Here is a 144,179-nt window from a genome sequence, read left to right as displayed (position 1 = left end):
GAGTTTTGAGATGTGAGATTTGTGACACGTGGCATGTTTGGAGGGTATAGCCAGTGTGTCTTGTGTAGTTAGTGTGTTTTTGTTTTGTGTGTCAAAACAATGAGGCCACTACTGAATGTCACTGTTGCTCCTCCATCTTGTGGTGGACAAACTATTATGTGAAGTGGCACAGATTTTTTGAGTGGTATTTTCATGTCTCACCTGACTGTTACTATAATTTTAGTCACAGTTTTAAATAGTTCTACGAAAAAGGCCTGAGGCATTGGCTCAGATTCTGCTTTATCTAAAACATATCAGTGGGATTAAGGTAGGTCCTCGAAGTATTGCTTTCACTGCCTGCCTATATCCTCATTTGAAGTCAGCCGCACCCCATCTGCACTGTACATCGTGTAAGAAGTTTATGGTTTCCCAGAATTCCTTTGATATTAGTCCCAAAGTCTTTTTCCATTGCCTCACTGAACTCCTCCCATACCCAAGTGTTTGCTTCAGCCAATGCCCAAGCCCCACTTCATTCAGTTCCCCAGTACCTATCAGCTGCTTCTGAATTCCCACAAGCTAACCAAGCCCAGTAGAAGTCCTTCAGCTGCCCACATAGCAGACAGGTCTGGCCCGGATCTGGTGTCAGGCGAGTGCTGCTGGCTGACTTCTGGCATGGTAAGTTTTACCTGCTCACCCTTACTAGTCTTCCTTCTGTGATTCTCTAATGTTATTTTTCATCGAGAAAATTCACAAAATACACCAAGACCTGGTTTCCGATGTTCCATTTAGCTCTTCCTTTGTAATTCATCTCCCATCACACTGTTTTTCTGCTTTCCAGTTCCCCTCGGTTCAGATCTCATCTGTAAGTCAAAACCTTCTACTTGTCAGCTAGACCCCATTCCTACAGCTTTGGTTAAGGCATGTCTACCTTCTTTGCTTCCCCTCATATCTGCTATCATCTATTCTTCACTTACCACTGGAACTGTTCCTGCTTCCCTGAAAGTTGCTGCCATCACCCCAATATTGAAAAAAAAAAAAAAAAAACCTGGTCTAGATCCCAATAATTTTGAGAATTTTTGGCCTATTTCCAATCTACCATTCCTTTCAAAAATTCTTGAGAAAATAGTTGCCCTACAATGCCATACAGCCATTCATACAGATTAATAATAATCTGTATGAACAGTTCCAGTCTGGTTTTTGCCCCTCCACTGAAACAGCACTTATAAAAATAACCAATGATCTTTTTATGGCAGCTGACTCCAGTTTACTTTCCATTCCTATTCTCCTCGATCTGAGTGCTGCTTTCGACACTGTTTCTCACTCTGTTCTTCTCAGTAGGCTAGCCTCCATCGGTCTCTCCCATACTCCACTAGCCTGGTTTAAATCATACCTGTCTGATCGCACTCAGTTTATTCAACTCAAATCCTTTACTTCTCAGCCCTTCCTCTGACCACTGGCGTGCTCCAGGGATCTGTCCTGGAGCCCCTTCTTTTCATCATCTACCTTCTTCCACTTGGACACATTTTCCATGGTTGCTGTTTCTAAAAATATTATTCCACAATTTCCTAATTATTTTGACAGCAAAAAATTCAAATGCTGTGAGAATCACATATTCATTTAGAAATGTTTGTAAAGGCAGAATGCATGACTAGTTGTTTGCTGAAAACACTTGAATTTAAAAATTAAGTGGCGTGACCTGATACTTGTGTTCAAATCGTACTCTTTGGCGCTGCTGTACTGGGCCCTGGTCCGGATGGGCTTGGGCCCCCTTTCCCTAGCGGGTTGCAGAGTATGGGGGTGCCTACTGGGGTCAGCGGGGGAGCTGGCCCCAGGGAGGGGTCACTTGCCCCTCCCTTCCTTCCCTCCCCATCTCCAGCTGACTCCCTCTTCCCGCTCCACCACAATCACCCACACATGCAGGGCCTTGGGGTAAGGTTGTGTCACCAGGGTGCAGGGGAGGCATCCCCCCCTCTGTCCCCTTCTGGCTGCTTGTGCCTCAATTTTATCTCACAACTTAGACATTCACATTACTCACACTCTCATAACACATACATATAGGATCAGGGGGGTGGGCATGCTACACGCACTCCAAAAGACCATCAGGGTGTACAACCTCACCCCTGGCGTTGTTGCCCACCTCCCAATTTTAAATACACGTAGACATTGAGGGCTAGCAGGAGGGGCTATGTGCTTACCTGCTGCTCTCTGGCAGGTAGCTCCATGCCCTCCTGGGTTTTAAAGGCACCTTAGAACACACATGCATCAACACTACATATGAGCGGGCGGAGGGAGGTTTGGAGTCTTCACACACCCCCGTTCTCTGCGACCTGCTGGAGCGGGGGGCCAGGAGGAGGAGTTGGCCGTCCGACTGGGGTCTGGAATGTGGGGCCTCCCTGCTGCTGCGGAGTCGGGGCGGTCTGCTTCTCCCCACCCCAGGGAAAAGGGTAACACCACCTGGGTCTGGGTGCAGTTTCCCCCTCCAGGGGCAAGGGTACCTAGACCCGGGGCTTAGAGTACGCCTGGGGAGTGTGATCGTGTGTACAGTGTTTCTCTATGTCTGTCTCCACGTTGGGTGAGTTTTGAGTAATTGCATATGAGAGCATGAGGGGGGAATGGATGTTTGTATCTGTGTGTGCCTGTATGTCTGCTGAGTGAGCCCTCATCTGGGACTCTCCTCAGCTCTTTCTGGGACAGTGGCGCGGCTGCCCCTCTGTTGGTCTTCCTTGGTCTCTTGTGTTCTGGGGGCCTCTGGATGTCTGGAGTCTTGATCTCCTCCATACCTGCTTCATGCCCTGGAGGACGGGGCTGTGGCCCCCCCACACCCTCTAGCAGATCATTACATGAAGGAACCTTTTAAAAACAAGCGCTTTCATGCTCACAGGTGTACACACGGGTGCTCACACACACAAACAACACCCTTTTTGGCTCCTACCTCAAAGCACACTGTGCGCTGTCGATCTTACGTGCTGCACAATAATGTTTAATATTTAGTATTTACAGTCATAATGTTGTTTATTCTATTGCTCTCGTTTTCTTCTGCTTCTTTTAAAAATTAAAAAAAGTATCTACTGTTATCTATTATTAGCTAGTTTATTGTGATGGAGTTGTTTTTATTATGTTGCTCTTTGTTGTCTGTTTTCTCATCTCCATACAGGTGATCCAGGTGTTTTGTTTGTTTTTCCTCTTTTTTTCTTCCCCCCTTTCTCACCATCTCTTCTCTGCTCAATTTTTGTTTTTCTCCCTCTCTTTCTTTCATTCTTCATTCATCCCCCAGTCATGTCTGTCCCGTCTTTAAAAAACGAAAATAAAATAAATACATAATCATAATAAAGGTCAATCAAATGGACCAATATGGCAAGGCCATGATGATCCACTTGGTAAAGTAAATCCAGTTGGCAGTTGTGCAGACAGGTTGTGATATTTTACAACAAGGCATGTCAATACTAAATGTGTGTTTTGTCTAACCAAATCACATTCAAATGACTTACATTCTTAAGTATGCTTCAGTGGTTATGTAAATGTTTTATCTCATGACCAAGAACAGCAGTATTTATGACTGACAAAACTGACAATAACATCTGTGGGGGGAAAAAAAGTTAAGTTGGATATTTGTTTCATTGAGCACTTTTTCATAAGAGCACATGTATTCCTGACCATGTAGCAGTTTTCAGTGTTGTAAACAGGATGGTAGCAAGGTGTTTAGCAATGTTATAAGTGGCTGAGTTTATGCTACTGACTATGGGTCTGAGTGGGACAGCTTCCTTGTGGATTTTAGGAAGTCCGTAAATGCAGGGTATGGCATCCCCTGGGTAAAGGCGGTGATATGTAAGGCGGTCAATAATTTTGTCCTTTTCAAAGTCTTGAAGGCAAGCTATAACTTTCTTTTTGTAGCTGCTTGTGGGGTCTCGCTTTAAGGCTTCATAGGTATTGTTGTCACTGAGGAGAGTAGTGATCTTTGTATGGTGATCTGTAGTGTTTAGGACCACGGTGCATCTTCCCTTATCAGCTGGTAAAACAGTGATGTTGTGGTCTTTGCTCAGGGAAGCGACGGCCTTCTTTTCCTGTATTGTGAGGTTGGATGGATCCAACCTCCCAATACCTCACAATACAGGAAAAGAAGGCCGTCGCTTCATTCTTTCTCCCTGTCCTATCCCCCAGTCATGTCTGTCCTGTCTTTAAAAAACGAAAATAAAATAAATACATAATCATAATAAAGGTCAATCAAATGGACCAATATGGCAAGGCCATGATGATCCACTTGGTAAAGTAAATCCAGTTGGCAGTTGTGCAGACAGGTTGTGATATTTTACAACAAGGCATGTCAATACTAAATGTGTGTTTTGTCTAACCAAATCACATTCAAATGACTTACATTCTTAAGTATGCTTCAGTGGTTATGTAAATGTTTTATCTCATGACCAAGAACAGCAGTATTTATGACTGACAAAACTGACAATAACATCTGTGGGGGGAAAAAAAGTTAAGTTGGATATTTGTTTCATTGAGCACTTTTTCATAAGAGCACATGTATTCCTGACCATGTAGCAGTTTTCAGTGTTGTAAACACTGCAAGATCGATGTGGTTTTTAGTATACTTACCTAAATTATACCTGCCATTCTTTCATTTAGACACTATAGGTAAGTGTAGCAACTGACAATTTTGGGGAGTTGAGCAGAACAGTTAATGAATTTTCTCCCCACTGCTACAAAGTGTTTGCTCATAAGGCGCTGCATGATAATTGAGTATTCTAATATTGCATTGTATACAATTCATATTTTCATTTTTAAAAACCCTAAAAACAACAGTCAAGCCTGCCTTTTAATTGTGGGGTGATCAATTAGATTTTGTCTTAGCACCTGAATATTCAGGATGTTACATATAAGGAGAATTAAATTCTGAATTCAAGCCAATGAAGATAAGTTGATATGAAAGCAACATCATCCTTCACGCTTGTCTCTGTCAATAATCCCACATCCATGTTTTGGTTCAGCCAAAGGTTTTTTAGGGAGCTTTCAGGGGCACCTGATAATGAGCAACTGCAGTAATCCAGCCTAGATGTAACAAACACATGGATTACATTTTAAGTTTTCACTTTGACCTCAAGAGCTGCATAGCCTTTTAAGATGATAAAGTCATGAGACTTTGTTGAACCATCTTATAGGGATGGGTATATCTATAAGGTTACATTTTTAGAAGTAGCACACTCCACTTTATCATGTTGGCTCTCTTCTGAGCTTTAGAAGAAGGCATGTTCAAGTGAAACTTTTGTGTAACCAAATCACATTCAAATGGCGTAGGTTGTAAGCTCATTTTTTTTCATATAAATTTGCTTTCCGTAAAACCAACAAGATTTACTTCTGGTTAATTAAACAGATACATAGTACACAATTAAATATCCAAAGTAAAGATGCCATAACTCATAACTTTATTACAAATTAATTATTATTTTTTTCTTGTCTTCAGTTTGATTCATAACATTAAAGAAGGCACTACGTATCTTTACATATAGTGCCATGAAAAAAAATATTTGCCTCCTTTCTGACAACTTAGTTGTTTGCATATTTGTCACGCTTAAATGTGTTAGATCATCAAAAGAATTTTGATATTATACCCAATATTTATCCATTTATGGCCCAAGGGAAGCCAAACTGATTTGTTGTAGACCTTGAGTTAATGATACAAGTGTATGGATTCCTGTTACCTGCTTTTTTGATTGTAATATCTACGATCTTAGTCAATGCAACAGAACTATGGATAAACTAAAATGTGCTATCTTTCATTCTTATCTTTAAAGGAATCTTTTTAGAAAAGAATTAATAATAATAATTAAAAGACAAACTGCCAACTCTTGAGCCACGATCGCCCTTTAATTGAACTGTAGTTACAAGGTTTCGCTTTTGAAGTAGTGTAGAAGGTCTGTTCCCTGACATTTGAAAGAGATCAATTTGTCAGAACTACAAGCACACCAGGAATATTTGAAAGATGACCAGCAGGTGTCACACTCTGTCCTAGTGATGTGCGCATCATGAACAAATTGTTCAGTACTCGAAAATCACTTTACTGAAGCCCAACTGACTCACTGACTCATCCCTGTTGCTAATTTCATTAGTAGAAATATATCTAGCTTATAATTAAAATTAATATTATTTAATTAACTTTATTTTAATAAAGTTTTATTTTATCTAATCTAATCTAATAACTTTAATCTCAGCCAAACCAATTTCCTCACAAACAAACAAAACACTGAAAAAAGCCAAACAATAACATTTTTAGGTTGTCTAAGTGACTTCTATATCACATTTAACCTGAGTAGCGAATGTCCACGGTTATCTGAAAATGATTTGCCGGGAGTTGTGCCGTTCTCTGCGGCTCTAGTGAACCCTCGACCTCTCGGCTAGCTATTGAGCTGGAGGGTAACAGACGTCTCAGAAAACTGTGAATTATGGGATATGGTGGGCCACGAAGGACACACCCAACCCATCCTTCAAATTCGGGGAAAAGGAGGACACATTTGTCGGCTGCAGTCAGAGGAGTCTACGAATTTGGACAGCCTTCGGCGCATCACTGTAAATGGCCTGTATTTATATAGCGCTTTACTAGTCCCTAAGGACCCCAAAGCGCTTTACATATCCAGTCATCCACACACACATTCACACACTGGTGATGGCAAGCTACATTGTAGCCACAGCCACCCTGAGGCGCACTGACAGAGGCGAGGCTGCCGGACACTGGCGCCACCGGGCCCTCTGACCACCACCAGTTGGCAACGGGTGAAGTGTCTTGCCCAAGGACACAACGACCGAGACTGTCCAAGCCGGGGGTTGGAACCAGCAACCTTCCGATTACACGGCAAACTCCCAACTCTTGAGCCACGATCGCCCCACTGTGACGTAATCGGTCTACAAATGCGTCCTCAGGATGTAGCCCATGAATTTGGACACCCTCACTCACTCACCCCTCTCTCCTAGTTCACAGCTTCTTCTTCTTCTTCTTGGTTGGCAACGTTAAGGCGCATTACCGCCCCCTGGCTTACAGCTCAATGGACATTTAGATGAGAAAATATATATTTGACACATTTGAGGAAAATACTAATACAATAAAATAAAATAAAAATAAATAAAATAAATGTTCTTTTTTGCTCTATAAAAATAGTTGCTTTTCTTTTTCAATCATTCATCTTAGCAGTAGGATATACATGAAAAGAGAAAATACATTTTTTGCACTTTCTGGTCAACGGACTCAGTGACTCAAATGACTCAAAAAACCCGATTCACTTTGGTGGATGACTCATTCAAACTTGACTCAGTGAAAAGAATTGAATTTACCATCACTACTCTGTCCGCTACCTCATCAATTGTGGTGAGGTGTGAAAACCGGAAGAGAAATGTGAATATGTTGACAGGAACAACAGCTTCAACTGCTGCAACAGCTGCTCATATAGTGACTAATCTCCAACTAAATTTAATGTAATAATAATGTAAATTTTACATAACGTGGCAACATTTTTGCACTAAATGTGTGTATGCGTTGAAACCACTGTACAGGGAGTGCAGAATTATTAGGCAAGTTGTATTTTTGAGGAATAATTTTATTATTGAACAACAACCATGTTCTCAATGAACCCAAAAAACTCATTAACCCTCTGATGCATAGTGGTCACTGGAGTGGACAGCTACTAAAACGTACATATCTCTTTAATGCATTGGTTTCTATGGTGGAACTGCATATTAGCCTCTAGAGTGCTCTCTGCTGCCATGCTCCATTGAGGTCAATTCAGTGTTCAGTTAGTGCAACTGCAAGTAAATTTCCTCTGAATCAAAGATGGCAGGCAAACTGTCACCCCTGCCGACCACTGCTGGCATATCCTGTCAATCCTTCTATGCTAAAAGAGCCCAACAGGTAAAAAAAATATGATGATATGCAGTAACATCTAGGGAAGGATATTATCTGTTTGGAATAAGAAATTGTTATGTCTAATATGTAGAAAACTACGATTAACCATGTGTCCACTGTAGTGGACATCATGCATTACCCACTATATTTTTTTAACATAAGTCATAAATTGTCTCACTGTTTTTTGGGACTGTTTTGGTTATAAGTAAGCATATAATTGTTACATTTATAAGCTACTCATTTAAAATGTATATTTCTGTGCAGATCAGCTGTAGTTTGAGTTACTATAATAATTATTTTATCATATTTTGTAGACTTCAAATGCAGCAAAGAATAAGGCAGCGTACAGAATAGTCCAGGAAATTCCATCCAGCTCCAGTGATGATGATTTCATTGATGAGTGCAGTGATGATGAGTTCAGTGATAAGTCCAGTGATGATGAGAGTGGCTGCCAGAGCAGAACAGAGACATAGGAACTACGGACAGCCTAGGTGTGATGAACACAGAAGTGTTTGGAGATGCAGAGACTAAGATGTCAGTTTGTGTTTTTCTTCCAGCATGCTAAGGGCTTGGTAATACTGTCCTGCATCGTTATAGAACTGTGTAGACTCAAAAATGTTGCTCTTGTTGGAGATAGTTTGCCATATTCAGGTGTAGGATTCACAGCTAGGACTGTTGATTGGTTTTGTTATTTACGTCTAAACATTGGGGCCTTATGAGTTGAAAGTTCCAAAAAAATTGCTGAGATGTTTTTCAAAGGATACAAGCAAACAAGTGTTTGTATATTTACAATAGAACACAAGGTAATTAATTTTTATAGTAAATTCACAGTATTTCATGCTAAGTGCTCAGGCGCATGTAGTCCACTGGAGTGGACAAGTTTATAACTTTATAAAAAAACATATTTTTGGGGAAAAAAGAGTTGAACATTTTTTTTCATGTCCTGAGAAGAATAAAAGCACTTAAGAAAAAAATCTTGACCAAGGCTTTCATAATTCATGCATCAGAGGGTTAATATCAAAGCTGAATGTTTTTGGAAGTAGTTTTTAGTTTGTTTTTAGTTTTAGCTATTTTAGGGGGATATCTGTGTGTGCAGGTGACTATTACTGTGCATAATTATTAGGCAACTTAACAAAAAACAATTTGGTAGAGTGGATTGGAGCCAGGTGATGTTGTGGTGAGGATCATCCCCGTAAGTATTTTGTAACCTGGGTTGTCGGTGTTGTCTGCCGTGACGCATCAAGGTCCATACACCTATTGTATGTGTCAAGTTAATTTTTTTTTAACAAATAATCGTTTTTTTAAGAAAAAGGTTATCAGTTGAATTTCAAATAAAAATAGTTTTTTAAAACTTTTCTGAATTCTATAGTATTTATGCATAAATTTGTTTGTCTGTGCCTTGTTTAAATAATTACAGCTACTTTATTAAGTTGAACAAAAACAACTGATGTCACCGAGTCAATGCGTTTCTCGCCATTATAATGGTGAGAAACGCATGTATACATGCACTTGCAATGGGTTATAAGCAAACTTTCTCGACTAAAGAAAAACACTTCTTCATTTTGTGAATAATTAGAAGCGTTAATTGAGACTAACATAAATCTGCTTCCTCAGTCAAGGTATAAATAAGATAAGATAAGATAAGATAACCTTTATTAGTCCCACACGTGGGAAATTTGTTTTGTCACAGCAGGAAGTGGACAGTGCAAAAGTTATGACGCAAAAATTAGAATACAATAAGAATAAATACAGTACACAGCTGTACAGAATAGAATAAAATAATATACTATATACAGTAGAATAAAATAGAATAAAAATATACAATAAGATAAAAATAGAATACGAATGCTATATACAACTGAGTAAAAATACAACGATGCCAAAAAAGATTATTGCACTTAGTGTTATTGCACATGTGTGGATGTGTGTGTTTGTTCAGTTAAAGTCTTTGTTGTGGAGTCTGACAGCAGTGGGGAGGAAAGACCTGCGAAATCTCTCCGTCCCACACCGTGGGTGCCGCAGTCTCCCACTGAAGGAGCTGCTCAGTGCTGTCACAGTCTGCTGCATGGGGTGGGAGACGTTGTCCAACAGGGATGACAGCTTAGCCGCCATTCTCCTGTCACTCACCACCTCCACTGGGTCCAGAGGGCATCCTAGAACAGAGCTGGCCCTTCGGATCACCCTGTTCAGTCTCTTCCTGTCCCCAGCAGAGATGCTGCCGCCCCAGCAGACCACACCATAAAAGATAGCAGAAGCCACCACAGAGTCATAGAAGGTCTTCAGGAGTGGGCCCTCCACCCCAAACGACCTGAGTCTCCGCAGCAGGTACAGCCTGCTCTGCCCTTTCCTGTAGAGGGCGTCTGAGTTATGAGTCCAGTCCAGTCTGTTGTTCAGATGAACACCAAGGTACCTGTAGCTGTCCACAGCCTCAATGTCCATACCTTGGATGTTCAGTGGTTGCAGTGGAGAATGCTTGTGCCTGCGGAAGTCTACCACCAGCTCCTTGGTTTTACTGGCGTTGATCTGGAGGTAGTTCAGCTGGCACCAGTCCACAAAGTCTTGAGTCAGTCCTCTGTACTCCTTGTCGTCCCCATCAGTGATGAGGCCGACTATTGCAGAGTCATCAGAGAACTTCTGCAGGAAGCACTGGGTGGAATTGTGGGAGAAGTCTGCAGTGTAGATGGTGAAGAGGAACGGAGCCAGAACCGTTCCCTGTGGGGCCCCCGTACTGCAGACGACCCTGTCCGACCCACAGCCCTGAGTCCTCACATACTGTGGTCGGTCGGTGAGGTAGTCCAAAATCCAGGTAGTGAGGTGATGGTCCACTCCAGAGTTCTCCAGCTTGTCCTTCAGAACCGAGGGAAGAATAGTGTTGAAGGCACTGGAGAAATCAAAGAACATGATTCTCACAGTGCTTCCAGCGGTCTCCAGGTGAGCGAGGGAACGATGTAGGAGGTGAATGACGGCATCATCCGCTCCAATGCCAGGCTGGTAGGCAAACTGAAGTGGGTCCAGTGATGAGCTTGTTAGGCGCCGAAGCTGAGCCAGGACCAACCGGAAGGAAATTACAAGGAAGGAAATTTTTGTTTACACAATGCTTGTACCCACTTACTCCTAATCAAAGGTGCTATATCCAAGCTTATATATGCACAAGGGGTCTAGTAGAGTGCATGTTTGGTGTTTGAAAGAGTCATTTTCAGTGCCTTTGGAATACACTTTGATTCATGCCAAGAAGATGCCTTCAATTCCAACAAACCACAGACAAGGACTTGAACATGTCATGGTCAAATTACTGCATTCTACTCTGTATTTGTGTCTGGTATATTAAAGAATCTTTCATCAGGTAAATTTTAAAGTTCAGTATTTCAAAGCAGGAGTTATGAAGAATCATACTGGCATTAGGACTGTAACAATATGTACTTACAAACTTAAAGTTTTTTAATTATGCTAGAATACTGGAAGACAATCAACTTTTAGTGTTTTCCCCATATTAATTATTCTGAAATAGAGACGGTGACCCTAACTGTACAGAAGCACTAAACAACTGACAATCTAACAGACATCATTGGCCTGAGCTGTCATGCACAGTGAGTCTGATCCTTTGCTGTGAGAGTATAACAAGCATGTTTCTGGTCAGATTGGAAGAAATAATATCACAGTGTTGATCGTTTTTTCCAATATTCCTTCTCTTTTACAACATGAACTGTGATCAAAGCTACTTATGTTCACAGCATGTAATAATACTGACAGTCCAGGGCATTGTGGTCTGTTGAGCTAGGGTTAGGGTTAGCAATTCAGACATATGTTATCAATATTAAACGTCTCTGACGTGGGCAACTGTCCACAGTGTTGGGAAATCCATACCAGGCTGTCACGCACAGTCAGTTTAAAAAGTTACATTTTTAATACAAAATAAAAGAAACAGTGTAACAGCAGTACCTAAAAACAATTAAAAACGTTACCTTATTTAAAAAACGATAAGACTATACGATTGCCCGTGAGGCAGGACAAGCGCTGCGGAGAACAGTTTAAAAACAAATCAACATAGCACACAGGTTAAAAATGGACGGCAACTCACACACGACCCCAAATGGGTAAAACACTATAGAAAAAAAAGGCAAATCTTCGGTGCCGTCTTCACTCGGGCCCCCCGCGGTGCATGCAAGAGTGGGGAGACAAAAAGAGATTTGTTTTCCCTGCAGCGCCTTCACCGCCTGCGAATCAATATCTGCGGTGCCTACTGATACAGAAAAAGTAAAACAAAAAAAACCAAAACCATCGACAGCCGCAGCAGTCAGTCTGTCGGCTTACACCAATTTAAAACAAATTAAAACCCACTGATGTGTCGGGTCCTTTGCCCGCAGCCAGAAATCCACCTGGCAAAGCAGCAGTTCGGTACTCTGTGAATAAAAGGCAGGAGATCACTAGCTGGACAATAAAACACAGGAATATTCCTCCACTGAATTGGTTTTGTTACCTGTCCACAAGTTCGTGTCACACCCTAATAAATGTGGGTCAGTGGCGATGAAGTCCACTATACCGTTCTCACGGGAGCAATGTTTCCCACCTACAAGGGTGCAAATAACTGTAAACCTCTGCCAACAGCCAGAGCTCAAGTGGTACATTTTTGTGTAACCTACCGTTCTAACAGAAGTTTAGGGGAGGACGCGTATCAGACTTTCATAGTTAAGAAACACCAACGTGCCCAACTCGGACCACGCACTCACAGCTTCAGGTTTGCAAAGGAATACCCAATTGCCCACACCTGCGCTTATGAAAGGAGCGAAGACCAGCTCCGCCCACCAGGGGCGGTCCCAAGTCTCCAGGTCTCACCTGTCACAAATGTAAAAAATTAAACAGCAACAGTCTAAACGTAAAGTGCATTCTAAACTCCTTATATGCAAAGAGTCATTCAGGACTGTAAAACGTGAACTACAGAACCCATAGTATTCATCATTAAATCTCTGGTTGCTTCATTTTTCTATCCTATATCAGATACTTTAAGGTTAGGTTAGGTAAAGTTGCATTCTCATGGTGAGGCAAAGTGCTTTATGTGTGTGTGTGCGCGTGTCATGAACGGCTATAAAAGGCCTATAATTAAAGAACAAAGCGGGGTTTGAGTTCGAGTTGCGGCAGACTGTCACTACTTGTAAATGGAACGCAGCCTTCCTACGGCGGACAGCTAATAACAGGAATCGGACGCGGTCCACCCAAGTCCACAGCAACCACCATAGACCGCCTAGCATGACCTTAAAAACATATTCTGTCTTCATAACTATCAAAAACATGAAATGAGGGGGGTGTGGTTATGGCGCTGAACTAGGCACACGTATTTTTGTGAGCTCCTGGCGATATTTTAGTAAGTTCCTGAAAACTGTCCTTTAACTGCGTGAACAGTGATAACTATTGCTTGTAACGAGTTATTATCATATATAAACATACACTCCAGCTGTAGTCATAAATTGGACACCCCTTGTCAACTTTGAAGTTTTTCAAGAATTACCGTCTTTGGAAAATGGCAGGTAATAACAAAGCAAACTTTTTTAAGGGAGCTACCACAAGGAAGAAGCAAGCTAGCATTAGCCTCGCTCCGGAGCCGCCCGAAAATACACCTGCATCTGATGCCGCCTCTCCAGCAGTAGTTGAGGAAGGCATGGGGAGCGAGAGCAAAAAGGACATTTTTGAGGAAATTAAGAAAATGAATGCTACTCTTCAGGTCGTAGCAAAAGATGTCACCACTATTAAAGAAGCCACTAAAGAACTAAAAGATTCGGTGGAAGATATAAAAGTGAGGTTAGGAGAGGCGGAACAACGTATCTCAGACATGGAAGATGCCAGCGTGCTTACCGAGGCAAAAGTGGGCAAATTCCAGAAAAGGATGGAGGCGTTGTGGTCACGAGTGGAGGACCTTGAAAACCGTAGTAGGAGAAACAATGTACGGATTATTGGACTTAAAGAAGGTGTGGAGACACCTGGGAACGTGGACAAATATGTGATGGAGATTCTGGCCAAAGCACTTGAGCTTTCTGGAAGTGAATTTGAAATTGAACGTGCGCATTGTTCCCCTGTACCAATGCCGGAATCTAACGAGCCTCCCAGGGTGATACATGTCCGCTTTCTACGTTCATCTGCTAGGGAGAAAGTACTACGGGTGGCCAGAGAGAAGCGTGGAGTCGATTGGCAAGGCGCCAAGCTTTCCTTCTTTGAAGATGTTACAAGAGAGCTGGCGGAGAAGAGGAAGGCATTCAACCCGGTGAAGAAGCGACTCCGAGAGCTACAAGTGAAGCATAGGCTGATGTATCCTGCAACACTCATTTTTACGTGGAACGGACAGAAGAAAGCATTCAAAGACGGAAAGGAGGCCGAGAAATTCCTGCAGGAGTCGACTTAGAGGAGTGCGGGACATGATGTAACAGATCGGAGAAGTGTATGTGAATTTTAAAATAAGGTAACAAATAAATAATGGGCACAACGGGGCTGCGGCGGCGGTGCTGCTGTCGGACGATTAGCGTGTCTCAGTTTAGTGTCTCAAGCTAAAGTTAGTTAGGCTTGGGTAGGAGGGGAGGGAGGGGGGGCTTAGCAACGTTGTTTTGGGTTGCTATGCAAAGAAGGGTGTCCGTTTTGTTCAGGTTTGTTTTTGTTTTTTTTTAATGACAGTTACTTACCTTCAGGTATGAAGTATTTAGGAATATTATTAAAACCCAAACTGGAGGATATTATGCTTTCAAATATGGAACCTCTCCTCCTAAAGATAAAAACAAATCTGGATAAATGGGGTAAATTGAATCTTACACTATGGGGTAAAATTAATGTGATTAAAATCATGGTGGCCCCACAGTTCAATTATGTTTCCATGAAGAATTCCTTTACACATATTTAGTCAATTTGAGAAGTTAATTAAGATAAGATAAGATAAGATAGAACTTTATTAATCCCTCGGGTGGGTTCCTCTGGGAAATTCGATTTCCAAAAAAAGCACAGCAACGACCGAAGTTACAGTTACATTATTATTATTAAAGATATTTTAAAATCAGAATCAGAAAGGGTTTTATTGCCAAATGTTGAGCAGGTTTACAACATTAGGAAATTGCTGTGGTGCTTCAGTGCAAACATACTGTCATAAATTACGCTTAAATAGACTTGAAAAAATAAAAATAAGAATAAGAATTAAAGTGCTAAGTAGATAGATATATACATGAGTGCAGGTGGTGATCAGTGCCAAACATGGAATGATGCAGTGAACACAGCGTAGGGTCATGTGTTAGTGGTGGGAACAGTCATACGGTTATTGTTCATGTGTCCAACAGCAGAGGGGAAGAAACTGTTCTTATGGCGAGAAATTCTGGTCCGAATGGACCGGAGCCTCCTGCCTGAGGGGAGCAGGTCAAACAGACTGTGTCCAGGGTGAGAAGGGTCAGCTGAGATCCGAGCTGCACGCCCCAGTGTCCTGGAGGTGTACAGGTCCTGCAGAGATGGGAGTCTGCAGCCAATCACCTTCTCAGCAGAGCGCACAACACGCTGCAGTCTCTGTTTGTGCCTGATAGTGGCTCCAGCATACCACACGGTGATGGAGGAGGTGAGGATGGACTCGATGATTGCAGTGTAGAATTGCATCATCGTCCGTGTTGGCAGGTTGAATTTCTTCAGCTGCCTCAGGAAGTACATCCTCTGCTGGGCTTTCTTAATGACGGAGGTGATGGTGGGCTCCCACTTCAGGTCCTGGGTGATGGTGGTACCCAGGAAGCGGAATGAGTCCACAGAGGTGATGGGGGTGTCAGTCAGAATGATGGGGGGGAGTGGGGCTGTGTGCTTCCTGAAGTCCACAATAATCTCCACTGTCTTCTGGGCATTCAGCACCAGGTTGTTGTGGCTGCACCAGGACACCAGATGTTCAACCTCCCTCCTGTATGTCTGTGAAGGTTCTCAGTCATCCAGGTCATCGTAGTCAAAGGAGCTTGCAAAGAAAAGCGTCTGGACTTCTTTAAGTTGCTTGAAGACGTTTCACCTCTCATCCGAGAAGTTTCTTCAGTTCTAAGGTCAAATGGTGGAGAGTCCCAGATATAAACCTAGTGGGAGTGACCCCCACAGAGGGACAAAAGGACCCCCTGATGATCCTCTAATCACCTGGGCCAAGGTGTGAAATTGGGTGTGGGACCCAATCAGCCAGAGTTTCGGGTGTGTTCATTGTGAAACCTGGCCCCACCTTATCATGCGAATTCCTGAGGTCAGATGGCCCAGGATGTGAGTGGGCGTTAAGGCGTCTGGGAAGGGATCTCAAAAACTGGATTATAGATGGCAGAGAGTTGGTGTGGTAAACCCCCGCCTCTGTTCAAAGATGGTCGCTCACAGTGGACATAGATGTCCACTGTGAGCGACTTTGCAAGCTCCTTTGACTCCCTCCTGTAGGCAGACTCATCCCCGTCCGAGATGAGTCCAATAACGGTGGTGTCATCTGCAAACTTGATTAGCTTGACAGACTGGTGGGTGGAGGTGCAGCAGTTGGTATACAGGGAGAAGAGCAGAGGAGACAGAACACAGCCCTGAGGGGAGCCGGTGCTGATGGTCCGGGAGTCCGAGACATTCTTTCCCAGCCTCACATGCTGCTTCCTGTCCGTCAGGAAGTCAGTGATCCACCGGCAGATGGGATCAGGCACATTCATCTGGGAAAGCTTGCCTTGGAGATGGTCTGGAAGGATGGTGTTGAAGGCAGAGCTGAAGTCCACAAACAGGATCCTGGCGTAGGTTCCTGGGGAGTCCAGATGCTGCAGGATGAAGTGTAGGGCCATGTTGATGGCGTCATCTACAGACCTGTTGGCTCTGTATGCAAACTGCAGGGGGTCCAGGAGGGGGGCCGTGAGGGTCTTGAGATAGGAGAGAACCAGGCGCTCAAATGACTTCATGACCACAGATGTCAGAGCCACAGGTCTGTAGTCATTTAGTCCAGTGATCCTGGGTTTCTTGGGGACAGGGATTGTGGTAGAGGACTTGAAGCAGGCAGGCACATGACATGCCTGCAGTGAGGAGTTGAAAATGCCAGAAAACTCTGGGGCCAGCTCGTTTGCACAGTGTCTGAGGGTGGCAGGAGACACACCGTCTGGGCCGGGAGCTTTTCGAGCATTCAGACTCTTAAACTGCTTCCTCACATCTGCTTCATGAATATGAAGAGTTGTGGTGGGAGGAGGTGGTGTGAAATCCTCTTTTGTGTGGGGTGAGGAGGGGGGTGTTGTAGGTGAACAGTTTGAAGGTGGTGATGGAATGATGGAATGAGTGTCCAAAGTGCCTCTATTGTTGGGGCCGTTGGAGGTGTGAAGGCTGCCTGATGGCTCGTCAAAACGGCAGTAAAAGTCGTTGAGGGTGTTGGCCAAGAGCAAGTCATCAGTGGAGTGGGGGGTTTTAGGCTTGTAGTTGGTGATATTCCTAAAACCTTTCCACACAGAGGCCGAGTCATTGTCTGAGATCTGCTGCTGCATCTTCTCAGAGTGCTGATGTTTAGCAATGTCCACTTCTTTAGTGAACCTGTACTTGGCCTCTCTGTAGCAGTCCCTGTCTCCGCTTCTGAACGCCTTTCTCTTTTCCAGCCACAGCTTTTTGAGTTTAGGAGTAAACCAGGGTTTGTTGTTGTTATAACTCACCCTGGTGTGTGATGGCACAATGCTGTCCTCACAGAAGTGGATATAGGAGGTGACAGTGTCCGTAAACTCGTCCAAGCTGTTAGAAGCAGCCTTCATTGTGTCCCAGTCTGTAGACTCCAAACACGTGCGAAGCTCCTCCACAGCCTCGTTGCTCCACAGTTTTTTGGTCCTCACGACAGGTTTGGAGAGCTTCAGCCTCTGTCTGTACGCGGGGATTAGGTGGATCATGACGTGGTCAGAAAGTCCGAGTGAAGCGCAGGGCACCGCGCAATAGGCCCCGCTGATCGTTCTGTAACAGTGGTCTAATGTCCTCTCCTCTCTGGTCGGGCATTTAATATACTGCTTGTATTTGGGAAGTTCATGGCTCAGATTGGCTTTGTTAAAGTCCCCAAGAGCAATAACGAGAGAGTCCGGGAATGTCCGCTCCATGTGCAGTATCTGCTCCGCGAGTGCGCACTGAGCTGCCTGCACATCCATGGCGGGATGTAAACAGCGGCCAGGATGAATGAAGCAAACTCCCGCGGAGAATAAAACGGTTTGCAGTGAATAAAAAGGTATTCCAGAGAGGAAGAGCAGTGCTGAGCAATCACTGTTACATCTGTGCACCAGCCACTATTAATGTAGAAGCAGACACCTCCACCTTTGGTCTTACCAGAGAGAGAGGCCTGCCGGTCCGTGCGCAGCAGATGAAAGCCCTCCAGCTTGAGCGCGCAGTCCAGGATGTCCTCACAGAGCCACGACTCGGTAAAACATAAGACACAGGAGGAGGCAAAGTCTCTGTTCATGCTTCTCATCAGGGCCAGCTCGTCTATCTTATTCCTGAGTGAGCGTACATTGGAAAGGAAGATCCCAGGAAGAGCAGTTCGCAGTCCGCGTCTCCTCAGACGCACGAGTGCGCCGGCTCGCTTTCCTCTCTTTCGGCGTCTCACTTTCCTGATCAGAGTCTGCAGTAAATCTGCTGCAGATGCGACAAATATTGGAAGTAAATCCACAGGTGTTGTAGTCCTGTAGTTAAGAAGCTCTTCTCTGGTGTAAGAATATCCAGAGGAGTGCCCAGACACAGAAGTTATGCACAAAAACAAAACAGAAGTAACGCACTGAAGCACCAGGGCATCCATACGCGGCGCCATGTTGGATGTGTAATCGGGGAGATGCTACACTCTCTCCTGAAGCTATTCGATCAATTTGGCAGTTTCTCTGGGTTCAAAGTGAACCAAGAAAAATCATCCATTCTGTTTTTAAATATGAACGACAGGTTGAAACCAGTTGTATCCCACCCATTTGTGAATGCCGCAGAGGGATTTAAATATTTAGGCATCAGAGTAACCCCAACGATAAGCAATCTTAGTTCAGCCAATTATGAGCCCTTGGTCAAAGGGTTGTCGGATGAGATCACTAGATTAATATCATTGCCTCTTTCTTTACTGGGAAGAATAAACATAGTAAAAATGACTAAATTCCTAAATACCTAAATTCCTATATATCTTTCAGTCAATTCCGCTGGCCCCTCCTCCTTCTTTTTTTTCCAAGACCAGAAAGCTTCTTTCTAATTTCATCTGGAACAATAGGAAGCCAAGACTCAGACTCTCCCTCTTGTATTTACCATATGATAGGGGAGGACTACAATTTCCAAATTTAAAATGGTACTATTGGGCTGCTCAGCTGAGGACCACTATGTTTTGGTTTTCAAACGATATTTCCCTTCCCTGGTTAGCAACTGAAAGAATGTCCTCAAAGGGTCTGTCGTTAAATAGCTATTTATACTCAGCACCCTTCAAAACTTTAAAGAGAATTACTACTAATCCCTTTGTAAAAAAAACACTGTTGTTGTTTGGCATGAAGTACAAAAATGTTGAATGACTCTCCTGGGTTGTCCTGTTTCTCCCCAATTTGGGGTAATGAACTCTTTGCCCCGGCTAAGAATGACATGGGCTTTAAAGCTTGGCTGAACAAGGGCATTGCGAAACTACAGGACGTATATGAGGAATATTCTCTAATGCCATTCAGTGAATTAAGGGCAAAGTTTGATTTACCGCAGAAACACTTTTTTAAGTATCTACAACTTAGAAGTTTTATTCTGGCACACTTAAACAATGCAGTGCATCAACCCCCACTCTCCATCCTAGAAACTCATGTTACAAAAAACTGTTTTAGTAAAAGACTGGTGTCCCAGTTTTATAGCATGTTAGTTGAAAACCATAAGGACAACTCTGATAGTAAAGGACGGGAGTGGATTAGTGACTTACAAGAAGATATTTCATATACTGAATGGGGTAAAATATGTTCAAAAACACACACTCAAACCATTAACACTCATTTGGGGATGATACAATTTAATTGGATAATGCGAACATACATATCCCCTGTACAATGAAATTAATTTGATCCTAATATAATTGATCTGCACGGTGGCACGGTGGTTAGCACTGTTGCCGCACAGCAAGAAGGTCCTGAGTTCAATTCCAAAATCAGGCTGGGGTCTTTCTGTGTGGAGTTTACATGTTTTGCGTGGGTTCTCTCCGGGTACTCCGGCTTCCTCCCACCGTCCAAAGACATATGCAGCTTGTGGGGATAGGTTAATTGGATAATCCAAATTGCCACTAGCTGTAAATATGTGAGTGCGAATGGTTGTCTGTCCCTGTATGTTAGCCCTGCGACAGACTGGCGACCTGTCCAGGGTGTACCCCGCCTCTCGCCCTATGACAGCTGGGATAGTCTCCAGCACCCCCCCGCGACCCTGAAAAGGATAAGCGGAAGTGAATGGATGGATGGATAATTGATCTATGCTATAAGTGTAATAGACATCAGGGTACACTATACCACTGCCTGTGGAAATGTGAAGAGATCCAAAAATTTTGGAGCTCTGTGTTAAAATATATCTCTCAGATCACACCTTCTCCTGTACCGCTTTGCCCTAAGTTATGCATTTTAGGCTTGTATCCAGATGACTGCACTCTGGTCGATCTTTGTTTGCTACAGGCCAAACGCTGTATTGCCTTATGCTGGAAGAATGTTGGTTGCCCCTCTTTTAACCACTGGTTAAATAACTTAACATCGAGTTTAGCTCTTGATAAACTGACCTATATTGTTAGAAAGAAGGCTTCTGAATTTTACAACATCTGGAAGATATTTTTGGATCTACCGAGGAATGGGGATGTGGGGGGGGGGGGGGGGGGGGGGAGTGAATAATGTCTGACTTGCTGTTGGGAATGTACTGTGTAACCTATATTATGATTTTTTTTTTAAATTGTATTTATTTGTATGGTTTGCTATCTTAATTTATTTAATCATGCATTTTTAGGATTAACACTTCAATTATCGTTCTTACTATTAATATTATTATTATTATCATTATTATTATTAGTGTTATTATTATTATTATTTTAATGACTGCCATACGTTCATTTTATGTTGGTGTTGATACTGTTGAAAAAACAAATAAACATACGTTTAAAAAAACAAAAAAACAAAACAAAACATGAAATGATTTGCAAAGTGTGAAAGTGTTACAGCTGCAGAGAGCTATGGCGGTATCTTTGGAAGCTGTTTACATAGCTAATAATATACGATGTAACCATGGAGACAGTCAGTCACGTGAGCTAGCGGTGAGTGTTTACTACGGTAAATAAGGTGATTGCGTGCACAGCGTCCACACACTGCAGAGAGTAAAGACATTACTTCAATATTGTTTTATATTGATATATATTTGCCTTCTGTTGACCATCACCTCAGGTTCACCATCACAGTTTCAGCATACAGATGCACACTGTGTAAATATGAACACATTCAAAAACTCATGTCTCAGAAATAAGCACAGCTGTTCATGTTTGTCATTAGTTTCATTTGTAAGTGATCAAAGTAGAAAACAGAACTGATGTTCAAGAACAAACCGTAGCTGCACTAATATTACAGATCTCCATTGTTGTGGTGAACAGACATGTTGCTTTTAAAAATACATGCAGTGTGTGACTGTTCACTGAGACCATGAACGCCACTTCGCTGAAGCATTCTTCTTCTTCTTCTTCTTGCCATTAAATTGGAAGCAGAAGGAGCACGAGCTGATTTGATCTACTGAAAGGAAAAAACAGAACATCTGAGCTGAAACCAGTCAGCTGAAATCATTAAGACAGGAACAAATTCAATGCAGTGTCTCAAGTGGCTTAGCCTGTTACAACTGTTGATACAAGCTAAATACGGTTAACACACAGTGTCAGGGAGCTCCAGTGTGGGAACTAGTGGCTTTAGGTTTGTAGTCATTTAACTTTCATCCATTCATTCATTTAATTCAGGAGGAAGAAATGCCAGGTTGGTGCAGGCATTTGGTCCCATGCTGTCTTTAACTAAATGACTAAATGATTTTATGGCTGGGCTGTATGTGGGGTTATATCATGTTATTTGGGCAGGAGTACCTGTCCCCTGTTAGACTTAGAAAGTTTCTCCATAAGTAGAGCTTCTAACTCTTCTAGCACATCTGTGGCTGACAGCTTTTTGGTGGCTCTTTTTACCCCACACTGGTTGTGAGTGTGTAAATAGCCCCACTAGTTCTTTTGGGTTGCAGTTAACTAGGGAGGAAGAGGTGGGTCTGCCATGACTAGATGAATAACAATTATCTGGGATACATAAATTTCATAATGCATGCATATATCTCTATCAATTAAACCTGGCCTGAGGGCTGCCGTTTTTTACATTCAGTTATTTCTCTTAGAAATGTTGAATCTAAATAATGAATGTGTTACAGTTAAAGTGAAACACTGGTCATTGTAAATGGCTCATTGGGACACAGAAACCTTTAAATTAAACCTGATATCGAGTGTCAAACAATATCAAAGCTGTAAAAGATGTTTACAGTCAGAATTTATAAAACTATGATTGTAAATAAATTCAAACAAGTGAGCTTTTCTCTTTGTGCTGAATATCAACACTGTGATTTCTTAGACTGTAAGCTTTACTTTAGCACAACCAGTTGTAGAAGCGGTCACTCCAAATGTCTTTGATAACAAGAAAAAAATACCTTTTCAGTCCACGGCCTGAAGTTCTTCTCCGACATCTTCTGCCATCAGCTTTGTCTGCTGGTTTGAAGACAATAAACCACAAAAAATATGATTTAGTCACTTTGTCTGCGTCATGCAGCTCAAAATGTGTCGTGTAACGATGATGTTGAATAGCCGTCGTTATCCCTCTGCTGTGTCAGTAGGATTGTACTGTACAGCATCTCATTGATATGTGAGGAATGCTAATGTAACACGATAACAGACTTACATCATTAAAACATAAAGGACAGTAGATATTTAGATATTTTTATATTTATATTACATTTTATAGCTGGCGGATATTACTAAATAGATAGAATTTACTAAATAGCTGGATGAAGATGAAAAATATGTCTATAATAACAAATGACCATGAGAGCCAGTAGAATTAATTCAACTGGACACTCAAAAGACGTCCTTAAATGCTCTTTAAGTGGCAGAACAGATGAACAAACAGTTAATTGCTTACTTGAGATGAAATCTGCTCAGCTACTTTGAAAACAGCTTCTAACTGGTTCCTCCTTTAACAGGATGACTGCTCAGGGGTAAGGCCATCATGCAATCCAGCAACCTTTATGGTTCTGCTTTGATTCAACAGGAGCTATTAGGGAAACCTTCCAGCGCCTCCTGTGAAAGACACAGGCATAAACACACAAACATTTATTAACATGTTCCACTGTCTCCCAGTTTGATTTTCTCATCCTGTGGACAACAACATACAGGGATGCAGGTTTATTGTTAACTTTTGTAAGGTTTATTTACTGAACATATCCAGCTGCAGCTCCACTGTGATCCTGAACTGGATAAGCACTTAAGAAAATGTGTCAATAAATGGACGTACATCAACTTACTATATTTATCCAAACAGACGGGACCAATAATGCTTCACTGAGTTAGAGACTTTAACGTCTCTTCTATGTAAGAATGTCTCGTGCTGATATACCTGCAAACTTGACAACAAAGGTTTTTCAGACTGCATGTAGCTGTCCTCTATGTCAGCTCACACATTTACATTCATGTCACACTTATTTCTGCTTTCCCATTTTATAATTATTACTTACAATTTGATTAGATACCTTGAGTTTGTAAATGATCAGATTACATAATTGGAATACAATGTATCCAATTCAGGATTGCGGGAGGATGAAGCCTATCCCAGCTGATACAGGACAGAGACAGGCTGCCAGTTTATTGCAGGGCTAACACAATATGTGTAACAGAAAATCCACTTAAATGTTTGATATTTCTTATAATAATCATAATTATGACTATTATTTAAAGGTTTCTTTATAAATACATTTTGATTTTTTTATAACACCTAAAATATAAACCTGAGCTGTTTCAGATTCTGACCTCTGACCTCAGTGACCTGGCTCTGTCCTCACTGCAGCTCCCTCTTGGAAGTACGTCTGCTTCTTGTCTTCCCTCAGTGTTGACCGCCTGCCCTTGATATCACGTACTGTAACTGAGGAACAAAAAAGGACAAACACTTGCCTTCATTTAAAAGTACATTCATACAGAGATAATCTATGGACACACACTAGTTCACCCTTTGGGAGAAATCAGTTCCTGTGAAACATTTCTGTAAATGAACATCATGTGGAGAATGAATGAAATGAGTTCTTCAGGTGACTCAACAGTCCCACACTGACAAATGTCACTGTTAGTGATCCTCCATCTGGATGGATGATAACAACCTTCTGAACAATCTAGCAGGAGATGGCCCATATCTATGGGACTGATTTGTGCTAATAACGCCCATTGTATGGACTGATAACAGCCGAAGCGGGTGAATAAAGTCACCCAGTCGCTAGCTGTGCCATTACCCAGCATACATCACTCCCTCCATAAATGCAATAAACGATACAAAAGTATCGTTCTACCTGTTTTTCAGGTAGTTGTTTACATTATATAATTTATTGTGTTCAGTATTGTCACTACAATGTGATTTCGGAAATATATAAATATACAGACAACAGGCTCTACCACGGCAATCTCTTGTCGTCAATAAGCAACGTTTAGGGAGCTCTATAGTATTCAATGAGAGGACCCTGCACATCAATTCTCGACGCGAGGGGGGTACCCTGTGCGTCGATAAGTGAAGCAGAGGGAGCCTGACTATGCGTCACACGTTTGACGAGTTGGGAGTGAGAACGTGTTGGATAAAGCCATAAATATGTGTGTCTGAGTCTTCTATCAAAAGTTACAGCTATTTATATGAAGTTGTACAAAAATGCTTTATTTCGTCAAGACAGTGCGTTTCTCACTAATACATGCATTTGAATGGGGAACTCGCCCGAAACAAAGTATAGGTTTTCATTATGTGAATAACTTGAAAATCTTAGCTCAAACAGCTGCAAAACCGGGGACAACAGGACAACAGGGGACTGTGATGCCAGCTTCTACAATCCACATTACACCAGGGACAGTGCTTCCTGTGAGGCCATCTTCACCCCACCAGGGCCTGCTTGTTGATGCCATCCACATTAGGGCCTGTGGTGCTGGTCGATATCATGTGCATTTCACCAGGGCTGGTGTTGTTGGCTGAGGCAATCCACATTACACTACTGCCAGTGTTTCCTGTGAGGCCATCATCACCACACCAGGGCCAGTGGTGCTGGCTGAGGCCATCCACATTGCATCATTGCCACTGCTCCCTGTGAGGCCATATTCACCACTCCAGGGCCTGTGCTCCTGGCTGATACCATGTACATTTCACCAGGGAGTATGTTGCCGGCTGAGGCCATCTACAATTCACCGGGGCTTGTGCTACTGTCTGAGGCCATCCACATTACACCAGGTCTTGTGTTACTGGCTGAGGCCAGCTAAATTTCACCTGGGCCTGTGTTGCTGGCTGTTGCCATCAACAATACACAAGGGAGTATGTTGCTGGCTGTTGGCATCCACAATGAACAAGGGCCTCTGCTAGTTGCTGATGCCAGCTAGGGCTGCTCAATTATGGCAAAAATGATAATCACGATTATTTTCACTGAAATTGAGATCTCGATTATTTGACGATATTTATTGAACCCTTTAAGACCTACTATAGAACCAAGTCCGCCAGAGCTTATATTATTTTTTTTACATGTTATAGTGCCATTGGGAGCATTTCAAGTTGCTATACATCAATACAACTGTTATAGCCCATATTTTAATAATATGTATGCATTAAGTCCATAGTAACTACATTAATTGCAAAAAAGTGCAATAAACTACAAAAAAATTGAAAATCATTTTTGTTTTTGTTTTTTACATATATTTCTACTTGGAGAAATTTAAGAGGTTTATCCCTCAAAACTTTAAATACAAAAAATAGTTTACAACAACAGGAGATTTATTTTGAGTGTCTTCATAGTTTTGTTTTGGAGATAAAGCAATTTTTATATACTGCAGGAAAAACAAAAAAACAATCCCATGATTCAAATTTGCAAAGAAAACAGCATGTGCATCAAAATAAACTATTTCCAGCAGTGCAATATGAGTTCTAAGCATCACAGAAACTATTCAGAAAAGTCAAACATGACTTATAAAAACACCAGTATAGGCTTTTAAGGCCTACAAGTAAAAAACTACATTTTCCGCGAAGATGACGTCACTTCCGGTTTCTGGCAGGAAATGGTGGACATGCGATCGTTCACGCTGATGTCTGTTTCACTGTGGGAAGTGTTACGAACAGCTGATCGGATCGGCAAAGTTTCTGGAATATTATGTTTTTGTTCCTGCAAGTGCTTTTTATGCAATTTTTGCAAAGCTTTATGTGGAAGGAAACCGTGACCGAGGACAAGCTGATGGCATAAGATGTAAGTACAACTCCTCCGGTTTCATATGCAAAAAAAAAATTATTGCGCCAGCTTACACGGTTCAGGTTCTACAGGGATTTAAAAATAGTTACACAAAATGGAGGGTGCTGCTCTGACTGGCTTTAAAGGGTTAACAATAAAATGTATTCAATAATGACTTTAAAAAATAATATAAAATAGTGTGCAAATACTGATAACAGTGCAAATGTTTGCAATATAAGAAATAAATGAAAAATGTAAACATCTATGTTTAGTGAACTTTGCAGTGCTGCTATGTGGTACAGCTACGACACCGTAGCAAAGTTTACACACTGTGTCTACTTGATCCACGTCTGACTCCGCGAACCCATAATGTTTCCACACCACTGAAGTTTTTTTTACCCCTCTTTTCAACCAACGGCAGTCACTCTCCTCTCCAAATACAGTGGGGCAAAAAAGTATTTAGTCAGCCACCGATTGTGCAAGTTCCCCCACTTAAAATGATGACAGAGGTCAGTAATTTGCACCAGAGGTACACTTCAACTGTGAGAGACAGAATGTGAAAAAAAAATCCATGAATTCACATGGTAGGATTTGTAAAGAATTTATTCGTAAATCAGGGTGGAAAATAAGTATTTGGTCACCTCAAACAAGGAAAATCTCTGGCTCTCACAGACCTGTAACGTCTTCTGTAAGAAGCTTTTCTGTCCCCCACTCGTTACCTGTATGAATGGCACCTGTTTGAACTCATCATCTGTATAAAAGACACCTGTCCACAGCCTCAAACAGTCAGACTCCAAACTCCGCCATGGCCAAGACCAAAGAGCTTTCGAAGGACACCAGGAAAAGTATTGTAGACCTGCACCAGACTGGGAAGAGTGAATCTACAATAGGCAAGCAGCTTGGTGTGAAAAAATCAACTGTGGGAGCAATCATCAGAAAATGGAAGACATACAAGACCACTGATAATCTCCCTCGACCTGGGGCTCCACGCAAGATCTCATCCCGTGGGGTCAAAATGATCATGAGAACGGTGAGCAAAGATCCCAGAACCACACGGGGGGACCTGGTGAATGACCTGCAGAGAGCTGGGACCAAAGTAACAAAGGTCACCATCAGTAACACACCACAACGGCAGGGAATCAAATCCTGCAGTGCCAGACGTGTTCCGCTGCTGAAGCCAGTGCATGTCCAGGCCCGTCTGAAGTTTGCCAGAGAGCACATGGATGATACAGCAGAGGATTGGGAGAATGTCATGTGGTCAGATGAAACCAAAGTAGAACTTTTTGGTATAAACTCAACTCGTCGTGTTTGGAGGAAGAAGAATACTGAGTTGCATCCCAAGAACACCATACCTACTGTGAAGCATGGGGGTGGAAACATCATGCTATGGGGCTGTTTTTCTGCCAAGGGGACAGGACGACTGATCCGTGTTAAGGACAGAATGAATGGGGCCATGTATCGTGAGATTTTGAGCCAAAACCTCCTTCCATCAGTGAGAACTTTGAAGATGAAACGAGGCTGGGTCTTCCAACATGACAATGATCCAAAACACACCGCCCGGGCAACAAAGGAGTGGCTCCGTAAGAAGCATTTGAAAGTCCTGGAGTGGCCTAGCCAGTCTCCAGACCTCAACCCCATAGAAAATCTGTGGCGGGAGTCCGTGTTGCTCGGCGACAGCCCCAAAACATCACTGCTCTCGAGAAGATCTGCATGGAGGAATGGGCCAAAATACCAGCTACTGTGTGTGCAAACCTGGTAAAGACCTATAGTAAACGTTTGACCTCTGTTATTGCCAACAAAGGTTATGTTACAAAGTATTGAGTTGTATTTTTGTTATTGACCAAATACTTATTTTCCACCCTGATTTACGAATAAATTCTTTACAAATCCTACCATGTGGATTCATGGATTTTTTTTTCACATTCTGTCTCTCACAGTTGAAGTGTACCTCTGGTGCAAATTACTGACCTCTGTCATCATTTTAAGTGGGGGAACTTGCACAATCGGTGGCTGACTAAATACTTTTTTGCCCCACTGTAACTTCTGCTTAGCTTTCCGAGCTTCCCTCGGGTCCTCTTAATTGTTGTGACGCATGTTCGAAACGAGAGGTGCGCTCGATTTGCCACACGGAGCAGCGCGAGAGTAAAGCACGAGGGAGGGGCTAATAATCGGCTCAGTCACTTTTAATGATCGTTAAAAGCCCAGATCGTAATCGTGATTAAAATTCGATTAATTGAGCAGCCCTAATGCCATCCACATTTCACCACGGCCAGTGCTCCCTGTGAGGCCATCTTCACCCCACCAGGGCCTCTGGTGCTCGTTGATGCCATCCACATTACACCTGGGCCTGTGGTGCTGACCGATATCATGCACATTTCACCAGGGCCAGTGGTGTTAGATGATGCCATCCACATTACAACAGGGCCTGTGCTACTGGCTGAGGACATTTACATTTCACCAGGGCCTGTGTTGGTGGCTGATCCCATCCACAATATACAAAGGCCTGTGCTACTGGCTGATGCAATCCACATTACACCAGGGCAAGTGGTCCCTGTGAGGCCATATTCACCACACCAGGGCCTGTGCTGTTGACTGAGGCCATCCACATTACACCAGGGACTGTGATGCCGGCTTCTACCATCCACATTACACCAGTGACAGTGCTTCCTGTGAGGCCATATTCACCACACCAGGGCCTCTGCTGCTTGTTGATGCCATCCACATTACACCAGGGTGTGTGTTGCTGACCAATACCATCCATATTTCGCCAGGGCCAGTGTTGTTAGATGAGGCCATCCACATTACAACAGGGCCTGTGCTACTGGCTGAGAACAACTACATTTCACCAGGGTGCATGTTGCCAGCTGAGGCCATCTACATTTCACCAGGGCCTGTGTTCATGGCTGAGGCCAACAACATTTCGCCAGGGCCTTTGTTGCTGGCTGATCCCATCCACAATACACAAATGCCTGTGCTACTTGCTGATGCCATCCACATTACACCAGGGCCAGTGCTCCCTGTGAGGCCATCTTCACCACACCAGGGCCTGTGCTGTTGGCTGAGGCCATCCACATTACACCAGGGCCTTTGCTGCTGTCTGAGGCCATCCACATTACACCAGGGACTGTGATGCTGGCTTCTACCATCCACATCACATGCTGCTCTATAGACAATCCCACTCTCAGCAATCCTGCTCATGCTGGTCACTTTACTTTATCTCACTCAAGGTCACTTTCACTCACATTGTAAACTGTAAAGCTGCTATGTTGGCCATCTGAAACACTTCAAAGCCACTTTAAATCATGATTGTAAATTTTAAAATGTCATTTACCCTTTACCTCAAAGTGTATACAATTCTATTCTTGTTCTTGCTCTTACTGTATTTGTTGTTGTTCTTTTGCACTGAATGTAACTGGAGCCTCGTCATCTTGTCTCTCTATATACTGTACTGTGTATAGCAGGGATGACAATAAAGTTTCCTTTGACTTTGACAATGTCAATGTTTTATTGCACGTGATAAAATTTACTGTGACAGAAAGTTGACAGTTAAAACACTGTTTGCACTTTCAGTGTAACATGTGGTAATGTCCTCCCAACAAAGCAGAGGACCTGCAAAAAACGAGTCATTTGTGTTACATCTCAGTGTCCACTCTCTTCCCAGCAGGACAAAAATACACTGGAGTGACGGCGTTGCAGAAAAGACATTTTCCAGAGGAGGTGACGAAATCTTGACATATTCAGGACCAGAGATGGAAAAAAGTAATCGGATTACAGTAACGCGTTACAAGTAACGCATTACTGTAATCCGATTACTTTTTTCAAGTAACGAGTAAAGTAAGGGATTACTATTGCAAAAACGGTAATTAGATTACCGTTACTTTCCCGTAGGAACGCTGCGTTACTGCGTTACTAAAACCGTGATTTTTTTGCGAGAATGTCTCATGACAGTGACAATAGCAAGTGCGACGTTTGTGACAACAGCTGTGTGCAGATCAACAATGGATCACATATCGAGTGCGGGAGAGAGTATGAGCGTGCAGCGTTTAAAGCGTGGAAGTACTGACCTTACTTTGAGGTTGATTCCATAAAAAGTGACAAAAACATTAGTGTCCGTTGTGCGTGGGAAGAAAACTTCTTTTTACAGCGAAAAAAACCTCCTAAACTTCCAAGCAAGCACCGAGTGCGCTACGACGTAATGGGAAACTCACAGAGAAACTCGCGGATTCTTCCACTGACCGCTGCGGCACACCTGCACCAGGATAATCCTCCGCCTACCCTACTCCCTCTTTACAGGTGAAAATAGAGCAAAAAGACCGCTAGTCTTTGACTTTATTTATTTTCTGCTGTGTTTTACTTGCATCTATTTGAAAGACTGTGTGTAAACACACAAAAAATATATATTTTATGTGCTGGAATGTGCAGAAAATAGGTTTAAATATTAAACAAATTTCTTCCAGTCAGAGAATGTTGCATATAATTAAATGTTTGCTTGATGCATAAAGTTAAAAGATTAAAAGTAATAAAACAAGTTTTAAAAAGAGACTTTTCATCTGATTACATTTTGTATGATGGATTATGTAGAAAAGGTAGAATTGGGCTGAAAGATCTATCGCTTTATCACCTATTCAGGTTGTAAATCGTGTTTTTAAATAGTAACTAAGTAACTAAGTAATTAATTACTTTTGAAAATAAGTAATCAGTAAAGTAACGGGATTACTTTTTTGGGGAAGCAATCAGTAATTAGTTACTGATTACTTTTTTCAAGTAACTTGACCAACACCAAAGAGAGTGAACATGAAAGCAGCATGCAGCTGTAGCTGGGGTATGGATAGAATTAAACCCAGAATTTTTTTCTTATTCTTATTTTATTAAATTATATTTTTATGTATGTACATGTTTAGAATTAATGTAATTATTTGGTAAAATATGTTTAAATGTTTTGTATTATGAAGTAAAAAAAGTTTTTTGATTGTGTTTATTTTGTTTTATTTTGATCTTGAACAAACTTGGTGGCTGTAGGGCAAATTTTATTGGATGGTGAAAATGATTGGCTTTTATCAGTTTATTCTTTCCTGTATTCGTGGCTGTTTGGTTTGGAGCTCGGTTTTACTTTGGTGGTTCGGACCGGAAGTGGTTTCTTTTCCTGAGTATTTTGACGCTCGGATGAGTCTGTGAGGGAGGCACAGTTGAAGAACGCTGGCAGTGTCGAGGGTCACAGGAATGTATAGTAAACACAGGCAGAAAAATACTCACACATCCCCGGCACAGTGTGGACGTGTGCTCGCTCTTCTTTGTTTCTTGGTGCTGAACGGCGCAGTGGAAGGAGCCCCCAGACACGGAGAGCGAGGTAAGAGTACCGCCGAAGAAACTTCTTGTGCTTAACAGTTGCTGTTGACCCGCAAAAGCGCCTGCCTCTGTGAGAAGGCTTTAGTTTAAGCAAGAAACATGTCACTTTGACACACAGAAGACCGTATTTTTGGTCTGTGTGATGACGTTTCAGTGAAAAAAGATGTTATCAAAGCTGTTATTAACGGCCAACACATGACCTGCAGACCTTTGCTGGGTGTCCTGTACTCAAGAGTACGCCACTGACTGCAGCAGCAGTGCGATATCTGTTAGATGTGATGTTACTGTGATGTTAATGGGGGAGGGGGCTCTTCTACTGAAATCTACCAAAGACTCGCCATGTTTAGGAAATCAGAGGCCAGATGTGTTCCAGGCGTTATGCTGGGCAGACACTGTGCGATTTTTTTTCAGTCGCGCGATTCAGCTCCTGCTCAAACTGCACGATTGACTCGCAGGAGTTCGTAGATCACGGCACTGGGTCTCACACTATACGACCCGATGCTCTGATGCGACCTGAGTGCTCAAACTGTGCGTCCATAAAATGAAGGTTATAACAGAAATTCTGTCGCTCGCTCTCTCTCTCTGTCTTTCACTCACACAGACACACCACCACCATCAACTTTGTTAAATTGCTAATGAAAAACATTGATCAGGCAGCTGTGATTGAGCAGGAGTGTAGATCCAACTATTTTCATGGTTGTTGTGGTCGTGATAATTTTGTGAGGCCACATCGAAAAGGCTCGGGTGAGCTTGCCATAGTTCTACAAGTTGTGCCTCCATCGCTTGTGTCCAGATCACACGCCGCACTGCCGTGCTGCGCCGTCTTTTTCGCTGACATTTGTGTTTGCGCGTGCGCAGTGTGAGAAGCTGCGACGACACCCTCGCGACCAAGCGATTGATGATCGCACGACTCAAAAATCGGCTCAAATGGGCCAAAAATCGCACAGTGTAAGCCCAGCATTAACGAGTTATTGTGAGCAGGCCAGATTCTAACTGTGGCATCGTCTGCGTCTCCCCAACACGGCGAGGGAATTTATCCATGACCTCTTTTACAAGTGTGTTAAGTTTGTTACAACTCAGTAATGTCTTTAGGGGAACTCGCATGTGTGAGTTCAGTATGAGGCCGGTCCATCTTCGTGCGCTGCCCATAAAAGGCAGGCTCAGAGAGTCGCTGGAGGATAGGCAGACTGATGCAGCCCAGAGCCAACAGGCTGGCTCCCACACTGGATTTATGTATGATTAAGGATGATATGAGAGAAGAAACGGCTAATTTATTGGTAAATAAATCAATGATGATGATGATATGATGCATCCACTGTTACTACTAATTTTAGAAGTAACAATAGTAACTGAAATAAAATTATTAATGATGATGATAACAATCATGAATGATAAGTTATTAATACAGTGTAGCTGCCACGTTTGTAAAGTGGTATGGGAGTGGTTGAGTTAGTGGTATTTCGTTAAGTAACCGGGTGATTCAGTCTTTGATGTCTGAGTTTTTTCTTTCTTTTTTGTGTGGTGTAAATGTGGCATTTACATTACTGTGGCAAGTTTAGATTCTTCACCTGCAACTGATTATAAGTGATAAAGTGTCAATCTAAAGAACATGTAAAGTCACCGGTCTAAGTGCCTTTAATCAGTTCTTGCGTGCTGCTTACAGCTCTCATCCCTGCATATGTCTTCTGTTTGGAATTCTGTTCTGCAGGACAGTCACCCACTTCCTCTCTAACTCTGGTGCCCTCTCAGACCCTCACTTATTCTCTCATGAATTTTGAATTACTTTTCACAGAGTTAACATCACAGGTACAGAGATATCATATCATATCTGTCATATCACGGATCTGAGAGAAGAAGGGAAGGAGCTATATGAAAATGATTTGTGATGTTGCAGAGCTGGATGACTGCACTTCTGTTCTGTAAGTGCTGATTTATGACTAAAAATCTTAAATCCTGTAACAAATCACTAAAAGCTCACTTAAAAATATCTTAATTGGCTCCCCTGTGGGCTCTGAAAGGGAAACTCCAGCAAATACATATAACCGGTAGGAAAATCCTAACATCTATCAGCATGTCTACAGGTAATACAAATAAAGAAACAAAAAGAACAAAACAACAACATGCAGGTCATAAAGAACTAGATTTCCATACTGGATCAGATTTACTGGACAGAAGAGGAATGAATGTTAACAGAAGCAAGACAGAATACTTATGTTTGTGCATGCAAGGGAAATGGTTGTAAAAGTGAACACCAAAGGAGTGGAGAGAGTGAAGTTAGATGTTCAAATATCTGGGTCAACCATTTAAAGCAACAGAGAGGTGAAAAAGAAAGTGCAGGCAGAGTTGAGTGGGTGGAGACGAGTGCCAGTGTTGATTGGTGAGAGAAGGGTAACAGCAAGAATGAAAGGGATTTAAAAGAACCTACCCACCACTTTAATCACACATTGTTTTAACATATGGTATAGAAACTGAACATTTAGAATAGAATAGAATTGAACTTTATTGTCATTGCACATGTCACAGGTACAAGGCAACAAAATGCAGTTTGCATCCATCCAGAAGTGCTTTAGCCATGATATAGATATATTACAAATATATTAGGGGTGTGTATTGGCAAGAATCTGGCGATACAATATCTGTCATAATACAGGGGAGACGATACGATATATTGCGATACTAAAAGCCAGGCGATATTTGTGTTTAGGACTGAATTTAATTAGGAAAACTCACAGTAAACAGTCCAAACTGTTAAATGCTTGACATGAGCCATCTAAAACAAAAACACTCTCTCTAAGTTCAAAATGAATGGAGAAATTAACATCTGCCTTATGAGAAGTCATGTTAAATAAACAAACAAAATCTACTTTACTGAAATATCAACTATTTCTTTAACATGAAAAAAGGTAAACAATGTAACACTGAGGTCTTACTTACTAAGTACTATGATTGTAAAAAACGAAAACAAAGCACTTTTTATGTGACCTTAACATAAACAAATATAAATCAAAAATGAAACTGCTTGAAGAATCCAAGTAAACATTAACAAACAATGTAAAGTGCTATTAAAATTAAGTGTTAATAAAATAAAGTACAGCTCTGCAATGTCCATCAATGGAACACTTTTAGTAAAAGCTGAAAAGGGGAATTTACTCATTCAAATAAGTGCTTATGAGACTCAACCAAAATACCAAGCATTCTCAAATCTGAGATTTTACATGTTATAGTGTTTTCTCAGTGCTTATTTTTCAATTTCCAGATTTTTGTGCAGGAATACAAGCTGGTCGACATGGTCAGCTCTCAGGACACTTCTCTGTGCATTTACCATGTCTCCTGCAGAGGAGAAAACTCTCTCTGCAGAGACACTTGTTCCAGGAATGCATAGGAAACTCCTTGCTACTTTGGATAGTTGAGGGTATTCCTGTTCATGGTCCTTCCACCAACTGAGAGGATTTCCTGTGAGAGGCAAAGGGGTCTCATCTCTATACCTCTTGATCTCAGCTGCAGCAACATCATGTTCTGATTTTGGTGCAGTATTGTCACAAACATAGCTCCAAGCAAGTCCACCAATGCACATGAGGTCCTCTGTCTCTTTAGAGGTGGCAGAGGGATCGAGTCAAAGCTGTTTTTGTTATGTGGGTGATAATCCTCCTCTGTGGTATTCTCTTCCTCCACTTGTTTGTCAGACTCCTTATTCTTTTGCTCCTTAAAAACATTAAATTAAAATAGTATTAATGTCACAAAGTCAAAATTTAAAACCAAGATTCACCCTGTTCTGCTCTAATATCTGATGACAAATGTCATCAATATACTTTTTTTTTTTAAACTTTATTCACTTTCTTATAAATTCAGTTGAATTTTTCCAAGTAAATTCATTCATTTATTTACTTCCTTTTTTCCCCCTTCTTTATCACAGCCACCACAGTGTCCAACAGTCTGGAATAGGTCTCACTGGCCTCTGCTTCAGACAGGAAGGGCAGGTCCTTAAACCGAGGATCAACAGTTGATGCCATCCATAGTGTCTCCCTCTCATTTACATATCTCTTTCCCAGATCTTCTGCTATGGCAGTCTTAATGTCCCTTACTGTCGGTGTATCATCAACACTTTCTTGTGCACCCATCACAAGCTTGGCATGAAGAGGAGCAATGATGGACAGGGTTGGCATGCTCCCCTCTCTCACCAGGGTGGCGTCCTTCATAGGCTTGAGTGCCCTGACAACTTCTTCTGCACATATGATGTCAGACTCACTTAATGTGAAAATTTCTTTTTCACTCTTCCTAACTTCTGCAGAAAGCAGAGCCGCACAGATGGCTGGTTGCTGTTCTAAAAATCGATCTATCATATCATAGGAGCTGTTCCATCTTGTAATTACGTCCGTGATCAATCTGTGAGCTGGTAGCTGAAGGAGGCACTGTTTCTGCTTCAACTGATTGCTGGCTGTGGTGCTGCGCCTAAAAAAGGCTGTTACACGTCGGATCCTCCCGAGAAGTCGCACCACGGATTGTATTTTCATTGCTTTCTGTGAGGCGAGATTCAGACTGTGTGCAAAACATTGTATGTGCGTTATGCCTGCAAGTCTAGCCGTGAGAGCCATGTTTGGTGCATTATCGGTAACAACAACAACAAGGTCCTTTGCGTTCAATCCCCATTCAGCCACAGCGTCAGTTAGTAACGCTGCAATGTGTTCACCTGTGTGACTGTCATGCATGGCTCGGGTTTGTAGTACATGAGACTGAAGGTTCCACTGGTCCGTTATGTGATGAGCTGTAACAGTTACGTACGATTCAGTGGCTCTCGAAGTCCAAGAATCGCATGTCAAAGCAACTGTCTCTGCCGAGCTGAGAGAGTCCAGCACTGTCGCTTTGACTTCTTGGTACAACTTTGGCAGAGCGATGTCCGTGATGTGTTGTCGGGAAGGAACGGTGTAACGGGGCTCCAGCGTTTTAATCCTATTACGAAATCCTTTATTCTCCACAACACTCAGAGGGCGCATGTCTTTGCAAATAAAAACAAGTACTGACTGCGTTATTTTTGTTGCACGAGTTGAAGTTGCTGGTAGTTTCAAAAAGTTAACTTCTTCAATTGTCCGTTGAGCGAGATCACCTCATTTCGTTTTAAAATTAGCATTTGACGCTACATCGCTATGGTGTCTACACACGTGTGTTCGTAAATTTGTGGTGTTACCCGAATATTTGACTCTATTTGTCATAAATCCAAAATAAGTCCACACATCAGCTTTGAAAGCTGCTGGGGCCGGCTGTATCCTCTCCTCTTCGGTCATCAGTTAGCTAGCACAATTGGCCACTCATCCACTGTTCTACTTCGTTGGTTTTTGGCAAACTAGACGCTTCTACAGTTATCGCGAGACCTCATTTTTCCGTAACGTAAAGGCGGTAAAAACGGCAAACAAGTGGCCGGAGTTTGAATTGCAACATACAAAAGAAATACACAGTAAATGCATGTAATTTTTCAATTAAAAAATCGATAACACTGATTTTGAATATCGATTCAGTATCATTACACGAAATATCGCGATATTTTAATGCATCGATATTTTCCTACATCCCTAAAATATATATTAGCAATAATATAGATATGTAAGTATATTACAGAAATGGGTCTATTATGGTATGTTATAATGTACACGGTATGAAGGTATGTTATGAATATGCTATAACTATAAGTATGTACAGGCTGTAGTGAGTACAAGCTATGTACAGGCTATGAACAGGATATAAATATGAAAAACTATACAGAATATGAGATGTACAGCTATACATAAATGTGAACTATGCAAGTAATAAACAGTTGTAGAATTAAAAATTATTTTATTTTACAGAATGATTATTTATACAGAATTAGACAGTAGTGCAGTTAAGATAAGTGAGATATGTGGATAATTTCTACAGAGGCTATATAAAGTGCTAGTGGTTGAGATTGGTGGTTCAGACCATGTTATTATTGTGTCCGATACAGTTGTCCGTTGTGTGTGTGTGTGTGTGTGTGTGTGTGTGTGTGTGTGTGTGTGTGTCCAGTCCATGTGTTTAATGTGGGTCAGATGTCAGGAGGCAGAGTTCAGGAGTCTGGCAGCTGTGGGGAAGAAGCTGTTCCGGTACCTGGTGGTCTTAGTCCGGAGGCTCCTGTAGCGCCTCCCAGAAGGCAGGAGGGTGAAGAGTCCATGTGCTGGGTGACTGGGGTCTTTGATGATTTAACAGTGTTTCCTGAAAACCTTCTCTTTAAAGCCATAAAGCCTTTGAATGAAAACAAACGCTGTTGTGACAGTGATGTACAGTCTTGTGGTATTATTTCTATACATTTTACGTCAGATAAAAACTTTGGTTGTAAGCTTCAGATAATTATTTAATAAAAGCGAGACATTTTAAATGAGAATAAGAAAGTATTTCCTTGTGCCCACCTCTCCCTGTTAATTCCCTACCTGGCCCCTGGCAAAACTTTGCTAGATCTGCACCCGCACCTGCACAGTTACCAGCTGTCAGCGTAACTATTGGGCAGAGAGGTCAGTTTCATGATGATTCATATGCAAATTGTCATGACCATCGATCAGTGGTTATTGATCAATGACCATGAGTACCGTTCACAGAGAGTTGAGGAATGGCTGCAGTCACAGGATTGTAAGATGGTGAAAGATGTACCCTTAGGTCAGCTCCTCGATTCAGAGATGGTCTTTCCCAGTTCACATAAATGACAACAACAGTAGCAGACCCTGATCACAAGATGGCAGTAATTTATACTGGATTTAGTATAGGCTAGATGCATGCACCCGAGTGACACTGTTGTCTAAGATCAAAGGAGAGAGATCACTTTACTTTGGTATTTTTTCATTTGTCTATTTTTAGTTTCAACAAGATGAGCATTGCTTACCTTGCTTATCCTGCCAGAAGGCCACTGCTCCTATCTTGGTTGTTGTTGTATTTGTATTGTTCATGTTATATCAACCATAGTTTCTTTGTTTGATAAATCCCATCTAGTCCAAAAGTATACGTCAGGTGCAACTTTTTCCAGTCTGCATGCTGGTATAGCTTTGAATATCTTATAATCTACATTGCAAACACACTTACTCTCATGGTCCGGAGCAGAGATGGGCAGTAATGCATTACTGTAATCTGATTACTTTTTTCAGGTAACGAGTAAAGTAAGGGATTACTATTGCAAAAACGGTATTCAGATTACCGTTACTTTCCCGTAGGAACGCTGCGTTACTAAAACCGTGATTTTTTATTTTTTTTTGTGAGAATGTCTCATGACGGTGATGTAAGCGAGTGCGACGTTTGTGACAACAGCAGTGTGCATATCAACAATGGATTATATATCGAGTGCGGGAGAGAGTATGAGCGTGCAGCGTTTAAAATAGAGATGGCACGATACCACTTTTTTATGTCCGATACCGATACCGATATCATAAATTTGGATATCTGTCGATACCGATATGAATCCGATATAGTGTTTTTTAATCAACAAAACTGTTTTTTAAATATCTTGTTGCATTTTGTATAAGTTCATACTCAAGTTTAAAACAACAACTACACTAAAGCTATTCTGTTATACCTGTATGCAAAAAAAATATTTCATAGTTCAGCAATACTGATCAATCTAATAAACTTAAACCTACACCATCCTCCCTATTCTGGTATTTTAAAGAGTACTTATGGTAAATATTAAGCAACCTAACTAACAGGGTTCCAACTCCCAGCAACAACAAAAATAAATAAATAAAAAATAGGGAACCACCCCTCACGCTCCACCTCATGATGCTTAATCGACGTAATCAACCTTAATTTGATGCAGTGTGAAAAAAAATGCACAGAAATCAATTATTTTTCAAGAAATATTAAATAGATTCAACATCTTTCTTCAACAAAATTGCAGACTGCACAGATGGTACCTTCCCAAAGGAAAAAGTACTATAGCTTACTAGGGTATTTATATTAGACTTAATAGTCACTATATACAGTAATTGACTTCTATTCATTTTACATCAAATTAAAACTTTGGGTGTCAGATAATTATTTATTAAAAGCTCGACATTTTAAATGAGAATAAGAAAGAAAAGTATGTCTTTGCCCCCTTTTCCCTGTTAATGCCCTATCGGCCTCCCTGGCTAAACTTTGCTAGATCCGCCCCTGCACAGTTACCAGCCGTCAGCTACGTAGAAAAGGATCCTGGTGTAGAAAGTAATATTAAATAAATTCTAACAACAGATTATCAAGCTTAAACGTGCTGCTGTTGTTCAACCGCTGGTTTCCTCTTTCTGGTGCAAAGTGGGCCAAAAACAAACAAGAGAGACGGACTCACGACAGAAAAGCCGATCAGCTGATCATTAAGCAGTTTCATGATTTCATGATAGCAGCAGGAGAGGGAGGGGGAGAGAAGAGGCAGTCGCTCCATATATCGTTTGTTAAGCTTAACGCAGGAATGCTTTACAAACATTCAGAGATGGACTTACACACTTGCTTTACTTCTCTCGGAGATAACTTTGTCGGAGATGAAATGCCGGGTTGCTAGCGAAGCTCCACATGCTATCCAGACCACCGACAGGTCCCGCATGCCACAGCCGCTCTATCACGTGATGCATACTGCTCCGACGTGCTAACGTTCTGAGGTGAGTTACGGCGTGTTGCAAGTTTTGTGAGGTGCTTTCGTGATATTTAATGGATCGGATTACATTTTTTATTTTTCTCCGATATCCGATCCAGTAATTTAGGTCAGTCTCGGACCGATACCGATACATAAATATCGGATCAGTCCATCTCTAGTTTAAAATGTTGAAGTACTGACCTTATTTTGAGTTTGATTCCATAAAAAGTGACAAAAACATTAGTGTCCCGTTGTGCGTGGGAAGAAAACTTCTTTTTACAGCGAAAAAAAAACCCTAAACTTCCAAGCAAGAACCGAGTGCGCTACCACGTAATGGGAAACTCACAGAGAAACTCGCGGATTCTTAAACTGACCACTGCGGCAAACCTGCACCAGGGCAAACCTCCGCCTACGCCACTGCTGCTTTACAGGTGAAAAAAGAGCAACAGGACCGCTAGTCTTTGATGTTATTTATTTTCTGCTGTGTTTTACTTGCATGTATTTGAAAGAGTGAGTGTAAACACACACACACACAAAAAATATTTTATGTGCTGGAATGTGCAGAAAATAGGTTTAAATATTAAACAAATTTCTTCCAGTCAGAGAATGTTGCATATAATGAAATTTTTGCTTGATGCATAAAGTTAAAAGGTTAAAACTAATAAAACAAGTTTTAAAAAGAGACTTTCCATTTGATTACATTTTGTATGATGGATTATGTAGAAAAAGTAGAATTGGGCTGAAAGATCTATCGCTTTATCACCTACTCAGGTTGTAAATCGTGTTTTTAAAAAGTAACTAAGTAATTAATTACTTTTGAAAATAAGTAATCAGTAAAGTAACAGGATTACTTTTTTGGGGAAGTGATCAGTAATTAGTTACTGATTACGTTTTTCAAGTAACTTGACCAACACTGGTCCTGAGTCTGCTGGCTCAGTGTTTTGTGTTTCTTTATGCTTTTGTTTATTCTGAGTATGTATTCTGTTATGATTTGCCATTTGTTAGGTTTCTGTTCTGTGCCTGCCCTGGCCCCACTTCTGTGTTCTGTCTGTCTATGGTGTCACTCTGTCTGTTTAGTTCACTGCCTTGTCTGGTTCTCTGTGTCTGAGTTTCCTGTTTTATTCTGAAGGTCCCCGTCTCATGTGAGTGTGTTCTGTTTTCGAAGCTTTTCAACACAGTCCTCTCTGGTGACATCTGGTGGCCAAAAATATGAAGAGCAGCTTGAATCCACAAAATAAAACCAACTGCTTCATTAAGATTGCTCACTCTACAGAGTGGAATTCTGTCTGATATTGGGCCACCGTTGTGTTGCTTTAAATGTGTATTTTTTGGGATGACAAAAATGTTATTTATTTCTTTAATAAATAATTTTGACCAGTAAACTTTCCTTGTTTAAACATGCATCATGGTGTGGTCTTTCTTTGCTTGTGACGTCTTGATGTTGGTAAATACAATCATTGAAAAATACCACGTTACATATAATAATATACAACACATTATGGAGTATGCTTCTGCTGTGAGGTCCCGCCTCCATGTACTTATGCAGTTAATCGCTAGATGGTTATTTTTATAAATAATATTACATTAGGGAAATTTCCCTATAATTTTAATAAATTTCCCTTTTTTGACACGCACCGGAGTGTCAGCTTCAAGCGGGCCATCACTATTATTTAGTTTTCCCAGTTTAGGTTTCTTTAGTCATTTGTCATTCCTCACTGCCTCTTCCATCACCCTATTACTTGTAAATAAACGTCACTTGCATTATCAGTTAACTGCCTGCATTTTGGGTCCTTTTCCCTCCAACACAACACGGCCTCGCCTCGACAGCCGTGACACTGTCACCTGACCTCAAACAATAAAACAGAATACTGAAGTTTGTCTTATTCAACTTTCCTAAATTAGAAAGGAATGATATCTTTTATGCAGTCTGACTGCTATTTTTTTTCTTAGAGATGTAGTGATGCTACACTGTCAGCAAGCTGACCCAGTCTATGTAAGAAATCCCACATTATATTAATCTCCCTAATTCTTTTGTGTCTCCAAGGACTGCAGCAGGGAAGGACCGTGATGGTGGAATGGATTTCTCCAAGTCAAACGAAGAGGCATACAGAACCTGCCACAAAGGTCAGATATATGTGTATATATATATATGTATATATATATATATATATATATATATATATATATATATATATTACCGTACACCCTGCCCTATATGAGACAACTGTTGTTGTCATTTGACACCATATTAATAAATTTAAAGGGAAAGGGAAAATATCTCATTAACCTTTCACTTACCTTTTATTTATTGTCACTAAGCTCCATGGCAGCTTAAAATGAGGCTAAAAAAGTGGTATAATAATTGGTCTGTTGTCCATGGCCAGTCATTTAACTGTTTATTATTAGGCCAGTTTATGTGGCTGGTAACTACTGTAGAATGAAAGTCCATGTCTTAGTCCAGCCTCATATTGCTAATTATAGATCAGTTTGTAGTTGTACTTGGTAAGTATGTCTGTTGCTGGACTCCGCCACAGGTGGGATCCAATGTATGAAGATGAAACAAAAAGTCCCAAAACATTATCTATACTTATGTCCAAATATATGTACATAATGACTGCACAATTGCTTGGTATCTGTACTTGTACCTGATTTTTGACTTTGAATATTTAAGCATGGCCATGGATGTTAGTGGCAGCAATGTTGTTGTTGTTTTTTTTTTTTTAAACCACCTCTGTCATTAAGGACATCTGTTATCATGATGGGATGCTTTCCTCTGTGGATTCTTTATTCACTTGAAAGCTTTTACTGCCTTCATCGCCAGCCGACACATTGTTTCAACCTCCACAACCTTTACTGTTTCAGATGGACACAAACATACTAAAAGATACACATTCAGGTGGGAGAATGAAGCCACTAAAGTTTTAAACTCATCTGCTCATCTTGTTTGCATGAAATTGGTAGTTTGGAAACGGTTTTCAGTGACTTGCTGTACTCAATCTCTGTTTGGCCTGATGGTACCTTGATGCCAACCAAGGAGGAAAAAATTATTGTAAAAAAATTGTTAATTTACAGTTTGTCCTACTCTTATTAGCGTCAGCTGTATTTAGTCCGCACCTCTTAGAAATAAATAGAATAGATCCGTCACTGTTACAAGAACAACAAAACACAGTATGGCATCTCTTCATTAGCTGCGTGTAGATTTTTACATTAAAAATCCTTTAAAATAAACAAACCAAAAAAAGTTATATATATATAAAATAAATAAAATATAAGAAGCAATGTCATCAGTGGTAGTACACATTGAGTAAGAGGTAGGAATGTTGCAAAACTGTAAACGCTGGCAGCAAAACGTGAACACAACTTCAACACAGCTGTCATCTTTACACACAGCAACTCACAATTGAAAACACGTTTCTAATGGTGTGTTCAACCCCTTTGAACGAAACTGCAAGAGTTAAAGATCTACAATATCAGTATGTGCAAGTGTAACCTACACATACTTTCAGCAGCGACTCTTTGAGTACAATTCTATGTCCATAGGCCTACTGTTTGTATTCTAGATTGTTACAGATGGTACTCTTGCAGTACTGTAGACTATACTGTAATGCACATATATCTGGAGTGCATATACTGTAAATACACTATTTCACAAGTCTCTTTCTGCATCACTTACACACACTTATTTTTATAGAGAGTGTATTACATAGAAAATCTATGGATTACATAGAAAAGCCCCATGAATATATTTTCCATAGATGAAGTAGGGTTCAATCTGGCAAAAAGGAGGTGGAGAGGCAGGAACATAACTGGTCAATGTCCCTGGCCAAATCCCTCACCAACGTACTGGCAATTGTACCCTTTGTGCATTTTACACACCGGCCTGGGGGCGCTGGAGTGCAACACAAGAAAAATAATAAAAAGAAGTAAATCACACAGCGACAGTTTTACAATGACTAGTCGTTTTATTAACTTGACAGGTAGCGAGCGTCAGGGCGGGCATGGCCAAAACAACAAACAAAACACACTGGAAATGAATCAGAACTAACTTACCTATAGTGAATCAACCCCAAAAGAAAATACAAACCTCTAACCCAGGGGTGCCCAATCCCGGTCCTCAAGAGCTACCGTCCTGCAGCTTTTAGATGCATCCTTGTTCCCACACACCTGAATCAAATGAATGGCTTGTTATGAGGCCTTTGCCAAACATGATGGCATGCTGAAGAGATCAAACCATTTGATTCAGCTGTGTTGGAGTAGGGATGCATCTAAAAGCTGCAGGATAGTAGCTCTCGAGGACCGGGATTGGGCACCCCTGCTCTAACCTGTCTCCCTACCCGAAACAGGAGAAAAAGGTTGTAAAAGAAACGGCTTCCCACCCCTACAGCTACCATGTCCAGATACGACTCTCTAAACTGTTTTTACTGCAGCCCAGCTCTGTCACACGCCACGAAGGGCCCCAAACTCACTGGAAACAGGAAGTAGTAGGAGGGGCTGGCGGCCCAGTCAGGTCCCAATTTGTAGCTGGCCTCATTCCCTCTTCCACCAATGGTCAGCCTCCACCTGGAAACTTACATAACAGACATCACAGAGTACAAACAATGCCCCCCGCATGGTGTGGCAAGTAACAGCACCACACGGCAACAATGACCTGGATCATAACATGCAGCTATAGGTAACTGGGGTGGGAAGCATATTGCATTACAAGCATGTTGATTGTGATGTGGATGAGGTGCTCTGGCAGACTGAAAGAGAAGAGAGGATGCAGCAAAGTTGTTTTTTTTTTTGTTTTTTTTTTACTGTAACTCTATGCAGTAGGTTCCTCTGTTGTATATGCAGACCACGGTATGCAGTGATGGGAGTACAAATAACGAGTACAAGTAAGTTACAAGTAATGCCGTTACTTTTTTCACTAACGGGTAATCTAACTAATTACAATTCCTATCGTTACAACGCCGTTACAGTTACTAACAAGAAAATGCGGTCCATTACTAATTTTTAAACAAACAGACGGTTGAAGCTGTGTTCAACTTACCGCATCTTATATCGGTTGTACGGAAGTAGCTGACTACGTAAGTAATCTGGACTCTACAGCTTTAAGCAGCTGCGCACGCTCCCAAGGACGGTAATCATGATCACTGTCTAGCACAACACCTGGAGCTCAGGGGGCAAAACTGAGCTCCAGGTGTTGTGCTAGACAGTGCTGGCATGAGTGCTTCGGCTCGACATCAGTAGCATCAAAGAACTTATGCACACAGGGACTATTCGGCACATCATATGGACATCTACCAAAGAGCAGCTCGCTAACTGCCTGACAAAAGTGGGGATATCAGCACTTGGACTGCTAAGAGCCCTGAGAGAAGGGGAATGGCAGCTAGAAAGCTGAAAGGACTAATGACAAAAAATAAAAAATTAACACTCATAAAAATGTTTCTTTTAAACACTAGTTTGGAATGTTAAATTATGTTTATGTTATATTGTTCAAAAAGAAAAAAAAATTGTTCTAATCTGTTTTCCTTTCCTTAAAAGAAAAAGGGAAGATGTTAAGATGTATCTGTCCCACTGCGCAAGTGTCCGATGAAGGGGGGCATGGCTACACGCAGGCGGGAAGGGGAAGTAGGAGTTTTTGGAGTGTCAGTTTTTTCTTGTGTGAAGGAACGAAAGAAGGCAACCATTAAAGTTGGAGTTAACATACCAGTTGTGTGATTATTGGACTAACACGTTTACTGTCTAGGACAGCGCAGCGAGCACTCTCTGCTTATGAGTAAAAAAAAACAAAACAGGGGAAGTTTTAGGAGTGACGGAGGGAGAGAGCAGAAAAAGAAGGAGAGCAAGTTTTGCGATGTGAGAGATTTGTGACGTTTAGCGTGTTTGAGTGTGTAGTTAATGTGTTGTCTTGTGTAGTTAGTGTGTAGTGTTGTGAATAGTTTTGTGTTGTGTGTCAGAACAATGAGGCGAATGCTGTCTCCAGGTAGAAACAGGAGTGATACACCTGCTGCTGTCAGACCTGCAGGTATCAGGCTGTGATGTCTCCTTTATAGTGGACAGAAATAAATTTTTTGGAGTGGCGCAAATAATTTGTGTGGCATCTTATTGAAGAACAGCTGATTGTTCTGTAAATAGTTTGAAATGGTTATTTAAAAAATCAAGGTAAAAGGTAAATGGATGCAAATAACTTTGTTGTTTGCAAAACTTGTGCATAGGATTTTAAAATTGACAATTTATATTTGCATTTTAAGTTATGAAATATGATTCATTAAACATGTTTGTGGTTGTTACAGTAAAAAATATAACCTTTTCCACTCTGATTTTATGTTTTTTGTCTGATTTTAGATCAATTGCGTTAATACAGTATATAAAATGAAAACATGACTGTAAATTCAGACACGTGAGGTTGTGCTGAAAAGGATGATACCAAACAAGGCAAAGGAAATAGTTTTTAAAGGTGAAATGTGGAGGAAACATCAAAAGTAGTTAAAAATGGCCAATTATACCCTGGACCCCAGAGGGTTAAACGTTTTCTTCAAAGTAACGCAATAGTTACTTTTTAAGTAATTAATTACTTTTCAAGTAATTAATTACTTTTAGAATCTTGTAACTCAGTTACTAACTCAGTTACTTTTTTTGAAGAAGTAACTAGTAACTAGAATTAATTACTTTTCAAAGTAACTTGGCCAACACTGATGGTATGCGCAACTTTGTTTTGGTTGGGATGAACACTGTACATTGTTTTTGTGGGAGAATACAGTAAAAATATATTTGGTACCATGTATTTGTGAGTTTTGTATACAAACATTCTGTAATCTTTTACAATGCACTCATGTAGGCCTATGTACTGTCTGTAGTAAGTGTTACACTGAACATAAAAAGGCTTACAGTAAGTCAATATGATGACTTTATTTTGCAGGTGAATTGAAGGGTTTTGCCCATTGTGTGTGTGTTTTTTGATTTGTGTTGAATTCTGACAATATGCTTTTGGAAAATGTGTGTAAACAATTAGGAAAAACTGTAATGCTCATGATTATGCAAAGGGGAAACCCAAGTGAACAATAAAATTATGCATGAAATTATAAGTCAGGCTCACGTAACCAGCATACTAACGAGTGGCCAATGCTAACATAGAAGATGTGGGTACAGGTGAGATCTATGTAAATGACATATTCCAAGACATAGCAGGTCTGTTGCATTTGAAGCAGTTTACTCCTCACATGTGGAGTGATAAAATTCCTAATGACACATTTCCAGTTAAATGTCCTCCACCGCATGTTTTTAGTAGCCACACAAAAGCCTACCAAACTCTTTCTCATCAGTCATACGTCCCTGGTGTGAACCCATCGTCCTTGGAAATCCCCCTTATTAATGTTTGAGCATTAATATTTAAGTTGTTTAGCAAGAGAATATAGTGACACAGGGTCTAGTTTACTCCTGAGTGAGGTGTTCAGATTCCCCTCCCCGACTATAGTTGGAATTTTATCCATCCATCCATTCGCTTCCGCTTATCCTTTTCAGGGTCAGAGGGGGCGCTGGAGCCTATCCCAGCTGTCATAGAGTGAGAGGCGGGGTACCATCCTGGACAGGTCGCCAGCCTGTCGTGGGGCCAACACACAGAGGCTGACAACCATTTGTGCTCGCATTTACTCCCACATTCACACCTGTGGGCAATTTGGATTAATCAATTAACTTATCTAAGTATATTTAGGGCTTTGGAGCGTGATGTCACGGGGGTGGGCGTGGAAAGGATTTTGGCCTGATGTGCCATTTTCCGGGTCCAAAGTGCAAGCGAAAAAAGAGCGAAGGCACACACAACAGCCATGGTTCGTATTTGCTGTATTGGCTGCACAGTTCGATCGCACGACCGGCAAGAGAATAAGCTTGAAAATGGTTTATCTTTTCACTCTTTCCCAACCTGGAAGCAACATGAGGCAGCTCGTGTATCGATGTTACCAAACGAAGGCGTCTAGTCTGGATAGCAGCTGTGAGACGAGCTGATATCCAGTTCTCTTCTATCTCCAAATATCTGGTGGTGTGCTCCAGACATTTTCATTCCGGTAAGTTCTAACTATGTTCATATCACTCTTTATAGCCTATTAGTTTTATTTTCAATGCACTCTGAGGTCACAGCAAATTAGAACAAACATCCTAATGAGTGATTTTGCAGAACTACCCTCTATTTATAGAGTTGCTAATTATTTGGCATTATTGCAGCAAACCAGCCTATGACAAGGATGACATTGTGACTGGGTTCCAGCGCTACACAAGGGACCTGCTTCAAACATACCACCATGCCAATCAGATTACTTCTTCATGTGAGGGTGAAGAGGTGACCCTCCTGGATAAGATGGTGAAGGTTTGCTGCGTTTGGTGAACAGTGTGGTAGTAAAACCAGGGGAAAATGAAACTTGCTCCTGTTAAATATTCTTAAGTCTTTTGCTGTATAAATAGTGGTATTTTTTCAAAAGATACAGTAAATAAAGTGCTGGTAGTGGGTGACATCATGTAAACACTGTCATGATTTTGTGTAAACATTTTGTCATTTGTAAACTATAAATGACATGGATTCTACACTGTTACTGATGTGATGTTCTATAAAGTGGTTTTAATTTTTTTTAAAAAAGAGGCAAAAATTAGTTTGTTTCTTTATTCCACTTTTGAACAGTGGTACTCAGTCGGGACATATTTGGTAAATGCAAATTATTTACACGGCAGTGCACTTCAGGCATAAATCTAGACCCCTAGATAAAACATTATTGGTCATTCCCACGACCCACAGCTTTACCGTGTTCCAGCAAAGTATCCAGTAGCAGTGACAACTCCTCCACAGTAGCAGGTGGGATTTTTCTGTTTTGAGGACGGCTCCTTTTACCTTTCAATATGGATGGTCTGTTTATGTTTTGATCAAGAGCCTTTTTTGGGCAGCTGAAGAGGAGAAGTATTATGGCCAACCTCTGGTCATATTACCCAGCAAAACCCAGTATGCATGTTCATCTGTAACAGTCCTTGTGCCACGGATCCGCACTGTTGCTTCTACATTAAACAGAAGAACAGTGACGTGGGTGCAGGTCTCCGCGACTCCGGCCATACAGCTGCAGTGGGCGGCTTCAACCTTCCCTGTGGTGCTCACAGTGACCCATGACTGCAATGCTGGTTCATTCAGTCTTTGAAAGTTGTCATGTATTTAATATATATTCTTAATGCTTATTTGCTGGTTATATTGTTTTATGTATAGGCCTTTATAAACCAGGCCCAGAGGTGACAAAGAACTAGGTCGCAGGCTGACAGGAAACTGCATGCTTTTGCAGAGCATATGAGGTGCAGACAGAAAGTGAAACTAAGCAGAGTGTTTGATTGAAACTTAAAGTGTGCGTGACGTCTAGAGAAAGTATATAACAATCAAGCTGTCTGCTGCTGCTTTAGACTTGAGCTGGTGTCTCTGTGTGCTCAGTCTCCTTTTCCGGAAATGTAAAATAAAGATCATTTTTTGAGTTAGACCACTTTGAGCCATGAGTTTTTCTTCGCCGCCAAAAGTGGGAGTGCAGGACCTGAAACACACGCAAAGTTCATTTAAAGACAAGAACTATGAGCCAAGGCCGACACAAATGTGTTTTATCTACTTTATCATAACTGTAACAAAGTGTTTAGAAAGTTAGCACATACATGTAATTTTTCATTTCTTTATGTGTCCATCTATAGAACGCTGCATGTTATAGTGTAAATATGCCTGTTATCTCTCAGAAACCTGCCTGCAGAAAATGAACCTAAAGTATGTAATGCAAGGATGTAATCACTTTCAAGATGGCGAAAGCATAAAGTGACAATTATGAATCACTTAATATGATAAGGAGATTCTGCAGGTCATTAATCAATGTATAAAACTAAAATAAAATGTATTTTTGTGACACAGGATACAAACATGGAAGCAAGATGTATAATTAGAATTATTTATAATAAATATGAATAAATCATTGCCATTTCTTTAACCATAAAGAAAAATTAAATCCTCCAGGACAATGTTACATCAATGCACAGAACTCACTATGTTTTCCATCTAACAGAGCCTCCACATGTTCTCACTGTAATTTCCCCCTCATGAGTGAATTTATGCTGCACTAATTTGAATGTTCGGGGGAAAATCAAATGCATTTCACTCGCAGTACTCAAGCTGACTTACCTTTGTTTGAATGACGACTTGTACACGCTGACTCCACAGACAAGGTACGAAATATGTCAGGCTATGCCAATAGCGGTTGGTCTTCAGGGTTTCTACTCCATGGCCGTATTTCATACTGGTCCACATTTTCTGCAAGTACTGCCGCTTCACCTCTGGACGCAATTGGTCTCTATATAGTTGATTCTCTTTTGAGCTGCTTTTAAGTATCTTTCTTGTATTCGTCGTTCCAACACAGTGTGTTTGTTTTGATTGTGGACCCGGAAAATGGCGCCGCGCTCCCACAATGCATTGCGGTGTCAACTCCAAAGGCCTATAGTTCCAAGAAGATGGAGAAAATGCCAGGTCAGCTGAGGAGATATATGGTCTCCTCAGCTGAACTGGAAAAAATGTTCATGCATTTGTGTCATCGCGTTTAGATTATTGTAATGCCCTGTTTACCAGCTTGGACAAATCATCTCTCTCGCCTCCAAGCCATACAAAATGCTTGGAGGCAAGGCTACTAACATGTTCTAGCAATCAGAGATGTTTTTTCATTCATATAGCACTATTGTAATCATACTGACCACTATAAACTTCAGGCACTTTATCTACCTCTAATTCATAGTAGATTTAAAATCACAAGTTAACCCAATAGGCATGGCTTTGAATAGTGAAAAGAAGCCAAAGCACCTGGAGCTAACCCAGTTTTCATCATGACCTTACAGGAGGAATATCCAGTCAGAGGAAAGATCTTGCTCTCGTCCAGTGACCTCCAGCTGGTGCTACAAGTGGAACATAATCAGTAAGTTCTCATGTCAGCCTAATCTCTCATATATCCTTCTGTGCCTCTGATGTTATTGGTACACAGTGCTATCTGGTTGACTGCTGTCCATTTGTTGTCTAGCTGTTTTATTTATTTATTTTTTTGCTTGCCTTTGGTTTATTATCTGAATAATTAGACGGCTAAGATTTAATGGGCCTGTTAGTGGTCTTTTGCTCTGATGACTCTAGATCTTGGTAAACACAAATGAATTCTACTCCAGAGGTCCAGCAATATCAGCTGTCACCAGTGCCTCTAGTTACCTTTACTTCTGGTTGCTCAGGTGTCTTTGACTTAGCCAGAAAGAAGTCAACCTGGAGCCAGCTAGGGTTACCTTTTCTGTGCTCAACACACACTGCCTCACCAGCACTCATTTTTCCTTGTGACTTGCCGTCACTCCATCACACCCTCTGTCAGTCTGGTGCTGATGCACACTAAAATCAAATCAAATCAATTTATTTATATAGCACTTTTCACAGGATAAAAACCACAAAGTGCTTCACAGTAATATAAAACAGAAATACATAAAATACATTAATAATAAAACACACAGCACAAATCTAATTAAAAGTAGTCTTAATACCAAATAATAACTAGAAAAGGTTGCATTTCCTGTGAAAATGCAGTGTGAATGCTGTGTATAAATATTTTTATTTATCAAAAGTACTACAAAATAGCAGAAATACTATTATTTAGCAGAAATACTATAACATAGCAGAAGTACTATGATTTGTCACAAATACTACCATTTAGCACAAATACTATAATTTAAAACAAATACAGTGGAACCCCGACTTAAAAAATTAATTTGTTCCAGAGGGTCTTTTGTAAGTCAAAATTTTCGTAAGTCGAAGCACCTTTTTCCATCGCCTTTTGAGTGAGATGATGCTGGTTGAAGATGAGGTTCTTGGTGGAGGAGGAGTGGCAGTTTTCTATTTTATCTATTTCGTAACGTGGACATTTTGCCATACCACGGGCAGAAATTTCCTACCCTCAAACAAATGTAAGTCATGGCCAAACGGTAATAGGTAAGAAAAAAATTGTTGACTCATGAGCGTCAGGAGTGTCTGAAGATATATTGACACAAGCCTCATGTCTTAACTTCGTTTCGTTAAGGAGACATGACAATTAGAAAATGTGTCTCATTGGAGAATTCCAGCGCTGATTTTGAACAAAGTGTCCATTGAGTTTCTATGGAGAGTTTTCAGACTTTGTGCTGCTCTGAGGAGATTTTCCAAAAATCTCTAACTCCCACAACAATGATAGTGACATTTTCTGAAAGCCATAGAAAATACCTATGTTTTGATGTGAAATTGGTGAGGGTACAGAAAAAAAACATGGCTCAGCCCAGCAAGCAAAGCTGGTGATCACACTGATAATGTTGTCCCATTCAGTAAAATGGGCCAAAAATGACATAAAAAGCTTAATATCTGAAAAAGTATAAAAGTTATGTGCACCAAAAGATACAGCACGCTTCACCTCTTTTTAGCACAATTTTCAGCCTCTTCTGCTCTTTTCAGCACAATTTTCAGGTTCTGTCTGTCTACTCTGTCTTTGCTGCACAGCTGCCTCTTCTCTCATTCTCTCCCTCTCTCTCGCCTGTTGCTACTAAAATCATGAAACTAATCAGTGATCAGCTGATCGGCTTTTCTCTCTTGTTTGTTTATCGCCCACTTTGCGCCAGAAAGAGGAAACCAGCGGATGTCGCGCTAAACAACAGCAGCACGTTTAAGCTTGATCAGCTGTTGTTAGAATTTATTTGATATTCATTTCTAGTATCAGCTGATGTTTGCTGGAGCCACAGCTGTAAAAGCTGTTGAACATTATGTCAGTTTGGATATCCTAGTGAGAGGGAAACGTGAAGATGAAACCAGGAGATGTCCTTACTGAATAATCAGAGCTGAACAGGTGATGGAGAAACAGGTTTACCTTTTAGGTGACATAAATGAGTTGAAGGGAAGTTATGAACTGTTTCTGAGAGACAAATAACACCAGGATCCTTTTTTAGGTAGCTGACAGCTGGTAACTGTGCAGGGGCGGGTCTAGCAAAATCTTTGCCAGGGGCCAGGTAGAGCATTTACAGGACAAGGGGGGCGCAAAGAAATAATTTTCTTTCTTATTCTCATTTAAAATATCTAGCTTTTATTAAATGATTATGTGGATCGGATCTTTCAACCAAAGTTTTTATAATAATGTACGAAATTGACTGTAGATCATTGTCAGTCAATCAGAACGCTGTGTAAAAATAACAAAAAACAAAAAGGTGCATGCAAAACATTTCTTTACTCCCAAGAAAATCAATCTGCTACACTGTTTACTTTAAACCACTCCAAATTTAAATGGTAAATTCTAAATTGTGCCTTGTCTTTATCCCCTGAGACTTAAGCATATATTTATTTTCTTACTTCTTTTATTTCTATTTATTAGTTTTTTGGCTGTGATGTACCTGCAGCCTCGTCCTCTCGTCTCTCTGTATGCTGCGCTGCATATAGGAGAGATCAAAATACAGTTTACTATGATTAGCGCCTTGACCTGAATTTTAAAAATATTTGGCAAAAAGCACTATGCTGCTAAAAAAGGAAAAATAAATATTTGCAAAATATCTGGATAAATATTTATTTTACGTGTTTGATGTGTGTGGCGGGGCGTGGTCTGCAGTGCTGCTGCAGGGGAGGCGGACCCACCTGAGCGGCATCTGCAATCACGCCTCTCCGGCTTAGAGACTCTCAGCTGTTGTGTTGGTGTGTCGGGCTGTGTGGGTCAATAAAGAAATGCTACAAAGCGTGTTCATGCAAACATCGCCATGTCTGCCGTGGTACAATGGGACTTCTGCTCCTGAACCTGTGCGCACAGCATCTGCAAATCGGGGCTGTACGAAGTCACTTCATCTTTACGCAAGACTGTAAGCTGTCATCTGTGAGGAGCGAGCGGTGTTTGTTTTTACCGTAGTTCATGGTGGAGAATAGCTGCTCTGCTGCGTTTTGCTCCCTGTAGCCGTATGAATGGCAAACTGCACTCATTGGCAGCGGCATAGGCACACTTAAAATTTCTTCTGAAATTTTCGCTCTCTAGTTTTTTGTCACATTTCCAACCCACTTCCTTTATCCAGTCTTGTGACCGGCAAAAGTGACCCAAAATGGGCACTCTAGGTGTAGTTACTGTTTGTTTGTGTATTTTTAAGTCGTTTTAAACCTTGTGATCAACAAAAAGTAAGAGTAAAACAAGAACTGACTGCATTGCAGTCAGGGCAGGAGCAGGAGCTTCGCTCATGCACGATTTATTTGCAGTTTGGACCTATAGGTGTGAGCATCTCCTGCTCTGACAGCAGCTCGGGTGGACTTCTGCGTGAGGACTATCTGCCACCTGTGAGCCCAACTGACAGTAAGAGCGATACTTGCTTCCACGTCAAAAAGTCGTCATAAGTCTCCCGATAAGACCAGAAAAAGTCGCCAGATTTGTCGCTAGTCGCTTTTTAGAAAAAAGTTACTAAGGGGGTTTGAAAACTCGCTAAATATAGCGACAAAGTCGCTAAGTTGTCAACACTGCGGCACTGTCTGCCGACTTGCAGTTTTAAGGCTCAGGGAAACGAGCCCGCCAGCACTCTCTAGCGGCTGCGACCACTGGCGATAAGGAAAGGCTGCTTTTCATAGAGGACTCGCTTGGGGAGATGTCTTCTGGTTGACGCCAGCTCCCAGAAGAGCCTCGGGAACTCTCGTGTGATCTTTGGATACCTTCAGAATGGATTATTATTTAATCTGAAAAATTCTGTTAGATTTCCCACTTACCACTACAGGGAGCCCAAGTACCACCAGTGGTACGTGTATCACAGTTTGAGAACCAATGATTTAGACATAAAATTAAAGTCTTGATAACTCTAAAATCTGAACACAGAAAATAATTGGCTAGGACCTGTAGATCTGCCTTAGCAGTGATTGAATGTAATGGATAAGTGGCTGGATATCTGGCTGCTTTACACATTACAATCAATAAATACAGAGAACCAGATTTTAAAGGGGGAAGAGGACCCATACAGTCTATTCTAGATGAGAGTACTCTTAAAAAAGGTGTTTGACTTCACTGAGAATGCTTGTCTAGCACAGCACAGAAAGTCTAAGATCAGGCAACAAAGGAGGTTTGAATTACAGGGTGGGCCATTTATATGAATACACCGTAATAACATGGGAATGGTTGGTGATATTAAAGTCCTGTTTGTGGCACATTAGTATATGTGAGGGGGCAAACTCGTCAAGATGGGTGGTGACCATGGTGGCCATTTAGAAGTCGGCCATCTTGGTTACAACTTTTGTTTTTTAAATAGGAAGAGGGCCATGTGACACATCAAACTTATTGGTAATGTCACAAGAAAAACAATGGTGTGCTTGGTTTCAATGTAACTTTATTCTTATGCACCCTTACAAACTCCAGCTACTGCAGCATCTTAACGAGGATGACCCAGATCGGTGCACAGAATTTGCAGAATGGGCAAAACAAAAATTGGAACAGGACCCTCAGTTCATGCAGAAGATTGTGTTCAGTGATGAGGCAAACTTTTATGTGAATGGTGAAGTTAACAAACAAAACCACCGCTATTGGTCTGACACTAACCCACATTGGATGGATCCCTCCAAGACTGTTGGAACAACAAAAGTGATGGTTTGGTGTGGTATATGGGGTACAACGATAGTGGGCCCATTCTTCATCAATGGAAACCTCAAGGCCACTGGATATTTGAAATTGCTACATGATGATGTGTTTCCCTCTTTGTGCACTGAAGCTTGCACGTTCCCTGAGTTTTTCCAGCAAGATGGTGCACCACCACATTATGGGTGCCAGGTCCGAGCATTCCTAGATGAACAGTTTCCTGGAAAGTCGATTGGTCGTCGTGGACCAGTTGAATGGCCCCCAAGGTCTCCAGATCTGACCCCCTTAGACTTTTATCTTTGGGGTAATCTGAAGGCAATTGTCTATGGTGTGAAGATACGAGATGTGTGGCACCTGAAACTATGGATACTGGATGCCTGTGCTGGCATTTCTCCTGCGGTGTTGCTATCAGTTTGTGAAGAGTGGGAGAAGAGGGTTGCATTGACAATCCAACACAATGGGCAGCACATTGAACACATTTTATAAGTGGTGAGAAACTCACCACCCATCTTGAGGGGTTTGTCCCCTCACATATACTAGTACCACAAACAGGACTTTAATATCACCAACCATTCCCATTTTATTATGGTGTATCCATATAAATGGCCCACCCTGTACTATGTCTTCTAATGATACTGCCTAGGGGAAGTATGTATAATGTAAACAGAATTGGTCCTAGCACTGAACCCCGTGGAACGCCATAATTGACCTTAGTGTGTGAAGAGGACTCTCTATTTACATGTACAAATTGGAGTCTATTAGATAGATATGATACAAACCACTGCAGCGCACTACCTGTAATACCTACAACATGTTCTAATCGCTCTAATAGGATATTATGGTCGACAGTATCGAACGCTGCACTAAGGTCTAGCAGGACAAGCACAGAGAAGAGTCCACTGTCAGAGGTCATAAGAAGATCATTTGTAACCTTCACTAAAGCTGTTTCTGTGCTGTGATGAGCTCTGAAACCTGACTGAAACTCTTCAAATAAACCATTCCTCTGCAGATGATCTGTTAGCTGTTTGAAACTACTCTTTCAATGATTTTTGATATGAAAGGAAGGTTGGAGATTGGCCTATAATTAGCTAAGACTGCTGGGTCTAGAAATGCTTTTTGAGTAAAGGTTTAACTACAGCCAGCTTGAAGGCCTGTGGTACATAGCCGATTATTAGAGATAGGTTGATCATATTTAAGATCGAAGAATTAATTAATGGCAGGACTTCTTTGAGCAGTTTTGTAGGAATGGGGTCTAAAAGACACGTTGATGGTTTGGAGGAAGTAATTATAGAAGTTAACTCAGAAAGATCAGTTGGAGAAAAAGAGTCTAACTTAACATCAATGGTACTAAGAGTAGCTGTAGATAATATTACATCTGTGGGATGATTATTGGTAATTTTTTCTCTAATGATAAAAATTTTATTTGTGAAGAAGTTCATGAAGTCATTACTAGTTAACGTTAAAGGGATGGTTGGCTCAACAGAGCTCTGACTTTTTGTCAGCCTGGCTACAGTGCTGAAGAGAAACCTGGGGTTGTTCTTATTTTCTTCAATCAGTGATGAATAAGATAAGATAACCTTTATTAGTCCCACACGTGGGAAATTTGTTTTGTCACAGCAGGAAGTGGACAGTGCAAAAGTTATGAAGCAAAAATTAGAATATAATAAGAATAAATACAGTACACAGCTGTACAGAATAGAATAAAATACTATATACAGTAGAATAAAATAGAATAAAATATACAATAGGATAAAAATAGAATACAAATGCTGTATACAACTGAGTAAAAATACGATGCCAGAAAAGAGTATTGCACTTAGTGTTATTGGACATGTGTGGATGTGTGTGTTTGATCGGTTGAAGTCTTGAAGTTGGAGTCTGACAGCAGTGGGGAGGAAAGACCTGCAAAATCTCTCTGTCCCACACCGTGGGTGCCGCAGCCACTGAAGGAGCTGCTCATTGCTGTCACATTCTCCTGCATGGGGTGGGAGATGTTGTCCAACAGGGATGACAGCTTAGCCACCATTCTCCTGTCACTCACCACCTCCACTGGGTCCAGAGGGCATCCTGGAACAGAGCTGGCCCTTCTGATCAGCCTGTTCAGTCTCTTCCTATCCCCGGCAGAGATGCTGCCATCCCAGCAGACCACACCGTAAAAGATGGCTGAGGCCACCACAGAGTCATAGAAGGTCTTTAGAATAGTAAGATGTTCTGGCTTTGCAGAGGGCTTTCTTATAAAGCAAACAAAGGCTAAATGATGATCCTCTAAATTTGTGACACGCCATTTCTTCTCCAGCTTACGGGTTATCTGCTTTAGGCTATGCGTTTGAGAATTATACCACGGAGTCAGGTACATCTGTTTTGAGGCCTTAGTTTTCACAGGAGCTACAGTATCCAGAGTCGTACGTAGTGAGGAGGTAAAATTATTAACAAGATAATCGACCTCCGTTGGAGTAGCGTTCAGATAGCTGCTCTGCTCTATGTTGGTACAGGTCATTGAAGATGATAACAGTGAGTGGATTATATTCTTAAACTTAGTTACAGCGCTTTCAGAAAGACATCTACTGTGATAAAGTCTACTCTCCACTGCTGTGTATTCAGTTATTGTAAATGTAAATGTTATCAGGAAATGATCAGACAGGAGAGGGTTTTCAGGAAACACTGTTAATGTTACGTTTCTATTTCATATGTTAACACAGTGGTTAACCTGTAGATCCTATTTTTCTAGGCCCCCCTTTTGTTTTACAAGACAAATGTCCCCCCCCCCCCCCCCCCCCGCACACACACGCACACACAAACACGTCCTCCAACCACACACACCCATATTTTTCTCCATTGTGGTTTATTTCACACCTCAAACATTTAGCATTTAGTAGACAATTAAGTAAATACAAGTAAAAAGGAATAAATTACAGGTAGTAAGAAAATAAACTACTAACTTGTTTATGCTACATTCACACCTACACGGGTATTTTTGAAAACGCAGCTGTTTCGTCCACACGTAAATGAATTGCAGAATGGCAGATAGTCAGATTAACAGTATTTTGTCTCTATCTTCAGGTTTTACACGCTTACATACACACACCCAGTTACTGTCCCTCCATTTAGAAAGGCAGAGGCGTCATGATGTAATTATTTTATGTGTAGTTGTTTTTTTTCCTGTGTAATAATATTCAACATTGCTATCTATACATTTTTCGAAAAATGCCTCTCTGTGGAAATTGGTTTAAAAACACAAAAAACTGTTTGTCCGTGATTTGAATCGAGGGAACAAATCGTGGCAGGATCAGCCTGATATTATTTGTATCCCACTGTAACTTTACTGTATAAAGAGCTAACGTCTCCAAAATGTCAGGAGTAGTTGGTCATTACAACAAGTGTTTGTGAACTAAAAATCAAGAATGTGGGATCCTGTTTGTCCGTGATTTGAAGAGCCCAGCGTGTGATCCCGACGAAGGGAAAAGCAATTCTGCAGGGGAGACCTACCTCGGCACTTGTGCAGGTGAAACCAAAGGGAAGATATGCTTCACCATATTTTCTAGTCTTTGGCTTAGAATGAAGTTGGTTTGGAAATATACTCAGCGATGCTTCATCTCCTGCTTTGTGTTTGTGTGGGAGCCCCGTCAAAAACCTGTCAATTATGCTATTATTTACTTGTATGTTATTTAATTTTTTTTTCCCCTTTTCATACTGCGCCTCCCCTGCAATGGCTCTGTGCCCCCCCTAGGGGGCGGGCTCCACACTTTGGGAAGGTCAGAGTTAACACAAGATCTAGAGTGTGATTAAAGTGGTGGGTGGGTTCTATTACAGTTTGAGAGAAGCCAATTGAGTCTAATAACAGATTAAATGCCATGTTGAGGCTGTCATTTTTAGCATCTACATGGATTAAAATCACCCATAATAATTATTTTATCTGAGCTTAGCACTAAATCAGATAAAAAGTCTGAGAAATCAGACAGAAACTCTGTGTAAAGCCCAGGTGGACGATAGATGGCATTGGTGGGGACGGATGATTCAACCACCGAACCCTGCCCTGTTTCTTTTTTTCCACCCTTTTTATGTTTTCTTCTTGATAAAAAAAAGAAGAGAAATATACTTGCCTACATATGCTATTCTACAAGCTTTTAAACCATTAAAAATTACAATTAGTAATTTATAGTTGTATATGTGAATTATATAATGTTAAATTACTATTAAACAAATGACTGACTAAGTATTTTAGGCTTTAGTTTACTTCAGCCATATTCCATATAAATCAGATATCATACAAAAGTAAAAATAGCTTCAAATGAAGTCATAACAATAAAAGAATATGACTTTAAGGACTTAACAACATTACTTCAGCTATAGTACACCAACATCTCTGATACATTAGCACTAAGGGAACACTGAATGACCCGGTGGTTTTTGTCCATAAAACTACTCATCTAAGATTACCATAAAGTAAAAGATCTCTCAGCAACATTATGCAACATTTTAGGCACTATTGCCCCTATCAAATCAGTGAGCTGGGATGTTTTCTTCTAAACATGAACTACTGTTACAGCAACAGACATGGACTACTGGTGCCCCACACAACAACTCAATGTCCACTATGTGAAGGAGTCAAACACATGCCTGCTCCTCTCGTTAATCTGTAGCACCAAAACATCAGTCAGGTACCAGTTACCTTGCCTCTTCACCTCTGTCCGAGCTACAACATGGCAGAGCTGCCTCTGTCACCTGATAAATAACAGTGAGACATTCCACATACATGCAGTCACACATGTGCTTCAGATACAGTAATGAACCAATAGGTCATCATCCAATTTCACGTGTGATCTTGTATCATCATTACTCTCTAAGCTTTGTGCTGGTTCTTCTGTCATCTGACAAATAGGACATACATGACAATAAGAATAAAATGGGTAGCTGCTTCAGTGTTTCTGTCAATTTGTGCAGATCTTGCCTCATCTGTAATGTTTGTAGGGTGAGTGCATTTTTAAAACAATTTGTGCAAACTGCACTACAAGGTGGAATATTTGCAAAATCATGCCTACCTCATGATATTTTGTCTCAAAAATTAACCCTATGAATATGTCAGTGCCATTAGGATGAAATTATTGTGTCACCAACATTTTAACATTAGACATATAATTTTAACAGCCTCTGTAAACTGGCTTGCTCAAGGCTGCCGTTTTCTCTGACAGTTTCAATCAAAATTAGAAATGCTACTCTGAGACTGAGATAACTAATAGTGCTGCCTGTGGTGCAGTCAGTTTCCAAAACACGTTATTCATTGTTACAATTTTAGACTGTGGGCCAAAGCCTAGCATAGCCTGTAACGTTATTATGACGGAGACATTTTATGAGTGAACTTGACTTTAAATGACTTACAGGTTTCTTTGAAAAGTGCTTTCTTATATCCAAGTTCTTCCTTTTTGTGGCATCCTCCTCTCCTCCTTGGAGGGCCTTGCAGCGCAGGCTTGCCGCTGCTAAAACTAAACAGAGCTCCCTGAGAGGCACAGCCAATCACATTGGCCATATTTGTCACATGAGGTAGGACTCCAGTAGCGAACGTAATTTAACTCTTTCTGCACCGCTAGGTGAATGAGATGTTGACAGATCTTTTTTTTTCTTTCTATCGGGTTTGTTTTTCTTTACTCAAAGAGATCAAATTATTGGTGGGGACAATTCAATAATCGTTGGATATTGGTAGGGACATGTCCCTTCCGTCCATGCCAAATCTACGCCCTTGGATGATAACAAATAAGACTGGTTTCTGAGTTTTACAGCTGGGGTGGACAATGTTAAGCATCAGGCTTTCAAATTAATTAAAAGTCTGTCTTGGTCTTTCATTAATTAATAGGCTGGTGTGAAAAATTGCTGCCACACCGCCCTCTCGGCCTGTGCTTCGAGATTTCTGGTAGTTAGAATGACTAGGGGGTTTTTGATTCATTTAAACTGACATACTCATCCTGCTGCAACCAGGTTTCTGTAAGGCAGAGTAAATCGATTTGCTGATCAATTATTAAGTCATGTACTAACAGAGACTTGGAGGAGAGAGACCTAATATTTAATAATACACATTTCACTGTTTTACTCTTTGGTTCAGATGTGGATACTTTATTGTTCTTTCTTTGTGATTTTTTTTATGTTTAAGTTGTTTGTTGCTGGTTTTTAGTTTGTTTTTTGTCTGTTTAGGAGCTGACACAGTCTCAGTGGAGATGGGTTTTTTGGGGGAGTAGCAGGAGGAGAGAAGCTGCAGAAAGGCGTGTAAGACTGCAACTCTGCTTCCTGGTCCCAACTCTGGATAGTCATATTTTGGGGTTTTTAATAAATTTGTCCATATTTCTAGAAATGAGAGCTGCTCCATCCAAAGTGGGATGGATGCCGTCTCTCCTAACAAGACTCGGTTGCCTACAGAAGGTTTGCCAATTATCTATGAAGCCCACATCGTTTTCTGGACACCACTCAGACAGCCAGAAATCTAAGGAGAACATGCTGCTAAACATGTCACTCCTGGTCTGATTGGGGAGGGCACCAGAGAAAACTACAGAGTCCAACATTGTTTTGACAAAGTTACATACGATTCAATATTGATTTTAGTGACCTCCGATTGGCGTAACCGGGTGTCATTACTGCCGACGTGAATTATGATTTTACTGAATTTACGTTTACCCTTAGCCAGCAGTTTTAAATTTCCCTCAATGTCGCCTGCTCTGGCCCCTGGAAGACAATTGACTATGGTTGCCGGTGTCTCTAGCTTCACATGTCTGAGAACAGAATCACCAATTACCAGAGTTTGACCCCCGGCGGGTGTGTCGCCGAGTGGGGAAAAACGGTTAGACACATGAACGGGTTGGTGGTGTACCTGGGGCTTCTGTTTAAGACTATGCTTCCTCCTCACCGTCACCCAGCCACCCTCTTTCCCCAGCTGCTTGGGGTCTGCCGGGGAACAGCTAGCGGGGCCTACACTATCTTCGGCTGCAGCAGCTACAGGGGCCTGGCTAGCTACAGGTGAATGAAGCCGAGTCTCTAATTCAGTAATCCTGGCCTCCAGAGCTGCAAATATGCTACATTTGTTACAGATATCATTACTGCTAAAGGAGGCCGAGGAGTAACTAAACATCTGACACAATGAGCAGGAAAGTGCAGGAGGGACAGGTGAAGTAGCCATGGTGCTAGTGAGTCGGCTACGAGCTAAGCTAAGCTAGCGAAACAGTACAGACACAGCGAGTGAATACGTTGGCTATAAATTAGGTAGTGACTACACAGAAACTGTGCTTCGGATGAAACGTGAAAATTATACTATGAAAAATGAATGTATATAAAAGTTTTTAATTAAATTGCTAAGCAGATAAGCTACTCAAAAACACCACTGTGTTTGAGCAGGAACAGGAAGTGATACTCTACCGCAGAGAGAGCGAACACCAAGTGACAGTGCTACCAAGAGTTAGGAGCGATCCTTTTCAGTTTTTTCTTTCATCATCTCCAACTCTCTTTGCTGTTTAAATCTCTCATGGTTCAGCTGTAATGAAAATTCTTTCTGCTATTCAAATGTTAAGTTTGTGATTGCTGATACAAGTGTGTTTGGTAAAACCTTACCTTTAGTTCAAACCAAAATCCTTGCAGTGTTTTAATAGTTAAAACATTGAAATCCTGCCTCCAAGTATGGTTCCTGCAGGAAGACTGTGTGGATAGGGTCAATTCAGTAAAAATCTGTCACCAACCTTGACTTATCAAAGGATTATTAGCGAGTTCATTTAACTACATGTGTCTCAGATTTTGTGTGTCACTATCATTTTCTGTAGCACAGTTATGTGCTTTGGTCTCCTAAAATCCCCTGCTATATTCCAGTGTCTCATTCACATTCTTTTTGTACACATTGTTTTGTTGGTATAAACAATTATCAATTTTCACATATAAAGAGTGAAAAAAAGTTTATGACAAGAAAGTATTCTGTGTGATCTTGGCTTCAGGTTGTGTTTGATTTGCTGTCTGCCACTGATGCTGACACTTGCATTCAAAAGGGATTTTAAAAAATTAGGTATTTTATAATTACTTACACTTTCCTCTGTTTCTCTTTCTCTCCCCCCCCCCCCTCCCCCCCTCTCTCTCAGTGAGCTTTTGGGTCAAGACTTTACAGAGACATACTACACAGAGGATGGGAAACCTGTTACTCTTACTAATCACAATTACACTGTAAGTATAAAGAAACAAGAAGGGGTAGATGCCTAAGAAAATTTCAGTTATATTATCAATCTATTCAGGCTAACTCATCTTAAAGAATTTCCTGATTGTAACATAAACTCAATTTATGTGCTCTAAACTTGGGTCTCTGTTTGTGAAGTTCATTGTTCCAAAAAGCAGGCAGATCAGTTCCCTCTCTTCATAGAATGATTCTTTTAACCCAGATTTTTGAGATAAAACTATATAAACAAACAGACTCTGGTAATGGTGCTAAAGTACTGAAACTTGTTTACTTCCTAATGCTAGCTGTTTCTATTTGAAGGGCAGTCTGAGATTATAGGAGAGCGAGAGGGTGAGATCACTTTACTTTGGTATGTTTGAATTTGTGTATTTTTAGATTTGACAATGCACGCACTGCTTCCCTTGGACCAGCTGGCGAGCACTGTGAGGGTCATGTTCTTTACTTTTCCAGCGCGTTCAGTACCACCAGGCTGACCCTCCTGGGTGATAAGCTGAGAGTGATGTGGGTGGATGCCTTTCTTGTTTCCTGGATTGTTGATTGTCTGTGATGACACAGTGTACCGGGCTGTGGTTGACTTCTTTGTCACGTGGTGCAAGCAGAATCATCTGCAGGTCAGCGTGACAAAGACCAAAAAAATGATTGTGGACTGTAACCTCTGGTACAATCCAGGGGGTCATTGTGGAGGACTATAAATAGCTCGGAGTACACATAGATAATAAACTGGAGTGGGTTAAAAATACCACTGCATTCTCAAGGAAGGGCCAGAGTCAACTCTATTTTCTGAGGTGGCTGAGAGGGTTCGACTTGGACAAAAAATTGGCCTGGGCATTTTGACTAGAGATTAGCTCACCAGGTATTATAGGAAAAGCCATGAAGCCTAATAAACTTAGACCTACACCATCCTCCCTATTCTGGTATTCTAACCCGTACTTAGTGGAAACCAAAAGACTGCTTTGTTAAGTTAAGCTCCTGAACTATCTATAGGGTGGGCCATTTATATGGATACACCATAATAAAATGGGAATGGTTGGTGATATCAAAGTCCTGTTTGTGGCACATTAGTATATGTGAGGGGGCAAAACCCTCAAGATGGGTGGTGACCATGGTGGCCATTTAGAAGTTGGCCATCTTGGATACAACTTTAGTTTTTTTCAATTGGAAGAGGGCCATGTGACACATCAAACTTATTGGTAATGTCACAAGAAAAACAATGGTGTGCTTTGCTTCCATGTCTGTGTTGTCCTCCCTCTGACTTGTCTGTTTTACAAATGTGTCTGCAGCTGCCTTCACAGTTGCGAAGTACCTGGCGATACTTTTGAGGCTATCTTGTGTGGCGGTCATCATATGATGGGCAGAGAAAATGTCTATCCCATTTGACTGGAGGTACTTCAACAGAAGAGTTGTATGCTCAAACACTCTAAGAAATCTGTGCTGTTAACACAGTTTCATGCTTCAAGAGACACTCTTTAAAGCCTTGTGCTTTGGCATAAACAGCTGGCTTTTCTTTTTCCCTCTTTTTAATCTTCCAGCGTGAGCACTGCATCAACAAAGAGGGCATCATCATCTGGTTTTCCAAAATGTCCACAAAGATTTTTTGGAGGGCATCATGCTTGGCGCACCACCATGTCTCACCTATTGGATTGAAGCATCTGTGTCTTGTCTCTTCTTGGGTTTGTTTCTCCTACAGATTAACCCTGTGATAGGACTCCTTGAACACTGTACTGCTCCGTTAGAGCTGGGCGATAGAACGATAACGATATGTATTGCGAAATAACTTTTTCTCGATAGAAAAGTTAAACTATTGCGATAGGCCTCATCTCTCTTGTCCTCTTAAAAAAAAAAAAAAAGAACAGCCAATCCAAATTAAGTAGCGCAGAGCCGAACCAATCACAGCCGCAGCGTCACGTCACGTGACTTGTTACGTACAGCACAAGTGCCAAGCCGCACATGTCAGGGCTCTGTGTGCGGGCAGGCAGAGATGAGGATCCAAATGCAGGACTCGAACACGGAATTGAAACTCAAAAACCTCAGCTTTATTGCTGGCAGGAAAACAAACATGAAGTGATGATGGAACACTGAGACCAAGGACACACAGGCATAATCTGATGGTACGACGCGACACCGAGCATGGGAAAACACAGGGCTTATATACACAGGGTAGTAACGGGGGAATCGGCAACAGGAGGGAGACACAGCTGGGAGAGATCAGGGCTAACGAGACAGGGGGAACAAAGCTGCACACACTAACATCAGACAGGAACAAGAACCTTCAAAGTAAAACAGGAAACAAAACACACTTTACTAAGACACAGACTAGACAGAGACAGACTTGACACTGACCAAAGGCTACTAAATGATAATCATAATCACAACAGTATCAGATCATAAATCATAATATGGAAAAACACCAAGAACCAGAGAAACAAAGGAAAATCCATGATGCAAAAGCACCAAAACATAATGAACTCAAAATACTGGGTCCAACGGACCCAGAACCGTGACAGCACATGTGTATTTGTTTGGGAAGCATATATATATATATATATATATATATTAGGGGTGCAATGATACTCGTATCGATATTGAACCGTTCGATACAGTGCTGTCGGTTCGCTATGCATATGTATCGAACAATACAACATTTTTAATTGATTAACTTTTCTTCTGACGATGCTGTCTGTGTTGAGCGTGGGTGGTGGATCTGCGTTCGACTACTCCGCCTTGGCTGCACTGTCGAGCGCAGATCCATTGAGCGCAGGGCAAGCTAACAAGACAGAAGCTAAGCTCGTTGCAACATGGCAAATTGAACCTCCCCCACCCTCATTCAGATCTGGCCTTTGGGACTATTTTGGTCTTCATGTGAAGCATGACCCTGAAGGTAAGCATCTCAGGGACAAAAGTAAAACAATATGTCGGATGTGCCACGCAATGCTCAATTACATGGGTGGGAACTACTGCGTTAGCGCAGTTTGCTCGTTAACACGCACGAGGCGATACGCCGTAGCTCGTTAACAGAGATTTGCCGTGTTGTGGCGTTAACGTCACGGGTGGGAACAAAATGAATATGACTGCACATTTACGCCGACATCATCCTAGTGTAAAGACAGGTGGAAGCAGACAAAAACAACAAGCACGCATGCTACAAACTTTACCCGAGTCATTTAGACAGCCGTTAGCATGTGATTCTCCTTATGGGGACCTGATATGTTTAATATGCTGCTGAGAATATAGCCCAGAAGAAGTGTATAGTATAGCTTTTATTTTGGAAAGAGACATTTCTCTGTAATAAACTCTCTTTTCCAAAGATGAGTGATGTCTCGATTAGATTGACTTATTATTTTATCCCTTTGTTGTTTCAGCAACATTAAATTTAAAAACTGTACGTTTGAGTTAAAATATATATTTATTATTTTAATAAATGACAAATTAAAAAAGCATGAACATTTTTTTGTATCGAAAACATATCGACTCTGGTGTCACAGTTCGATATTTTTTCGATACAAAAAAAATGCGCTAACGCACTAGTTCCCACCAATATAATTGAGCATTGCGTGGCACATCCGACATAGTGTTTTACTTTTGTCCATGACGCGCTTACCTTCAGGGTCATACGTCACATGAAAACCAAAATAGTTCCAAACGCCAGATCTGAATGGGGGAGGGGGGGGGGGGGGGGGGTTTCAATTTGCCATGTTGCAAGGAGAGCTTAACTTCGGTCTCCTAGCTTGCCCTGTGCTCAGTGAATCTGCGTTCTACTACTCCGCCTAGGCTGTACTGTCGAGCACAGATCCACTGAGCACTCAACACAGACAGCATCGTCAGAAGGAAAGTTGATAAAATTAATTAAAAATTTTGTATTGTTCGATACATATGTGTACCGAACCAAAAGCACTGTATCGAACGGTTCAATATCGATACGAGTATTGTTGCACCCCTAATATATATATATATATATATATATATATATATATATATATATATATATATATATATATATATATATATATATATATATATCTCTGTCATGCTAGCTACTACACAGTACGAGTCATTGTAACTGACTGTAAAACGTAACGTTAGCACAGCGAAAATAAAATACACCTAAGCTTGGTTTATATCTGACCCAGATTGGCTGCAGTTCATAACTTCTTACCTGAAGTTCAGTTCCCCTGCCCCTCTGCCCAGCGACCTTGGGTCTCTCCTCCTCCTGCCTTCCCTTTCCCTCATCTACCTCTTGGCCTCCACCACTTACTAATGTTACTGAATCTGTGGAAGCTCCGCCATAGCCACCACCTGCCTGAAGGGCTTGTTTCTTATTGGCCCTTATTTTTTCCGCACCTCCTTTTCACTTTTTGTTCACCATTTTCTTGTCTTTGTCTGTGATAAGATTGCTTTCAGAGCCGTTGCCCGAGCAAGGGGGGGGGGGGGGGGGGGGGTTGTAATTGTGCCAGCCCAGAGTCGATCATGACCAATTAGCCAATCCACCACCTTTCATTTTTTTAAACCGTTACAACCCCCCCCCCCCCCCCCCCAAAAAAAAACAAAACAAAACAAAACAAAACAAAAAACAAAACAAAAAACATCGGCCCATAACAACAAAAAATCACCAATGGCCCACCAGGAAAATGCCCGATGGCCAGTCCAGCTGTGCTGGGGTCCATTAATATCTATCAGACAATGCTCAGGAGATTTCTTTATGAGTCTGTTGTGGCCAGTGCCATCCTCTATGCTGTTGCATGCTGGGGCGGCAGGTTGACGGTCTCAGATGCCAATAGACTCAGTAAACTAATTCACAAGGCCAAGAATGTTGTTGGGACAGAGCTGGACTCCCTTAAGGTGATGTTGGAGAGGTGGATGTTGTCTAAGACAAGGACAATGCTGGACAAAACCTCCCACCCACTTCATGATATGCAGGACAGTCATAGGAGAACGTTCAGTGAGAGACAAAGGCTACGTTCACACTGCAGGTCTTAATGCTCAATTCAGATTGTTTTGATCAAATCTGACTTTTTTTGTCTGCTTGTTCACACTACAAATAAAATGTGACCGCAAACGCGCTCTAGTGTGAATCCTCAAAGCGGCCCACATGCCCAAAAGAAGACATCACACACAACACGCTCTGTTTAGACCCAGACCAAACAGTATTGTTTGACTGATGGCCCTTAATATAAAGACTTGTTGCGGACTTTACGTTTCCCAATTTTGCTTTAAGTTATAAAGTTATTTTGTTATTTACATATGGCCTACTACTATACTACTACTACTATCCTTATTGCTGTTTTAGAGGAGCGGTGCTGTTGGGTCTAAACTCAGACCCCGCTGTATCCAGGACTTATTCCCATGAAAGAAAAACAAGGCAACAGTGTTCGATCGATTTCTTGCGCAAGGGAGGCCCTTCCATCTGTGACCAGCACGTCGAAATGACCACAATGGTGGCCCTCCTCTCGCTGCCTTTTATTGACAAACTTCAAACAATAGTTTACAAAACACCTCCCCCTGCAACCCCGTTTGGTTACATAGACAAGGACTGTATGTAAATGTTAGAGATGGCACGATACCACTTTTTTATGTCCGATACCGATACCGATATCATAAATTTGGATATCTGCCGATACCGATATGAATCCGATATAGTGTTTTTTAATCAACAAAACTGTTTTTTAAAATATCTTGCTGCATTTTGCAAGTCTGCAAGTTCATACTCAAGTTTAAAACAACAACTACACTAAAGCTATTCTGTTATACCTGTATACAAAAAAATATTTCATAGTTCAGCAATACTGATCAATCTAATAAACTTAGACCTACACCATCCTCCCTATTCTGGTATTTTAAAGAGTACTTAGCGTAAATATTAAGCAACCTAACTAATAGGGTTCCAACTCCCAGCAACAACAAAAAGAAATAAATAAAAAATAAGGAACCACCCCTCACGCGCCACCTCATGATGCTTAATCGACGTAATCAACCTTAATTTGATGCAGTGTGAAAAAAAATGCACAGAAATCAATTATTTTTCAAGAAATATTAAATAGATTCAACATCTTTCTTCAACAAAATTGCAGACTGCACAGATGGTACCTTCCCAAAGTAAAAAGTACTATAGCATACTAGGGTATATATTAGACTTAATAGTCACTATATACAGTAATTGACTTCTATTCATTTTACATCAAATTAAAACTTTGGGTGTCAGATAATTATTTATTAAAAGCTCGACATTTTAAATGAGAATAAGAAAGAAAAGTATGTCTTTGTGCCCCCTTTTCCCTGTTCATGCCCTATCGGCCCCCCTGGCTAAACTTTGCTAGATCCGCCCCTGCACAGTTACCAGCGTCAGCTACGTAGAAAAAGATCCTGGTGTAGAAAGAAATATTAAATAAATTCTAACAACAGCTTATCAAGCTTAAACGTTCTGCTGTTGTTCAGCCGCTGGTTTCCTCTTTCTGGTGCAAAGTGGGCCAAAAACAAACAAGAGACACGGACTCGCGACAGAAAAGCCGATCAGCTGATCATTTAAGCAGTTTCACGATTGAAGTAGCAGCCGGAGAGCGAGAGGCAGTCGCTTGTTAAGCTTAACGTGGGAATGCTTTACAAACATTCAGAGATGGACTTACACACTTGCTTTACTTCTCTCGGGGATAACTTTGTCGGAGATGAAATGCCAGGTTGCTAGCGAATCTCCACATGCTATCCAGACCACCGACAGGTCCGGCATGCCACAGCTGCTCTATCACATGATGCATACTGCTCCGACTGCTAACGTTCTGAGGTGAGTTACGGCGTGTTGCAAGTTTTGCGAGGTGCTTTCGTGATATTTAATGGATCGGATTACATTTTTTATTTTTCTCCGATATCCGATCCAGTAATTTAGGTCAGTATCGGACCGATACCGATACGTAATATCGGATCGGTCCATCTCTAGTAAATGTATACACTGTGTGTGTGTGTGTGTGTGTGTGTGTGTGTGTGTGTGTGTGTTAGACCTCCTGCTGACCAAAGGGTCGTAAACCCAGGAAGCTTACATCAAAAGAAACAGATCTTTCAGATAGGATGTACAGTGGGGCAAAAAAGTATTTAGTCAGCCACCGATTGTGCAAGTTCCCCCACTTAAAATGATGACAGAGGTCAGTAATTCGCACCAGAGGTACACTTCAACTGTGAGAGACAGAATGTGAAAAAAAAATCCATGAATTCACATGGTAGGATTTGTAAAGAATTTATTCGTAAATCAGGGTGGAAAATAAGTATTTGGTCACCTCAAACAAGGAAAATCTCTGGCTCTCACAGACCTGTAACGTCTTCTGTAAGAAGCTTTTCTGTCCCCCACTCGTTACCTGTATGAATGGCACCTGTTTGAACTCATCATCTGTATAAAAGACACCTGTCCACAGCCTCAAACAGTCAGACTCCAAACTCCGCCATGGCCAAGACCAAAGAGCTTTCGAAGGACACCAGGAAAAGTATTGTAGACCTGCACCAGACTGGGAAGAGTGAATCTACAATAGGCAAGCAGCTTGGTGTGAAAAAATCAACTGTGGGAGCAATCATCAGAAAATGGAAGACATACAAGACCACTGATAATCTCCCTCGACCTGGGGCTCCACGCAAGATCTCATCCCGTGGGGTCAAAATGATCATGAGAACGGTGAGCAAAGATCCCAGAACCACACGGGGGGACCTGGTGAATGACCTGCAGAGAGCTGGGACCAAAGTAACAAAGGTCACCATCAGTAACACACCACAACGGCAGGGAATCAAATCCTGCAGTGCCAGACGTGTTCCGCTGCTGAAGCCAGTGCATGTCCAGGCCCGTCTGAAGTTTGCCAGAGAGCACATGGATGATACAGCAGAGGATTGGGAGAATGTCATGTGGTCAGATGAAACCAAAGTAGAACTTTTTGGTATAAACTCAACTCGTCGTGTTTGGAGGAAGAAGAATACTGAGTTGCATCCCAAGAACACCATACCTACTGTGAAGCATGGGGGTGGAAACATCATGCTATGGGGCTGTTTTTCTGCCAAGGGGACAGGACGACTGATCCGTGTTAAGGACAGAATGAATGGGGCCATGTATCGTGAGATTTTGAGCCAAAACCTCCTTCCATCAGTGAGAACTTTGAAGATGAAACGAGGCTGGGTCTTCCAACATGACAATGATCCAAAACACACCGCCCGGGCAACAAAGGAGTGGCTCCGTAAGAAGCATTTGAAAGTCCTGGAGTGGCCTAGCCAGTCTCCAGACCTCAACCCCATAGAAAATCTGTGGCGGGAGTCCGTGTTGCTCGGCGACAGCCCCAAAACATCACTGCTCTCGAGAAGATCTGCATGGAGGAATGGGCCAAAATACCAGCTACTGTGTGTGCAAACCTGGTAAAGACCTATAGTAAACGTTTGACCTCTGTTATTGCCAACAAAGGTTATGTTACAAAGTATTGAGTTGTATTTTTGTTATTGACCAAATACTTATTTTCCACCCTGATTTACGAATAAATTCTTTACAAATCCTACCATGTGGATTCATGGATTTTTTTTTCACATTCTGTCTCTCACAGTTGAAGTGTACCTCTGGTGCAAATTACTGACCTCTGTCATCATTTTAAGTGGGGGAACTTGCACAATCGGTGGCTGACTAAATACTTTTTTGCCCCACTGTATCTACAATAAAACCTCCCCCAGCACAGAGTGGCTGGAGAGGTGGTCAGAATCAAAGAGATGGCTTTGATCCTACTGCTTAAACTAAGACTATACAAATTTAAGAAACACAATGGCAACATTCAACAATTAGACTTAACAGGTGCTTCAAAGGATAGCTGCAGATTTCTGTCAGAATCTGCAGATTATACAGTACAAATAAAATGTTCACGTTTCTCCAGCGCTGTCTTCCCAGCAGTTTCACTAACATCTACACGGGATGGCCAGGAAGCATTCACAATGTCTTCTCGGGCGCTGATAATTGCCGTCTGTCAGTTGTGACATGGCCATTCAAACAGCAGTCACTTTCTAAAACATCAGATGTGTATCGGATTCAGTACCACATACGAAAGTGACCCAGGTCGGATTTGAAAATATCGGATTTGTGCTGTTCACACTGTCATACCATGATCACTATCATACCATGGGTCACATAGGGTCAAAAAAGTCGGATTTGATGCGCTTTCGCCTGCAGTGTGAACGTAGCCTAAGATCACCCAAATGCACCACTAAATGACACATGAAATCATTCCTGCCTGTGGCTATCAATGCTAACTCTAACCCTGTACAACTCCTCCACCTAATGCACAGTGCAGTAGTTACACCCTATTGCATATGCTCTACAGGGAAAATAACAAGCTTATAGTTTAGAGTAAAATGTCAATCATATATTCACCTCTGTAATATTCTTGATATTAATTATTTAGCTATTTATATATATTTGAGCTATTTGTTATATTTTGTAAACTTTGTAATATATTGGTATCATTTATTTTAGTTCAGTCTTTTCCTGATATTGTCTTGGAGCAACTGTAACCACATAATTCCCTTGGTGATTAATAAAATATTCTGATTATGATTACTTGTCCTGATGGAAAACCACTGCCATGTCCTCAAACCAGAGATGCCAGTGTGAAACTAGTCAAGGTTAGGATTGTGAATACAAAGCCAAGGGTCCCCGAGAATTAGAGGTGTCAGCAGGGCTTAGTTTTTAACACTTCTTGGCCCACCCTAAAGCTCTTCTTTGTAGTAATTCCACCAGGCAGGCCATTCTTATGCTGTCAGAAATACAACTGTGCTGTTGAAACACAGGGAAACACTGAAAATCCACTACTAGTCTCTATTAGGACTGGGCGATATGACCCAAAAATCATATCTTGATATTCTTTAACTGGATGGCAACATATGATATATATCTCGATATTTTTTTAAAGCCATAAAGTAAGAATAAAAAGAGGGTTCTTAGTCAAAGCTGTGTCTATAAGATGTTAAACTGTGTGTCTTTTTCATAACAGTGACATGGTTGTATTTTCCTTAACTGAACGAGTCGTCAGTCATTTTTGCACAATGGGAGGAGGTGCTGTCGCGTCGTCCATGTTTTCTACAGTCATTGGTAAAGACAAACGAGGCCCTGGTTGATGTGACTTCCTTGTTACGTGATTTGAATTGTTGAAAAGATGCAGGAAATACAGGAAATGTTTCGCATGATCTGGATCCGAGTTTAATGTAAATTAATAAAACACACCCTCCCAACTTGCCAAATGTCAGTTATGTCCAAGTCAGACAAGGACTTCCTGTAATTTTTGTGGACATATATAAATCAATATGTATTTATTTAAGTGTGTGTGTGTGTGTGTGTGTGTGTGTGTGTGTGTATTTCAATTGTCTAAGTATATATCTTTCCAAATGTGCTATTGGTATTAAATTCTCACCAGATGTAAGTAAAAGAAACCCATACATCCACACATACAAAACCCCCCCCCAAAAAACCATAGATATCTGTAAAAATGTGTAATAGTAGGAAATGACAGAAAAAGTATTGAACACATTAAAGGGAAATCAACATAAACCAGACATAACCAGAGGGAAAACTGTTCCGGTTGATGGAAAACACTGGGGAAAACTGTGGCGTCACAAGAACAGTTTTTTTACGAGAATGGGAGCAAACACTTGCTCAGGTGAGGAATTGCTACTCTTAATCCACTGCTGTGAGACCTGCCTTCCTGAACAGACAGAAAGAAGGATGGTTGCGGACAGGAGCTGGCTGGCAGTGGTGAGGATGGAAGCTGGTGAAAGGTACCCTTAACTGTACTGGTAATATGTCCATATACAGGACATGGGCGAGGTTGCAATGGAATGGGCGAGGTTGCAAATTTTCTGAGTTAAAGGAAACTAACAAACCTAAAGTCAATCATACAGAACAATACAGAAATAGAACAATATTGGAATCAGGAAAAATCATAACCACAAGGAAAACAAATTATATTTATAGAAACTACAAGCATAAATGACTTTTCAAAACTCAAAACAGTGAAGACTTAAAAGACTTCTCTGATGTTGTGCAGCCAGATGCAACCAAGTGAAAGGAGGAGCTGTTCAACTTTGTCTATGGTGACATCCTGAATAACATCCAGAAGTCTCTCTAACAAAAGTAATCTAATCTCCAACAGGTCAATCCATCACACCGAAGAAACAATTCTGTATTTTTGTAGAGCTTTTTTGCTAATGAAAGATGGAGATAATGTTTCTAAATCTTTTCTCTTTCAGGATCATTGCTTTTACCATGGCCATGTAAGAAAACATCCAGATTCCTGGGTTGCACTCCGCACATGCTCAGGATTCAGGTACTGTCCCTACCTCATGATTAATTGTTGTTACACTGTATCAAGTGTTATTAGGTGAACATAAACAAACATTAATCTATCTTTTTTTCATTTATCTGGTGCCACGTCACTGGTGTTATATATGTGTTATACAAGCTATCGCCAGTAGTGGTCACCATGTAATGTGTGTGTATCTTCCTGAGGTATAATGAATAAAAAGAAGAAGCCTGAATGTAAACAGCTAACGTGTTTATCTGTCTGGCTCTGTATAACTCCTGCTTAGTTAATGACACAAACAGGGGAAAACATAACAGCGGGGATAACCTCCACCTTTAGGCGTGCTGGCATACTATCCGCCACCTGATCCAACTCACCACCTGGTTGGGATCAGCTGACAGTTCAGCTCTTTTCTTCATCTGTGTCCAGAACTTATGGGTATAGATCCGATGATACAATTACAAAAGCAATCGTGTATTCCACAAATAGGAATGCACATTGTATTGCCTATTGCTGCACCTGTAAGAGACAGAAAAAGCAAAACAAAACAAATGTACAGCACACAAAAAAATACAGAGATACATAAATCTACATTATTCCTATAGTGTGTGTGTGTGTCTGTGAGAGGGAGAGAGTGAGTGAGTGTGAGAATGCCTGTGTCTTTGTGACAAATGTACTTGATAATGAGGGTGAGAAGCTGCAGCAATGCCCTGCAGAAACCTGGGGCAGACAGAGATAAAACCAGTACAACCACGCTATCCGCAGCTTCCAAGAGTACCAAAGGCCACCACTAGCACCCCAGGGCCACATCTCAAGACCGTCAAGCAGCACCCACCCCAGTCCTCCACCACCACCAACTGAGGTAGATGCACAGGCCAAACAGCAACCGCAGCTCTCCAGCCCTCAGGAAGACCGCCAGTCACCTGCAGCCCAGGAGACCACCACCATCCACCTCCAATTCAAATAGGGAAACGAGACTACAGCAGATCACTCCCACTAAGTAATGGAATTGATCAGTGGGAACCAGAGAGAGATAAATTCATCCAGTTGGTGTTTTGAGGAGACAGACATTTTCTCCAGACCAATGTGGTCAAGAACTAAATCTTTATATTGAACACATAAGCATCAGGCTTTTCTTGGTGATGCATAAGGAAGTAAGGAGTACACATGATGTATTTGCTTCCATATCTAGTTCACTTATGTTAACTATGTTATGTTGCACAGTGAGGTTGAGATATAGCAACTAAACCACGTGGTTAGGTCTTCACATATCTTCTGCAAGAACTGTTGGACAGGCATGCAGAACCATATAGCATGCACATAGCTCTCAACAGAGTTGTCTTTGCAATAGGTGCATATGTTCGATTGTGTAAGACCCATTGGGAACAACCTTTGTTCCGTGTAGTGTGTTCTATAGAGATTATTGTGTAAGTTGTAAGTTGGGGCATTTAGTCATTTTTAAACAATAGCTTATAGCATTTTTGATCACCGTTTGGGCAGGTATTTAAAACATTTTGTTACCCAAGTAGGTATTTCTTGATTCAGTTGACCAGGATTGAATGTTTCTTCTATGATGGATTTCAGTTGATGATATTCAAGAATGTCACATTTGCTCAGTCTATGTTTTGATAGTTCTTCAAATGAAATGAATTTTCCATCTTGTATAACATGTTCTAGATTTTTTAAATCCCTTTCTCATACCATGATAAAAAACTTAGTATACCCTTTTTCTGATAAACAACTGGATTGTTCCAAAAGGGTGTTAGTTTACATGGAATAAGCGAAGACTTAGTTGTTTTTAGGAATTCCCACCAGGCTGTCAGAGAAGTGTTTATGTTGAGGCTTTTAAAGTAGTTATGCTGCTTAATACTGGAGATGAGGAAAGGCAGATTACAGATTTTTGCTTTTGCACAGAATGCTTCTTCTAGGTCCAGTGAATGATTGTCTAATAATTTTATTTTTCAATTTTTCAAATTATTTTATTTATACAGCACCAAATCACAACAACAGTTGCTTTAAGGTACTTTATATTGTAAGGTAGACCCTACAATAACTCATACAGAGAAAAACTGCCTTCTGCGATGACCCGTTGGGGTGAGAGAAGGAAGACAGGATAAAGACATGCTGTGGAAAAGAGCCAGAGCATAACTAAGGGAGGATTCAGGGTCACCTGATCCAGCCCTAATTATATGCTTTAGCAAAAAGGAAAGTTTGAAGCCTAATCTTAAAAGTAGAGAGTGTCTGTCTCCTGAATCCAATGTGGAAGCTGATTCCACAGAAGAGGGGCCTGAAAACTGGAGGCTCTCCCTCCCATTCTACTTTTAAATACTCTAGAAACAACAAGTAACCCTGCAGTGTGAGACCAAAGTGCCCTAATGGGGTGATTTGGTACTATAAGGCAGCTGTTCCCAACCCCCGGGCCAAGGACCGATACCGGTCCATGAGTCGTTTGGTACCAGGCCGCAAAAGTTGAGGCTCGAGTGTGAAATATATGGTTTTCAGGGTTTTTATCGTTAACTTGGTTTCCCTGGGTCTTTCCCATGTTGTAATTGTGTGTCTTATTTTGAAAGAAATATTTGCATGTTACCATAGCAACCAGAGAGCATTAAAGGGCAAGAAGAAGATGTTACTCTCAATGTTGTTGCCGCATTTCAGGAGGACGCTGCTAACGGAGTTACACAATTACACAGTGATTTCGCGGTTATTATTATATTTACAAAATACCACAGTTTTTGTCTTGGTCGTATCATTTTATTTTGTTGTAATTATCCGTGACACCTTAAACGGCGGTCCGTGAAAATATTGTCTGATGTTAAATCTGTCCGTGGCACAAAAAAGGTTGGGGACTGCTGCTATAAGGTCATTAGCCCTTTAAACCCAAACCTGCAGGACACCGGCCCTCGAGGCCTGGAGTTGGACACCCTTGCTAAAAAGGGGTTAGGGTTTAAAGGGTTAAGATAAGATGGGGACTGATTATTCAGGACCTTGTATGTGAGGAGCAGGATTTTGAATTCAGTTCTGGATTTAACAGGGAGCCAATGAAGAGAAGCCAATATAGGAAAAATCTGCTTTTTCTAGCCTCTGTCAGTACTCCTGCTGCAACATATTGCATCAACTGAAGGCTTTTCAGGGAGTTTTTAGGAAATCCTGATAATAATGAATTACAGTAGTCCAACATAGACTTAATAAATGCATGAACTAGTTTTTAGCGTCACTCTGAGACAGGATATTTCTAATTTTAGAGATTTTGCACAAGTGAAAGAAAGTAGTCCTGCATATTTGTTTAATATGTGCATTGAAGGACATGTCCTGGTCAAAAATGACTCCAAGGTTCCTCACAGTGTTACTGGAGGCCAAGGTAATGCCATCAAGAGTAAGAATCTGGTTAGATACCATAGTTCTAAGATTAATAATAAGCTTAGTTTAATCATTTTGAAACGTATATCAATCTTTTGGATTGGATGTAGTGATAGATGTCTGTATTTTAATGTCTGAGTTGGCTGGAAGTTTCACTCACATGTAACTGCTTCACTTCTTGCATGCATTACCTGGCTACAAGCACAAGTTAACTGAGTAGGCTAGTAGCAGGTCAAATTAGCTTAGCCTTAAGAACGATGATGCATCTCCTTTTGTTTGCTGGTAGTATGGTGATGCTTTAGTCTTTAGTCTGGGATGTGATATCCTTCTTTTCCTAAATGGCAAGATTGGAGGGAGGTCTGAAGAGAGCCACAGATACTTCATCCTAATTTGTTCTGCTTCATGCCGTACTAGTTTATTAATCCTTATTCCCGTGGCTGTTATATGAGCAGCTGTTGTGAAGATATGGCAAATAAAATCCTTTTGGCTACAACAGGGGTCGGCAACCTTTCTGATGATGAGTGCCATCTAAAATATTCTCAAAAGCAAATGTGCTATGTCAACTGTTGCATAAACAATAAATTTAATAACGCTGCATATCAACAGTTAAACACTACATAGAGCAACTTTATTGAACTATATTTTTTGACACATGTTGGCAAAGTGCAGATCAGCTATTTTCAAAAAACACGTTTTTATACATAACAAGAACACCAAAGGAAGCATACAACAGAAAATGCAAATGCTATTTAAGGTCTCATCACAACAGTGACATGAAAAAATAAACTGGGCCTATATGACATTGGTTAATACAGGGATGTACATGTTAATGTGAATCCTGCCCCTGCTTTGCATTTGCCGGTTGTGTTATCTGGGGATCACATTTTGTAACTCACACAGGTCTTCAGCAGTCAGACTGCTATGGGAGGCAAAACAAGTCTGTATTTTTTGTCTATCTTTGTGCTTCAATTCAAACTGCAACACTTTTTCCCCCTTTTACACAGAGGGCTGATATCACTGAATTCTAGTGACACCTACTACCTGGAGCCAATCAGCAGTGTAGATCCAGTCTACCACTCACTGTTGAGTACCATGAAGCTGCCAATTAAGGGTGGAAGCTGCTACCACACGCATCACACCACACAGCCCAACCTTTTCTCTAATTTGCTCTCATCATTTCATTCAAGGGTGAGTCTTCCAGAAATCAGTGGTACACCTTTTCTAAACCAAATTGGGTTGATTAAGTCAAAAATTACATTAGGTTTATATAGACAGATCTGGAACAGAGAAAAATAATGAATTACTCCCCCAAAAGGGAGAAAGCACAACCAGAATATGTGTAGCCACCTCAAACAGGATTTAAACCAGAAACCTTCTCTCTGTGAGCGAATTTCTAAACCACTCCACCACCATTCAGTCTATTTTGTAGCTTTCATGTCTGTGTCAAAGCACTTTCTCTAAAGGTACCACTGGCGTCTATGTTCTCTTGCTAAAAGTATTTACTTACCTGCCTTCACACACGAATTACTTGAGTGACATCTCATTCTTAATCCATAGGGTCTAATAAAACGTTGGCCATCCCTTTGCAGCTATAACAGATTCAGTTCTTCTAGGAAAGCTTTTTACGAGGTTTAGGGGTGTGACACTGATGTTAGACAATAAGACCTAATTTATTTCAAAGATGTTTCATTGGACTAAGGCCAGGACTCACTGCAGGCAAGTCAAGTTTGTTTGTTTGTTTGTGATGCAACAACAAAGAAAAGAAAAAACACAATCAAACAAAGCATAAGGAAAACAGGAATATTTTAAATGTAATTCTTCCCTCAAATTGTATCCCACATTCCTTTTAGAAAACAGATTTATAATATTGTCAGGAAGGTTGTATATTGCTTAATACATAATTTGTTCAGTGTAAAAATGAACCAGAAACCAAGAAACTCATGATCTTTTTCTATTTCCACACCATCTTTGTGAATCTGTGCTTATGAGTTAATTTGAAAATTCCCAAATAACATGATTTTAGTTTTGCTTAGATTCAATCATATTTTGTTCTTGTCAAACCATGTTGTCTTTTTGTACATTTCTAAAGCTACCATGGAGGTGCTGTGTAGCAGTCAGAGGTAGGACTTAAATACAGGACTCCAATGAAACGGTTCAACTGAGAGAGGCAGCTTTTATTTGCTGTGGAAAACTTTAAATGGAACACGGAGACGAGTCACTAATACGAGAAATGTGGAATGCAGAGACCACACCCCTGCCTCACACCCCCACTACCCAATAAGGCCGGGGCTCTGGGTCTCTTCCACAGTGTATGTTATGTTTAGCTTTGTCGTCCTCCTGTCAGCCCCAACAGGGCAGTTGGCAGCCTTCAACTGCTTGATCATAGGGGGTTAACTGTTGACTGTTGTTGCTATTTCATATAATATAATATAATATAATATAATCATATAAATACAATTGATTGATTCAATATTTTGTTTTTGTTTACTGCTTTAAAGGATCTCTTTTAGTGCTGAGCAGTTATATCTTCATCCAGTGTTTTTCCCCATAGTTCACTGTCTAAATATGTATAATATTTCATGTCAAGTCTGTGACAGCCTTTTTACACCTTTTCTGCACATTCGTCCACTCTAATGGACTGACAAGTATGTGTCTCTTAACATTTTAGGTATTCCCTATCTCCTATCTTTGTTTGAGAGTGTTTTAGCCCATCAGTTTATGTTACTGTATTTATAAACATGTTGCTCCTTCCTTCTTCTCTTTAATGGCAGGTTAAAAGGAATACCTTGGGTACGACTAAGTACATCGAACTGTACATTGTGGCGGATAATACATTGGTAAGATGACTCATCACCTGCCTTATTCATGCCCAAGCCGATTATTCCTGTGCAACTACAGGAATAATCTACTACTACATTTGTCTGCTAAGATCAAACTCACACAGCAGGATGGACACTCAGTTACATACTAAACAATTATGTAATTCAAGATAATATGACTCTTTTATATGGACAATTCTAAGCTTATCTAGTAGTTGTACTGAGGCAAAAGTAAGTGGAGTTAGTATTTGTCTGCTTAATGTGGGGATAGATTTAGGTTGAATTGCCAGGTGGACGGACTTTCAAATGGTTGTTCTGCAGTAATTAAATACTATGTCTCAATTGAAGTACACTTTGGGCTCCTGCCACATTTAAGGCGACTGGAACACAATTCATTAAAAAATACTGACAGTATTCTCGCCAGTATTCTTCTTGATGTTTATTAAAGGGAAAAACACATTTTAGTTGTAAACCACCATCAGCATTACTAAGATCCAGCAGTGTATACAATGTTCAGAGATTCTAAGTTGGGCAAAGTGTTATAAAATATATTTACCAATAAGAAGACTGAAGTCCTCTCCCACTCTAATTGGTATCAGTCGGGATTAATTGTTTCTAAAATGTTTTACATTTTCCCCTCATGGCTAACATTCATTTATGTAATCGTGCAGTTTCAACGGCAGAATCAAGATTATGAAAAGACTAAGGCGAGGATAATGGAAATTGCTAATTATGTGGATAAGGTAAGGATGAGGGCTTCTGCTGTTCACTCCTGTTCTCCAGAGAACAGACAGTTTGATTCAACAAGCTATTGTTGCTGGGTCCACATATATTTCCTTGTCATGTATTAGTTATCTACTTTGAGATAACTTTTATGTTCTAAATCCGTAGTGATTGAAAACACACAAATACAGTACTTAATATGACTTCACCTGTCAGTAGTTTTAATATTGTGACAGTCACTAGTAATAGTTGTTGTTGTTGTTTTTTATTTGCCATTTGGAAAAATGTAGAAAAATAATATCTGTTGTGTCTATGTTCAGTTCTACAGGGCTCTGAACATCCGTGTGCCTCTCATTGGTCTGGAGGTTTGGACTAAAAGAGATCAGTGCATCATCACCGAGGAGCCAAATGCAACCCTTTGGTCCTTCCTCCAATGGAGACAGAAGCTAAAATCACGCAAGAAGCATGACAATGCCCAGTTGCTTACGTAAGAAACATACCACAGCACTGAGCCAACACCAGACATGTAGAAAACAAAATCATGTTGTTTACATCGGGTCTTTCACCTCTGTCTGAAGCATTTTTGTATTTCAAGCAGGAACTTTAAATCATTTTCATACCTGTTGGAATCAAAATAATATTTTTCTTGTCAGTTCACAGCTACCTTTTCAGTGATCAGTTGGAAACAGAGTGGATATGCCGACTGTGGTTTTTCATTAAAAAAATAGTTATACTATACAGTCAAGGGAAAAATAATGTGTCAAGTATACCCAGTGATTTAACAGTGTGTAAAACCAGTAGCAAGTAGTAACTTGCAGTAATCACTTTCTGAATGACTCTCACATCATTGTGAAGAAATGTTTTACAGTTACTCAGGAAGATTGTGACATTTTGTTAACATACCACTGAATGCCAAAAATTCAGCTTCTATCGAGGTGACTACATTTTCTCAAAAATAATTAATGAAATGATTAGCAGCACCTGGCTGTTACTTATCCTTTAAATTCCTGTGTACTCAGTTTTACACATATATGCCTCTGCATAAGGTCCTGTGAAAACATATTTTCATGACTTTAGTATACAAATTCAGTATGGCTTCATTGCTGTCTGCGGAATAAATGCTAAATTTATTTTATGAATCCATTCAAGTGGTTTACATAATAGACATTTGTTCACTTTTTCATATTCTTAGTGACTTTACATGGACTTGCATGACAGAAAATGTGACCTTTTTTTCATTGACAAGAAGTTTAAAAAAAATATTATTTGTTAAAGGTCTATGAAAGAATGTGTGACTTTCTTTTGTCAAATAAGTCAAGAATTGGGGTGGCTGTGAAACTGATTAGGCTCCAACGTTTATCTTTTGTTTATCTGAAACTGGGTCACAGTGTCAGCAGACTAAGTGGAGTATTTCCAGCAAGCCTTTACAGTGTTGTGATACAATACTGCAATGGCAGGAAGTAATATCTCTTATTTCAACCACCTACAAATTATATTTTTAGTATTCTTAGAATTTACTGCTCCTATCACAAGACGACAAAACAAAAAAACAAGAGGAGAAAAACAACATCCAGGACTCAGACTCTGTAGAGGCTCTCTCAGTGAGGCCTGTGATTAAAATCACTGTTATTCTTCATTTTTAATTCAACATATTTATTGTTTATGTATTTTATTTATATTCAACATGCCAGTATTGAGCAATTGAGCCAAGCCAACTTTATTTATAAAGCACTTTAAAAACAGGGAGTACTGACCAAAGTGCTGAACATAATTCAGTTCAATTCAATTTTATTTATACACAACAACAGCAGCCTCAAGGTTCAAGAGAAGTAAGCCAGGATAAAAGAAATGCTGTGGAAGAGAGCCAAAAGATTAATAAAATATAAGTACTATAAATAAAATACATAGTAAAAAAAACCAGTAAAATTATAGAACATCAATATCAAAATGAACATTCTAGACTGGGTTTAAAAGCCAAACCGAAAAGGTCGGTCTTTAGACCAGATTAGAAAACACAAGCAAAACTTTAATCATGATGGAGAGGTGATGGCATCTCTGACCATGTTCAGTCTAATAAATCAGGGAAGTTGAGCAGGTGCAGGTTCAGCAGCATGTCTGAATGTAATACATTTAATTATTACATTTTTGTTGTTAAGCATTTTCACAGCGACTCTAAAGTGGCCTGCCGTCTGTCACTGCCATTTGTGTTTGTGTTTGTGCTGTTTCTGGCACTTGTTACTCAAATTGTAAAATCAATAATATTGGATCACCATTCACGGGGGAAACGCAGTGGTAAGCTGGAAAGTGGACATCTTCGTCTGCTTATGGATTGGCTCATCGCCTCTTTCCTTCCCGGTCTACACCTGGTAGGTACCTGCTGCCGGACCCAAAGAGCTATTCCGGCTGTCACAGCCCCGTTGCTTGGCACCAGAGAAAGCACCAGGTGATCCAGGAGAGAAGGACAATTGCTGCCTAAGCATCATAACATTGGTGTAACCTTGGTGTAACACTCCCACTTTCCCATGTGGTTACTTGGGAAAATGAATTACCCATCCATGCATTATACTGTGAAAGCATCCGATGTAACAGGATTGATCTGTAATTGTTTCACTGAATATCAAGCTCAGGAGAATTGTATTAAATCAGTTGCGCTCAACCTCTGTGATGTTTAGACCTGGGCTGATAATTAGCACAGTGCCATGTGTCTCTGCACTCACCATTGTATGATGAGCCTCTGGCAGTTGGTTAATATATAAACTAATAAATGCTTATAAAACAAACAAAAGATTTTGCTTCCAATAGAGCAAAAAACTCAAAATAGTAGCAGGAGCAGCACAAATGTTAATTAGAAAAATGTAGACTCGGTGATTAGATGTGCTGATACATTAGGATCTGTTTTGTTTTCATTATTCAGTCAGAGCTTGATTCTGTTTTAGCATGCCAAGAGACCAACTGCATTCAGTGCATCCACTGTGGACCCCGAAGTGAACAGGAAGAAGGTTGAGGTTAAGTCATAATTCACTCTGTTTCTCGTGTTTTTTCTCTGTGTGAAAGGGGTGTGACATTCAAGGGGACAACTATCGGCATGGCACCACTGGAGGGGATGTGCAGCCTGGAAAACTCTGGAGGCATCAATGTGGTATGTGGAAATACATTTCTACTTTTCTTTCCTTCTTCCTCCTCTTTTTCTCTGTCTTCACGTCATGTAATTTTTTCCTGCTCGCTTCACTGTCTGTTTTTGGGCATGGAGAGTATCCACTGAAATATCACTGACCATCTTATTTGTATTATCAGATGGTCAATGATCCAGGTTAAAAGCCCACTAATTAACAGGCTTATATAAACAGGTAAATTACAAATCCAGAGGGTTTTTTTTCTAATTTTTAGCTTTTTCATTTTCTTATAATAATTCACAGCTGACATCATTCTGCTTTCTAGCAACAGCTGAATTCAAAAGAAAAACTTGCTGTACTGCTCAGATAGCGAGACAGCCGCTGCTCCTAGAGAAGCCTTTAGTATCTGACTCAAAATAAATGTTGTTGATGTACCCCACATATTATTGGGATCACTGCAGTCTGAAATAATGGAATAAAAATCCCAAAAAAGTTTATTCTGTTCACCTGGACGTAGCGTTTTAAGTGGGAGAAACATTTTGTCACTCATCGAAGTGATGATAAATGAGCCGCTCAGTCTCAGCTGACTGCAGGTTTCCCTAACCTTTTAAACCATACATACTGACTGAAACTAGTACAACTGGCAAAAAATGGGCTATGAGGTCAGTTTCTTCATTAATATGCAAATTGTCATGACCATTTCCGTACCTGGTTGACTGAGCATCCATTTAGACACTAGAAAAATAATTTTATTTTGTTTATCAAGCTATTGTTAATGGGACATGGACATGCCCACGAATTGAGGCATGTGTAAACCGTGTGTAAATCGTATGTGCGTGTTATGCCTGTTGATGTCTACATTATTTTCTGACATGAAATTTTGAGACAGGAGAAAGTACTGGAGATGGTTCTTTGGTATTAACGAACTGTAATATAGAAGTTTTAAAAAAAATCAAGAGCTCTGTGTGTTGCGAGTCTTCTAGGCTTAGCACCCCTCTGGCCATGCTGGAAACACACTCACTCATTTTGTTACTTTAATAAAGATATAATTTAATGTATGTTAAAAGTAACAAATTCATTCTTTAAACATGTCAGTTTGAAAAGTTAACAATCAAAAAAATAATATATCACTGAAAAAGGAACACAAAGTTAGACAATCAGTCAAACAAATACAAATTTATAACCAGGAGTTTTGAGATACAACATACAAATCCACAGTTCAACTTTTAACTTAGATGCACTAAAATCATTTTAATAGACTTAACAATAACCATAATAACCTGGCCCAACCATGAAGTCAGCTTACTTTGACACACCCATATTAAATTAGTTTGAACATGTTGTTGATAGACTGCATCACATAAGTGACAGCTCCTTTTGTTATTCCTCTACAGGACCACTCAGAGCTGTCCATTGGTGCTGCAGCCACCATGGCCCACGAGATTGGCCACAACTTTGGGATGAGCCATGACCATGACAGCTGCTGTGTGGAGGCCACTGCCGATCAAGGAGGCTGTGTGATGGCCGCTGCCACCGGGTTAGCCACGAGCTCTGCACAGGACTAAAGAAACATCCTAGTCACCCTCAGATGTTGTTACTAACACCTTGATTTCAACTCAAGTCAATTTTATTTATATAGCACCACAACAGCAATTCCCTCAAGCTTCCTTATAAAGACCCTACAATAATATAGTAAACATGACAAGGACGGCAACAACGAAAGGAAAAAACCTTTTAACAGGAAGAAATGTTTTATAGAACGAAGCAGCCATAACACACTGACACATTACATTACTTGACACATGAAAAACAGTTCTAGCTGCTGAAATACTAGCATGGCTGTTTAACAAACTATTCCCTTGATAATTTTTTATTAGATTTTTATATTTTGCCTTTGAATTTGTTTTTCTTGTGTTGTCCTGTAAATAGGTACTACAAATCTGAATGAAGGAAAACAAGTATTTGTGTGAAAGACTTTGTTCCTTGATAAACATGATAAACAACTTAGTTCAATAAAAATTACAATATAACAAACTGACATAATACAATACAATATCAGACAGAAAGCGTAGAATCAAAATATCATGTAAGCTTTTCACGGTTTACAATAAGTAGCAGTGCCTATAGTGGAGCTAAACTGAAACCTAAGGATTGCTTTCCTCCAGCACTGTCTAAGACAGGGGTCTCAAACCCGCGGCCCGGGGACCATTTGCAGCCCACGTCACCCCTACTTGCAGCCCGCATATTGAGGTGAAGAAATATATATATATACACTCAACAAAAATATAAACGCAACACCTTTGTTTTTGCTCCCATTCCCCATGGGATGGACGTAGAGACCTAAAATTCATTCCAGATACACAATATAACCATCCCTCCCAAACAGTGGTCACAAATCAGTCCAAATGTGTGGTAGTGGGCACATCTGCTATATTGAGATAATCCATCCCACCTCACAGGTGTGCCACATCAGGATGCTGATCTGACATCATGAGTAGTGCACAGGTGTACGTCAGACTGGCCTTTTGTTGTGGGCAGTCTGAGGTACACTTGTGCACTACTCATGATGTCAGATCAGCATCCTGATGTGGCACACCTGTGAGGTGGGATGGATTATCTCAATATAGCAGATGTGCCCACTACCACACATTTGGACTGATTTGTGACCACTGTTTGGGAGGGATGGTTATATTGTGTATCTGGAATGAATTTTAGGTCTCTACGTCCATCCCATGGGGAATGGGAGCAGTAACAAAGGTGTTGCGTTTATATTTTTGTTGAGTGTATATATATATATATATATATATATCCAGCAGATCCCGGGAATAACATCGGAGATCTCTGTCCAGAAGAGCGCATTCCTGGGAACAGCTAAGATACTGCGCAGGACCCTCAAGCTCCCAGGCCTCTGGTAGAGGACCCGAGCTTGAAGGATAAACCGCCCGCATGGGCGTGCTGGGTGTATATATATATATATATATATATATATATATATATATATATATATATATATATATATATATATATATATATATATATATATATATATATATATATATATATATATCCATAGGTTCCTCATCCTATTCAGAGGGCTCAGAGAAGAGCTCGAGAGGATGTGGAGGGTGAAGGTAACAGTGGTCCCCGTGGTAATCGGAGCACTAGGTGCGGTGACTCCCAAGCTAGGCGAGTGGCTCCAGCAGATCCCGGGAATAACATCGGAGATCTCTGTCCAGAAGAGCGCAGTCCTGGGAACAGCTAAGATACTGCGCAGGACCCTCAAGCTCCCAGGCCTCTGGTAGAGGACCCGAGCTTGAAGGATAAACCGCCCGCATGGGCGTGCTGGGTGTATATATATATATATATATATATATATATATATATATATATATATATATATATATATATATATATATATATATATATATATATCCATAGGTTCCTCATCCTATTCAGAGGGCTCAGAGAAGAGCTCGAGAGGATGTGGAGGGTGAAGGTAACAGTGGTCCCCGTGGTAATCGGAGCACTAGGTGCGGTGACTCCCAAGCTAGGCGAGTGGCTCCAGCAGATCCCGGGAATAACATCGGAGATCTCTGTCCAGAAGAGCGCAGTCCTGGGAACAGCTAAGATACTGCGCAGGACCCTCAAGCTCCCAGGCCTCTGGTAGAGGACCCGAGCTTGAAGGATAAACCGCCCGCAGGGGCGTGCTGGGTGTTTTTTTTATATATATATATATATATATATATTATTTAAAAAAATGATTTAACATGAAGGCAATATGAGCAGTGTTACAGGCATAGCCCTTTGTGACAGTGTATGGACAGTGTAGTCCGTGCTGCAAGGAGAATGTGTGGGACTGCCCCTCCCTTTGTGTGTGTGTGTGTGAGTGCGAGGCACGGAGGAAAAGGAGAGTTGAAAAGTACAAGTTGCTACTGGTGAGAAACAGAAGATGAAAGCATGTAAATATAATAATAACCACTGCAAGTGTAGAGTGCCTGACGAGCCCAGTTGTAAGTAAACTGTTAAGACTCGTCTATACACGGTTTGTGTTTTCCAATAACGTTCAGTCATAGGTTTTTTTGTCATATTTAAAATAAACAAAAACACTAAATTTTTGGAAATATTTGTGGACTTTCCCTCTGATGAGATGACAGTGCCAGCAGTGGCCCCCAGCTCTGAGTTTGAGATCCCTGGTCTGTCAGCTTATACACGTGACTAGTTTACAAAGGAAGTGGCTTAAAAGTCTAGGCAATAGCTGAGAAGGCCACGGGATTAAGATAAGTGCAGAACTGTTCTAGAGTCAGTGCATCTTCTTTATATATCACCTTGATGATTATGATGACCATGGATTTAGCCTCTAGATGAGCATCTATGTTGAGAAGAGGGAGGTAGCTGAATAGTACTTGGAAGGTGTTTTGCCCATGCACGCTTTTTCCTTCTTTTTTTCTTACACCCATGTCCAAGATTACTGTGGTAGTCGTACATTCAATATTAATGGTTTCTGTGATGGGAGCAGGGATGGTAAAGAGCCATGTTTAAGCCTAACTGCAAAATATATTAAAATACTTCATCATTCACAGCTTCACCTTTGTTTTTTTATCTTTGAAAAAAAAAATAGTTCAAGTTATACAAAGCAGTAACACACAGCTCATTCAGAACCTGTGACCTCTGTCTCTCACATGCTCTCTCTCTCCCTCTGCTAATTGCTAATGACTTAAATAGTATATCAGTCAAAATACTTACAGATTGAATAATTGTAAAATGTACAAATGCATGCATAACATTGATATTTTTTTACTTTCTGTTCAATGTTAATAATATGATAATGTCCCTGTCCAGGCACCCATTCCCTCGAGTCTTCAGTTACTGCAGCAAACGCGATTTGGACCGCTATTTCCAGAAGGGAGGGGGCATGTGCTTATATAACATTCCCAACATGAACGATCTGGTGGGGGGCAAGAAGTGTGGCAACGGCTTTGTGGAGGACGGAGAAGAGTGTGATTGTGGAGAACCAGATGTGAGGACAAGTATTCAATTTGAACTTATATTAACTTTCCCTACCAGATAAAAGGATAAATAAAGCAGAGGTGGGAAACTCCAGGCCTCAAGGGCTGGTGTCCTGTAGGTTGCAGATATATCACCCTGGGTCAATACACCTGCATCGAATGATTTGTTCATTACCAGGCCTCTGGAGAACTTCATGACAAGTGGGGAGGTCATTTAGCCATTTGAATCAGCTGTGTTGGACCAAGGACGCATCTAAAACCTGCAGGACACAGGCCTGACCCCTGCAATAAAGTAATGCATTATGTTTAATTCTCGTAAGTTAAAAAACTTTTTTGATGCTCATTTACTTTTTGTAACAGCTTTAAACCTTGGTTATGATTTACTTGTCCTATTATTAAATTATTTTGCAGACAATTGTCAGCTGATTTTCACACAAAACTTAGCTGAAGAGAAAATATCCAACTTTTGACAAAACCATCTCATCATCATGTCCATTCTGTAGTTTTTTCAGCTTTTAAAAACAGATGAAATGCTATGCTATGTTGTTATAGATAATCGGATTTTTAATTGTCATACCACTGTGCAGAGTTCTCATCTTTGTCGAATGTAGGTTTAAATAGAAGAGAAAAGCCAGAGTATTCTTATTATGAAAGTAATGACTTCACATCACTGCATTTCAGATGCATTTATTTACTGTATTGTTTAAAAAAATTAAACAGCACTTTTTTGAGACTGTGATACGACGCCCACTGCGGTGGCTGTACCTCAGGAGGTAGAGCAGATCATCTACTAATCAGAAGGTTGGTGGGTTAGGTTATCCCTAACCCTAAAGTTGGCATGCCTTAGGCATGAGGTTAACCCCAAGTCTGTTTCCGATGCATCCATTGGAGTAAGGAGTAATGTTAGATAGAAAGCACTTCTGCATAGAAATAGTGCTTGTGCCCATTGTGATTCAGCATACAAGCCTTTGTTAGGGAGTATGGATGTACTGCGATCACTGTTGTTTTCTACTGGTGCCAAAAGCGGTGGTCCACTGACAGTCTTGAAAGAAAATAAGGAGACTTCACACACACTTCTATACTTATTCACCACTATGCTAGTACTAATGCAGCTAGTTCATGTTATTTACACCAAATATTGATCCCGTCATCTGAATGTCAAAGTGGAAATCAAGACTCGAGTCCTGATTTCGGTGAGTGGATTAAAAGTGCGTTTTTAAGCCTTCCTTATGTGCAGATAAGATAAGATAAGAAGAACTTTATTTATCCCGAGGGAAATTCTTTTGTCATACACATTGCAGTCACACATTGCTCAACAATTTTGGAGCCGCAACTGCGAAGGCCTGTCCCCTCGAGTATCCATTATGTCTTTAGAACAAGGAAAAGCATTTGGTCTGCTGACCTGAGAGAACGAGGCAGAACAAGGCAGCAGCTCAGACAGATACTCTGAACAGAGAAGTATGTGTGTGTGTGTGCGTGTGTGTGCGCGCGTGTGTGTGTGTGTGTGTGTGTAGTTGCTTTTGCTTATTGGTTAAATATAGTTCTTTTTACATAACTGAGCTTACTCTGTAAAAAAGGTGATTAAACATAACCTTCAAATCATTTATGAAGTCCGTTTTATTCGAATCATTAAAGTTAAAGCAGAGGTTATTATTTTATTATTATTGTTTTTCGTTATATACGCTTCAGTGTTTAAACCTTGATATTGTATGTTATTGTATGATTGTCAACAGGAATGTGAAAACGACTGCTGCAATCCCAATAACTGTACCTTGAAGGAGGCGGTCCAGTGTGCCCATGGAATGTGCTGCGAGGGGTGCAAAGTAAGAGAAAGCCGAGAAAGACAAAGCTGATTCTGATGCGTCGGGTCTGTGTTTACATCTTTGTGTGGAATCCGTGTACCTGCTCTCATCTGCTGTTTGGTTGTTGTTGAAATGGTTTTGTGAGCTTTAATCTGAGAATCTGGCGTTTATCAGAATCAGAATCAGAATGGGGTTTATTGCCAAATGTTGAGCAGGTTTACAACATTAGGAAATTGCTGCGGTGCTTCAGTGCAAACATGCTGTCATAAATAGCACTTAAATAGACATGGAAAAAAATAAAAGTAGGGATAAGAATTAAAAGTGCTACGTGGAAAGATATGTGCATGAGATATACATGAGATATATACATGAGAATAAGAATTAAGAGTGCTACGTTGAAAGATATATACATGAGTGCAGGTGGTGATCAGTGCCAAACATAGAATGATGCAGTGACACAGCGTAGGGTCATGTGTTAGTGGCGGGTACAGTCATATGGTTATTGTTCATGTGTCCAACAGCAGAGGGGAAGAAACTGTTCTTATGGCGAGAGGTTCTGGTGCGAATGGACCGGAGCCTCCTGCCTGAGGGGAGCAGGTCAAACAGACTGTGTCCAGGGTGAGAAGGGTCAGCTGAGATCCGAGCTGCACGCCGCAATGTCCTGGAGGTGTACAGGTCCTGCAAAGATGGGAGTCTGCAGCCAATCACCTTCTCAGCAGAGCGCACAACACGCTGCAGTCTCTGTTTGTCCCTGATAGTGGCTCCAGCGTACCACACGGTGATGGAGGAGGTGAGGATGGACTCGATGATTGCAGTGTAGAACTGCATCATCGTCCGTGTTGGCAGGTTGAATTTCTTCAGCTGCCTCAGGAAGTACATCCTCTGCTGGGCTTTCTTTCTTGTTTATGGCAAAACACAGTTATATTTAAAAGTTGATTCTGGATTTAATGAATTGATATCGCTTTATTCAAGCTACTCACCTCCCACTTCCACCTGCACTTTCAACTGGACCACGGCCAATCAGAGAGGTCCCGCCCCTGACTATCTCTGATTGGTTTAGTCCACGATAGGGGCATGATGTGTGTCTGTTGTTGACCACAGGGAAGGTTGCAGATTTTTTTTTTTTTTTTTTTTGCTACCTGAACAGTTGGTCGCACAGGTGCAACCAAATATTTTTTTTTTAGTCGCACCACTGAAAAATTTGGTCGCACTCTAGAGCCCTGTATTTGTTGTCTTGTGAGTATAATGGTTAACACACTCGCCTTACAAGTGAAGGATTAGTGTTGCAAGATAATCTCGTGTACTCCAAGTGCAGGTCCCGAGGTTGGATAAATGGTAGGGCTGTGTCAGGGGATGTGGGTTAAAAATCAGGTCCAAATCAGATGTGCTGGTCCATCCATTGTGGCAACAATTTGTTTGTTCTCCTTTATACGTTTGCATTTTAAACCTAATGGTTTTACTTAAAAACTCTTTTAATACTGTTTTTAGTTTTTCTTCTCATTTAGACTAAAGAGTATTTCATATAAACATTGGTTCAAATAACTATTTGTAATGTGTAAGTGTGCTTTTAGATTTAAACCACCTCCAGGATTTTGTTTTTTACATCAACAATGAACACACAAAGATATTTTCTAGAAAAAAGCTTTCATAAACCTTCTGTATATTGCCTACCCCTATGGTGATGGGAGGTAGAGCTGTCATTTGCTTGGGAAAATCTGTTTGCTTTGGGAAAATTCTAGTTAAACGCATCAGAAATCAAATTTGAAGTATTTGTAGGCAGATATTTACACTTTAATCCTTATATGTAGAAGGCTTCAGTGTGCATCATTTTGCTAAGTATCACTAAACTAAAGATGCTTCTCCATGTCTTGTGCTCCTTTCCTCCTTCCTCACCCTCTGTTCCCTACGCATGTCAGTTGAAGCAGGCGGGTACCATGTGCCGGCACCCAGCAGGAGCATGTGACCTTCCAGAATACTGCACTGGGGCTTCTCCTTACTGCCCTGCCAACGTTTACCTGCTGGATGGCTCCTCTTGTCAATACGGAATGGCCTACTGCTACAATGGCATGTGCCTCACCCATGAACAGCAGTGCTTGCAGCTCTGGGGCTACGGTAATGAAAATGGTTTTACATGCACTTCATCACCTCCCTCAATATGACATTAATTTACTGCACATGCCTATAAACCACTAAGTCTTTGTTGAAGGTCAGTATTTAATAAAACTACAAATGAAATGTCTATACTGTCAGCTTACCAAGGTTAGTTAGTTGACATTGTATTCCAACTTATGTTTCCTAAAAGTGATGTCTTCAATTTCTTGTAACTCTTCCGTCTAGTCATCCAAACATCTGTGTTCTCTTCTCAGGAAGTTTAGTACATAGTAAATAGCCTGGTACTTGGAAAGGTCTATCCTTACTTTCACAAAGCACTCAAAGCACCAAACATTCACATATCCTTACATTTCTAATGTTACTCAACTTTTGATGTAGTGACTTTTGCCTTTGGGGTATTTTGGGAAAATAGAGTTAATTGGGTATGATATGTTTCCAGGAGCTCAACCGGCCCATGATGTCTGCTTTGAAGATGTCAATGCAGCAGGAAATGATTTTGGAAATTGTGGGAAAGATGAATATGGCACCTATGTGAAGTGTAAGAAAAGGTAAGTGAAGCTTCACATATCAGGTATCACCGCATGTGTTAAATAGCATCAGCTATTTACCGTAGGGTTATCCACACTGATAACAGATACAACTAATATTGGAAATGCTTTTGTTGAACATATCTTTACAGTACTATACTTTGACACATCATGGAGCCACACAGCTTTCAAATGTAGTGTAACAGTTTATTTTTAGTGTGTCAAAGAGTCTGATGGCAGCAGAAGGAACAACCTGCTGTAACGTTTCCTCAGACAGCCTTTCGTCCTGGGAGCTCAGCCACATAGCTTCCTGGTCGGCAACTCGACGCCTTTGGATAGCTTTCCAGCTGTTCCTGCACACACACACACACACACACACACACACACACACACCCTCTCTGGTCCTCAGCATCACTACAAAAAGAGAGAGCGTTCGTTAGTGAAATCCCCTCCACCTGGCCCTCAGCTTCCCTGTTCCCTGCTGCAGCACGCCTCCACTGCAGCAGAGCCAGGGACCACACCCCTGCCACCCACCCCCACCACCTGACTGAGGCTGGGGCTAGATCCTGCCGAACCTACTCCCCCACCGGGAGGAAATCGGCCACGACCATCTGCCTTCCCGACCTGTGGACCACCTTGAACTTAAATGGGTGCAAAGCCAGATATGAGGGTAGAAACAGAGTTATGATGAATATTAAGATAAATATTAAAATAAATAGATGAATATAGCAATATAGGTAAAAACATGTGGGCAAATATGTCATGGTGTACAAAAGTGATGGGGTGCATCAAAGTGTCATTAATACTGTTCCACATGTGTGGATCTGTGGATGAGTTAAAGAGTCTGATGGCAGCAGAAGGAACGAACTCCTGTGATGTTCCTGCGAGACTGCGAGGTTGAAGGAACCTGTTGCCGAAACTGCTCTTCAGATTGTCAGGTGTGTTATCAAGGGGGTGGGAGTCATTGTCCATGACTGCCAGCATTCTGTCACTGATCACCTCCTCCTCATGTCAACAACAGACGGATAAAACATATAGAGCAGGCTGCTGCATACATTGAAGGAGCTGAACCTTCGTAAAACCCTTTTTGTAGGCAGCTCCGTGTCCAATCCAATAATGGCTGTGTCATCAGAGGCTTTCTGGAGGAGACAAGTTTTTGTGATGTACTTGAAGTTGGCCGAGTAGATGGTGAAGAGGAAAGGGGACAGAACAGTTGATTGGGATGCTCCTATTTTGCTGTTAAGACTCTCTGACACACAGCTCTGCAGTCTCACAAACTGTCGTCTGCCTGTCAGGTAGTCGGTGATCCACTGGACCAGTGGAGCCTCCGCCTGCATGTTCTCCAACTTCTCTCAGCAGCCCTGCCTGGATCGTATTAAAGGCACTAGAGAAGTCGAAGAACATTATCCGAACTGTGGTGTTGGGTCTGTCGGGGGAGGAATACCCTCTCTGCAGCAGATGTATCACTGCATCATCCACCCCTAAGTGGGGCTGGTATGCAAAGTGCAGAGGGTCTTGCTCACAAGGAGTCTGAGGTGTTCCAGGATAAGCTCTCTGTAACTTTCATAACATGAGAGGTTAGTGTTACAGGCCTGTAGTCATTTATTGCCCTGGATGATTTTCTTAGGCACTGGGACCACTCGTGATGTTTTCCATAGCACTGGGACTCTCTGGAGGTGCATACTCAGGTTGTATAGGTGATGAATTATTCCACACAGCTGGCTAGCACAGGCCTTCAGCATATAGTAGTAGATAGAGCAGTTACTTTAGACTCTAAGACCAGATTGACCAACCTGTGCGCCTCCTGGATTGATTACAAGAAAGCCTATGACATAATGCCCCACACATGGATACTAGATTGCATTGAACTTTACAAGGTCAACAGGATCCTTGGACTCTTTAAGAAAGCTGCTGATCTCAAACCTGCACAGCATCTGCTTTAAACACTAAATGTAGTTAAAGATCTTCACTTGTATGTTGATCTGTAATTATTAGAGATGGACCGATCCGATATTACGTATGGGTATCGGTCCGATACTGACGTGAATTACTGGATCGGATATCGGAGGGAAATAAAAAATGTAATCCGATCCATTAAATATCAAAAAAGCACCTCACAAAACTTGCGACATGGCGTAACTCGGCTCATAACCGTAGCACGTGGCAGCAGTGTGCCTCACGTGATAGAGCGGCTGTGTGTTTTTGTAGCCTCGTTACCAATGCGGCATTTCATCTCCGAGGAAGTTATCCCAGAGAGAAGTAAAGCAAATGTGTAAGTTCATCTCTGAATGTTTGTAAAGCATTCCGGCGTTAAGCTTAATAACGATATATGGAGCGACTGCCTCTTCTTGCTGCTACTTCAATCATGAAACTGATCAATGATCAGCTGATCGGCTTTTCTGTCGCGAGTCCGTCTCTCTTGTTTGTTTTTGGCCCACTTCGCACCAGAAAGAGGAAACCAGCGGCTGAACAACAGCAGAACGTTTGACCTTGATAAGCTGTTGTTAGAATTTATTTAATATTACTTTCTACACCAGGATCCTTTTCTAGCTGACAGCTGGTAACTGTGCAGGGGCGGATCTAGCAAAGTTTAGCCAGGGGGGCCGATAGGGCATGAACAGGGAAAAGGGGGCACAAAGACATACTTTTCTTTCTTATTCTCATTTAAAATGTCTAGCTTTTAATAAATAATTATCTGAATCTGACACCCAAAGTTTTAATCTGATGTAAAATGTATAGAAGTCCATTACTGTATATAGTAACTATTAAGTCTAATATACCCTAGTAAGCTATAGTACTTTTTCCTTTGGGAAGATACCATCTGTGCAGTCTGCAAATCTGTTGAAGAAAGATGTTGAATCTATTTAATTATTCTTGAAAAATAATTGATTTCTGTGCATTTTTTTCACACTGCATCAAATTAAAGTTGATTACGTCGATTAAGCATCATGAGGTGGAGCGTGAGGGGTGGTTCCCTATTTTGTTTTTTGTTTTTTTGCTGGGAGTTTGCAACCCTATTCGTTAGGTTGCTTACTCTTTAAAATACCAGAATAGGGAGGATGGTGCAGGTTTAAGTTTATTAGATTGATCAGTGTTGCTGAACTATGAAATATTTTGGGTGCAGTGTATTTTTTGCATACAGGTATAACAGAATAGCTTTAGTGTTTTTTTTTTGTTTGTTTGTTTTTACTTGAGTATGAACTTATACAAAAAGCAGCAAGATATTAAAAAACTGTTTTATTGATTAAAACACACTATATCGGATTCATATCGGTATCGGCAGATATCCAAATTTGTGATATCGGTATCGGACATAAAAAAATGGTATCGTGCCATCTCTAGTAATTATTTCACACTATGTTTTGCTAATAGTGTGTTATTTACCACAAGTGTTCAAAGTCATTCTGTGTAATCAGAGAGCATGCATAACTTATTCAATGCCATGTGCTAACAATAGGAGCAATAAGCTACATAGATGATGTTTCCTTTCCATGCTTGGATAACATGTTCTGCCATTTGTTAGATTAGAAAGTAAACAATATTGCACATGGTGGAGCTTATTCTTTGGGTTAACTCGTCTATGAACATTATACACTTTCAATACGTAGATATCCACATCATCATAAATTTACAGTGATGAGCAAGTAAAGTTAATCACAAGTACCACTATATCATTTTTTTTCAATCCCTCGAGGACATATTCATTCATTTATTCATAGGTTGTGTCTTAATCTTTATTCCAAGTTGTCACATTTAGTTTATAACCATGTCCTTTGGTGAAAGACTCTGAGCCTTTCCTCATTTGTTGCTAAAAGAAACTAGTTCTCACCACTACTTCCACTATATTTACTTTTTTATCCAGGGCTAGTTTTAATCCCATGTACAGAGCTATTCGTCCTACCATATGGCATCTCCCCTACCATTATATCTCAAGCAGTGGATAATTGATGTATTTTTGAACCCAACTGCGCTACTGTGGCTGTTCATCAACATTCAGAGGTTATTTGAAATGGTTTCTCAGAGGTTAAATGACTGGCCATTGAAAAATTAAGTCTTATGTGCTTGTATCTTTGTTTAGCGATGCCAAGTGTGGGAAGATTCAGTGCCACAGTGCTGCCACAAAGCCAAAAGGCACCAATGCTGTGTCAATTGACACTACCATCAAGACTGGAGGAACAGAGGTGAAATGTCGTGGCACATACGTCTACAGCACCCAGGATGGCCAGGGTGACCTGCCTGACCCGGGTCTTGTCATGACCGGCACCAAGTGCGGAGAGGGCAAGGTGGGTTCAGACCAAGCTGGAATTTTGTGGTCAGGCAAATATTGATTGAAAACATGAAAACTTGATACTTACTGCATGTTGAAGTTGCCCTGTGGCTGGGGCCCTATCCAGATCAGTCAAATGTGGCATGCATGGAGCAGACATCAACGGATCACTGGGTCATGGTCTGTGGTGTTGCTATTGAGGTGCCAAGCATGCACCCACTTGTCACCACCTAGAGTACCAGAAGCCCAAAACAATAGCAGGATAAGTTGTTTAGTATAACCACAAAAGATTTGGCAAACCACATACTCACCTCTATTCCTTAATACATAGATGTATTTTCCTTAAGAATATGGCAACATTCAAGAAGAAATAAACAGGCTTTCCAACGGTAGAAGATTCATTGCCAAGAAGCATTGTTAGAACAAGGAAACAAGTGTAAATTGCCATATATTTATCAGTTTTAATATAACCTCCTGCCAAATATAAAGTTAAATGTTTAGAGCCAGTTAGTCTGGCCCCAAGTGGTCTACACGTTGACTAATATGGCTTTAATGTCACTTACATCTCTTTGATGTTGGCTTCTGAATTGAACTGAATTAAATATTTTGTAATTTCGAGATTACACTTTATACCCAGATATAATATAACGGTATTAGGTAATAAATAATTTATTAAATGTTTTAAATGAAATTAACGAGCATTTAAATCATTATTGAAATATTTAATTAATGAATTCCATTTTTTATTAATTAATAAAATTGTAATTAATTAGTAAGTAGCATATTTAATTCATCATTTTGTCATTCCTGGCTCCCTTATAGGCCTAAGTTAACAGACTCATTCAGATGTGGTCTGAATGTAACTGAAACTTCAAGGAAAGTTTGATATCTCTGACTCTTTAAGTATAAGCTGTTTGTGGTTTTTATTTACTGTGTAAAGGAGCATGGTTTATAGTTGTCACCTGTTCCCTTTGTCAAAATTTACTGATCTAATATAATGCACTGATCATTCGATCAATGCATATTATTGATCTAATAAAAAGGGCTACTGGGGGTTAAGGAGGCCTGTTTGTGTATCTTGTTTATTTGGCACTTTGTCGAATGGAATATAAAGTTGTAAGTAAATTCCCCACATACACCCTACAAAATAAGAGCTGAATTATGTGTGAGATACAAATGGATGAAAATGTACCCATCTGCAAATTGTCTTTCTGTATATATTGCTTTCTCTCTGTAGTATCCCCACAAGAGTTAGGCCAAGGAGCCCCTTTAAACTCTGCGTGTACCTGCTCTGTAATCGTTATGTAATCTTTGTCCTTCTGTTGCCAAAGGTGTGCAGAGACCGCAGATGCCAAAATGCCTCTTTTACTGAGTTAGAGACTTGCCTTGCACGCTGTCACAACAATGGGGTAAGCATACAGACACACACACCAATATAAATGTATATATACACAATAATCACACAGAGTCACACAACAAAACATGGTGTCAAAACAGATGCTTACTCTGGATGGCATTACCTTGGCCTCCAGTAACACTGTAAGAAGTCTTGGAGTCAATTTTGATTGTCCTTCAGTGTGCATATGAAACACTGTCTTCTTCCATGTGTGGAACATCTTAAAACTAAAAACATCCTGATGCTGAAAAACTAGTTCCTGCACTTCCAATAATTCATTATTATCATGCACTCCTAAAAGCTCCCTGAAAAGCCTTCAGTTTGATTAAAAAATGCTGCAGCGAGAGTACTGACAGGGTCTAGAGAGAGAGACTATATTTCACCCATACTGGCCCCCTGTTAAATTCAGTAAGATTAAAAATTCTTCTCCTGACATACAAGGTCTTGAATTGTCAAGCCCCATCTTATCCTTGAGACCTCAAGTACTATATCACCCCAATACAGTACTTCTCTCAGAGACCACTTGTTTACTTGTTGTTCCTAGGATATTTAAAAGTACAATAGAATGGGAGGCAGCACCTTCAGTCTTTACAGGACGGAGGCAACGGAGCACCAGGGAGGAGGTCTATGGCACAGTCATAGGGCCTGTGCAGAGGAAGAAATAATGTTTTATCTTTATTAAAAACCTCATGTAAGTCATGATGTGCTAGTGGCACAGAGGATAAATCAGGCTTAGGCTCGGGTTCTGTCTGGGGACTATTTAAAGCAGGGGGCAGAGCTGATTTTAAATAGTGAGCCAGGCAAAACAAACTCCAGCTCTTCACTCGCCCTTTTGACCAGTCAGTATGTCTTGCTAACCAAGGAGTCTTGGAAACAGAAAAGGTGACAAAGGTGACAGATTCCCTGTGATTGCCAGAGACTAGGTCCAAGTGGACAGGTTCTGTCTGGTGTGTTATGGTTGCATAATGAAGGTGTTTGATAGATTTTGTTAGCGAGCCTAGAGGTGAATTGAGTCCAGAGGGCAGGCAAATAGGTGACTGCAAGGTAGCTTAGTCCAGACTTGTCAAAAACAAAATCATTTGGAGGCCAAGTTGCCAGTGATTAGCAGACAATCTGGCAGAGAATGGAGGCTGGAGCTGGTATTTGTGTACCCGTGCTTGATTGTAGCTTGGTGTGTCTTGACCAGGGCAAAGTTTTTCCAATGCCCAGTTTTACACATATGTTATGAGAATAACCCTAGTTGGCACAGCCTAGTTTGTGTTTTGAACTGCTCAGCAGCTTTTTCGAAGTGGATCCTGTCTCACCTGACAGAGTCTATTATATCAGGATTGAATTAGTATTTGAAACAATATGAGTAACAAGAAAATGCAAGCATAGAGTCTCCTTTAATCTCTTTCTTCCCCGCTGTCAGTGAAAATATTAGAAATTAGCTGAAGTCAGGAATATTTAAAATATTCAATATGCAGTTTTTTCTCCAGTATGAAAATTTCATAGTGTTGAGATAAATGCGCATATAAATAAATACAAGCACACAATGCCTTAATGCATTGACTAATACACCTCCAGGTAGTCACAAATATCCAAGCATGCACACAATCACACACACAGACATGTATACAAAGGGAGAGAAAGGGGTCAGAGACCAACTTAAGACATTTCTTTTGTGTGTATAATATTCAGGTGTGTAACAGCAATGGGAACTGCCACTGTAATCAAGGCTGGGCACCACCCTTCTGTGAGAAGCCAGGACTTGGTGGCAGTGTGGACAGTGGGCCGGTTCAGTATGGCAGTGAGTATACAACATAAACCTATGCCTTAAAGAAAATGTTTTTTCACCTTCAATATATTTGAACATTTTTGGTGTGCTGGATGGTAAAAAGCATTATCGCCATGATCCTGCAACACTGGGTGTTTCATCTCTGTTTGCTGTTTCCTTTCTTGATGGCTTCCTCTTATGTGCAGGGGTTGAGGGTAGCCTCCTTGAATGTGAATGGGTGCAGGGATGCAAATAAGAAGTAATCAAGCAGAAGAGACTAGATATAGTCTTCAAGAAACACATACTGACAGTACAAATGAAGTAGACGGGTCTGTGGTGGGGTAGCAGTTTTTTAGCCATGGGACAAATTTTAGCACAGGTGTTGCTATTTTATTTTCTCCTTCTCTAAATGCAAATATTACTTTCAGCATGGAGTAAAGCGCAGAGCTGAAATAGACGTTTTTATTTTTACTTTGATTAATGTCTATGCACCAAACTTAGGGTCTGAGCGTAAGGTTTTGTTTTTAAACATTAAAAGAGAAATTAAGAGGTGCTGATCAAGGGGACTGTGTTGTATTGGGTGGGGACTGGAATTGTTGTCTTGATTTTACTTTGGATGGGACTGGGGAGGACCCGCATCTTCAGTCGTCTTCTGATGATTCTGGTGATTTTAATTCCCTTACTCAATAGTGGGAAGTAGGAAAGGCCCAGATTTGTGTGTTTTGCAGCAGCAATATGGTTTTAATTTGACAGCCAATATCAAGAGAACTCTGCAGGAGTTAAAGAAGAGATAAAACATAAAAAGAATGTCTCTGGTTCACAGTTAGATCAGCAGAATAATGACTGTTGTAATGTAATGACTGTTTAAATTCTAAAAGACAAGAGCTTGATCATTTTCAATATGAGAGAGCTAAAGGAGCTTTGGTTCGAGCATGCTTCACCAGACTCCAGGACATGGACGCCTCAACCTTTTCTTTAATTTGGGGAAGTCTGTAGCCCAGAGAAAACAAATGGTGTGTCTTCGTCTTTCGAATGAAAATGTGATCACAGATCCAGCTGAGATGAGAAGGCATGCGGTGGACTTTTACACAGACTTGTTCAGGGCAGATAGCAGCGATGTAGACTCTGCTTCAGAACTTCTGCAGGGGCTTCCTCAACTCGGTCCAGAGGATCGGGACATCTTAAGCATGGATATAACTTTGAATGAGCCGTCTGCTGCTGTATCTCAGATGGCTTCAGGCAAAGCTCCAGGAATAGATGGTTTCCCGTCAGACTTTTTTAAGCACTTCTGGAGTCTTCTGGGTCTGGACCTTCTAGAAGTGTTTAAGGAATGTTTTAAAGAAGGGAAACTTCCAGCTTCCTGTAGGCATGCAGTTATTTCTCTCATACCAAAAAAGGGAGATTGAACCCTTCTTAAAAACTGGAGACGAGTGGCCCTGGTACAGATTATAAGATACTTTCCAAGGTCCTATCAGATAGACTGGTCATTTAACTGTTGACTGGTGTGGATCAATCTTATTGTATTCCAGATAGGTCTATGATAGATAATTTATTTTTAATGAGAGATGTATTTGACATATGTAAACTACACTATACTAGAGTTGGCTTTTGACCGTGTAGACCATGCTTTTCTTTTTTCCACCCAGAAGACCTTTGTTGTTGGGCAGGGGTTCCAGACATGGGTGAAGCTGTGGTATAGCGACACTTGCTGTGTTGTGAAGGTGGGAGGAGGGTTGAGTTGCCCTGTGCCAGTTAGGAGAGAGATTAGGCAGGGTTGCGCTATCTCAGCCAGCTCTATAGCATTGCTATTTAGCCTTTTCTGTGCAGGTTGAGGAACAAGCTGAGGGGTTTCTCTTTGCCAGATCTGCCTCAGAGCCCTCCTGTTATTGTGTCAGCATACGCTGATGATGTTAATGTTTTATATGAAAAAGCTTCTTCAGCCAGGGTTAATTGGGAGAAGAGTGAGGTGTGTTTAGTGGGGCAGTGGAGTTTGGCATGTATTACTAGACTCCCTGGGAATCTTTGATGGGGTTAAAGGGCTATTAAAACTCTTGGGTTTTACTTGGGGAGTGATGACTTTCGCACAGACTCCTGACCCCAGACCTGGGATGTGGCTTTTTGAAGAGCCGCTGTTTTTTAATGACTTTTTTCCAAGTACTGTGTTTTCTACTGCCACTATAAGGAGCAAGTTTGTGGAGACTGGTATTATCAAACTGGGCCATCTCACAAGGATGTCAATGGGAACTCTTGGGTGTGTCACAGGCCTCCAGAGTGCTGGGAAGGATTGTGGAGGAAACTTGGCAATCCCTGTCGGCATCACTGGGAGAGTTTACTGGAAACTGTGTCCTAGCTGATCAATGGGCTGATGACAGTGGATATGTTTTTCTCTCCTTGATGGTCTTTAAGGAGCAGCCTGAGGGGAGCCTACTTCTCTCCCTGAGAACATCAGTGCTAGATAGTTTCAGCTCTTGTGGAAAGAAGCAGCTATATTACAGCTGTGTTACCTGCAGGTGGAGGGTCCATATAAGCCTCCTGTTGAAAAACGGATGGCTGACCTCCAGTGGAGGATTATACATTGAGCAATAGCCACAAACAGACACAGAGCCCACCTGGATCCAAGCACTGGGGAGGGATGTCCTTTCTGTTCACAAAGGGAGACGCTGGAGCACTTAGTGGTTCATACAGTGGAGCACTGTAACAAAAAATAATTTCCCCCAGGGATCAATAAAGTATTCTGATTCTGATTCTGATTCTGATTGTCTGCGGCTAGTGGGTTTATTTTCTTTGTTGCAGGAGTGGGTGGAATCTCTGCAGGAGAAATTCTCTGTACCCTTGTTTGTCTTTGGTCCTAAGTATTCAGTGAAGAAAGGACGGACTCTGGTTCGGATTAATTTTTTGTTTGGTACATCCAAGCTGGCAATATAGAAGACTAGGAAGAACCAGAAGTTAGGTCAGGGTTGGACTGATGCTGTGCATAGTTTAAAGGGATTATTCAATTTCAACTCAGTTTTATTTATACAGCACCAAATCACAACAAAAGTCACCTCAAGGCGCTTTATATTGCAAAGTAGATACCCAACAATCATATGACCCCCTATGAGCAAGCACTTTGGCGACAGTGGGAAGGAAAAACTCGCTTTTAACAGGAAGAAACCTCTGGCAGAACCAGGCTCAGGGAGGGGCAGGGCCATCTGCTGCGACTGGTTGGGGTGAGAGAAGGAAAACGGGATAAAAATTGTTGGCATTGCGTCTGACAGTACAGCATGATTTTAACTCTCTGACTAAAGATCTGGACTCCTTTACAACTATGTGGGGGATTGGACAGGTTTTGTGTTCGATAGGAGCAGATGGGACATTTGTCCTTAATTTTTAAGTATGTGTGTGTGAGTTTGGTTGGGGTTAGTAAATGGTTAGTGCATATTGATGTTGCTGATGATGTAGTAGCAACTTTGTGTTAGGTTTGACTTTTTCGTGGTTTTTCTTTTTAATGTGGTGTAAATAAAGTTGTGTTAAAAGTCAAAGTCTCTCTCTCTCCCTTTCTCTTTCTCTGTCATGTCCATTTCTTTTTTCTATTCCTCCTCCTTTTTCTCCTCTTTCACAAGCCTGGGCTTTACCCGCTGCCTGCTACAGCTTAATACTCACTCTGAAAATAAACAAAACATAATTTTATAGTTAACATTGTTTTTCCCTCTGACTCGCTGACAGGCTCAGAATGTTCGATCACTAGAAGTAAACAGAAAATTTTGACATGGATGGCCCTTTTTCCTTGATACTTGCTGATCTAAATTAAAGTGTTTCAATTGCCATATAAATATACTAGTAAACACATTAGTGTGTATGTATATATGTGTTTGTGTATGTCAACAGGTCAGGTGGGGCTGGTGGCTGGACTGTTGTTTGCCTTCTTGGTGGTTTTACCTGCAGTGCTGCTGGTCTTCTACTGCCACAGGATCAAGACGTCTTATTACCATAAGTGGCTTTCCCAAAGAAAAAAGAACACATGCAAGAAGTACTGTCTGTCTTTCACTGTTTGTCTGTTTCTTAACACTACATTTTCTTGATACAACAAAAAGAGGAAAGCCTAGAATTTAAAAAAGTAGCATTTTCATTTTGGGGTCTAGCAAGTAAAACTATATAATATGCACTGATGTATTATGATGCTCAAAACTGAAAAATAATGTACATTTTAGAATGACAGAAAAATGCCTTTTTTCAGGGAACACAAAACGGGTTAACAATTTAAAGCAGTTCTGCAGCAGTGGAGGTTGATTGAGCGTTAAAAGCTGGTACTACTAATTCCTACAGGTGTTCGCAACTTTTCTGGATTACTTCCAACCCCCTCTGTCTGCATAAAAGTAGTGTTGGAACACACTGTGGTTTCTTTCACCATCAAAAGGCACTCAGAAGCAAACTGACAGGAAGAGATCTGCAGACCCAAAACCACAAATGAATCAGAGGACAAGTTTCTGAGAGTTAACAGCTTGCGTAATAGGTTGCTCACAGGAAAACAGCTTCAAGTACACTTTAACAGTGGTCTTCAAGCTGTAGGTTTCACAGGACGAGTTGCGGCAAGAAAGCCATTGCTAAGGCGTCAGAATAAGACAAAGAGGCTTGCCTCAGCCATGAAACACTGCAATTAGACTACTGAAGACCAGAGTATAATGGGCTAATGAATCAAAATTTGTAGTCTTCGATTCATCATACAGGATCTTTGTACACCGTCGAGTAGGGTGATTCCACAGTGTGTGGCATCAACTGTCAAACATGGAGGAGGAAGTGTGATGGTCTGGGCTGTTTTGCTGATCCAGGGTCAATGACTTGTACAGAATGAGAGGCAAAATGGTGCCAGTAAACCATTTTAATATGATTTGTTGATTGGTTCGCCTCTGTCTTTGTAACAGACCATAGTGCTGCCCCCTCCATTGGCGTACTTATCAATCGCTAATGTCTCACTTGTAAGCTGAAGGTTGTCAGTGTGATACAGCATGGGGCATTTTTAAGAATGAGGTTTTTTTTCTCTCTTTTTGTTTCTCAGTACAAACAGTAAAGGTATCACAAACACAAACACAAACAGAAATTCCATAGACTGGTTAGAACAAATTATTTCTAAGATGGTAGCTTAGTCAAAGAACCATCTCACTCAGTTAGACTTGTCTAATCACTGGATGGAAGCATTTGTTTAATTTCATTTCCACTAACATCAGCTGGATAAGAAGCTTCATGTTCCGTTCTAGTTTTCTTATCTCTCAATTTGGGCCATAAAACCAGAATGTCAGAATGAGCGAAGTGATGAAGCTGTACATCTTCCATGCAACAGGCTCTTGTTTATTTTTTTGTCTTTCTGTGCTCAGGATGGAGGGATCAGCAGATAAGCGAAAGAATGGCCATCTTAATCCTGCCTTTCACCTGAAAGTTGTAGGACCAATCAACACAGTTAATGGCCACAAGGGGGTGAGTGATATGTGTGTTTCTAGTGTGTTACAAAATAAAGCAAAAGAAAGGGAAGGAGGAAATGGGAGTAGGGTGATGACTGTTTTTCTGTGAATGAATAACTGAGTGTCCATGAGGTTAACCTTCATATTGAATTAAATATTCAGTTTGTCAAATTATTGTTTAAGCATCCTATGTCTTAATATCAGCCTGAAGTTAACATTTTAATATCTGACTTATAAGATACAAAATGCACACATGTACTGCACACATAACAAATTGGTATCTCAGAGTTTTTACCCCTCAGCCATAAATGGCCGATAGAGTTTTGGCATCACCCTGTCAGGTTGGTGGATGAACAGGCGGCATGAACACCCAAGTTTGTGAATGTGGTAACTTGAGAATGAGGTGGTATAAGAGTTTCAAATAGGAAAGTGGAGAAGGAGACTCCCTTACTGATACAGAGTGAGTAGAAGATTGATGATGAAAGCTTCCACTGCATGGATTTCATTTTTTTATGTTTTATGTTGCTTTTATCTAGCTTTAATTTCTCTTAGGAAATACTAACACAAAAATGTATACAAAAAAATACTTTAAAATGGTGAAATGATAAAATTACATGAGAGATGTGAAGAAGAACGTCAAAGGTGAGTAGATAAAGAGGACAGTGGCATTATTCATCACCGAAAGAGATGGAGCTACAAAGAACATTTCAAAAAGGACTGCTTTAATGAAAAAGAAGCAAGAAAATAAAAATGAAAATAATTATTTTTCAAACGTGTGTTTGGTTTGTTACTAAAATGACTACATTTTTTTTTAATGTTGCAAACTTTTCAATTTCTTTCCAATAATACCAGTAGTGACTAAAAACAAAAGGAGTTTTTACCTCTGAAAGGCTAAAAACATTAGCATGGAGTGTATAAATTAAACCAAAGAGTCATAAGCCAAATATCAATTACATATAGGGCACCAGTGAGTGCATAAAACAATATATAAATAAAAATAATATGCAAAAAAAAGCAGCTAGTAAATTATAAGATTAAAAAACCTCCTGAATCATGGGACAAATTTTGCAGCAGAATGGTAGATATCATTTAGTGATCCAAATTTTAATTTAAGATTATTGGATTTATGTTTCCAGAGTGTTTCTAGGACTACGAATTAACAAGTGGCAGTAGACAGAAATAAAAATATCAATTGAGAATATAAGTCTAAGATTTTGAGAAAAAAAGTTCAACTTTGGTTTTTCTGTGCTTTGCTATTCAGGGCACATCAAAGTACAGACAATGTTAATACAATCAAAATCGCCAAATAAAACTATTTTTGGCTTGTTTTCCCAATAATACATAGAATTAATATTACCTGAGAAAGAAGAAGGTACAGATGCGTGTACTTTCATGGAGAAGTTTATAGCGGACATTTTTAAACCCCCCCCCCCCGTCCTTGAGAGAGCACAAAGGATAACCACAAGTCAAAGTTCTATTGCAAACCGATCGAGAACTTTCATAATTAAGTGCTTAAGTTACAGAGATCGTGGAAGGCAGAGAAAATGTTGACATGTGAAAATATGCGTCCTATAGGCTTAGTCAATACAGATAATAAAATTCTCTGTAAAATTCTCTCCAAAAGATTAGAAAATGTTTTTCCAGTTATTATAGGAGATGATCAAAATGGATTTGTTAAATATAAGCAGGGTTTTCATAATGTAAGACGAGTCCTCAACATTCTTCATAATCAAAGTGAACAGGAAGATACAGCCATTCCCTCGCTCAAAGCGGAGAAGGATTTTGATCGAATCGAACAGCCATATCTCTTTGATGTCATTGTTAGATTTGGGTTTGGTAAATCATTTTTGCATTGGATCAAACTACTGCACTGTCATTCTGTTCCTCAGGTTATGACTAATGAGATAATTTCGGAACCATTTGAGATTAAAAGAGGGTGTCTGCAGGGTTCACCATTATCTCCACTTTTATTCCTTTTAGCTATTGAACCTTTGGGAATAGGTGTTAGAACCAGTGGACAAATACAAGGTGTTACGATTGGTAGAAAGGAGCATAGAATCGCTTTATTTGATGATGATGTCATTATTTTTAAAGCAACTAAAATTTTCTGTGCCTGCAGTAAAGGATTTAATAGACCGGTTTGGGGCCTTCTCAGGGTAGAAAATAAATGTAACAAAATCATCATTAATGGTACTTAAACAAGAATATAGTCAAAACGTAAGTCAGAATATAACTGGCTTTACTGTTAATTCTGAATTCACTTATCTAGGCATTAAAATAGTTCCTTCACTAAAAGATGTGGCCCTACTTAACTATAATACAATTCTACAGAAAGTTTCCAACTATCTGGAGCGTTGTATAAGTTTACCATTATCTATTATTGGAAGGATAAGTGTTCTTAAAATGAATGTATTACCTAAACCAGGTGTCGGCAACCTGCGGCTCTTTAGTCCTTATACTGCGGCTCCGCGTGGTTTGGGAAAATAAGTTAGAAGTATTTAGCTGAAGTGTATTTTCTTTATGTTAGTTCTTTTTAACTTGTAGTTCTAAATTGGAAGATTATTGTGATATTGAAATATAAACATAAAATTATATTCTATTATTTTTTCATAGCTCAAAATTAGTCACACTCACGGAAGCCGGTATACCCGCAGAAACACCGTGCATTTATCGAGACTTTCAACCACAGAGAGGCCAATTATGGATCTTCGGATCCACATTATGTCAGCAGCTGTTCTCCACCGTGAACTATGTTAAAGACAAACACCGTTCACGCCTGACAGATGACAGCTTACAGTCCTGCGTAAACTGACTTCGTACATTTGCAGACGCTGTCTGCAGAGGATCAGGAGCAGAAGTCCCATTGTAAACATATCACAGCAGACCCGACGATGTTTGCATGAACACGCTTTTCAGCATCTCTATACTGACCACTTTTCACACACGGTTGCTGTACGCATGCAGCCGGCTGTAGCTTTTCAGCTCACAGCTGACATACACCACCAACAACACAACAGCACAGATAGCGCAGACGTAAAGGCAGCAAGGCGTGATTGCCGTTGTGTCACTCAGGTGCGTCCGCCTCCCCTGCAGCGGCGCCGCAGACCACGCCCCGCCACACACATTAACCAGGGAAAATACATATTTAGGCAGAATTTTGCAAATATCTATTTTTCATTTTTTAGCAGCATAGTGTCTTTTTTTTCCAATTATTTTTTAAAAGTCAGCTCAAGGCTCCAACAGCCCAAAGGCAATATAAGGGTGGCGGCTCACAACAGTTTTTGTTTGCTACACGGATCATTTTAGTTCAGCTGGGTGTCTTTTTTCTTTTGTTATATTTCTTTAAGAGTTCAAAATGTGTTAGTTACATAAATAAAATGTAATTTTCTCTGTAGCACTTCATGGATTTCATAAGCAGCACACCTTAGTTGTTCACACAAAGCATAAAGGTAAAAAACAATATATAAAGTGTTATCTTCATTTTAGATGTTAAAAAGTATTTGCGGCTCCCAGTGTTTTCTTTTGCATGGAAACTGGGTGTAAAAGGTTGCAGACCCCTGACCTAAACTCTTGTATATGTTTCAGACTGAATTGTTTACCAAAGTAGCATGATTAATCAGAGAGTTTATTTGGAACAAGAAGCGTCCCCGCATTCGCTTGTCTTTGTTGTATCTTCCCTTCGATACAGGGGGGTTGAAATGCCCCAATTTTTACTGGTACTATCTGGCTATTCAACTAAGGACAATAATGTGTTATTTTTCATCCCAAAATATCCCTTCTTGGGTGGGGATGGAAGCAAATTCTCTTAAAATTCCATTAAACTTGTACTTATACTCTGCACAGCCAAAACAATTAAAGAAAGAAACAAATAATCCTATAGTCTGAAATATGATTGAAGTTTGATTTACAATAAAAGAAATGGTGAATATTAAGAACAATCTCTCTCAGTTTAGTCCTATTTGGGGAAATGCTTTATTTGTACCAGGAAAATGATCTTTTCTGTGATGGAATAATGGTTTCATTTGAGGATTTAGTCTCAAAATTTCAAATTCCAACAAAACATTTCTTTAAGTATTTACAGATTAGAAGCTTCATTTCTTCCATGCATGTTCCCCAGTTAACTAATTTAGAGGCGTTAATGGTGAAAAAATGTTGTAACAAAGACTTAATTTCAACATTTTATAACTGGATTGTCTCTGCCTCTCCAGAAACATCAGCTTCTCAGTTAGAAATGATCTAAATATTAATATTTCTGAGGAGACATGAAGTCAATTTGCTTAAAATCACAAAATCGGTTAATAGTAACCTAAAGCTATTACAAAACAACTGGATCATGCAGACATATGTAACACTGGTGAAATTGAATAAATATAACAACAAAATTCCAAATACATGCTTTCCACTGTATATGGGAATGCAGAATTGTCCGCGCATTTTGGCAGGAAGTGATAACCAAAATAAACCAAATTTTAACTACAAAGAATGCTTTAGATGCAGAAATGTTGCTACTACATATGTATCCTAAAAATCTTAAACTAAGAGCCCATCAAATTAAGTTTATGGATTATTGTACATTACAGGCAAAACGTATAATTGCATTAAACTGGAAAAAATCAGATCCTCCTGCTATTGGTGCTTGGATAAATTCTTTGGCACAATGTATGGCAATTGAAAGGATAACATATTTTCTTAAATACAAGTTAACATATTTTGATGATATTTGGAAGCCATTTAAAAACTTTATAAAAGAAGCAAATATCAGACAACTCCTGCAGGAGTGTCGATGAGGTGAAAATTGTTTTGTTTGTGCTAGCTATTTCTATTTTGTTTTTTGTTTTTTTCCTTCTTTTTGTTTCCTTCAATTGTATAAATGCCACATATTGTACTAATGTATGTATACTTCATGTGTTTTTATTTGATGTAGGTTTGGGAGAGAGCAGGGATGGGAGGTGAGGGGGTAAAAGTGTTCTTACTACTGCGGCATATTACTGTGAAAACAAATCTTTGTATGCTGTTGCAAAACCAATAAAAATATTGTAAAAAAAAAAGAAAAAAAGAATTAATATTACCATTATCATGAAAGTCATGAATTTAATCTGCACGCTTTACTTGATGATATCTCATTATGTAGCAAATGCCTCTGACAGAAACATGTCCAGGGGCCCATTGGTACACACATACAAGCTCATTCTCTAACCTCTGCTGGCTTTGAAATGGAATTTACATCGATCACTTATCATCATCAAACAAGCAAAAACGTCTCTGTGTTGACTTATTTTGCATAAAAGTGTTTTCACAGATCCTAGTTAATCTCTTAATAGTTTTATTTATAACTGTAGGTCTAAAGAAAAAGCAAAGAACCAAAAAATGTCATGAATTAATGTGAAGTCTATTATCTCACTGTTGTTTTATGAATAATATTCTCCTATTGGTAAAGTATGCATTCTTTCTCTTCATGACCAAAGTAGGAAATGAATGCCCATATGAGTTCTTCTCTCTGTGAAATGATTTGAAGCTGTTTTTCTGTTAGGTTTGTTAACATTTGTTAACATAAATGCCTTGAAGTGACTGTTGTTGTGATTTGGTGCTATATATATATATATATATATATATATATATGGGATTTAACTGAATTTCTTGTAATTGTAGATTTCTCACACCAGCAAAGAGGTCCCATCTCTTAGACCAGGCCCAAATGGCACCCACCCAGTCAACATAGTGCGACCTCTGAGACCTGCCTCATTTGCCAAGGGTGGTCCACGGACTCTTCCAACTGGCAAGCATCCAGTAGCACCACCCAAATCCCCATCAACACCTCAGAGACTGAGCCCGCCACAGAAACCTCTACCCCTTACTCCAGCACGATCTCCCCTGGTAAGGCCCTTTATAGAGTGTAAGGAAAAAGTCAGGGCATATAAACTCAAAATAGTCTACAGAGGACAGGAGCTTTAGACAAGCAAAAATGCAAAATTACCTAGACAAGGGAAGGTATCCTAGACAGATGCCCAAATCACCTCAATTGCCTCCTTTGATATGGAGGAGCAGCAGCTGTTTTCTGTAACCTTCTCAAATGACTGAATTCTTCACCCTCTCTCTAAGGGAGTGTCTAATCAACCTTTGGAGAGAGCTAATTTCTGCCGCATGTATCTGCAATCTCAATAAAAACTCCGGCAATGGAAGGAGCGGTGGGCTCTGTGCTTCATGACTGGTGTATTAACAGTAAAATTGTAGACCCTTACTGCTCACTGGACTTAAACGCTTTGTCTATTCAGTACAGGCCTTTTTCTCGACCTCGGAAGCTAACAGTAGCAATAATTACCATTGTTTAGCAGAGAGAGCACCCAGAGGGCATCCATGTTGTTGCTTGCGACTTTAATATGTTTGAAATCTGATAATACCTCCCACCCACTCCACGACGCGCCGGCTAGTCACAGGAGCACATTCAGTGGGACACTGAGATTCCAAAAAAGCACCACTGAACGAAACAGGAAATCATTACATCGGTACACCCTTTATTGCACACGCTCTTTTCTGCTCAGTAATATTCTTGTAAACATTCTTGAATATTTATTTATAATCACCTCCGTCAATTCTTGATTCCTTATTATTGAGTGATTTGTATATGTTGTGCTATTTCTTAAATTTGTAAAGCTGTAACATATTGTATTATATTGTTAAATAGTTTAGTCTGTTACTGTTTTACTATATTGAAGCAACTGTAACCCACATAAAGTAAAAATTCCCCTCTCGCTCCTGCGGGCAGTCTGTCCTTCAAGCTTGGGTCCTCTACCTGAGGCCTGGGAGCTCGATGGTCATACATATGTATGTATATGAGAGAGAGAAGATCTTAGTGCTGTTTTAAGTGCAAGAGCTAATAGTGCTGCATTAAAGCATATTAGAAGAACAAAAATATACTTTATATAATGTTTACCTTTAGTCAGTAATTTTTTTGATTTATAAGTGGATATAAGCTACCAACCTCCAAAAACATTTTGCATGTCACTGTTCAGTAATGTACATAAAGCTAATATCTTTCTTTTAGTTGGTGTCTGAGCTGCAGCCCACACCCAAATTCCCTCCTCAGAGGCCTCTCCCCTTGAGCCCTACCAGAGCAGTCTCCCCCCAAGTGAGTCCAGTCCCGACCTCACTCTCCAAAGCCCCTCCAGGCCTACTGGTCATGATGCCCTCAGCAGCAGGACCGAAACCTGTGGGCAAAGTCTCTGCCATCCCACCTTTGAGAGCTATCAGGTGGGTTAACACAATGATTCTGCAGAGTCACGTACAGTGGGGAAAATAATTATTTGTTCATTTCTGTATATACAGGCCACTTATAAGTGAGCAAACTTACAATCAGTGGCTCAGTCTCTAATTTGTATCCAGTTTTATTTTATTGGAAAGACTGAATGTCAAAAAAAGTCTCTCTCTCGATTCAGAGATGGTCTTTCCCTTTTCACGTAAATGGCCGCTTAACAGCATACACTTAGTTTTACACTTGCGTACACTTGTTAAGTGCAGGAGGATTGCCAGGATTTATACATCGGGGAAACCAAACAACCTCTGGGTAAAACACAGAAGAGCCACCTCGTCAGGCCAGGACTCTGCAGTCTATTTACACCTACAGGCCAGTGGACACTCTTTCAATGATGAGTATGTAACATCCTGGACAGGGAGGAACGCTGGTTTGAGGGCGGAGTCAAGGAGGGCATTTACGTGAAAAGGGAAAGACCATCTCTGAATCCAGGAGGGGGCCTAAGGGTACATCTGTCACCATCTTACATGCTGTGATGGCAGCCATTCCCCAACTCTCTGTAAATGGTACTCATGGCCATTGATCAGTGGGTTTTGGTCAGTGGTTGTTGATCAATGGTCATGAGAATCTGCATGATTAAGATTAAGGAACTGACCTCCCAGCCCATTGTCCCTTCAGTGAGCTGGTTTCAGTCATTATGCAAATGTACTGTTTATAAGGTTTGGGGAAACCTGCAGTCAGCTGAGACTGAAGAAGTCACTTGGATGATGACGAAACGTTTCTCCCACAAAACGCTACGTCCAGATGAACAGAATCAACTTTTGGAGATTTACTTTCCTGGATGATTGAGAATGGATCAAGTAGAAGATAAAGAAATCTTAAATAGAAATGTGACTGCTGACATGTATTTGGGTGTGGGTGGGGTGGTATTACAAATGGGATAAAGTGGCAGGATTGAGCAGCAGTGCAGACTGACCAGTACACGATTTTAGAGTGGCAGTTAGTACAGTAATGCACGGAGTAAAGGTTTTTATTTTTATTTAAATACTAATAAAAATTAATTTAAAAATCATCAGTTATACCACAATCTTTGTTTTTCTCTGCTCTTTTCAGACCGGTTCCAGGCACCAAATTAAACACAGCTTCACATCCAGCATGAAAATGATCTTCTTCTGGCCTCTCCTCTCTGTTTTGAGGTGGCAGTAGCTGACAGCCTATTTGCACTAAAGAGACTTTGGCTGTTGAACCACAGAGATCTCACAGAAGTTAGAGGAGAACAAAACACAAAACTGAAAATGGAGAGACAGAGGAGCAAACTAACTTAACCACAATGATTAAGTGGTCAAGTGGTTGTGCAAATAGGCCTTGCAGACTAACACAAGTGTAATTGTTGGGGGATGGTCAAATTTACCCAGTTAATTTTTAGGGTTTTGTTTTGTTTTTGCTAATGTCCGTCTATAAAAATGCATTTTGTACTGACTTATGTTTTGTTTACAGTTTGTTTCGTGTCACGTGGTATGATTTATTATATCCACCAAAGAGATCTCGTCATTCCTGAGTAGGGATGGGTACCGGTATCACATAAACGGTAATAACCAGACCGAAAAGCAGCGCACATTTCGGTGCTTTATTTCGGTGCTTTCTTTTCCTGAGATGTCATACACTTTAGATTCTAGCCAATCATTTTACGTTTCCGAGGATAGTAGGCGAGCCCAGGTACGTATGTTCTTTTAGAGCAGAGCTACAGATTAAAAACGCCCAAGGCGAAGCGGTCAAAGTCTGGCTGTACTTCACAGCAAAAGATGCAAACTCAGCAGCCTGCAACAAGTGCTTTAAGGTGATACTGTGCAAAGGAGGTAACACCTCGAATCTGATGAAACACCTGGCAACGCATAGCGTTTTTTTAAAAGCAGAGAAATGCACCGTATTTGATAGCTTGCTGCAAGACCTCACACCGTGCACATCTACTGCGGGTGTGGTGTCTGTTATCGGTCCCGGAGTTAGCAACATCCCCCAAGAACCCGAAGAGTAGAGTCCTGGCCCCTAGCCCTGCCAGTGTAGCAGAAATGATGAGGATGATGATGCAGCAGCAGCCGTTCTTCTCTGCGTGAGTAGCTTATTGTTGTTCGTGTGTAATTTACGTTGAGTAGGCTAACCACATTATTACATTAATGCATGTAAGGTGAACTAGCAAACACCGTCGTAGTTACATGAGGCTGTCTTCTTGTTTGATGGCAGATACTCCCTTCACCCTGGCCAAAAAGGCTAAAATGACCAAAGAAAAAGTGGAAAACAGTTAAACATGAAAGGTTTTTGGACAAAGTTGGTGTTTTTTTCCCCCCATTGATTAAGCACTGCTTCCAGCCAAGAGTGATACCATAAATCCCCTATAGCTGCAGAAAAGGCTAACATTGTTATCTTTTTACAAAAAAACAGCTGAACATGAGAAGTTTGTGTTCTTCATTCTTTAAGCACCGGTTTGAGCAACGTTTAAGCACCGGCACCGTTTCAAAACTATCAGTTTGGTACTGGTATTGGATAAAACCTAAACGATACCCATCCCTATTCCTGAGGTGTCCTGAAAGCTTGAAAATAAGTTGAAAAATAGTTTACTATGAGTCACCTCATCTATACTTCTAGGTTTTCTAATTTATTCTATCATAAGAGCAATGTTTGAGGTCTAAATTCAGAAATACTGGCACATGAGTTGATAGAAAAGCTAATGACACAGCAGCTTTTTATCAACACTGTTTACATGCTGGAGGGGTAGATGAGGCCTGCAGGACACACATGGGTGGTTTTTCTTGATTTAAATTTGTTTTCCTATCATAAAATTACATAAAATATTTTTTACAAAACTATCAAGGTTTATTTTTCTCCATTTTTTTTTTAACTTTCATGAATCTAAAATAAAGATTTTGTGGAAATATTACAAAGGATTTTTCTCTCTTTTGTCTGCTTGTAAGATCTGTTTCACGAATTCCCATGGCCCTCAAACTTATGCAGAGACAAAATCTACTTCTGTTTCAGCCTAATCCAAATATAGTGTAGATGGCTTTTATACTACCCCTATCTGTATATAATCTGCTCCTATTGCACTTACTTCTCTTGCACTTCTGATTAGATGCAAATTGTATTTCGTTACCCTGTATTTATACATGTGTAATGACAATAAAGTTGAATCCTAATCCTAAAGATCAGAGCTTAGTAAACAGGAAAGTTGGTTGTTTTCCTATTGTGGTAGACTGTTAACACTGAGGTCTTTTGTCACATCCTGAGATGTGTAACCATGCCAAAGTTCAACAAAAGAAAATACAATGTAGTGTTTCTCATGTTTACACATTTCCCATTGGATCAGGTAATTATTATAAACTGCTGATGGCAGTCAGGTGTCATTTAGGCTTAGCAGCAGAAGAGGACATAGCAAGATGACATATTTATAACCACTGCTGTCAAAGCTTTATTTCAGGAAAAGTTAATAGAATCCCATTGAAAAAGTGTATGAATACAGAGTTTTATATCTTAGGGTAAGGTCTTTGGCTAGTCCATTGAGCTCCAGTCTTTTGAGAAGTATTAGTAGTAGGGTCTACTTAAAAAGAAAATGGATAGAAAAATATAGTTATAAGACAATATCAAGGACAGGATTATGAAGATGTCAGCGTTTGAGTTGAAGAGCATCATAGGCATAGCAACACAGAATGTTAGAATAGTGATGAAGAAAAGATGTGGGTTTGAATCTCAGGTTACTATGAATAAAAATTAAAATCAATCAAAAATTTCAAAGTTAAATCAAAAGTAATTTATATTATTTCAGACTTTCTTTCAAATCAAGTTCAGAGTACCAGTGACATTAGCTTTGAGGAAAAAACAGTTGAAGTTGAATGTATCTATTGCAGTGAGTCTGCCAATTTGGTAGAGTGGATTGCAGCCAGGTGATGTTGTGGTGAGGATCATCCCCGTAAGTATTTTGTAACCTGGGTTGTCGGTGTTGTCTGCCGTGACGCATCAAGGTCCATCCACCTATTGTATGTGTCAAGTTAATTTTTTTTTAAACAAATAATCGTTTTTGAATTTCAAATAAAAATAGTTTTTTAAACTTTCTGAATTCTATAGTATTTATCTTTATTAAATTGAACAAAAACAACTGATGTCACCGAGTCAATGCGTTTCTCGCCATTATAATGGTGAGAAACGCATGTATACATGCACTTGCAATGGGTTATAAGCAAACTTTCTCGACTAAAGAAAAACACTTCTTCATTTTGTGAATAATTAGAAGCGTTAATTGAGACTAACATAAATCTGCTTCCTCAGTCAAGGTATAAATGAGTACAAGGAAGGAAATTTTTGTTTACACAATGCTTGTACCCACTTACTCCTAATCAAAGGTGCTATATCCAAGCTTATATATGCACAAGGGGTCTAGTAGAGTGCATGTTTGGTGTTTGAAAGAGTCATTTTCAGTGCCTTTGGAATATACTTTGATTCATGCCGAGAAGATGCCTTCAATTCCAACAAACCACAGACAAGGACTTGAACATGTCATGGTCAAATTACTGCATTCTACTCTGTATTTTTTTTATTCATTGCTGGTATATTGAGACTGATGCATCTCACATTTTCATTTCTAATTCTACTTGGAGTATCCTCTTTTTCATTTCATGCTCCTCCTTTAGATACTTCAACTTGTGTTAATGAAATTCAATAGCCAGCTTTTCATTCATCGTAAGTCTTCTGTTCGAGCAGTGCTGGCACACATCATAGCTTCTGAGGAAGCTATGCCTTGCAACTCTGCAGTTCTGTCCATTTCACTTCCACCTACACACAAGAACAGTTCATATGATCAAATGAACACATTAAACGAGACACCTGTTGATGAAAAACAATAATCTGAAATGAGAGAATAGCTAAATCAATGCACTAATATACTCAAATCAGGTGTGCTTGATCCCTCATCTGAACTGGCTCTCTGTCCTGGTCGTTGTGTCCCTGGGCAAGACACTTTACCCTACTTGCCTACTGGTGTTGGCCAGAGGGGCCGATGGCGCGATATGGCAGCCTCGCTTCTGTCAGTCTGCCCCAGGGCAGCTGTGGCTACAACCGTAGCTGCCTCCACCAGTGTATGAATGTGAGAGTGAATGAATAGTGGTATTGTAAAGCGCTTTGGGTGCCTTGAAAAGCGCTATATAAATCCAATCCATTATTATTATTATTATTATTAACTGTCTAGATGGCCATTATAGGATATGTTTGCCAAAGGTTGTTGGTTCTCTATTATTCCTGTCAGCAATTCACTCAACTGCTCAGTGTCCTTATTTGCAGGTCCTTCAGCAGTCTTAAACCTCTCTCTTCAGGTTTCTGCAACAGTCTTTTTTAGATTTTTTTTTTTATATTCGTCCACAAAACTTGTATAACATAAAATATGAAATGAAAACCCTTTAACATCACATAACAGTAACAGAAGTAGGGCCGCTAACACGGTCACATAAAGTTAACAATCCTTACCTAAAGTTGGTGAATTACCCTGTAAAAATTTGTTCATTGCACTGAACTCATTACAGATGGATTGCCATGAAAAAGAAACTGATTCATCTCTGATAATATTTAATATTATGATCAGTCTGTCATAATGTTGAAATCAGCTGGAGATGCACTGATTACAACTCCTTTTCCAAAAAAGCTGGGGCACAGTAAAATGGAGATAAAAACCAAATGCAATTCACAGTGAACAACACATCATGAAGCTTTAATTAGAAGCAAAACCCAGACTGTAGAATGTAATCCAGTCTGATTTCAGAATCCCTTTTCTATTTGGAGTAACCATGTTCAGACCTCATGTGATCCTATAGCTAAAATTTGTTCAGATTAATTCTGGCGAACTCAGACTTAAACTCTAAAGAAAGTCTTTGTGGCAACAAGAACAGGAATATTTTCAAACAGGTATGCACAGGTGAGCTCAGCTGTAATTAATGGCAAGTATTCTGCATGGGTGTGGGTGTGCGTGGCTCATATTTAATTTACATTTCATTTCACTACATTTCACTGTGCGTCGCTACATTTCACTGTGTGTTATACTTGTATAACTATGCATGTGACAAATAAAGAACCTTGAAACCTTGAACCTGAACATAAGACCACACTCCAAATAAAATAAAGATGGCAACCCATTTCCATGTAGATTCCTTTAATGTTATAGTTTTTTCTGAAACGTTTGAAAACAAGGCCCTGATGAACAAAGCAGAGCCAACTAAATAATAAAACAGCTTTATATGGCATAGTTTGGTGGTGGACTATCAAAATAAATGAATCATAAATAATAAATAGCTGGACTGAAGAATGTCTTCCACAAGGAGGCTGAACAAAATAACAGCTGTAAAATGATCACCTGGCAAAAAAAGCAGTTAGAATAAAACCTGTGTACACAAATTACTTCATTTAGCCTCCAGATGATATTACTGGTTTATCCTCATGTAAGACAAGCACAGTAACTCTTTGCTTTATTTTTAGCAACCTCTAAAACCACATTCTTTAGCTACTCTTTTTTTTCCAGAGTTATTTGGGTGTCTAAGTGAAAACATGGGGCAGTGGTAACAAGATTGTTCATAAATTTTCTGTTAATCCTGATTCTTTTGGTTAACAGCTGCTTGATATCTGTCTTCTTTTTCATTACATTCATTCATTTCATGTCTTTGGGAATGTAAGCCTGGCTGCATCATAGTATTTCACATGTAGCTCTTGGCAGCCGTGTGGTCAGCTAGCTCCAGTTGGCTACACATAATTCAGCTAATTTGAACCTCAATCAAGCATACGAGAACCTAAACCATGTGTTTCACACAGTGCCATGACTGAAAGGAAACCATCACAATAAGGCAAAATTGCCTGCCACACTCCAGCCAGATCAAAGCCTTGTGGTTTTGCCATCCATAAGGTTTATTTTCTCCTATCATTCCCAATGAGCACTGATGGGCATTTTTAAAGTGAGATAGCAGCTTGATGTGTTGCCTTATAGCTTAGTTACAGCTCTTTTTCCCATAAGCGGGATGCTAATGCCCATAAGTGAAAGCAAATGTGAATTCCAAGAGAATCCAGGGTTTAAGTGTTCCCATGGCCCACAGGAGGGGAAATTTTGCAGAGAAAATAAGAATCTGATTTTCTATACTCTCAGCTGTAGCTCGAGATACTCGAGATGCCATCACCTGCGTTTTATGGTGAGAAATAAATTTGAGCTTAGCCAGGTAAATTCTGTTCCCATGGGTACAATCTGCCTGTAGACATAAATGACTGTGAATGAGCCAGTATCATAAACTGAAACTGACCTCACCTTCTTCACATTTATGGGGATTAAGAATCAAAAGAACCATGCTCATATCAGCATAAGCTGTGTACACAAATGCTGCTGTAAAAATTGAGTTAGTCTGAGGTCACAAGTTGGCGCTTGCAGAGAGAGGGGGATGTGCAAAGCAACCTGGCAGCCTTTCTTGGGGGAAGCCCTATTTTGATCCCTCAGATTGTACCAGATCCATGCATCTGGTTAACAGAGGATCTTCTAGGAAGTGGTGTACTTCGAGGCCATTTTTTGTTATTAAAATAGTTAAGTGGCTCATAAAAGTTTGATCAATCATATACTGGCAAAGCTTGCAATCAGCTCAAGTCAGTCGTAAGACTTCCAACTGTTTCCATGGGTGCCAAGCAACAGATGTATAAGAAAATATTGCTGTAAAGGTTGTATGTATGTGTGTTCACTTCATATAAATAGCTGCATTCTTCGTTTTTCTTCGATCCCAACTTCTTGTACAGTACACTCTAAGTGATGAGGGAGAGATTTTTTAAGGACTCCACAAAAGCAATTCACTTTTTACTCACCTGTAAAAGCCAAAATTACTGTATTTTCTATAAATAACTATACCCAGAAGCTGCCTTTCAGTTTCTAAACATGAAAAACATACACAAGGTTTTCAAATTACAAACGTAGTTGTTAGCAGAATAAACAAAATCAGGATATAGTAAAATGCAAGTAAAACAGAACTTGAAATGTTGTGTCTAGGGCTTTTATTTTGTTTATTTGTCTCACATTCAGTTTGGTTTGTGCTCAACCAGATATCATCTAAGAATAAGGGAACAAATGCTATTATCTTAAAGTTCACACTGGCTATGCTTATAAAAAACAACACACATCTACTTGCACATCTGTTTCCACAGTACCTTAGTGCTACAATCAACAACACAATAGAACTATGTTTTATTTTATGTGTCTGTCACCAAACATATATGGCAACTGTCTAGTGAAATTTGTTTTCTACTCTAAGTGAAACGTCAATCTATAAGAAAAATCTGACAACAGGTCAAGCATGCAACAGAATCTAGAAAAATAAACATTCTTTAAATGCCCTTGTCACTTACATGAGGTCTTAGTTTTGTCTGGGCATAGCAGTAGTGTTTGAACAACTGATCTTTTAATTGTTCTCTCGAGGAACTCTGAAAATGTCCATCTGCATTTTGTTCATACAGTATTTTCTGGAGTCAAGTTAAAACTACCTGGAATTAGAATGTCTGACAGCACAATCCTGTAAGAGTAAGCATTAATCCCTGAGTAAATATAACTTAAGGCATTCACAAACGTGGTATGTAATGTGCTACTCTTCTACTCTCTTCTCAACTTTGTGTTCTTTGATTTTTTTTCCCATCTTTTTTTACCGAGATGGTTGGTGAACAAGTTATTATACATCTCATCCTCTTCCTGCTGCTCCCTCATGTCTTTGTGCCAGGGTCCCCACACCCCACCGTTGTACTGAGGATTAGAACGCAGGTCTTTAGTTGGGTAGCACACCGGCACAGCAGTCTTGTTGTACTGAGCTAGCCGCATTAGCATCTTCTTTACTATATGCGGGTAGCGCTGAGACAAGTCCACTCTCTCATAGGGGTCCGCTGTAATGTTGAACAGCCAGATGGACTTACCTCGGTCCCAGCGGACACGTTCATTATGCAAGCGAGTGGTTAGCCGCTGATTCAAAAAAGTTTGTGGGGGCACCCAGTCACTGTAACCAGGCACACCTGTTAGTAGCTTCCAGTGGCCAACTCGGAGTGCAGCCTGAATAGCTGTGTTCCATAGGCCGTACCCAGCCTTCCACGATCCATTTTTGGCTTTGATGTAAATTGGGTCAATATTATGGAGAATGTCATGACGAGGTGATGGGCGGCCTTCACTAATAGTTTCCCAGACGTCATACCCATCCAGATTCAGATCTTCATCTAAAGTTCCCTCACCTAGGGTTACCAGTGTAGGGAACCAGTCAGTAATATGGATCAAAGATCGACATTTTGTTCCTTTGTTCATTAACAAGGGACTGTGAACAAAGCCCACTGCCTTGATCCCCCCTTCCCAGTATGTGGCCTTACTACCCCTCAAGGGCCAGTTACTTCCTCCTGCTAAAGGCTGGCCCCCATTGTCAGAAGAGTACACTATAACTGTGTTGTCATAATAACCATAGTGTTTTAGTGCTAATGTCAGGTTATGAATGGCTTCATCCAGGCAGGAAACCATGGCAGCATATTTACGACGGTACGGGTTTGGGATGCCCTTGTATCGCTCGAGGTAGCGAGCAGGAACTTGCAGTGGGGAATGAACCGCCTGGTAAGCCAAGTACAGAAACAAAGGTTGCTTACGAGGGTTGTGATTTGCTAAAATACTGACAGCCTTTTGTGTAAACATCACAGTAGAGTACAAGCCGCGGTCCTGTTCCCAAGCTGCTTCTTCCCCTTCATACAGATCATAGCCACACATGCTAGGGCCTTGGCATTTGTAATGACTGTAGTAGTCCCCACTTCCTAGCAGGGAGCCAAAGAACGTGTCAAAGCCACGCTGGGTAGGAAGGCATCCACGTTTGTAGAAGCCCAGGTGCCACTTCCCTACCATGTGGGTGGAGTAGCCTGCGTTCTTTAGCTTCTGGGGCAGAGTGATATTTTCCAGGGGTAGGCAGTTGGGCTGAGCAGCTCGGATGACAGAATGCTGAAGGCCTGTGTGGATCTGATATCTAAAGGAAAAAAGAAAAAAGAGATAAATTGTCATATATTAACCACAGTAGCCCTACACACCCCAATAGGGTGACTTTTCACAGAGAGGATCTCTGTACTGAAAATTTTACACCAATATGTTATTATCCAAAGCAGAAGAGGGCTTATAGGCCTGCAAGGGCAGGGTAATGTTGAGAAGTCCAGTGAAAAGAAGTTGATGGGTAATGGGAGGCAAAAATAACAGACCAAAGACCAGACAGTAAACTATGATTTGTAGCAAAGGGTGACCTGCAGCCAACTTGGCAGCAGGTCACCCTGTACTTCATCTGATAAATGAAGAACAGATACTATACTAAATGCAAATATAAACTCCTAATTTTGGTGTGCAAGGGAATTCATTTTTTTTAGATGGGTGATTTATTTGACTTTTAATGCTACTTTGCAAAAACTTGGACCTGCAGGAGTTTTATAGAATCGTTTATGAGTTCTAACTCAAAACACAGATTTTCCACGTGCAGAACTTCCAAGAATGTCCCAGTCATATGCCTCCACACAATCAGTTACTCAACGATTGAAAACATCACAACAGAGGAGGCTTGACATAAGTTTCCAAAGTGACATAAACACTTTCTTTATATACTTAAAAAATAAGTGAAAACACAAAGTGTTATTGTAATATGTCCTATAAATTATTATATCTGAATTCCCTTAGTATGCTACACTCCACCTTAAATGAAAGCAGTTTGCTTCATAATTGCTTCATTCCAGTATACTTCAATAATGTACACTCAGCAGACAATGGCTTAAATAGTAATCACTTATTATTGCTATGTAGTTTCAGTAAGTTTGTACTTCTCTTCTCAGGTACATAAATAGCAGAGCTGTTGAATAGGTTCCCAGCTTCAAGTTCTTCAGAACCCCCAGATCTCTAAGAATCTGTCCTGGTCAACTAACACCTCCAGCCTGGTCAAGAAGACCCATCGGTGCCTCTTCTTCTTGAGGACATTGAAGAAGAACAACTGACATACTGGGTAATGTCTACCGCTGTGCGATAGAGAGCATTGAGAGCATGTCACAGTCTGGTATGGTAATTGCTCTGTCGCTGACCACAAAGCACTCCGGCAGGTGGTGAAAACTGCCTAACACATCACAGTGACTCCACTTTCCTGCCATTGAGGATGTCTACAAGAAGAGATGTCTATGCCGAGCACGCATCATTCTCAGGGATTCCTCTCATCCTGCCAATGAAGTCTTCCAGCTCCTCCCCTCTAGAAGGCGCTACAGGACCTCACAGACTAAAACCAGCAGGATTAGGAACAGCTTCTTCCCAACTGCTGTCACCCTACTGAACTCAGTCCCCCACTGAACCTTTCCATTCACACTCAACTTAACCCGTCTACACTGCTCCTCCCCCCTATCCCTCCCAATGACCACAATCATGACTGTCATTTATTCTAATCATTCACCGTATGCTCACACTGGTTACTGCTATAGTTTTAGGACACTGGCATAGCATAGTCTCTGTCATAGTGCGTACACTGTTCACTATTATAGTCTGTTCAGATCGCTAGGCTTTCACTACTGTAGATGTCTTGATGCATGCTCAATCATCCAGGTAAGTAAATCTCCAAAAGCGATTCTGTTCATTTGGCCGTAGCGTCACAATTAACCTTAACAAGCAACATGCAACTAACCATAACATGTCTTTAATATGATTGTGACGGAACTCACAATCATATTAATTGTGACGGAACTGGAAGTGGATTTGAAGAGGTGACAGTACAAACCACTGCACTACTCTACCAGTCCAAGTGAATATTTGTAGCAAATTGATTGGGATGAAGGGATTTCTGGGATATGGTTGGACGAAAAAATGGTACTTCCCTGCAAGCATAAAATACCAGACCTTTTCGTATAAAAATGTACTTCTGGCTGGCTATAGCACAACTGGAACACAAACTATTACATGACCTACATGCAAAACTGGTGTGGTTCTAAAGAGAAATGTTAAATCAGATGTACAATGAAAAACTGACTTTGTATCTAACACCATTTAACTTGCGACACAGCATTCTGTGTATTATGTAGAACTGCTTTTCAAATTTGTCTGATCTTTTCATTTTATCATTAAACAAAAAGTTGTGCATATTGCATTGCATATGGGTGTAACCTTTCAGCCATTTGATCATAAGCACAGAGCTTTCTAGGCTGAGCACATGTGTGATGAATTGATGGGATTATAGCTGTTATACAGTTTCATGGAGCCAACAGCTGAAGTAAATACTCTTCAGATGCTAAGGATTTTGCTTAAGTGGAGAATATTTGTATGATTATTTCTCACCATCTCTGCTAACTTGTTCCTGGGAAATCCTAACCTACCTCATCACCAGTGTTTCAGTGCCAGCTGCAGCTGGCAGAATTATGCTTTTGGCCTTACACTGTGCTTTGCTAATTCAAAATGTGTTTTTGGCCCTTTTCCAAAACTACTGGGGACTGCAAATGCAATCTTTATAACATAGAAAATATTTTTGACTCATATCCAAAGCTGGTTCCCATGACTTTTGAAATTTCAAACTTTACAGGATAATAGTAAGGCCCATATCTGAATCTGATGTTTCTAGGCATTGCAAGTCTTTGAGGTGGATTTAAAACGAGACCATACCAGACCTTATTGTATAATATGGCAATGGGTCGACTTTCTTGTCAATTGGTGGTCTAGGCAGGTGAAGCACTGTAACTGTAACCCAGCTACATTCAGTGTTCAGCTGACTGCATAAGGTATGATTTATGCAACCACTGCCTTAAACAGTCCTTGTAATTTTTGTTATCTGTGACTTTTCAGATTTACTGCTTAGATGCCAAAATACAGTTACTTGCATTAATAAACAGAAAAATTTGTGGTTGAGTGTTATACTTTCTGACATCTCAGAGAAGTCCAGTGTACCAGTTTAAATTTGGGTATAAAATGTGAATTCATTTTGCTGCCTAATAAATAAAATATATTGTCACAAATTAATCTGAAGGTCAAAAAAAAATAATAACAATAATAATAGCACTGTCATTATGCTCTTAAATAGCATATTGACAGTGCTATTGAAGTTTGATTAAAACCATGTTTCCTACTGCCATTGTATTGAGAAAATATAGGAATATATTGATTGATATGTGGTATTTCCCCAAAGTACAGTGGTATTTCTTTCATATATATATATATATATATATATATATATATATATATATATATATATATATTGTTAAAAACTAACTGAGAACTTGGATCTAATACTCTAAATTATCTTCAATCTCTTTTAATTCTATTTAAATAAAGATTACTCTTCTCCTTCTGCCTTTTGAATCAGTCCCGATAGAACAAAAGAGAAAACTACAAAACAACAATGTCAAATGTATTTAGACATATACATGTGCGTTAAGACTTGACCCTAAAGAGCCCCAAAGCAGCTCCTGCAGGTTTGATGGTGTTCACATACCAAAAGGTTACAGCCGTGTAATTGGCATGTCATGCTAAGAGCAGCCTGGGCTCGCTCCACAAATCAGTAAAACCAGCTTGAGGTCTTGATGGAAAATGCTACAGAGGTAAAGACTTTCAAAGTATGTCTGTGTTGTTTCTTTTTGACATACACGAGGGTGAATATGATTTGACTTTATAGGTTTTGGAGCACCTGAAGGACATTTCTAGGTCTTTAGTGTTTATAAGGACTTAAATAATGACTGCACTAACTACTGCTCTCTTGAGACCAGCAGGGCATAAGCCGAGGATCTAAAGCTTTGGGGGCTGGCTCTTTTATCTAGCCTGGACTCAAGCCTCACATAGCCAGAAAAATATTTCCAGCAAAGAGTGGCTCACTTCCAGTTCTTATCATGTACAGACAGCTGTTGTATTTGCCCAGGAAAATGCAAGTTCTGCTTTCAAACACAGCTATAATCATGCTATCTCTCTGGTTTATTTACACAACCACTAAGCCAAAACGCCAGCAAATCATACACGTCATTAAACTTGAATCACAGAGCCCTGACAATCGCTAAGGTCCCACATGGCAAGTGAATTGGTGACTCCTTCAACCACTGAGGTTGAGGAGGTTCCCGGACAGACTAGCTGCCCAAACTGGGAGCTTTTCCTAGTGTTTCTGCACAACTTTCTCATCAAACATGGCTCAAATAAGAAGCCTCAGCCTAATGATCTGCATTTAATCAAAGTCAGCCTCGAGTAGTTCATCTTACTTTGCTCTTCCTTATAGCAGCTTCTTTGTTAATTTCCTTGCTATCTCTGCAGTTCTATTGCTCCCTTGGCTTGGATTTTATGTTGTGTATCTTAGATTACTCTTGGAACTAACATTGCTGAGTCGTTCCATGCACTTGTACCATGCACTATCATAGATAACAGTCACATACTGAAAGTGTTAACTTGTGGCACTGACGATGTTTTAATATTGCCCATACGCTGTATATTTGCTCCAGACCAGTCGATCCCCAGTTATCATTTAACTTCCTTTGTTTGATTAACTTGAGCAAAGCTGTGATGGCTGGCAGTCCCTTGGGCAGTTTTGTTGGATTAAAAACATTCTGTCAACCTTGGCAGAATGTTTTTAATCCAGCGATACAGCCCAAGGGACGGCACACTTTCTGTAGAAATGTGAACATTAAATCAATAAATGCACCCATCTTTCCCTAGAAACAACTCCATTATCCTGCCCTTTTTACAAGTTTGCCTGGGTAGGTTATCTTGTCCAATTAGGACAACATCTCCTATATTCACCAGAGTAGGCGTAGGAGTTTCATACTTGTGACTAGATTTTACATCCATCAAGAAGTTTTTCCACCAGCAGTTCCACCCCCATCTTGGACCCATGTCCTCCTGGCTTTTGCTGGTCACCTGAGATGGCAGAAGAGAAATTAGTCTCCCACCAACCAGGAAATGAGAGGGTATAAGTAACTGGAGCTCTGACGCTTCACTGTATACAAAGAACAGAGGTCTGGGATTTAAAACTGCCTTTCCTCCTATCAGCGAACTCAGGGGATCCTATCCTATCAGGGGCGATCATGGCTTAAGAGTTGGGAGTTCGCCTTGTTCCTTGGGCAAGACACTTCACCCATTGCCTACTGGTGGTGGTCAGAAGGCCCGGTGGCGCCAGTGTCCGGCAGCCTCGCCTCTGTCAGTGCGCCCCAGGGTGGCTGTGGCTTGCCATCACCAGTGTGTGTGAATGTGTGTGGATGACTGGATGTGTAAAACCCTTTGGGGTCCTTAGGGACTAGTAAAGCGCTATACAAATACCATTTACCATTTAACTCCTCAAAGTTTAGTGAAGCCCTCCGTAGGACCCTCTTTAGACTTGTTTTATAGACCCCAAAAGTCTTTCCCACAAGCAGCCCCACAAAGCAGCATGCATGACAATAAATTTCTAGGTGATCCTGTTATCACTGAAAAATCTTGTAATCTCTGATTCTTTAATTGACTTCCAAAAACTTAAATCATAAAACTTGGTCTGCTCAAGCAAACGTTTTGGCATTGTCGCTCGGTAATGGAGATGTGACTTGCTATGCTAGTTTCACCTTCATTCACCTGCAACTCTAACAACATGACACTAACCATCTGCCCCTTAACAACCAGTACATCTCCCTCACTTGCAAAAGAGTATCTCTGACCCCATCACACAATACACTACTGAATAAGAAGCTGAGAGTATCTATTACTGGTAGGCAGTACCACTAGCTCAAACTAAAATCAGGATACTGCAGCCTGTCTCCCACTATCTGTGTTTATCTAATAATGGCTTCAAATCTTTGATTGTTGAGTCTCTCTTGACATCTTGCTCGTATTTCAGGTTTAAGATTTCCTTTGCTGAAATTATGTTCTTGGGTAACTTTCCTCTAAAAAACATCTGCCATGGTGAGCTACTCTGGAATTAGTGCTCCCTTTATTGTTTGACTACAGTGGGAATTGACCATGAGCCTTTTAACCCATAGTTATTCTCAGTACTGTTTTTAACCTTCTGTACTTCTCTAGGTCTAGCTGTGGTTCAGCTCATTCAGTGCTGGTAAGCTATACTGTAGCCTACAAGGTAGATCTTAGCTCAGAGTTCACCTCATCTTGAACACATCAATCCTTTTTAACTTCATCAGTGAAACATGTATTCCACCACAGCTTACTTTGAATAAGGTTCTGAACACTGTCATGTGGTGTTTAGCTCAGCAGGATTGCTTTTGCTAGCACAGTGTGACCACAGCTCTGGATTTGTGAAACTTTGTAATTGAGTCACAATGTTGAGGCAGCAGCACTGTCACTGGAATCCAGTGTTGGGGAGTAGCGGAATATATGTACCGGCATTATGGATTTAAAATACAAAATATGAGTAACTGTATTCTGTTACAGTTACCGTTTAAATGGGCGGTAATCAGAATACTTTATATTGTATTGTAATGCTCCTAAAACATCAGAATGATGCATCAAACACCACTCTTAATTTATCTCATAATGTGGCATGTAGTATTTCACAGTCAGGCTGTTTGCCAGTTGTCTCAGTGACACTTGATGCTGAAAGTGGTCCAAGCAATGTACATCCTAAACTGCTTTCAACAGCTATTAGTGATTTTGTTATTTTCTCAACCTTGCAACACACTACTTGCCATTAATAATTCACTCCTATTGATAATAAGAGTTCAGTGCCTTTTATTGTGAAACCAACAAGCTGCTCTGTCCTTTTCAACTCTTTGCTGTGTATTCACCACATTTTCCAGTGACACTCCCACATGAGCGGATGATCCGAAGTTGTGCCTCAGCAATGATAGCATTAGCTCTTTCACTATGCTCTCATGAACTATGCGTTTTTGGCTGCCTCCATCTGGCAAGCAATGACACCAAAGCATTTGTTCTGCTACTATCAGTACTCAAATGTACTTCTTTTTGATCGCAAACTAATTGATGATGTCAGGAGGTGAAACACTCAACTCTGCAGAATTTCACTATGTGTTAAGGCAGACATAACACTATGCCAGTTTTCTTGCTTCCTCTTTGTGAGCAGTCACAGAATGTTCTGGATAATATTCTCTTTCATGTTTGTACTTGCACAATATATCCAGTGTGATAAACTCCATTTGCTGTGTGTAGCTCTATGTATGCCCTTAGGGCGACTTTTTCACTGGGGTACTGAATTTTGTTTATTGGTTCTGAAGAGGTTCTGTTGGCGCTCTTGTTAATGTTCCAGTCAGATAGCTTCTCCCATTTACACAGTACATCACTGTTATGAATAACTGTTTTATACTGAGACCAGAATTCATGCCGCTAACTTGTTTTTCTATCAGCAACATAACTGATTGTTTGTCTGATGACCTGAGTGAACTTGAACTTGCATCACTACCCTGTACACTCGTAGATTTGCACGCCTTCTGAATTAATCTACTGGTGCAAGCTTGCCATGCAAGACTATGGTCGTGGTATCCCTGAATACTTGCAATCTCTACCTACAGATCATCCATTGGCATTATAACATCAGTGCCATGATCCATTAAACTTTCCTCCTTGGCTGACAAGACGGACAGCATTTTACAGTGATGTGGATTGTTCCCTGCTTTCTTCAAATCTATTCAATGTACTCGGCCACCTCTGCAGCTAGTGTAAGCTAGTGTTAGCTTCTTGTGTCATGCAGAAGTCAGGTTTCTAAACAGCTCTCGACAACTGTTAGAATTCAAAAGGCAAGAAGCAATCAGCTAAGTAAAGAGAAACAGCTGTCCATCATTACTTTAAGAACTGAAGGTCAGTCAGTGAGGAAAATTGCTAAAACTTTGAATGTGTCCCCAAGTGCAGTCACAAAAACCATCAAAAAGGGAAAGGGAAAGGAAAACCAAGAGTCACCTCTTCTGCTGAAGATAAATTCATCTGAGTCACCAGCCTCAGAAATCGCAAGTTAACTGCACCGCAGGTTAGAGCCAAGATAAATGCCACACAGAGTTCCAGTAGCAAACACATCTCTACATGTTCAGAGGAGACTGTGTGAATCAGACCTTTATGGTCAAACAGCTGCTAAGAAACCACAACTAAGGAAAAGCATCAAGCAGAAGAGATTTGTTTGAGCCAAAAAACACAATGGACATTATTGGTTCCACCTGCCATATCTTTGTGTGGCGCAGAAAAGGTGAACGAATGGTCACTGCATTCATGGTTTCCACTGTGAAGCATGGAGCAGGAGGTGTGGTGGTGTGGCGGTTCTTTGCTGGACCATCATTCATTTTTCAGCAGGACAATGACCCCAAACACACCTCCAGGCTGTATAAGGCCTATTTGACCGAGAAGGAGAGTGATGGAGAGCTGCGCCAGATGGCCTGGCCTCCACAGTCACCTGACCTAAACCCAATTGAGATGGTTTTGGATGAGATGGACCGCAAAGTGAAGGCAAAAGGGCCAACAAGTGCTCAGCATATCTAGGAACTCCTTCAAGACTGCTGGAAAACCATTTCAGGTGACGACCTCATGAAGCTCATTGAGAGAATGCCAAGAGTGAGCAAAGCAGTAATCAAAGGGGTGGCTCTCTTGAACAATCTAAAATCTAAAAAATGTTTTGAGTAATTTTTAACTTTTCTGTTTACTTTATAATTCTATATGTGTTCATTCATAGTTTTGATGCCTTCAGTGAGAATCTACAATGTAAATAGTCATAAAAATAAGGAAAAACCATTAAATGGTTGCCCAAACTTTTGACTGATAGTGTATAATGTGAGTATGGTGAACAAGAAGATGGTTCAGATGCAGCTGGTAGCCAAGGTAACCAGTCTAAACAACCTGTAAAAACTCAGTCAGGAGCTTAAGAAGGTCTTATGTTTTGGATTCAGTCCTTTAGTGACTTAAATTTGTCATGACAAGTCTCTCCAAGTATGCCAGTGAGACTTGAGACAATTTTGTTTTCTGAGCTTTTGTGAATATCCAGTTTACACAGACATGTAATGTTTTAGTCTCAACACAGGAAGAGATGCTTTTCTTTCACCCATATTCAACCTCATCATGCTTATCTCGCCATCAAACTGTTTAACTCCTCACTGGAGGGGAGAGGGAGGAGAAACAGGGGGACAAGGGAGGGCGGGAACAACTGAGTTGTAGGTACTTTTCTACACTGTGCAATATTTGCAATATTTGACTTTTGTTTTTTGTTTTGTCTTTTTTCTTATATTTGACTGTGCAATAATCGCTGTGCAATATACTCACTCAAATGAGCAATCCTATTTATCCATATTGTATATTCTGTATCTATATATGTGTATATATGGTGTATTTATGCTTATATCCTTACTCTCATTCCCCTTAATGTATCTGTAACATGCAACTTCTTTCGGTGCTTTGCTACTGGAAACTGAATTTCCCGGAGGAATCCACCCGAGGGATTAATAAAGTTTCATCTAATCTAATCTAATCTCTCTGTGACCACCTGCTCATTATCAGAAGCATGGAACCATAACTGAATCTACACCTAGATGGATCCTAAGGTCGCGGCTCCACTTGGTGATCAGAGCAGTGGGCAGCAGCCAGGGGTGCTACAGTTTTCTCATTATTGTCTTGGACACCCATCAATGTGATGCAAAACATTGTATAAACTCTTTTGTTAGCTCTTTTGGTTTGGGCCCAACAGGGCCTTCAAAGACAGCAATAGTTAGATCTGCAAATCAATGTTTAGGTGGAAAGTCTGAAAAAGTGTTATAGTTGAGTAGTAATGAAATTGTTACAATTCAAAGAAAGCATCAAACTATGTAATTGTTTGCCATATCCTTTTAATCTTCAAAGCTCTTCAAAGTTTGATTAATTTCCTGATGCTTAATTTCCTGCCTTGTGTCTTCTTTGTAAATTTAAAAATGTTTGGAAATAAAAGATTTATGGCATAATTTTTTTTTACTCTTACTGTAATCTTGTACTTGGAAGCGACTTACTTCACTTTAAAGTTAAGAAAAATGTAGAATGGGAAAATGCTGTTCCCAGAAAGGGGTGGTCAGGTGGCCTAATTCCTCCTGAAAGATGATTTGTCTCTAGACTACAGTACTTGAGTAATCTTGCCATAGGCATAGATTGGATAAGAGCATGTATATGACCAGTGCATGAATGTAACTTCAGTAATTGTTTTGGGGTACAACTTTAATGTACTTTAAGGTACTTTAAGGTACTTTAATTTTTTATATAATGTACTCTAGGTGTTTCTCTTATGCTGATATATGCTTCTAATGCACTATAATAATGGACTTTGTACCCCACACAATGTTTAAGCTTTAGTCAGTTATTATTTTTCAGATTTTAAGATACGAATATGACACTGTAATATTATAAAATAAAGCTACACTGCAGATAAGTAGTTATATTGATCCCCAGCTACAGCAAGAATGTAATAAAAACAATAAAGATTATAACAATAAATATAGTATAATGTGTATATGTATTTATCACCGCTCACTCAAAACAAAGCACTTTTTCAGTGCACTTTTCGCGTGACAGATCTGTATGAGGGCACGGACAGCACATGAGCCTGGAGATCGTTTCCTCTAGTGTATTTATTTCTGACCAAACACGTCCTTGAGCTTCCCAGACGCCAATAGTTTCTCCTCTAAACTCCACGACGCATGGTTACTACAACCGGGACAGAGCAGAGAACAGTCTCTATAATGCACTCTACCTTCCCGTCATGAGCTGGCTCCTGGACGGGCTGCAGAGAGGTTGGACGTAGTAATTCTCCAGTTTGACTCCCTCTGCTGCCAACCGGTCCAAGGTCGGGGTTTTGATCTCCGAGCCGTGGTACCCGACATCCCGGAAGCCTTGATCATCCACCAGGATAAAAATGATATGTGGCTGAGAGCTCGATTTCCCAAACTCATTCCCTTGGTTGTGCAGCTCAGCGTTCCAGTTTTCCCACGACATCTGAACGCTCCAGGTCTGCGAAATAATACAACCGAAGAATAAACTTAACGGTACCCACAAGATAAACATGTTTCAGGCAGATTTAGATTCAAGTCGGCGTTAACTGTTGGCCCATAACGCTGTGTATGCGGGCGGCGGCGTTTTGCACATGTTCAGGGGGAACGGCAACACTTGGAAATCGGGTTCAGTCTTTCTCTCCACGCCAACAATCCTCTGAGAGCTCCAGGATTTGAGGAAAGGTCCCAGAAAACAAACACATCTGGCGTAGCTGCTTTTTTCCTTTTACCGCGGGCGAAAACGTTCATACCGTGATAGACACACAAGCCCATGCTGAGGTTTGTCGCAGCACAGCTTTAGTCATTCTTCCGGTTGCGTAGTTTTTGTCAGAAGACGCGCTGGACTTCCAGAGCTAACTCGCAGCGTGTAACAGCTGCTCCACTGCAGATGTTCTCCATCCTGTGACTGAGCCGCGTTTCCAAGCTGTCAGCGCTCTGAGGACTGAATCCACACGCTGAGGAGGCAGGTCCTTCTCTCTTTGCAGCTCCCAGAGCAACGTTTTACCAAGAAACATCCAGGAGCGGCCCTTAACCCCCGTGTGTGTTAGCCACAACTACAAAAATTATGTTTGTAGTACTCATCTTTAAAGATGAACTAAAACTCGAAAAAATTACCCCCCCTCCCAAAGAATAATTAATAATTATATCTTAAGTTAATGCTCAACCCTGTTAAATCACATGCAAGTGAGACTAGCAAGATGAGGGCACGAAGACGACAGAAAAACTGATGAATACCAGTATTTTCAGCTGTATAACTACAGCTAATGAGGATTTGATAACTTGAAGGACTTTTGTAGGTAAACTAAAAAAGTAAGTAATGGTTTTGAAGTGCCGTGTTTCACTTACAGAAACAACAATATACGATCAAAATGTTCTGAGACTGTCTGGTTGCAATATGTTTATGCACATGCAACATCTACTGTTGGGATTCTGGGATAAACATAAAAGGACTGGTTCTTATACAACCCATTTCTACTTACTCTTCTTGAGCACTCAAAGTGCTTGATACAACTCGTCTCATTCACACCTATTCATACAAGCACTTTTTGATGGTTTTCTATTTAAATGCTTCCAGTCTAACATTCTCACATTCAAACTCTGAAGTATTGAAGTTGCCAGCATTCTTGCAAAAAACATTTTAGATGGTGAGTGTGTTACACTGACAGTTACATCTGGCTTCATCAAATTGCTGATAGGTTTCTGAAATTAATACATGATTTTTACATTTACATTTCTTATCTCTGTATTAAGACCATTATAGAAAAGGGCTGTGTCCTTTTTCAGAAAACAAGCTAGTAGGGTATTGAAATAGCGTTGCATTTTAGCAGGCGCTCAAAGTTCTATGAAAAATGTGCACTAGTGTTGTGACATCTAAATGAGGTGGGACTTGGCAGCCTGGTTAATTAGAAAATAAAACATTCTAATGTTATAAAGTTATTTTTGTAGGGTAACCTTAGACTAACCAAAAGAGGCTGAACCTTGAAAACACTCTTATAGAAAGGCAAGAAAAAAAACCCAAGCACCTGGCTAATAGTTGATATGTTTATTTGTAAAATTGTTGCTGTGAGTTTGACAGAAAAGTGAGGACTGTGCTGATGCAGGCAGAAGGTCTTAACTGTACCATGCAATTGTTCATTTGCCAAATATAAAAGCCATTAAACTTATCCATAAATCCATTATCCATGACACATGGTGATGCACTGTCATGTAATGTGCTTGTGCAATCAAATTTTTTGTGATGTAGCGTTCTTCAAACATTATTCACTTACTCTCAGTTAAGTTAGGTTGGGGATGAAGATTTTTCCTGCTTTCACTGTCACCAGGACCTGAATTAAAAGCAGAAATGTCATACAAGTTGGTAGAAGGCATTCGAATTGAATAGAGGTTGCAGCTTTGCAAGCTAATAGTTCCCTCATAAATCCCAGAAAGAAATGTTTAGGTATCTAAGCTGAAAAATCTTAAAAGAATAAATTTAGCCTCAATGTAACCTTGACAGAAATAGGAGTGGGTTTTTTAAAAACCGTTTTTCTAAATATGAGACTCATTTAAGGTGTTTGTTTGCTCCCAGGTGATACAGCAGTCTCTATCTGGTGCTGACCTAAATCTCTCCATATGATCCAATTGTGCTATGTAAAGAAACCTGCTGTAAGTCAATGACCTGGGCCAGAGATGTTAGGAAAGACTGGAGGTGCTGTGAAAGGCCCTCACATTCTGTAACTTTAAGTATACAAAGTATACTTCACCTACCGCCTACTGGTGTTGGCCAGAGGGGCTGATGGCGCGATATGGCAGCCTCGCTTCTGTCAGTCTGCCCCAGGGCAGCTGTGGCTACAAGTGCAGCTTGCCTCCACCAGTGTGTGAATGCGAGAGTAAATGAATAGTGGGATTGTAAAGTGTTTTAAGTGTCTTGAAAAGCGCTACATAAATGCAATCCATTATTATTATTATTATTATTATTATTATTATTATTATTATTATTGTATTCGCATGCACATACACACCAGTCAACAGAGTAGTGTGTAGACAAATTATTTTTCTTGTTAGAAAAAAAGCTGATAGATTTAAGCATCCAGAGCAAAGATTGTGCAGGAGAGTTCATTTAGCATGTCTGCACGTGTTACTAGAATAGAAATGATTTATGAATCATCAGTCCATGATAAAAATCAAATGTATTCAGTTTCCTAAATAACACAATTCACAAACTTAATGTTCAGCATTGAAAGAGGTACAATTACTTAGTCGTGCTATTACAAAGAGATGAATATAAGGTTCAGAAACAGGATGTGACCTCAAGTTCTTAGAATGTTTTAGGAACTGAGCTCATCAAAAGTCACTTTTACTATGTGGTGGGATAGTTTTCAAGCAACACCTCATTTGATAGTCTGAAACAAATAATAAATGGTTACAAAAAAGAACAGTCTCGCCACATTAAATGGACATTATGTGCAATTGCTAAGTTTTCATGAGTCTCATTGTTTTCATGAGTCTCTGCAACTGCATTATGCTTAGGAGCTATCAGACACAGCTATTAATTATGATGATAAATGCATTTGAGATGCAGTATTTTTTTTTTTTACTTAGTGCTTCTTCCCCTAAAATCTAACCAGGCTTTATAATCTATACTGCAACAAGGCACTGAGAAGTCAGATATTAAATACTTTAATGTTCAGTTTAGAAAGTTGTTTTTATCTTTGAACATAGTTCAGGAGTCTGACCAAGAAAATATAGATGACTAAGTTAAAATAACTACCATTCGATGAACACTAGTGCAGTAGCCTGGAGCGCTGCAGGCACTGAAAATGAAAATGAAGATACTGGCGTCCCAGTCCAACCAAGTCATAGCTTATGTTTTCCAAGTGGAAGTTTGTTAGGCAGTTTGCTGACTTTAAGTTTGTCTAACCAAAACCTCAATAGCACAGGTGTTCAGTCTTATAAATTAGGTGACTTTTCAATCGTTTGATGGGAAATAATGCTTTGGAAGGATTAACATGGCATAATGTACTCATACCCTACAAATGGAAATGCCTACCTAGAGGTCATGTGCCATATAGGCCGCCAAGCTATTTCATTTTCTCCTGAAAAACATTATTCTTATTTTTTCCATGAACAAAAAGCAAGGAAAATCAGGGCAAATGTCAGATCTTGTAAAATGTATTCTGTGTTTCATCAAGAGTGGCAGGCTAAATTCTGTCAGGGAGCTGCAACTTTTTGTGCCAAGTGCGAACTACAACCACATTTTAATACTAAATAAACACTTCCAACACATGTAAAAACTGTAACCTTTTAGAGTGCTTTTACCTGTATACAACAGCAATGTAGTGGATGATTTCATTGTGTGAGCAGAATGAGATCTGAAGTGGATTACCCATATGAGCTCCCACCCCAGCTCTGTTATTGTCTCACACATTCCAGAGTGAGTTGATGGTGAACCAGATGGAGTCTACAAAGCAACTGTGTCTCAGTGGAGAGAACCCATGATTAGCTGATAGAAGAGAAATGTCAGCAATGCTGAGAGCTGCCTTAGTTCAGCTTTTGGCCCATTTAAGTTATGTTAAACTTTATTAACTGTTTGAAAAGCAAAACATTGTTCAGAGACTTTCAGCTCTTTTTGGAGAATCTGAATTAGCAATTTTGGGCCACTGGGGATAATCCAAACAGGTACGCTGTGTTCACACTACAACTGTGGACACTGGTTGGACTGGCTTTCCAACCAAAAATGTATAAATAATGTTGTCAGTCTTTTTTGAGTGACCTTTCTAGAAAGTTGAGAATGGCTTTAATATACTCTTTGCTTTTAATTCTGTTTGGTCTTCACTACTTCTAAACACGATGTTTAGAAGTACACACTGTGTTTTCAGCTAACTTTTTTAAACTATACAGTATAATCCACTGGCTAGTTGCTGAGTTTTAACTTTGTACAGCAGTGTAAATTAGGTTACGTCAAAACAGTGAAACTGCTGATCATAAAATGAAATCTGTGGATAAGGATTGTTTTTGTCAAGGGATGGCATCAAGGGAACTATGTCAGAGGACCTTTTGTGTGTTTCTCAGAGACACTAGTGGGCGCTGAGTGATGGGTTTTAATGAGATCATCTATATATGGTCAAGAAAGAGAGATTCTGCAATATTTTAGTACAACCTTTGATGCATTTTCTTCTGTGTATAACACCATCTATCACCATCTGGAAACTTTTTCTCTCCCCTACAACAATCTAGCGAGTCAGCTTATCTTAAAAGGCTAAAGGCACTGCTTTGACCTTTCAGCAGATCCACTCCAAATCTGGGGTGAGTTAAAAGTTATAATGAACAGCAGGCGATCCCAATAAAGAGTGATTAGGAAAAACAACACAGCAGACGCCTCCACAATAAATTAGTATTCAGCTCTAGGCTCCTGGGTTTTACGGGACTGACTGGGCAGAAACAAGCTGTTTCTTGCTAACATTTCGTGTCTACCAGCCATTTTAGTTTAATAATAAGCTGTACCATTTTACACAAAGGACAATGTTGTTTAAAAGATCACTTTTTCCAGCTTGTGTTGTGTAGGTTCTGTTGTGTTTATTAACCAGATTCAGTAAAATGATGATGGCTGTAACATAATCTTAAAATGATATTCAGTGTATTGCTCCATCAAAGCCACAGTCCTAACCTGCTGTTGCCTGCATTGTCTGCACGTCAGACAAGCCACAGCAAAGAAACCTTACTGGGTTAACAGAAGGGGCCCTGTTTGTTTCTGCTTGGCTGACTTCAGACATACTCTTCTGTTCAGATACAATCGCTATCTGCTTGGTTTCCATGATGTTGCTCAGGTGAACAAGAATCAGAATTCTCACCTGTCACCCACAGTTGCAGATGTTTGAACAGCTTTAGTCTGTGCGGATGCAGATGGATGATAGATTGCAGTGAAGCAAATTCAGAGAACAAAAGACAGAGTGAAAATTCTTAAAGCACAAGAGCAGTCAAAGAGCATAGAAAGACTGTCACCATTTAGCATATACAATTACCATATAATTGTAAAGTGACTTTTCCCCCGATATTTAATTTATTTTAATTTTTGGAGATTGCTTAGATGGCTTAGCAGTTTCAATGCTTTCTATTCAGATCATTTGGGGGAGTCATGATCGAAGCTTGTTTCATCACACAGACCAAAACAGTCAGTAAATACCACTATGTTTAGTTTTATACCAGGATGTGTGCCTTAAATTTACAGGTGAAACGTAATGTATGAATCCAAACAAAATAAAAGTGACAGGAAGTTTTTGTCCTTAATTTAATTTTTGAAATTCAAGTTTCATGGTCAATGCCAGGAATGTTTACACAGTCCCTAAGAGCAAGAAGCAAGAAGAAAGATCTGTGCCATTGTCTCCTCACTTGTGAAAACCACTAAAATTAAGGGGACATTCCAAGCCACAAAAGAGGCTGGAGAGATGAACACGATGATAGTTGTAATGGTGGCCTTGACACCCTGTTCAGATGAAGAACAGATAAGGACGAGCTGTTGAGAAAATCCTCCACACAGACCTGTTGCCTTTTGAAATGTGGGCAAGTGTTGATGCAAAGGTATGCATGGTAAGTGGAAACCCTTATTTCGTTCTTGACTTTCAGGTACATAACACAGCTAGAGGGAAGACGCTACACACACAGGCCACTGGGGCCAAGGGCAAAGGCAGACAAAACAGATTGTGAGGCAGATAGTGTATTGCAAAAAGAGATACAGTGGGGCAAAAAAGTATTTAGTCAGCCACCGATTGTGCAAGTTCCCCCACTTAAAATGATGACAGAGGTCAGTAATTTGCACCAGAGGTACACTTCAACTGTGAGAGACAGAATGTGAAAAAAAAAATCCATGAATCCACATGGTAGGATTTGTAAAGAATTTATTCGTAAATCAGGGTGGAAAATAAGTATTTGGTCAATAACAAAAATACAACTCAATACTTTGTAACATAACCTTTGTTGGCAATAACAGAGGTCAAACGTTTACTATAGGTCTTTACCAGGTTTGCACACACAGTAGCTGGTATTTTGGCCCATTCCTCCATGCAGATCTTCTCGAGAGCAGTGATGTTTTGGGGCTGTCGCCGAGCAACACGGACTTTCAACTCCCGCCACAGATTTTCTATGGGGTTGAGGTCTGGAGACTGGTTAGGCCACTCCAGGACTTTCAAATGCTTCTTACGGAGCCACTCCTTTGTTGCCCGGGCGGTGTGTTTTGGATCATTGTCATGTTGGAAGACCCAGCCTCGTTTCATCTTCAAAGTTCTCACTGATGGAAGGAGGTTTTGGCTCAAAATCTCACGATGCATGGCCCCATCCATTCTGTCCTTAACACGGATCAGTCGTCCTGTCCCCTTGGCAGAAAAACAGCCCCATAGCATGATGTTTCCACCCCCATGCTTCACAGTAGGTATGGTGTTCTTGGGATGCAACTCAGTATTCTTCTTCCTCCAAACACGACGAGTTGAGTTTATACCAAAAAGTTCTACTTTGGTTTCATCTGACCACATGACATTCTCCCAATCCTCTGCTGTATCATCCATGTGCTCTCTGGCAAACTTCAGACGGGCCTGGACATGCACTGGCTTCAGCAGCGGTACACGTCTGGCACTGCGGGATTTGATTCCCTGCCGTTGTAGTGTGTTACTGATGGTGACCTTTGTTACTTTGGTCCCAGCTCTCTGCAGGTCATGCACCAGGTGCCCCCGTGTGGTTCTGGGATCTTTGCTCACCATTCTCATGATCATTTTGACCCCACGGGATGAGATCTTGCGTGGAGCCCCAGATCGAGGGAGATTATCAGTGGTCTTGTATGTCTTCCATTTTCTGATGATTGCTCCCACAGTTGATTTTTTCACACCAAGCTGCTTGCATATTGTAGATTCACTCTTCCCAGTCTGGTGCAGGTCTACAATACTTTTCCTGGTGTCCTTCGAAAGCTCTTTGGTCTTGGCCAAGGCGGAGTTTGGAGTCTGACTGTTTGAGGCTGTGGACAGGTGTCTTTTATACAGATGATGAGTTCAAACAGGTGCCATCCATACAGGTAACGAGTGGGGGACAGAAAAGCTTCTTACAGGAGACGTTACAGGTCTGTGAGAGCCAGAGATTTTCCTTGTTTGAGGTGACCAAATACTTATTTTCCACCCTGATTTACGAATAAATTCTTTACAAATCCTACCATGTGGATTCATGGATTTTCTTTTCACATTCTGTCTCTCACAGTTGAAGTGTACCTCTGGTGCAAATTACTGACCTCTGTCATCATTTTAAGTGGGGGAACTTGCACAATCGGTGGCTGACTAAATACTTTTTTGCCCCACTGTAGTTAAGATAGTCTTCATCCAAACATGGAATGTTGATGAGGGGGAAGAGAGGAAAGAGAAGATTCAACTTAAATGCTTTGATACACTGTGTTTTCAGCTAATCTTTTTGGTTTCATTGGTCTCTACAATATTTATTTAAAAAAAACTGTTCCCTTGCTACTGTAATTTGCTATCCACCTGTACTTTCACTGTGTGTGGATTAAGAGGAAATAATTACACATAAGTAATAGTGGGTTCAAATAATACAGAAGAACATTATATTACTTATGTGTAGGTGAGCAGGAGATTAGAGTTGTAAGACGGCAGTGATCTGAATCGGGAACCAGCCTAAACCTAACTTTTGATCCCAAATTTTCTGGCCAGACATTATGGCAAAAGAACTGTCTCATAGATGGTCTAACATTCTTACCAAACCCCAACTAACTTATGTCCTACAAAACCAGCAATATTTCAAGACCACTGATAATCGATAAATTAGTGT

At 40.5% G+C, this 144,179-nt stretch overlaps 2 protein-coding genes across 4 annotated transcripts; one reads left to right on the top strand and one right to left on the bottom strand.

Moving 5' to 3' along the window:
* The first annotated feature begins 31,472 nt into the window (after nucleotides 1–31,472).
* adam19a (ADAM metallopeptidase domain 19a) lies at nucleotides 31,473–118,923 on the top strand. 3 transcript variants are annotated; one of them, XM_086285319.1, is made up of 23 exons: nucleotides 31,473–31,664; nucleotides 42,301–42,380; nucleotides 51,126–51,202; nucleotides 63,964–64,045; nucleotides 75,297–75,373; nucleotides 79,711–79,894; nucleotides 81,478–81,543; nucleotides 82,197–82,268; nucleotides 82,569–82,735; nucleotides 85,303–85,387; nucleotides 86,756–86,898; nucleotides 90,201–90,378; nucleotides 92,101–92,190; nucleotides 94,086–94,281; nucleotides 94,721–94,829; nucleotides 98,887–99,091; nucleotides 100,407–100,484; nucleotides 102,152–102,260; nucleotides 106,095–106,236; nucleotides 107,579–107,678; nucleotides 113,312–113,536; nucleotides 114,705–114,910; nucleotides 116,025–118,923. In XM_086285319.1, exons 1-23 carry the CDS (start codon nucleotides 31,538–31,540, stop codon nucleotides 116,068–116,070), a joined length of 2,844 nt encoding a protein of 947 aa, XP_086141445.1. In that variant the 5' UTR covers nucleotides 31,473–31,537; the 3' UTR covers nucleotides 116,071–118,923. The 3 variants fall into 3 exon arrangements, with proteins under 3 accessions (XP_086141445.1, XP_086141446.1, XP_086141447.1); XM_086285320.1 differs by lacking the exons at nucleotides 31,473–31,664; nucleotides 42,301–42,380; nucleotides 51,126–51,202; nucleotides 63,964–64,045 and adding exons at nucleotides 65,336–65,438; nucleotides 65,585–65,725; XM_086285321.1 differs by lacking the exons at nucleotides 31,473–31,664; nucleotides 42,301–42,380; nucleotides 51,126–51,202; nucleotides 63,964–64,045 and adding an exon at nucleotides 72,674–75,180 and having other exon boundaries at nucleotides 116,025–118,921.
* A 4,027-nt stretch (nucleotides 118,924–122,950) lies between these two features.
* Nucleotides 122,951–136,423, bottom strand: arsj (arylsulfatase family, member J). The gene is made up of 2 exons (XM_086285318.1): nucleotides 135,584–136,423; nucleotides 122,951–124,942 (listed from the first exon to the last, which is right to left on the bottom strand). Exons 1-2 carry the CDS (start codon nucleotides 135,892–135,894, stop codon nucleotides 123,553–123,555), a joined length of 1,701 nt encoding a protein of 566 aa, XP_086141444.1. The 5' UTR covers nucleotides 135,895–136,423; the 3' UTR covers nucleotides 122,951–123,552.
* Nucleotides 136,424–144,179: the final 7,756 nt, after the last annotated feature.

This window comes from Aulonocara sp. 'chitande type north' Nkhata Bay, linkage group LG3, assembly GCF_057382095.1.
Source record: "Aulonocara sp. 'chitande type north' Nkhata Bay isolate Kocher_YH1m ecotype deep benthic linkage group LG3, A_spYH_male_GT1.1, whole genome shotgun sequence".
Classification (NCBI taxonomy): Eukaryota; Metazoa; Chordata; class Actinopteri; order Cichliformes; family Cichlidae; genus Aulonocara; species Aulonocara sp. 'chitande type north' Nkhata Bay.
Note: the sequence above shows the minus strand (reverse complement) of the source record. Positions and strands in the feature narration are given on the sequence as shown.

What these genes read in the sequence shown, in the direction of transcription:
- adam19a (XM_086285319.1), top strand. Translation starts at nt 31,538, where the DNA reads ATGTATAGTAAACACAGGCAGAAAAATACTCACACATCCCCGGCACAG. An exon ending in GTGATGGCCGCTGCCACCGG is followed by an intron (nt 86,899 to 90,200) that starts GTTAGCCACGAG and finishes GTCCCTGTCCAG; the next exon opens with GCACCCATTCCCTCGAGTCT. An exon ending in CAGTTAATGGCCACAAGGGG is followed by an intron (nt 107,679 to 113,311) that starts GTGAGTGATATG and finishes TTGTAATTGTAG; the next exon opens with ATTTCTCACACCAGCAAAGA.
- arsj (XM_086285318.1), bottom strand. Translation starts at nt 135,894, where the DNA reads ATGTTTATCTTGTGGGTACCGTTAAGTTTATTCTTCGGTTGTATTATT. An exon ending in AGCCAGCTCATGACGGGAAG is followed by an intron (nt 124,943 to 135,583) that starts GTAGAGTGCATT and finishes TTTTTCCTTTAG; the next exon opens with ATATCAGATCCACACAGGCC.